The 144,179-nt window shown below is 40.3% G+C and overlaps 2 protein-coding genes across 5 annotated transcripts; one reads left to right on the forward strand and one right to left on the reverse strand.

Moving 5' to 3' along the window:
• Positions 1-35,822: 35,822 nt before the first annotated feature.
• ghitm (growth hormone inducible transmembrane protein) lies at positions 35,823-83,044 on the reverse strand. Of its 4 annotated transcripts, none has more exons than XM_036978480.1 (9): positions 82,928-83,044; positions 79,702-79,845; positions 73,353-73,455; positions 73,015-73,126; positions 67,794-67,935; positions 65,498-65,606; positions 64,916-65,104; positions 62,137-62,308; positions 35,823-36,608 (listed from the first exon to the last, which is right to left on the reverse strand). In XM_036978480.1, exons 1-9 carry the CDS (start codon positions 83,027-83,029, stop codon positions 36,524-36,526), a joined length of 1,158 nt encoding a protein of 385 aa, XP_036834375.1. In that variant the 5' UTR covers positions 83,030-83,044; the 3' UTR covers positions 35,823-36,523.
• A 436-nt stretch (positions 83,045-83,480) lies between these two features.
• LOC110510724 (carbohydrate sulfotransferase 3) lies at positions 83,481-101,297 on the forward strand. Its single transcript, XM_036988250.1, has 4 exons — positions 83,481-84,019; positions 98,634-98,872; positions 99,276-99,455; positions 99,867-101,297. Exons 2-4 carry the CDS (start codon positions 98,793-98,795, stop codon positions 100,942-100,944), a joined length of 1,338 nt encoding a protein of 445 aa, XP_036844145.1. The 5' UTR covers positions 83,481-84,019; positions 98,634-98,792; the 3' UTR covers positions 100,945-101,297.
• The last annotated feature ends 42,882 nt before the right edge of the window (positions 101,298-144,179 follow it).

Below are 144,179 nucleotides of genomic sequence, written 5' to 3' on the forward strand. Positions count from 1 at the left end.
GGCTGATAAAAGTGTAGAAGACAAAGTGTTGACGGCTCTGAGTAAGAACGTAAACATGAACTCATCTCTTCGCTGTATTCCGTTGACTAGTCTCTCTCTCTAGTCGTGGTTTTAAACATGAACTCATCTCTTCGCTGTATTCCGTTGACTAGTCTCTCTCTCTAGTCATGGTTTTAAACATGAACTCATCTCTTCGCTGTATTCCGTTGACTAGTCTCTCTCTCTAGTCGTGGTTTTAAACATGAACTCATCTCTTCGCTGTATTCCGTTGACTAGTCTCTCTCTCTAGTCATGGTTTTAAACATGAACTCATCTCTTCGCTGTATTCCGTTGACTAGTCTCTCTCTCTAGTCGTGGTTTTAAACATGAACTCATCTCTTCGCTGTATTCCGTTGACTAGTCTCTCTCTCTAGTCGTGGTTTTAAACATGAACTCATCTGTTGGCTGTATTCCGTTGACTAGTCTCTCTCTCTAGTCGTGGTTTTAAACATGAACTCATCTCTTCGCTGTATTCCGTTGACTAGTCTCTCTCTCTAGTCATGGTTTTAAACATGAACTCATCTCTTCGCTGTATTCCGTTGACTAGTCTCTCTCTCTAGTCGTGGTTTTAAACATGAACTCATCTGTTGGCTGTATTCCGTTGACTAGTCTCTCTCTCTAGTCGTGGTTTTAAACATGAACTCATCTGTTCGCTGTATTCCGTTGACTAGTCTCTCTCTCTAGTCGTGGTTTTAAACATGAACTCATCTCTTCGCTGTATTCCGTTGACTAGTCTCTCTCTCTAGTCGTGGTTTTAAACATGAACTCATCTCTTCGCTGTATTCCGTTGACTAGTCTCTCTCTCTAGTCGTGGTTTTAAACATGAACTCATCTGTTGGCTGTATTCCGTTGACTAGTCTCTCTCTCTAGTCGTGGTTTTAAACATGAACTCATCTCTTCGCTGTATTCCGTTGACTAGTCTCTCTCTCTAGTCGTGGTTTTAAACATGAACTCATCTGTTGGCTGTATTCCGTTGACTAGTCTCTCTCTCTAGTCGTGGTTTTAAACATGAACTCATCTCTTCGCTGTATTCCGTTGACTAGTCTCTCTCTCTAGTCGTGGTTTTAAACATGAACTCATCTCTTCGCTGTATTCCGTTGACTAGTCTCTCTCTCTAGTCATGGTTTTAAACATGAACTCATCTCTACGCTGTATTCCGTTGACTAGTCTCTCTCTCTAGTCGTGGTTTTAAACATGAACTCATCTGTTGGCTGTATTCCGTTGACTAGTCTCTCTCTCTAGTCATGGTTTTAAACATGAACTCATCTCTTCGCTGTATTCCGTTGACTAGTCTCTCTCTCTAGTCGTGGTTTTAAACATGAACTCATCTGTTGGCTGTATTCCGTTGACTAGTCTCTCTCTCTAGTCGTGGTTTTAAACATGAACTCATCTGTTGGCTGTATTCCGTTGACTAGTCTCTCTCTCTAGTCGTGGTTTTAAACATGAACTCATCTCTTCGCTGTATTCCGTTGACTAGTCTCTCTCTCTAGTCGTGGTTTTAAACATGAACTCATCTCTTCGCTGTATTCCGTTGACTAGTCTCTCTCTCTAGTCGTGGTTTTAAACATGAACTCATCTCTTCGCTGTATTCCGTTGACTAGTCTCTCTCTCTAGTCATGGTTTTAAACATGAACTCATCTCTACGCTGTATTCCGTTGACTAGTCTCTCTCTCTAGTCGTGGTTTTAAACATGAACTCATCTCTTCGCTGTATTCCGTTGACTAGTCTCTCTCTCTAGTCGTGGTTTTAAACATGAACTCATCTCTTCGCTGTATTCCGTTGACTAGTCTCTCTCTCTAGTCATGGTTTTAAACATGAACTCATCTGTTGGCTGTATTCCGTTGACTAGTCTCTCTCTCTAGTCATGGTTTTAAACATGAACTCATCTGTTCGCTGTATTCCGTTGACTAGTCTCTCTCTCTAGTCATGGTTTTAAACATGAACTCATCTCTTCGCTGTATTCCGTTGACTAGTCTCTCTCTCTAGTCATGGTTTTAAACATGAACTCATCTCTTCGCTGTATTCCGTTGACTAGTCTCTCTCTCTAGTCGTGGTTTTAAACATGAACTCATCTCTTCGCTGTATTCCGTTGACTAGTCTCTCTCTCTAGTCGTGGTTTTAAACATGAACTCATCTGTTGGCTGTATTCCGTTGACTAGTCTCTCTCTCTAGTCATGGTTTTAAACATGAACTCATCTCTACGCTGTATTCCGTTGACTAGTCTCTCTCTCTAGTCGTGGTTTTAAACATGAACTCATCTCTTCGCTGTATTCCGTTGACTAGTCTCTCTCTCTAGTCGTGGTTTTAAACATGAACTCATCTGTTGGCTGTATTCCGTTGACTAGTCTCTCTCTCTAGTCATGGTTTTAAACATGAACTCATCTCTTCGCTGTATTCCGTTGACTAGTCTCTCTCTCTAGTCGTGGTTTTAAACATGAACTCATCTCTTCGCTGTATTCCGTTGACTAGTCTCTCTCTCTAGTCGTGGTTTTAAACATGAACTCATCTGTTGGCTGTATTCCGTTGACTAGTCTCTCTCTCTAGTCGTGGTTTTAAACATGAACTCATCTCTTCGCTGTATTCCGTTGACTAGTCTCTCTCTCTAGTCGTGGTTTTAAACATGAACTCATCTCTTCGCTGTATTCCGTTGACTAGTCTCTCTCTCTAGTCGTGGTTTTAAACATGAACTCATCTCTTCGCTGTATTCCGTTGACTAGTCTCTCTCTCTAGTCGTGGTTTTAAACATGAACTCATCTCTTCGCTGTATTCCGTTGACTAGTCTCTCTCTCTAGTCGTGGTTTTAAACATGAACTCATCTCTTCGCTGTATTCCGTTGACTAGTCTCTCTCTCTAGTCGTGGTTTTAAACATGAACTCATCTCTTCGCTGTATTCCGTTGACTAGTCTCTCTCTCTAGTCGTGGTTTTAAACATGAACTCATCTCTTCGCTGTATTCCGTTGACTAGTCTCTCTCTCTAGTCATGGTTTTAAACATGAACTCATCTCTACGCTGTATTCCGTTGACTAGTCTCTCTCTCTAGTCGTGGTTTTAAACATGAACTCATCTCTTCGCTGTATTCCGTTGACTAGTCTCTCTCTCTAGTCGTGGTTTTAAACATGAACTCATCTCTTCGCTGTATTCCGTTGACTAGTCTCTCTCTCTAGTCGTGGTTTTAAACATGAACTCATCTCTACGCTGTATTCCGTTGACTAGTCTTTCTCTCTAGTCGTGGTTTTAAACATGAACTCATCTCTACGCTGTATTCCGTTGACTAGTCTCTCTCTCTAGTCGTGGTTTTAAACATGAACTCATCTCTTCGCTGTATTCCGTTGACTAGTCTCTCTCTCTAGTCGTGGTTTTAAACATGAACTCATCTCTTCGCTGTATTCCGTTGACTAGTCTCTCTCTCTAGTCATGGTTTTAAACATGAACTCATCTCTACGCTGTATTCCGTTGACTAGTCTCTCTCTCTAGTCGTGGTTTTAAACATGAACTCATCTGTTGGCTGTATTCCGTTGACTAGTCTCTCTCTCTAGTCGTGGTTTTAAACATGAACTCATCTCTACGCTGTATTCCGTTGACTAGTCTCTCTCTCTAGTCGTGGTTTTAAACATGAACTCATCTCTACGCTGTATTCCGTTGACTAGTCTCTCTCTCTAGTCGTGGTTTTAAACATGAACTCATCTCTTCGCTGTATTCCGTTGACTAGTCTCTCTCTCTAGTCGTGGTTTTAAACATGAACTCATCTCTTCGCTGTATTCCGTTGACTAGTCTCTCTCTCTAGTCGTGGTTTTAAACATGAACTCATCTCTTCGCTGTATTCCGTTGACTAGTCTCTCTCTCTAGTCGTGGTTTTAAACATGAACTCATCTCTTCGCTGTATTCCGTTGACTAGTCTCTCTCTCTAGTCGTGGTTTTAAACATGAACTCATCTCTTCGCTGTATTCCGTTGACTAGTCTCTCTCTCTAGTCATGGTTTTAAACATGAACTCATCTCTTCGCTGTATTCCGTTGACTAGTCTCTCTCTCTAGTCGTGGTTTTAAACATGAACTCATCTGTTGGCTGTATTCCGTTGACTAGTCTCTCTCTCTAGTCATGGTTTTAAACATGAACTCATCTCTTCGCTGTATTCCGTTGACTAGTCTCTCTCTCTAGTCGTGGTTTTAAACATGAACTCATCTCTTCGCTGTATTCCGTTGACTAGTCTCTCTCTCTAGTCATGGTTTTAAACATGAACTCATCTGTTGGCTGTATTCCGTTGACTAGTCTCTCTCTCTAGTCGTGGTTTTAAACATGAACTCATCTGTTGGCTGTATTCCGTTGACTAGTCTCTCTCTCTAGTCGTGGTTTTAAACATGAACTCATCTGTTGGCTGTATTCCGTTGACTAGTCTCTCTCTCTAGTCGTGGTTTTAAACATGAACTCATCTCTTCGCTGTATTCCGTTGACTAGTCTCTCTCTCTAGTCGTGGTTTTAAACATGAACTCATCTCTTCGCTGTATTCCGTTGACTAGTCTCTCTCTCTAGTCGTGGTTTTAAACATGAACTCATCTCTTCGCTGTATTCCGTTGACTAGTCTCTCTCTCTAGTCGTGGTTTTAAACATGAACTCATCTCTTCGCTGTATTCCGTTGACTAGTCTCTCTCTCTAGTCGTGGTTTTAAACATGAACTCATCTCTTCGCTGTATTCCGTTGACTAGTCTCTCTCTCTAGTCGTGGTTTTAAACATGAACTCATCTCTTCGCTGTATTCCGTTGACTAGTCTCTCTCTCTAGTCGTGGTTTTAAACATGAACTCATCTCTTCGCTGTATTCCGTTGACTAGTCTCTCTCTCTAGTCATGGTTTTAAACATGAACTCATCTCTACGCTGTATTCCGTTGACTAGTCTCTCTCTCTAGTCGTGGTTTTAAACATGAACTCATCTCTTCGCTGTATTCCGTTGACTAGTCTCTCTCTCTAGTCATGGTTTTAAACATGAACTCATCTCTACGCTGTATTCCGTTGACTAGTCTCTCTCTCTAGTCATGGTTTTAAACATGAACTCATCTCTTCGCTGTATTCCGTTGACTAGTCTCTCTCTCTAGTCATGGTTTTAAACATGAACTCATCTGTTGGCTGTATTCCGTTGACTAGTCTTTCTCTCTAGTCGTGGTTTTAAACATGAACTCATCTCTACGCTGTATTCCGTTGACTAGTCTCTCTCTCTAGTCGTGGTTTTAAACATGAACTCATCTCTTCGCTGTATTCCGTTGACTAGTCTCTCTCTCTAGTCGTGGTTTTAAACATGAACTCATCTCTTCGCTGTATTCCGTTGACTAGTCTCTCTCTCTAGTCATGGTTTTAAACATGAACTCATCTCTTCGCTGTATTCCGTTGACTAGTCTCTCTCTCTAGTCGTGGTTTTAAACATGAACTCATCTCTTCGCTGTATTCCGTTGACTAGTCTCTCTCTCTAGTCGTGGTTTTAAACATGAACTCATCTGTTGGCTGTATTCCGTTGACTAGTCTCTCTCTCTAGTCATGGTTTTAAACATGAACTCATCTCTTCGCTGTATTCCGTTGACTAGTCTCTCTCTCTAGTCGTGGTTTTAAACATGAACTCATCTCTTCGCTGTATTCCGTTGACTAGTCTCTCTCTCTAGTCGTGGTTTTAAACATGAACTCATCTCTTCGCTGTATTCCGTTGACTAGTCTCTCTCTCTAGTCGTGGTTTTAAACATGAACTCATCTGTTGGCTGTATTCCGTTGACTAGTCTCTCTCTCTAGTCGTGGTTTTAAACATGAACTCATCTGTTGGCTGTATTCCGTTGACTAGTCTCTCTCTCTAGTCATGGTTTTAAACATGAACTCATCTCTTCGCTGTATTCCGTTGACTAGTCTCTCTCTCTAGTCGTGGTTTTAAACATGAACTCATCTGTTGGCTGTATTCCGTTGACTAGTCTCTCTCTCTAGTCGTGGTTTTAAACATGAACTCATCTCTTCGCTGTATTCCGTTGACTAGTCTCTCTCTCTAGTCGTGGTTTTAAACATGAACTCATCTGTTGGCTGTATTCCGTTGACTAGTCTCTCTCTCTAGTCGTGGTTTTAAACATGAACTCATCTCTTCGCTGTATTCCGTTGACTAGTCTCTCTCTCTAGTCGTGGTTTTAAACATGAACTCATCTGTTGGCTGTATTCCGTTGACTAGTCTCTCTCTCTAGTCGTGGTTTTAAACATGAACTCATCTGTTGGCTGTATTCTGTTGACTAGTCTCTCTCTCTAGTCGTGGTTTTAAACATGAACTCATCTCTTCGCTGTATTCCGTTGACTAGTCTCTCTCTCTAGTCGTGGTTTTAAACATGAACTCATCTCTTCGCTGTATTCCGTTGACTAGTCTCTCTCTCTAGTCGTGGTTTTAAACATGAACTCATCTCTTCGCTGTATTCCGTTGACTAGTCTCTCTCTCTAGTCGTGGTTTTAAACATGAACTCATCTCTTCGCTGTATTCCGTTGACTAGTCTCTCTCTCTAGTCGTGGTTTTAAACATGAACTCATCTCTTCGCTGTATTCCGTTGACTAGTCTCTCTCTCTAGTCGTGGTTTTAAACATGAACTCATCTCTTCGCTGTATTCCGTTGACTAGTCTCTCTCTCTAGTCGTGGTTTTAAACATGAACTCATCTGTTGGCTGTATTCCGTTGACTAGTCTCTCTCTCTAGTCATGGTTTTAAACATGAACTCATCTCTTCGCTGTATTCCGTTGACTAGTCTCTCTCTCTAGTCGTGGTTTTAAACATGAACTCATCTCTTCGCTGTATTCCGTTGACTAGTCTCTCTCTCTAGTCATGGTTTTAAACATGAACTCATCTGTTGGCTGTATTCCGTTGACTAGTCTCTCTCTCTAGTCGTGGTTTTAAACATGAACTCATCTGTTGGCTGTATTCCGTTGACTAGTCTCTCTCTCTAGTCGTGGTTTTAAACATGAACTCATCTGTTCGCTGTATTCCGTTGACTAGTCTCTCTCTCTAGTCGTGGTTTTAAACATGAACTCATCTCTTCGCTGTATTCCGTTGACTAGTCTCTCTCTCTAGTCGTGGTTTTAAACATGAACTCATCTGTTGGCTGTATTCCGTTGACTAGTCTCTCTCTCTAGTCATGGTTTTAAACATGAACTCATCTCTTCGCTGTATTCCGTTGACTAGTCTCTCTCTCTAGTCGTGGTTTTAAACATGAACTCATCTCTTCGCTGTATTCCGTTGACTAGTCTCTCTCTCTAGTCGTGGTTTTAAACATGAACTCATCTGTTGGCTGTATTCCGTTGACTAGTCTCTCTCTCTAGTCGTGGTTTTAAACATGAACTCATCTCTTCGCTGTATTCTGTTGACTAGTCTCTCTCTCTAGTCGTGGTTTTAAACATGAACTCATCTGTTGGCTGTATTCCGTTGACTAGTCTCTCTCTCTAGTCGTGGTTTTAAACATGAAATCATCTCTTCGCTGTATTCCGTTGACTAGTCTCTCTCTCTAGTCGTGGTTTTAAACATGAACTCATCTCTTCGCTGTATTCCGTTGACTAGTCTCTCTCTCTAGTCATGGTTTTAAACATGAACTCATCTCTACGCTGTATTCCGTTGACTAGTCTCTCTCTCTAGTCATGGTTTTAAACATGAACTCATCTCTTCGCTGTATTCCGTTGACTAGTCTCTCTCTCTAGTCGTGGTTTTAAACATGAACTCATCTCTTCGCTGTATTCCGTTGACTAGTCTCTCTCTCTAGTCGTGGTTTTAAACATGAACTCATCTCTTCGCTGTATTCCGTTGACTAGTCTCTCTCTCTAGTCGTGGTTTTAAACATGAACTCATCTCTACGCTGTATTCCGTTGACTAGTCTCTCTCTCTAGTCGTGGTTTTAAACATGAACTCATCTCTTCGCTGTATTCCGTTGACTAGTCTCTCTCTCTAGTCGTGGTTTTAAACATGAACTCATCTCTACGCTGTATTCCGTTGACTAGTCTCTCTCTCTAGTCGTGGTTTTAAACATGAACTCATCTCTTCGCTGTATTCCGTTGACTAGTCTCTCTCTCTAGTCGTGGTTTTAAACATGAACTCATCTGTTGGCTGTATTCCGTTGACTAGTCTCTCTCTCTAGTCGTGGTTTTAAACATGAACTCATCTCTTCGCTGTATTCCGTTGACTAGTCTCTCTCTCTAGTCGTGGTTTTAAACATGAACTCATCTGTTGGCTGTATTCCGTTGACTAGTCTCTCTCTCTAGTCGTGGTTTTAAACATGAACTCATCTCTTCGCTGTATTCCGTTGACTAGTCTCTCTCTCTAGTCGTGGTTTTAAACATGAACTCATCTGTTGGCTGTATTCCGTTGACTAGTCTCTCTCTCTAGTCGTGGTTTTAAACATGAACTCATCTGTTGGCTGTATTCTGTTGACTAGTCTCTCTCTCTAGTCGTGGTTTTAAACATGAACTCATCTCTTCGCTGTATTCCGTTGACTAGTCTCTCTCTCTAGTCGTGGTTTTAAACATGAACTCATCTCTTCGCTGTATTCCGTTGACTAGTCTCTCTCTCTAGTCGTGGTTTTAAACATGAACTCATCTGTTGGCTGTATTCCGTTGACTAGTCTCTCTCTCTAGTCGTGGTTTTAAACATGAACTCATCTCTACGCTGTATTCCGTTGACTAGTCTCTCTCTCTAGTCGTGGTTTTAAACATGAACTCATCTCTACGCTGTATTCCGTTGACTAGTCTCTCTCTCTAGTCGTGGTTTTAAACATGAACTCATCTCTTCGCTGTATTCCGTTGACTAGTCTCTCTCTCTAGTCGTGGTTTTAAACATGAACTCATCTCTTCGCTGTATTCCGTTGACTAGTCTCTCTCTCTAGTCGTGGTTTTAAACATGAACTCATCTCTTCGCTGTATTCCGTTGACTAGTCTCTCTCTCTAGTCGTGGTTTTAAACATGAACTCATCTCTTCGCTGTATTCCGTTGACTAGTCTCTCTCTCTAGTCGTGGTTTTAAACATGAACTCATCTCTTCGCTGTATTCCGTTGACTAGTCTCTCTCTCTAGTCGTGGTTTTAAACATGAACTCATCTCTTCGCTGTATTCCGTTGACTAGTCTCTCTCTCTAGTCGTGGTTTTAAACATGAACTCATCTGTTGGCTGTATTCCGTTGACTAGTCTCTCTCTCTAGTCGTGGTTTTAAACATGAACTCATCTGTTGGCTGTATTCCGTTGACTAGTCTCTCTCTCTAGTCATGGTTTTAAACATGAACTCATCTCTTCGCTGTATTCCGTTGACTAGTCTCTCTCTCTAGTCGTGGTTTTAAACATGAACTCATCTCTTCGCTGTATTCCGTTGACTAGTCTCTCTCTCTAGTCATGGTTTTAAACATGAACTCATCTGTTGGCTGTATTCCGTTGACTAGTCTCTCTCTCTAGTCGTGGTTTTAAACATGAACTCATCTGTTGGCTGTATTCCGTTGACTAGTCTCTCTCTCTAGTCATGGTTTTAAACATGAACTCATCTCTACGCTGTATTCCGTTGACTAGTCTCTCTCTCTAGTCGTGGTTTTAAACATGAACTCATCTCTTCGCTGTATTCCGTTGACTAGTCTCTCTCTCTAGTCGTGGTTTTAAACATGAACTCATCTCTTCGCTGTATTCCGTTGACTAGTCTCTCTCTCTAGTCGTGGTTTTAAACATGAACTCATCTGTTGGCTGTATTCCGTTGACTAGTCTCTCTCTCTAGTCATGGTTTTAAACATGAACTCATCTCTTCGCTGTATTCCGTTGACTAGTCTCTCTCTCTAGTCGTGGTTTTAAACATGAACTCATCTCTTCGCTGTATTCCGTTGACTAGTCTCTCTCTCTAGTCGTGGTTTTAAACATGAAATCATCTCTTCGCTGTATTCCGTTGACTAGTCTCTCTCTCTAGTCGTGGTTTTAAACATGAACTCATCTCTTCGCTGTATTCCGTTGACTAGTCTCTCTCTCTAGTCGTGGTTTTAAACATGAACTCATCTCTACGCTGTATTCCGTTGACTAGTCTCTCTCTCTAGTCATGGTTTTAAACATGATCTCATCTCTTCGCTGTATTCCGTTGACTAGTCTCTCTCTCTAGTCGTGGTTTTAAACATGAACTCATCTCTTCGCTGTATTCCGTTGACTAGTCTCTCTCTCTAGTCGTGGTTTTAAACATGAACTCATCTCTTCGCTGTATTCCGTTGACTAGTCTCTCTCTCTAGTCGTGGTTTTAAACATGAACTCATCTCTTCGCTGTATTCCGTTGACTAGTCTCTCTCTCTAGTCGTGGTTTTAAACATGAACTCATCTCTTCGCTGTATTCCGTTGACTAGTCTTTCTCTCTAGTCGTGGTTTTAAACATGAACTCATCTCTACGCTGTATTCCGTTGACTAGTCTCTCTCTCTAGTCATGGTTTTAAACATGAACTCATCTCTTCGCTGTATTCCGTTGACTAGTCTCTCTCTCTAGTCGTGGTTTTAAACATGAACTCATCTCTTCGCTGTATTCCGTTGACTAGTCTCTCTCTCTAGTCGTGGTTTTAAACATGAACTCATCTCTTCGCTGTATTCCGTTGACTAGTCTCTCTCTCTAGTCGTGGTTTTAAACATGAACTCATCTGTTGGCTGTATTCCGTTGACTAGTCTCTCTCTCTAGTCGTGGTTTTAAACATGAACTCATCTCTTCGCTGTATTCCGTTGACTAGTCTCTCTCTCTAGTCGTGGTTTTAAACATGAACTCATCTGTTGGCTGTATTCCGTTGACTAGTCTCTCTCTCTAGTCATGGTTTTAAACATGAACTCATCTCTACGCTGTATTCCGTTGACTAGTCTCTCTCTCTAGTCGTGGTTTTAAACATGAACTCATCTCTTCGCTGTATTCCGTTGACTAGTCTCTCTCTCTAGTCGTGGTTTTAAACATGAACTCATCTCTTCGCTGTATTCCGTTGACTAGTCTCTCTCTCTAGTCGTGGTTTTAAACATGAACTCATCTCTTCGCTGTATTCCGTTGACTAGTCTCTCTCTCTAGTCGTGGTTTTAAACATGAACTCATCTCTACGCTGTATTCCGTTGACTAGTCTCTCTCTCTAGTCGTGGTTTTAAACATGAACTCATCTCTACGCTGTATTCCGTTGACTAGTCTCTCTCTCTAGTCGTGGTTTTAAACATGAACTCATCTCTTCGCTGTATTCCGTTGACTAGTCTCTCTCTCTAGTCGTGGTTTTAAACATGAACTCATCTCTTCGCTGTATTCCGTTGACTAGTCTCTCTCTCTAGTCGTGGTTTTAAACATGAACTCATCTGTTGGCTGTATTCCGTTGACTAGTCTCTCTCTCTAGTCGTGGTTTTAAACATGAACTCATCTCTTCGCTGTATTCCGTTGACTAGTCTCTCTCTCTAGTCGTGGTTTTAAACATGAACTCATCTCTACGCTGTATTCCGTTGACTAGTCTCTCTCTCTAGTCGTGGTTTTAAACATGAACTCATCTCTTCGCTGTATTCCGTTGACTAGTCTCTCTCTCTAGTCGTGGTTTTAAACATGAACTCATCTGTTGGCTGTATTCCGTTGACTAGTCTCTCTCTCTAGTCGTGGTTTTAAACATGAACTCATCTGTTGGCTGTATTCCGTTGACTAGTCTCTCTCTCTAGTCGTGGTTTTAAACATGAACTCATCTCTTCGCTGTATTCCGTTGACTAGTCTCTCTCTCTAGTCGTGGTTTTAAACATGAACTCATCTGTTGGCTGTATTCCGTTGACTAGTCTCTCTCTCTAGTCATGGTTTTAAACATGAACTCATCTCTACGCTGTATTCCGTTGACTAGTCTCTCTCTCTAGTCGTGGTTTTAAACATGAACTCATCTCTTCGCTGTATTCCGTTGACTAGTCTCTCTCTCTAGTCGTGGTTTTAAACATGAACTCATCTCTTCGCTGTATTCCGTTGACTAGTCTCTCTCTCTAGTCGTGGTTTTAAACATGAACTCATCTCTTCGCTGTATTCCGTTGACTAGTCTCTCTCTCTAGTCGTGGTTTTAAACATGAACTCATCTCTTCGCTGTATTCCGTTGACTAGTCTCTCTCTCTAGTCATGGTTTTAAACATGAACTCATCTCTTCGCTGTATTCCGTTGACTAGTCTCTCTCTCTAGTCGTGGTTTTAAACATGAACTCATCTCTTCGCTGTATTCCGTTGACTAGTCTCTCTCTCTAGTCGTGGTTTTAAACATGAACTCATCTGTTGGCTGTATTCCGTTGACTAGTCTCTCTCTCTAGTCGTGGTTTTAAACATGAACTCATCTCTTCGCTGTATTCCGTTGACTAGTCTCTCTCTCTAGTCGTGGTTTTAAACATGAACTCATCTCTTCGCTGTATTCCGTTGACTAGTCTCTCTCTCTAGTCGTGGTTTTAAACATGAACTCATCTCTTCGCTGTATTCCGTTGACTAGTCTCTCTCTCTAGTCGTGGTTTTAAAAATGAACTCATCTCTTCGCTGTATTCCGTTGACTAGTCTCTCTCTCTAGTCGTGGTTTTAAAAATGAACTCATCTCTTCGCTGTATTCCGTTGACTAGTCTCTCTCTCTAGTCGTGGTTTTAAACATGAACTCATCTCTTCGCTGTATTCCGTTGACTAGTCTCTCTCTCTAGTCGTGGTTTTAAACATGAACTCATCTCTTCGCTGTATTCCGTTGACTAGTCTCTCTCTCTAGTCGTGGTTTTAAACATGAACTCATCTCTTCGCTGTATTCCGTTGACTAGTCTCTCTCTCTAGTCATGGTTTTAAACATGAACTCATCTCTACGCTGTATTCCGTTGACTAGTCTCTCTCTCTAGTCGTGGTTTTAAACATGAACTCATCTCTTCGCTGTATTCCGTTGACTAGTCTCTCTCTCTAGTCATGGTTTTAAACATGAACTCATCTCTACGCTGTATTCCGTTGACTAGTCTCTCTCTCTAGTCGTGGTTTTAAACATGAACTCATCTCTTCGCTGTATTCCGTTGACTAGTCTCTCTCTCTAGTCGTGGTTTTAAACATGAACTCATCTCTACGCTGTATTCCGTTGACTAGTCTTTCTCTCTAGTCGTGGTTTTAAACATGAACTCATCTCTACGCTGTATTCCGTTGACTAGTCTCTCTCTCTAGTCGTGGTTTTAAACATGAACTCATCTCTTCGCTGTATTCCGTTGACTAGTCTCTCTCTCTAGTCGTGGTTTTAAACATGAACTCATCTCTTCGCTGTATTCCGTTGACTAGTCTCTCTCTCTAGTCGTGGTTTTAAACATGAACTCATCTCTTCGCTGTATTCCGTTGACTAGTCTCTCTCTCTAGTCGTGGTTTTAAACATGAACTCATCTGTTGGCTGTATTCCGTTGACTAGTCTCTCTCTCTAGTCATGGTTTTAAACATGAACTCATCTCTTCGCTGTATTCCGTTGACTAGTCTCTCTCTCTAGTCGTGGTTTTAAACATGAACTCATCTCTTCGCTGTATTCCGTTGACTAGTCTCTCTCTCTAGTCGTGGTTTTAAACATGAACTCATCTCTTCGCTGTATTCCGTTGACTAGTCTCTCTCTCTAGTCGTGGTTTTAAACATGAACTCATCTGTTGGCTGTATTCCGTTGACTAGTCTCTCTCTCTAGTCGTGGTTTTAAACATGAACTCATCTCTTCGCTGTATTCCGTTGACTAGTCTCTCTCTCTAGTCGTGGTTTTAAACATGAACTCATCTCTTCGCTGTATTCCGTTGACTAGTCTCTCTCTCTAGTCGTGGTTTTAAACATGAACTCATCTCTTCGCTGTATTCCGTTGACTAGTCTCTCTCTCTAGTCGTGGTTTTAAACATGAACTCATCTGTTGGCTGTATTCCGTTGACTAGTCTCTCTCTCTAGTCGTGGTTTTAAACATGAACTCATCTCTTCGCTGTATTCCGTTGACTAGTCTCTCTCTCTAGTCGTGGTTTTAAACATGAACTCATCTGTTGGCTGTATTCCGTTGACTAGTCTCTCTCTCTAGTCGTGGTTTTAAACATGAACTCATCTCTTCGCTGTATTCCGTTGACTAGTCTCTCTCTCTAGTCGTGGTTTTAAACATGAACTCATCTCTTCGCTGTATTCCGTTGACTAGTCTCTCTCTCTAGTCGTGGTTTTAAACATGAACTCATCTGTTGGCTGTATTCCGTTGACTAGTCTCTCTCTCTAGTCGTGGTTTTAAACATGAACTCATCTCTACGCTGTATTCCGTTGACTAGTCTCTCTCTCTAGTCGTGGTTTTAAACATGAACTCATCTCTACGCTGTATTCCGTTGACTAGTCTCTCTCTCTAGTCGTGGTTTTAAACATGAACTCATCTCTTCGCTGTATTCCGTTGACTAGTCTCTCTCTCTAGTCGTGGTTTTAAACATGAACTCATCTCTTCGCTGTATTCCGTTGACTAGTCTCTCTCTCTAGTCGTGGTTTTAAACATGAACTCATCTCTTCGCTGTATTCCGTTGACTAGTCTCTCTCTCTAGTCGTGGTTTTAAACATGAACTCATCTCTTCGCTGTATTCCGTTGACTAGTCTCTCTCTCTAGTCGTGGTTTTAAACATGAACTCATCTGTTGGCTGTATTCCGTTGACTAGTCTCTCTCTCTAGTCGTGGTTTTAAACATGAACTCATCTCTTCGCTGTATTCCGTTGACTAGTCTCTCTCTCTAGTCGTGGTTTTAAACATGAACTCATCTCTTCGCTGTATTCCGTTGACTAGTCTCTCTCTCTAGTCGTGGTTTTAAACATGAACTCATCTCTTCGCTGTATTCCGTTGACTAGTCTCTCTCTCTAGTCGTGGTTTTAAACATGAACTCATCTCTTCGCTGTATTCCGTTGACTAGTCTCTCTCTCTAGTCGTGGTTTTAAACATGAACTCATCTGTTGGCTGTATTCCATTGACTAGTCTCTCTCTCTAGTCATGGTTTTAAACATGAACTCATCTCTTCGCTGTATTCCGTTGACTAGTCTCTCTCTCTAGTCGTGGTTTTAAACATGAACTCATCTCTTCGCTGTATTCCGTTGACTAGTCTCTCTCTCTAGTCATGGTTTTAAACATGAACTCATCTGTTGGCTGTATTCCGTTGACTAGTCTCTCTCTCTAGTCGTGGTTTTAAACATGAACTCATCTGTTGGCTGTATTCCGTTGACTAGTCTCTCTCTCTAGTCGTGGTTTTAAACATGAACTCATCTCTTCGCTGTATTCCGTTGACTAGTCTCTCTCTCTAGTCGTGGTTTTAAACATGAACTCATCTGTTGGCTGTATTCCGTTGACTAGTCTCTCTCTCTAGTCGTGGTTTTAAACATGAACTCATCTCTTCGCTGTATTCCGTTGACTAGTCTCTCTCTCTAGTCGTGGTTTTAAACATGAACTCATCTGTTGGCTGTATTCCGTTGACTAGTCTCTCTCTCTAGTCGTGGTTTTAAACATGAACTCATCTGTTGGCTGTATTCCGTTGACTAGTCTCTCTCTCTAGTCGTGGTTTTAAACATGAACTCATCTCTTCGCTGTATTCCGTTGACTAGTCTCTCTCTCTAGTCGTGGTTTTAAACATGAACTCATCTCTTCGCTGTATTCCGTTGACTAGTCTCTCTCTCTAGTCGTGGTTTTAAACATGAACTCATCTGTTGGCTGTATTCCGTTGACTAGTCTCTCTCTCTAGTCGTGGTTTTAAACATGAACTCATCTCTACGCTGTATTCCGTTGACTAGTCTCTCTCTCTAGTCATGGTTTTAAACATGAACTCATCTCTTCGCTGTATTCCGTTGACTAGTCTCTCTCTCTAGTCATGGTTTTAAACATGAACTCATCTGTTGGCTGTATTCCGTTGACTAGTCTCTCTCTCTAGTCATGGTTTTAAACATGAACTCATCTCTTCGCTGTATTCCGTTGACTAGTCTCTCTCTCTAGTCATGGTTTTAAACATGAACTCATCTCTTCGCTGTATTCCGTTGACTAGTCTCTCTCTCTAGTCATGGTTTTAAACATGAACTCATCTCTTCGCTGTATTCCGTTGACTAGTCTCTCTCTCTAGTCGTGGTTTTAAACATGAACTCATCTCTTCGCTGTATTCCGTTGACTAGTCTCTCTCTCTAGTCGTGGTTTTAAACATGAACTCATCTCTACGCTGTATTCCGTTGACTAGTCTCTCTCTCTAGTCGTGGTTTTAAACATGAACTCATCTCTTCGCTGTATTCCGTTGACTAGTCTCTCTCTCTAGTCGTGGTTTTAAACATGAACTCATCTCTTCGCTGTATTCCGTTGACTAGTCTCTCTCTCTAGTCGTGGTTTTAAACATGAACTCATCTCTTCGCTGTATTCCGTTGACTAGTCTCTCTCTCTAGTCGTGGTTTTAAACATGAACTCATCTCTTCGCTGTATTCCGTTGACTAGTCTCTCTCTCTAGTCGTGGTTTTAAACATGAACTCATCTCTTCGCTGTATTCCGTTGACTAGTCTCTCTCTCTAGTCGTGGTTTTAAACATGAACTCATCTGTTGGCTGTATTCCGTTGACTAGTCTCTCTCTCTAGTCATGGTTTTAAACATGAACTCATCTCTTCGCTGTATTCCGTTGACTAGTCTCTCTCTCTAGTCGTGGTTTTAAACATGAACTCATCTCTTCGCTGTATTCCGTTGACTAGTCTCTCTCTCTAGTCATGGTTTTAAACATGAACTCATCTGTTGGCTGTATTCCGTTGACTAGTCTCTCTCTCTAGTCGTGGTTTTAAACATGAACTCATCTGTTGGCTGTATTCCGTTGACTAGTCTCTCTCTCTAGTCATGGTTTTAAACATGAACTCATCTCTACGCTGTATTCCGTTGACTAGTCTCTCTCTCTAGTCGTGGTTTTAAACATGAACTCATCTCTTCGCTGTATTCCGTTGACTAGTCTCTCTCTCTAGTCGTGGTTTTAAACATGAACTCATCTCTTCGCTGTATTCCGTTGACTAGTCTCTCTCTCTAGTCGTGGTTTTAAACATGAACTCATCTCTTCGCTGTATTCCGTTGACTAGTCTCTCTCTCTAGTCGTGGTTTTAAACATGAACTCATCTGTTGGCTGTATTCCGTTGACTAGTCTCTCTCTCTAGTCGTGGTTTTAAACATGAACTCATCTCTTCGCTGTATTCCGTTGACTAGTCTCTCTCTCTAGTCGTGGTTTTAAACATGAACTCATCTCTTCGCTGTATTCCGTTGACTAGTCTCTCTCTCTAGTCGTGGTTTTAAACATGAACTCATCTCTTCGCTGTATTCCGTTGACTAGTCTCTCTCTCTAGTCATGGTTTTAAACATGAACTCATCTCTTCGCTGTATTCCGTTGACTAGTCTCTCTCTCTAGTCGTGGTTTTAAACATGAACTCATCTCTTCGCTGTATTCCGTTGACTAGTCTCTCTCTCTAGTCATGGTTTTAAACATGAACTCATCTCTTCGCTGTATTCCGTTGACTAGTCTCTCTCTCTAGTCGTGGTTTTAAACATGAACTCATCTCTTCGCTGTATTCCGTTGACTAGTCTCTCTCTCTAGTCGTGGTTTTAAACATGAACTCATCTCTTCGCTGTATTCCGTTGACTAGTCTCTCTCTCTAGTCGTGGTTTTAAACATGAACTCATCTGTTGGCTGTATTCCGTTGACTAGTCTCTCTCTCTAGTCGTGGTTTTAAACATGAACTCATCTGTTGGCTGTATTCCGTTGACTAGTCTCTCTCTCTAGTCGTGGTTTTAAACATGAACTCATCTCTTCGCTGTATTCCGTTGACTAGTCTCTCTCTCTAGTCGTGGTTTTAAACATGAACTCATCTCTTCGCTGTATTCCGTTGACTAGTCTCTCTCTCTAGTCGTGGTTTTAAACATGAACTCATCTCTACGCTGTATTCCGTTGACTAGTCTCTCTCTCTAGTCGTGGTTTTAAACATGAACTCATCTCTTCGCTGTATTCCGTTGACTAGTCTCTCTCTCTAGTCGTGGTTTTAAACATGAACTCATCTGTTGGCTGTATTCCGTTGACTAGTCTCTCTCTCTAGTCGTGGTTTTAAACATGAACTCATCTCTTCGCTGTATTCCGTTGACTAGTCTCTCTCTCTAGTCGTGGTTTTAAACATGAACTCATCTGTTGGCTGTATTCCGTTGACTAGTCTCTCTCTCTAGTCGTGGTTTTAAACATGAACTCATCTCTACGCTGTATTCCGTTGACTAGTCTCTCTCTCTAGTCGTGGTTTTAAACATGAACTCATCTCTTCGCTGTATTCCGTTGACTAGTCTCTCTCTCTAGTCATGGTTTTAAACATGAACTCATCTCTTCGCTGTATTCCGTTGACTAGTCTCTCTCTCTAGTCGTGGTTTTAAACATGAACTCATCTCTTCGCTGTATTCCGTTGACTAGTCTCTCTCTCTAGTCGTGGTTTTAAACATGAACTCATCTCTTCGCTGTATTCCGTTGACTAGTCTCTCTCTCTAGTCGTGGTTTTAAACATGAACTCATCTCTTCGCTGTATTCCGTTGACTAGTCTCTCTCTCTAGTCGTGGTTTTAAACATGAACTCATCTGTTCGCTGTATTCCGTTGACTAGTCTCTCTCTCTAGTCGTGGTTTTAAACATGAACTCATCTGTTGGCTGTATTCCGTTGACTAGTCTCTCTCTCTAGTCGTGGTTTTAAACATGAACTCATCTCTTCGCTGTATTCCGTTGACTAGTCTCTCTCTCTAGTCGTGGTTTTAAACATGAACTCATCTGTTCGCTGTATTCCGTTGACTAGTCTCTCTCTCTAGTCATGGTTTTAAACATGAACTCATCTGTTCGCTGTATTCCGTTGACTAGTCTCTCTCTCTAGTCGTGGTTTTAAACATGAACTCATCTCTTCGCTGTATTCCGTTGACTAGTCTCTCTCTCTAGTCGTGGTTTTAAACATGAACTCATCTCTTCGCTGTATTCCGTTGACTAGTCTCTCTCTCTAGTCGTGGTTTTAAACATTTTGAAATCTCAGTTCTGCTGTAGCTTTGTTTTCTGCCTGCTACATTACTGCAGACGCGGTAATCTGAGCCATGCTATTAGCCAGCGGTAAGTAAACCTACAGTTCATTTGCTCTCCAGACATGCTGAGAAGGCAGATTTTGTACCTTCAGACATGACATGGTTCAAAATGGCAACAATTCACCTACCGGGCGTGCAGGGCAGCAACATGGTGTGCACCTACCTCCAGGAATTACAAGGCTTTATAGTTGGGTTCTTTACAGAAATTTTTGGTGATCTACTAGGAATGCCTTGGAGATCGCGATGACTGATTGGTGACCACTGCTTTAGAAAGTTGAGTGAAATTCAATCTTGTGCATCTCTCTGTGGGATGATATTTCTGCTTGGCAGTCTCGGGGGCAACTGCACGCCCACAGAGTTTAGAGGGAACATTGCTGGGGGGGTACAACAAGTAGTAATCTAGTATCTTTAGCATGGTGACCCCTCCATTCCGTTGTGCCAACCTCACCTACAAGCCAAAATACTTCACTGGCTGAAGTAAAACGAGGTAAAAACACTTTTATTTGATCCTTTTGGAAGTCAGTGTAAGTCAAACTAACTAGAGGAGAAAGTCAGTTGATTAATGTGTTTTTAAATAACGTCCTTGATCCCCCCCCCCCCCCCCCCCCCAATCTCCTTGCAGAGCAATACATTGCCCTATCCATCCATCACACAGAGTTGTGTTATCACATTAGTTCTGAAGCGTAGCACATTCTTTCCTAAATAATTTCCACCGCTGTCATTAAACTATTAGCATTGTTGTTGTTTTCTCTGCGCGATAAGGGTGATTGTCAGCCAAACGGGAACTAATCTGCCCATATCTCTCTGTCGTTGGGTAAAATGCAAACCCTCGTTCTCCCTCAACTCGGATTTGAAGCGGACTGGTTTCAGTACAGCTGTCTTTGACTGCCATCTCCTGGTGTGTCTGAGGTACTGCAGCAAATTCAGGTGGCATGTATCCTCTTAATGTTTCTCACTCTGTCTGATCCTTCTCTCAGTGAAACACTTGAGGAAACTACATCTTCCACAGCTGCTAATCAGAGTCAATCTCACAATATCATTTAATTACACCAGAGTGATTTTACTCGTTGTTCCAATGTCTATGCACCCGCCCTGAATGTACTGTAGTGCTGTACACAGACACACAAGCTGTTCTCTCTCCTTTTTACTCTCCCGGCTACATCATTCACATCATCGTAAAAGCAAGGGCCTCCTCACTTTACTGTCCCCCATGCTACCGTTAGCTTAGCTACTAGCTAGCCTCCCCATCAAGGGCTGAGTGCACCCCCGCATCAGCAGTAAACCACGGCGTGAGAGAGAGAAAAGGGGGGGGGGGGGGGGGGGGGGGGGGAGTTATTGACATACCCTTTATTTACTTGAGGAGGAGGAGACCTCTCTGTTTATCGGTCTGTCTTCACAGTAAATGTTCCGCTCGGCAAAACTGAGAGGGAAGAAAAAGCCTCACATACGCCTCAAGTCATCCAATACAGAGTTGAACACTATAGAACAGTCATACACCGCACTGGGTTATCACATGCATTACAGAATAGTTTATATTCTATTCTATTGTATTCTATTCTATTGTATTATATTCTATTGCATTCTAATCTATTCTATTGCATTCTATTGTATTGTATTGTGTTGTGTTGTATTATATTGTATTGTATCTTATTTGATTATATTATATTGTATTATATTTTATTGTATTCTATTGTATTGTATTGTTTTTTATTGTATTCTATTGTATTCTATTGTATTGTATTGTATTCTATTGTATTCTATTGTATTGTATTGTATTCTATTCTATTGTATTCTATTGTATTATATTATATTGTATTATATTTTATTGTATTATATTGTATTGTATTATATTTTATTGTATTCTATTGTATTATATTATATTGTATTATATTTTATTGTATTCTATTGTATTGTATTGTATTTTATTGTATTCTATTGTATTGTATTCTATTGTATTGTATTCTATTGTATTATATTTTATTGTATTCTATTGTATTGTATTGTATTTTATTGTATTCTATTGTATTGTATTCTATTGTATTGTATTCTATTGTATTATATTATATTGTATTATATTTTATTGTATTATATTGTATTGTATTGTATTTTATTGTATTCTATTGTATTGTATTCTATTGTATTGTATTCTATTGTATTGTATTCTATTCTATTGTATTGTATTCTATTGTATTGTATTCTATTCTATTGTATTGTATTCTATTGTATTGTATTCTATTCTATTATATTGTATTATATTTTATTGTATTCTATTGTATTGTATTGTATATTATTGTATTATATTGTATTGTATTCTATTGTATTGTATTGTATTGTATTCTATTCTATTGTATTGTATTATATTGTATTGTATTGTATTTTATTGTATTATATTGTATTGTATTGTATTGTATTATATTGTATTGTATTGTATTGTATTATATTGTATTGTATTCTATTCTATTGTATTGTATTATATTGTTTTGTATTATATTGTATTGTGTTGTATTTTATTGTATTCTATTTCATTTGATTATATTGTGTTGTATTCTATAGTAATGTATTCTATTTTTTGTATTATTTTCTATAGTATTATATTGTATTCTATTGTTTTGTATTCTATTGTATTGTATTCTATTGTTTTGTATTCTATTGTATTGTATTCTATTGTATTGTATTCTATTGTATTGTATTCTATTGTTGTGTATTATATTGTATTGTATTCTATTGTTTTGTATTATATTGTATTGTATTATATTGTATTGTGTTGTATTTTATTGTATTCTATTTCATTTGATTATATTGTGTTGTATTCTATAGTAATGTATTCTATTTTTTGTATTATTTTCTATAGTATTATATTGTATTCTATTGTTTTGTATTCTATTGTATTGTATTCTATTGTTGTGTATTATATTGTATTGTATTCTATTGTATTGTATTCTATTGTATTGTATTCTATTGTATTGTATTCTATTGTTGTGTATTATATTGTATTGTATTCTATTGTATTGTATTCTATTGTATTGTATTCTATTGTTGTGTATTATATTGTATTGTATTCTATTGTTGTGTATTATATTGTATTGTATTCTATTGTTTTGTATTCTATTGTATTGTATTCTATTGTATTGTATTCTATTGTATTGTATTCTATTGTTGTGTATTATATAGTATTGTATTCTATTGTTTTGTATTCTATTGTATTGTATTCTATTGTTGTGTATTATATTGTATTGTATTCTATTGTATTGTATTCTATTGTATTGTATTCTATTGTATTGTATTCTATTGTTGTGTATTATATAGTATTGTATTCTATTGTTTTGTATTATATTGTATTGTATTCTATTGTATTGTATTCTATTGTATTGTATTCTATTGTATTGTATTCTATTTATTTTTATTATATTGTATTGTATTCTATTGTATTGTATTCTATTGTATTGTATTCTATTGTATTGTATTATATTGTATTGTATTCTATTTATTTTTATTATATTGTATTGTATTCTATTGTTGTGTATTATATTGTATTGTATTCTATTGTTTTGTATTATATTGTATTGTATTCAATTGTATTGTATTCTATTTATTTTTATTATATTGTTTTGTATTCTATTGTTGTGTATTATATAGTATTGTATTCTATTGTATTGTATTCTATTGTTTTGTATTATATTGTATTGTATTCTATTGTATTGTATTATATTGTATTGTATTCTATTTATTTTTATTATATTGTATTGTATAGTATTGGATTCTATTTTATTTATTTTTCCTAATGTATTATACTGTAGTGTATTATATTGTATTGGATAATATTGTAGTGTATTGTATTATATTCTATTCTATTGCATTCTATTTTATTCTATTGTATTCTACTTTATTATATTCTATTGTATTCAATTTTATTGTATTGTATTGTATTGTATTGTAGTATATTCTATTGTATTGTATTCATTGTTTTTGTATTCTATTAGTGTTACAAGAGAATGCTTTGTTTACAACATATCACAGGTGTGTGTTGGCTAATAATCATGCTATTACAGAATACTGCATGCACTGTGTTCCTGATACACTACCAATGGGCTGTGTACCAAATGGCCCCCTATCTGCTCTAAAGGGCACTTATTTTGACCAGAACTCTATAGACGGGTCAGCTGTGGCTCGTTGCAGCAAGTTTGTTCTTGTTCTTGACACCATGTCCAGTTTCGAAGAATATTGACTGATTTCATGTCAATGCTAATATGGCTAAAATTCGCTAGCTAGCCAACCAACAACTGTAACCAACAACTGGGGGGGGCATGTACAGTTGAAGTCAGAAGTTAACATACACTTAGGTTGGAATCATTAAAACTAGCTTTTCAACCACTCCACAAATGTATTGTTAACAAACTATAGTTTTGGCAAGTCGGTTAGGACATCTACTTTGTGCATGACACAAGTAATTTTTCCTAAAATTGTTTACAGACAGATTATTTCACTTATAACTCACTGTATCACAATTCCAGTGGGTCAGAAGTTTACATACACTAAGTTGACTGTGCCTTTAAACAGCCTGGAAATTTTCAGACAATGATGTCATGGCTTTAGAAGCTTCTGATCATTTGCGTCAGTTGGAGGTGTACCTGTGGATGTATTTCAAGGCCTGCCTTCAAACTCAGTGCCTCTTTTCTTTTGATTTTCCCATGACATCAAGCAATCTGCCAAGACCTCAGAAAAAAAATGTGTAGACCATCACAAGTCTGGTTCATCCTTGGGAGCAATTTCCAAACGCCTGAAGGTACCACGTTCATCTGTACAAACAATAGTATGCAAGTATATACACCATGGGACCACGCAGCCGTCATACCGCTCAGGAAGGAGATGCGTTCTGTCTCCTAGAGATGAACGTACTTTGGTGCGAAAAGTGCAAATCAATCCCAGAACAACAGCAAATTACCTTGTGAAGATGCTGGAGGAAACAGGTAGAAAAGTATCTATATCCACAGTAAAACGAGCCCTATATCGACATAACCTGAAAGGCCGCTCAGCGAGGAAGAAGCCACTGCTCCAAAACCGCCATAAAATAGCCAGACTACGGTTTGCAACTGCACATGGGAACAAAGATCGTACTTTTTGGAGGAATGTCCTCTGGTCTGATGAAACAAAAAGAGAACTGTTTGGCCATGATGACCATCGTTATGTTTGGAGGAAAAAGGGGGAGACTTGCAAGCTGAAGAACACCATCCCAACAGTGAAGCACAGGGGTGGCAGCATCATGTTGTGGGGGTGCCTTGCTGCAGGAGGGACTGGTGCACTTCGCAAAATAGATGGAATCATGAGGGGGGAAAATTATGCGGATATATTGAAGCAACATCTCAAGACGTCAGTCAGGAAGTTAAAGCTTGGTCGCAAATGGGTCTTCCAAATGGACAATGACTCCAAGAATACTTCCAAAGTTGTGGCAAAATGGCTTAAGGACAACAAAGTCCAGGTATTGGAGTGGCCATCACAAAGCCTTGACCTCAATCCTATTAAAAACTTGAGGGCAGAACTGAAAAAGCGTGTGCGAGCAAGGAGGCCTACAAACTTGACTCAGTTACACCAGCTCTGTCAGGAGGAATGGGCCAAAACTTGAGTGAAGGTTGTGAAAGGCTACCTGAAACGTATGACCCAAGTTAAACAATTTAAAGGCAGTGCTACTAAATACTAATTGAGTGTATGAAAACTTCTGACCCACTGGGAATGTGATGAAAGAAATAAATGCTGAAATAAATCTTTCTCTCTACTATTATTCTGACATTTCACATTCTTAAAATAAAGTGGTGATCCTAACTGACCTAAGACAGGGAATTTTTACTAGGATTAAAATGTCAGGAATTGTGAAAAACTGAGTTTAAAGGTATTTGGCTGAGGTGTATGTAAACTTCTGACTTCAACTGTATATCAAGATGCCTCACTCCACAGAAACAGGAGATAGGCTCCTGCCCTATGAGCCATTCTGGCAGAGACAAGGTTACTCACAGTAGTGCACTATAGGGATCAGGGTGCTGTTTTAGAGGTTACCACTATAGGGACCAGGGTGCTGTTTGAGAGGTAACCACTATAGGGACCAGGGTGCTGTTTGAGAGGTAACCACTATATGCACCAGGGTGCTGTTTGAAAGGTAACCACTATAGGGACCAGGGTGCTGTTTGAGAGGTAACCACTATAGGGACCAGGGTGCTGTTTGAAAGGTAACCACTATAGGGACCAGGGTGCTGTTTGAGAGGTTACCACTATAGGGACCAGGGTGCTGTTTGAGAGGTAACCAATGTAGGGACCAGGGTGCTGTTTGAGAGGTAACCACTATAGGGACCAGGGTGCTGTTTGAGAGGTAACCATGGAGCTGTTCAGCTGTATTGGGGCCAGGGTGCAGTTTGAGAGGTAACCACTATAGGGACCAGGGTGCTGTTTGAGAGGTAACCACTATAAGGACCAGGGTGCTGTTTGAGAGGTAACCACTATAGGGACCAGGGTGCTGTTTGAGAGGTAACCATGGAGCTGTTCAGCTGTATTGGGGCCAGGGTGCAGTTTGAGAGGTAACCACTATAGGGACCAGGGTGCTGTTTGAGAGGTAACCACTATAGGGACCAGGGTGCTGTTAGAGAGGTATCCACTATAGGGACCAGGGTGCTGTTAGAGAAGTAACCACTATAGGGACCAGGGTGCTGTTTGAGAGGTAACCATAGAGCTGCTCCAGCTGTTGGAACATCAGCACACCCTTCTGACATCAGAGAGAGGACCCCTGAGAGCAGACTGATCCACTTCATCCCTGTCCCAAACACACACCACACACACACTCCATAACCCTAAACACACAACACACACAAATACAATACCCCTAAATACACACATACACTCTCAGCAGGCCCATAGAGCTGTGTATACACACACACACACACACACACACACACACACACACACACACACACACACACACACACACACACACACACACATTAAGAACAATTATCTGTGATTTGGGAAGAATTCCACATTCACGGCCTTCAGTTTAGAGGTTGGAGAATTAATTTGGAAATTTACGTCCCAACAGCTGTGGTCTAATCTGCTTGTACGGACAGAGAATGCACCACTGTGTGAGTGAGTGTGTGTGTTTGTACAGACAGAGAATGCACCAGTGTCAAAGGAATTATGAGGATCAAGTCCATTATACACCTCAACTAGATCAGAGAGTGTGTGTGTGTGTGTGTGTGTGTGTGTGTGTGTGTGTCTATCAGAGAGTAAATGCGTTCCTCAACCACGGAGAGAGCTGATCAAGTCTTTATGTGTTGAGGAAGTCCACGCTTTAAGCTGGAAAAGTCCTGATTTCATGTTGCACCCATATGGGCTTGGGGGTTTTCAGGCTAGGTCAGGGCCAAGTCAGAGGTAAACATCAATCAACAGTCTACATATGCATCCCAAACGGCACCCTAATCCCTATGAAGTGCACTTCTTTTGACCAGATAGCGTGCTATTTGTGACATAGCCTCAGAGTTGGCTGTTCTGTAGAATGACAGCATAACATCATTATACGGCTGGTGCACATTATGGTATATTACTGGATAACGGCTGATCTAAGGACAGTCCATATTTTTCCCCCTAGTGGTTATGTTTAGAATCAGGAAAGGGTGAGCTGATCCTAGATCAGAGTGTGTATATGGATTGGTGATGCCTCTACAGTATGTTGTAAAGGATAGAAACCAAACTGGTGTGTGTGTGTGTGTGTGTGTGAGAGTGAGAGTGAGAGTGAGAGAGAGAGAGAGAGAGAGAGAGAGAGAGAGAGAGAGAGAGAAGGACTCCTCTGGTCTAGGCCTGTCAGTCAGGGTCTGAAGTCAGCCTGTAATTTGTTCGTTGCAGCTCGATGAGGGAAGGCTAAGTCTAATTCTTAACATGATTAATATGGGCGTCCTCACAGGGCAAGTTGAGTAGAAGGTGGTACAAAATGAATGGGTGGAATGGTTGGTGTGCTAGTGTAAACCCAGGGACTCTGCTCTGTTTCTCTTTCATTCTCTCGGACTCTCTCTCTCTCTTTCACTCTCTCTCTCTCTCTTTCTCTCACTCTCTCGGACTCTCTCTCTCTTTCACTCACTCTCTCGGACTCTCTCTCTTTTACTGTCTGTTTCACTCTCTCTCTCTCTCTCTCTCTCTTTTACTCTTTTTCACTCACTCTGACTGTCGCTCTCTCTCTCACTCTTTCACTTGCTCTCTCTCACACACTCTTTCTCTCTATTTCACCCACTCTCTCTGACTCTCTTTCTCTCTCACACACTCACTCTCTCTATTTCACACACTCACTCTCTGACTCTCTCTCTCTCTCACTCACTCTTTCACTTGCTCTCTCTCACACACTCACTCTCTGACTCTCTCTCTCTTTCACTCACTCACTCTCTCTCTCACTCACTCCCTCTTTCACTCTCTCTCTCTCTCACACTCACCCTCTCTTTCACTCACTCTCTCTCTCTCACTCACTCTCTCTGACTCTCTCTCTCTTTCACTTCCTCTCTCTCTCTCTCTATGTGTCTTTCTCTGTGTGTCTCTCCTCTGTATGTCTCTCTCTTTCTTTCTTTCTCCATCTCACTCTCTCTCCTCCCATCACTCATTGCAACTGTGATCTTGTTGGCACCCATTAGATCCACCAGCAATGTGGTCACATATATCAGTGTTAAGTAGTGATATTAGAGTTCAGGTGGTCCTTCACGCTTCAGCAAACCAAGGAAAGGAGGGGTGATCAACAACAATGACATAAATCATGAAAATGGCATACCAAGAAAAATGTAAAAAAAATAACTAATTTGAGGTAAAAAACTAATTGGACTCATCAAAAAAGATTTATTTATTTTTGCTCACTGTAATCCATTGTAGTCACCTGTTCACATCCTGTACAATAGTAACATTAGACTCGATATCTTAACAAACGTTAAGTCTAAGTGTAGCAGCCTGGTCTGGCTGAGTGTGAAGTAGCAGCCTGGTCTGGCTGAGTGTGAAGTAGCGGCCTGGTCTGACTGATTGTGAAGTAGCAGCCTGGTCTGGCTGAGTGTGAAGTAGCAGCCTGGTCTGACTGATTGTGAAGTAGCAGCCTGGTCTGGCTGAGTGTGAAGTAGCAGCCTGGTCTGGCTGAGTGTGAAGTAGCAGCCTGGTCTGGCTGAGTGTGAAGTAGCGGCCTGGTCTGACTGAGTGTGAAGTAGCAGCCTGGTCTGGCTGAGTGTGAAGTAGCGGCCTTGGTCTGGCTGAGTGTGAAGTAGCAGCCTGGTCTGGCTGAGTGTGAAGTAGCAGCCTGGTCTGGCTGAGTGTGAAGTAGCAGCCTGGTCTGGCTGAGTGTGAAGTAGCGGCCTTGGTCTGGCTGAGTGTGAAGTAGCAGCCTGGTCTGACTGATTGTGAAGTAGCAGCCTGGTCTGACTGATTGTGAAGTAGCAGCCTGGTCTGGCTGATTGTGAAGTAGCAGCCTGGTCTGACTGATTGTGAAGTAGCAGCCTGGTCTGGCTGATTTTGAAGTAGCAGCCTGGTCTGGCTGATTGTGAAGTAGCAGCCTGGTCTGGCTGATTGTGAAGTAGCGGCATTGGTCCAGCTGAGTGTGAAGTAGCAGCTTTGGTCCAGCTGATTGTGAAGTAGCAGCCTTGGTCCAGCTGAGTGTGAAGTAGCAGCCTTGGTCCAGCTGATTGTGAAGTAGCGGCCTTGGTCCAGCTGAGTGTGAAGTAGGAGTCTTGGTCCAGCTGATTTTGAAGTAGCAGCCTTGGTCCAGCTGAGTGTGAAGTAGCAGCCTTGGTCCAGCTGATTTTGAAGTAGCAGCCTTGGTCCAGCTGAGTGTGAAGTAGCAGCCTTGGTCCAGCTGATTGTGAAGTAGCGGCCTTGGTCCAGCTGAGTGTGAAGTAGGAGTCTTGGTCCAGCTGATTGTGAAGTAGCAGACTTAGTCTGACTGGTTGTGAAAGTTAAGGCAGACTTGCTAGAACAGCATTAGCAGAAATCAAGCCGTAAAAGCACATTTCCTGCTGACCCTTAAGTACACTGACCAAAGCAACTACTTATTTTTCAGCCAGGTCAACAGGCTCCCACATTTGTTGATGTTTGTCTAAGGTAGTTGTACATTTGTTTTCAATAGAGAAACTCAATTTGAGTGAAACGTGTGCTGTGATAACCTAGTGCTCTACTCCTATACCAAACAGACTGGTTAAATAATATATTACCTAACCCTTCTCTCTGTCAGTACAGTGTAGCTAGCCGTATAGCTAGCCTAGTGCTCTACTCCTATACCAAACAGACTGGTTAAATAATCTATTACCCAACCCTCCTCTCTGTCAGTACAGTATAGCTAGCTGTATAGCTAGCCTAGTGCTCCATTCCTATACCAAACAGACTGGTTAAATAATATATTACCCAACCCTCCTCTTTGTCAGTACAGTGTAGCTAGCTGTATAGCTAGCCTAGCGCTCCACTCCTATACCAAACAGACTGGTTAAATAATATATTACCTAACCCTCCTCTTTGTCAGTACAGTATAGCTAGCTGTATAGTTAGCCTAGTGCTCTGCTCCTATACCAAACAGACTGGTTAAATAATATATTACCCAACCCTCCTCTTTGTCAGTACAGTATAGCTAGCTGTATAGCTAGCCTAGCGCTCTGCTCCTATACCAAACAGACTGATTAAATCATCTATTACCTAACCCTTCTCTCTGTCAGTACAGTGTAGCTAGCCGTATAGCTAGCCTAGCGCTCTGCTCCTATACCAAACAGACTGGTTAAATAATATATTACCTAACCCTCCTCTCTGTCAGTACAGTGTAGCTAGCTGTATAGCTAGCCTAGTGCTCTGCTACTATACCAAACAGACTGGTTAAATAATATATTACCCAACCCTTCTCTCTGTCAGTACAGTATAGCTAGCTGTATAGCTAGCCTAGCGCTCTGCTCCTATACCAAACAGACTGGTTAAATAATATATTACCTAACCCTTCTCTCTGTCAGTACAGTATAGCTAGCCGTATAGCTAGCCTAGCGCTCTGCTCCTATACCAAACAGACTGGTTAAATAATATATTACCTAACCCTTCTCTCTGTCAGTACAGTATAGCTAGCTGTATAGCTAGCCTAGCGCTCCACTCCTATACCAAACAGACTGGTTAAATCATCTATTACCCAACCCTCCTCTTTGTCAGTACAGTATAGCTAGCTGTATAGCTAGCCTAGTGCTCTGCTCCTATACCAAACAGACTGGTTAAATAAACACAGCAGAACCAGAGCGGAGCTTGTTACCTCATGCAGTTTGACATGCCGTTTGTTTGTTGAAATGTGCTTCTACTGAAATGCCTGGTTAGTGACCTAATGCCTTCTACACTGAGCACATAGAGGAGTAGGAGGGATAGAGGAAGGAGGGACTTCAGAGGCAGAAAAATTACCTCCATATTTTTCCAATATGATGGTATGTCCGTAGGCCCTAAGAGCAGACTGGGGTATATCCCAAATGGAACCTTATTTATTATTGGTCCTCGTCAAATGTAGTACACTTCACAGGGAATAGGGTGCTGTTTGGACGCGTCCTATTCCATTCGTGAGGCGGACTGAAGGCTGACACACTACTTTAAACTGAGTACGATCAACAATTCGGTGGAAAAGTAAGAGGTGGAAGAAGGAAACTCAGCTCAACAAATGTCACCAGTAATCTGGGCGACAGACGGATGGTGAGAAGAGGAAAGTTCTAGAAAAGATGAAAAGATGTCATTCCTGGGGAACCAGCATACAGTACATCACTACTTCCTGCTCTTGATTAGAGGGACAAACTGATTTGTTGCTGAATGTAATGAATTAAGACCAAGTCGACATTCCAAATTGGTGCCCTATTACCCATAGAGCTCTGTCGAAAGTAGTGCACTGTATGTAGGGAATAGGGTGCCAGCCCTGGTCTAAAGTAGTGCACTATATGTAGGGAACAGCGTGCCAGCCCTGGTCTAAAGTAGTGCACTATATGTAGGGAATAGGGTGCCAGCCCTGGTCTAAAGTAGTGCACTATATATAGGGAATAGGGTGCCAGCCCTGGTCTAAAGTAGTGTGCTATATGTAGGGAATAGGGTGCCAGCCCTGGTCTAAAGTAGTGCACTATATATATATTTAGAATGCAATCAGAGATGAAGATCTCAACTACCCCAGAGGGAACTACAGAAGGAGAGCGCTATGTAGGATGTTACCAAATGAACTTCCAGGAAATTAGTACTGTACATCAATAGAGGCTTTAACAGTTGTTAGTTGAAGTTGACAGAAACAAGACGTATCCAATACAGACAGAGACAGTGATTACCAACCAGAACCCACACAATCATCTACTATCTAAACACGGCGACATGTCTGATCTGCATTGACATCACTAGCGTTGCCTAGAGACGGTTTTCAGAGTGGTTAATTACAGCAGGCCATGTAAACTATATGTTGATGAATGAAGACACATCAAAACTATCAATCCAGTTCATGATGTTCTGATATTTTGATGTTCTGATGTTCTGATGTTGTGATGTTCTGATATTGTGATGTTCTGATATTGTGATGTTCTGATGTTGTGATGTTCTGATATTATGATGTTCTGATATTCTGATATTCTGATGTTCTGATATTGTGATGTTCTGATATTGTGATGTTATGATATTATGATATTCTGATATTGTGATGTTCTGATATTATGATGTTCTGATATTCTGATATTATGATATTGTGATGTTGTGATATTTTGATGTTCTGATGTTGATATTATGATGTTCTGATGTTGTGATGTTCTGATATTATATATTATTTTCTGATATTAGGATGTTTTGATGTTCTGATATTGTAATGTTCTGATGTAAGTGTATTTCCTGCTTTTCCTTCCATCTGATTGTATTAATGAAATCCAGACAGTAAAATTGATAAACTCCCATTTGTGCACAAAAATGTGTGTGCATTACAAAACCTACAATGACTAATTAGTCAATTGCCCACCAGTAGTCCATAGTAATAAGGCTGTTCTTCCACCTATCCAGTCCTTTCAGATAGGAGGCCAAGGAAACGTGGTAGAGGTTAGCGAGCAACCAGCCCCTGGTGTTGCACCACCTCCTCTAAGCTGAGTCTGGTTTTGACTGATGCTTGCCCCGATCATGGTGTCCACGGCCTGGCGTGTGGTGTGGTGTCCACGGCCTGGCGTGTGGTGTGGTGTCCAGGGCCTGGCGTGTGGTGTCAACGGCCTGCCGTGTGGTGTCCACGGCCTGTCGTGTGGTGTGGTGTCCAGGGCCTGGCGTGTGGTGTCCACGGCCTGGTGTGTGGTGTCCAGGGCCTGGCGTGTGGTGTGGTGTCCACGGCCTGGCGTGTGGTGTCCACGGCCTGGCGTGTGGTGTGGTGTCCACGGCCTGGCGTGTGGTGTGGTGTCCACGGCCTGGCGTGTGGTGTCCAGGGCCTGGCGTGTGGTGTCCACGGCCTGGTGTGTGGTGTCCAGGGCCTGGCGTGTGGTGTGGTGTCCACGGCCTGGCGTGTGGTGTCCACGGCCTGGCGTGTGGTGTGGTGTCCACGGCCTGGCGTGTGGTGTGGTGTCCACGGCCTGGCGTGTGGTGTCCACGGCCTGGCGTGTGGTGTCCACGGCCTGCCGTTTGGTGTCCACGGCCTGCCGTGTGGTGTCCACGGCCTGTCGTGTGGTGTCCACGGCCTGTCGTGTGGTGTCCACGACCTGCCGTTTGGTGTCCACGGCCTGCCGTTTCGTGTCCACGGCCTGCCGTGTGGTGTCCACAGCCTGGCGTGTGGTGTCCCCGGCTTGGCGTGTGGTGTCCCCTTCCTGGCGTGTGGTGTCCACGGCCTGGCGTGTGGTGTCCACGGCCTTTAGTCAGTCACCAATTGTGCAAGTTCTCCCACTTAAAAAGATGAGAGAGGCCTGTAATTTTCATCATAGGTACACTTCATCTTTGACAGACAAAATGAGAAGAAAAAAATCCAGAAAATCACATTGTAGGATTTTTTATGAATTTATTTGCCAATTATGGTGGAAAATAAGTATTTGGTCAATAACAAAAGTTTATCTCAATACTTTGTTATATACCCTTTGTTGGTAATGACAGAGGTCAAACGTTCTCTGTAAGTCTTCACAAGGTTTTCACACACTGTTGCTGGAATTTTGGCCCATTCCTCCATGCAGATCTCCTCTAGAGCAGTGATGTGATGGGGCTGTTGCTGGGCATCACGGACTTTCAACTCCGTCCAAAGATTTTCTATGGAGTTGAGATCTGGAGACTGGCTAGGCCACTCCAGGACCTTGAAATGCTTCTTACGAAGCCACTCCTTCGTTGCCCGGGGCGGTGTGTTTGGGATCATTGTCATGCTGAAAGACCCAGCCACGTTTATTCTTCAATGCCCTTGCTGATGGAAGGAGGGTTTCACTCAAAATCTCACGATAGATGGCCCCATTCATTCTTTCTTTACATGGATCAGTCGTCCTGGTACCTTTGCAGAAAAACAGCCCCAAAGCATGATGTTTCCACCCCCATGCTCCACAGTAGGTATGGTGTTCCTTGGATGCAACTCAGCATTCTTTGTCCTCCAAACACGACGAGTTGAGTTTTTACCAAAAAGTTATATTTTGGTTTTTATCTGACCATATGACATTCTCCCAATCTTCTTCTGGATCATCCAAATGCTCTCTAGCAAACTTCAGACGGGCCTGGACATGTACTGGCTTAAGCAGGGGGATACGTCTGGCACTGCAGGATTTGAGTCCCTGGCGGCGTAGTGTGTTACTGATGGTAGGCTTTGTTACTTTGGTCCCAGCTCTCTGCAGGTCATTCACTAGGTGACCCCTGTGTGGTTCTGGGATTTTTGCTCACCGTTCCTGTGATCATTTTGACCCCACAGGGTGAGATCTTGCGTGGAGCCCCAGATCGAGGGAGATTATCAGTGGTCTTGTATGTCTTCCATTTCCTAATAATTGCTCCCACAGTTGATTTCTTCAAACCAAGCTGCTTACCTATTGTAGATTCAGTCTTCCCAGCCTGGTGCAGGTCTACAATTTTGTTTCTGATGTCCTTTGACATCTCTTTGGTCTTGGTCATAGTGGAGTTTGGAGTGTGATTGTTTGAGGTTGTGGACAGGTGTCTTTTATACTGATAACAAGTTCAAACAGGTGCCATTCATACATGTAACGAGTGGAGGACAGCGGAGCCTCTTAAAGAAGTTACAGGTCTGTGAGAGCCAGAAATCTTGCTTGTTTGTAGGTGACCAAATACTTATTTTCCACCATAATTTGCAAATAAAGTCATTAAAAATCCTACAATATGATTTTCTGGATTTTTTAAAATCATTTTAGTCTGTCATAGTTGAAGTGTACCTATGATGAAAATTACAGGCCTCTCATCTTTTTAAGTGGGAGAACTTGCACAATTGTTGGCTGACTAAATACTTATTTGCCCCACTGTATCTACAAGGAAACATACATGTGTGTGTGTGTATGTTATCATGTGTGTGTGTGTATGTTATCATGTGTGTGTGTGTATGTTATCATGTGTGTGTGTGTGCATGTGCCTATGTTCGGGTTACTTCACTGTCCTAGTGGTCCATAGGATGTACTTTTACCTGCTTTTTAAATCTGATTCTACTATAATATATGATAACCCTACTACCCATCCCCTAACTGGAGGAATGGACAACAAGTACGTTTCTACTTCCAGCTTATACATACTATATACATTTTATGGACACAGTATATGTTGCAATAGTTATCTTTTGTTTGTTTTTAGTCCCATCCTTCAGCTCCACTCAAACCCTCCCATCTATCTCTGAACCCCATCCAGTCCCATCCTTCAGCTCCACTCAACCCCTCCCATCTATCTCTGAACACCATCCAGTCCCATCCTTCAGCTCCACTCAACCCCTCCCATCTAGCTCTGAACACCATCCAGTCCCATCCTTCAGCTCCACTCAACCCCTCCCATCTATCTCTGAACACCATCCAGTTTAGGTTCTCCTCCTATCAGTGGTCTCCTTTATCCATACAGGTCAGGCTTTCCTCCTATCAGTGGTCTCCTTTATCCATACAGGTCAGGATTTCCTCCTATCAGTGATCTAATTTATCCATACAGGTTAGGCTTTCCTCCTATCAATGATCTTTATCCAGACAGGTTAGGCTTTCCTCCTATCAATGATCTTTATCCAGACAGGTTAGGCTTTCCTTCTACAAGTGATCTTTATCCAGAAGTGCTTTCCTCCTATCAGTGATCTTTATCCAGAAGGGCTTTCCTCCTACCAGTGATCTTTATCCAGAAGGGCTTTCCTCCTACCAGTGATCTTTATCCAGAAGGGCTTTCCTCCTACCAGTGATCTTTATCCAGAAGGGCTTTCCTCCTACCAGTGATCTTTATCCAGAAGGGCTTTCCTCCTACCAGTGATCTTTATCCAGAAGGGCTTTCCTCCTATCAGTGATCTGTATCCAGAAGGGCTTTCCTCCTATCAGTGATCTTTATCCAGAAGGGCTTTCCTCCTATCAGTGATCTTTATCCAGAAGGGCTTTCCTCCTGGTACATGTAAATGGTGAATAAAAGGTGATATTTTCCTCGTACTGTTACTTAATGGAGATTCTCCTGACCCAAGATGCTACTGAAAACAGTCCAGACGAGCCTCGACAGTATCACACAAATTATTCAGTGAATAACACTGATCAATATGCTCCCAAACTGTCCATTTGTTTTCATGAAATAGCTCAACATAAATACACCAACTGCATTCTCTTTCACTTTTATTGAATGATACCAGAACAGCGTTGATCACATTCAATCACTTTCATTCTAACAGAAACAACACGTCAAAGCACCACCCATCCAAGGCTCGGCCCGATACAACACATCCAAGGCTCGGCCCGATACAACACATCCAAGTTCAGTCTCTGTCAAGGAGTTAAGCACATAGTCACACGTATTGTATGTGTGGAGGCTAGAAGAAGTACAAGGTTGAGGGATGATATAAATATGATGTTTGCCCAACTTTGTCTTGCTGGCCAGGAATGGGAACACCCACCTCAAGTGAAAATAAATATATATAAAATATAAAGGAACAATTAAGAGGATGAGACTGAGGGACAATCTGTGATGTTGACAGATATCCCCATTAACAATCCTGACTTTAAATAAAAATATGCCTCCCTCAGAATCAAGACAAAAACATATTTTTTAACATTCTGAATATGGAACAGAGCAAGATGTCGTCCTTACTTGGATGAGTGTCAATATGCTCTAGGAAATTGCAATCCTCTTCTTCACACAAAAGCAACACATTTTTTTATTGTGTCAGTTGAAAATACGTTTTCAAACTAAAAAGTAGGTAACAGCTGATGTACGGTGCTAATTGTAGAACATATCGTTGTTGTTCAACTGTGTGGAAGGTTGAAGGTTTAACGTAGATGTAAAGTCAGACTGGAACGTCTTCATTTCTTTCTGTTTCCTCCGCCAGACAGAATCATCACCATCCTCATGAAGATGTTCAGAGTGTCCATGTAGATCCCCATGCACCTACAAGACAGGAGAACACCACAGAGCACCAACCGTCAGCTTCATATATCACTATACAAGACAGGATAAACACCACAGAGCACCAACCGTCAGCTTCATATCACTATACAAGACAGGATAACACCACAGAGCACCAACCGTCAGCTTCATATATCACTATACAAGACAGGATAAACACCACAGAGCACCAACCGTCAGCTTCATATCACTATACAAGACAGGATAACACCACAGAGCACCAACCGTCAGCTTCCTATATCACTATACAAGACAGGATAACACCACAGAGCACCAACCGTCAGCTTCCTATATCACTATACAAGACAGGATAACACCACAGAGCACCAACCGTCAGCTTCCTATATCACTATACAAGACAGGATAACACCACAGAGCACCAACTGTCAGCTTCATATCACTATACAAGACAGGATAATACCACAGAGCACCAACTGTCAGCTTCATATCACTATACAAGACAGGATAACACCACAGAGCACCAACCGTCAGCTTCCTATATCACTATACAAGACAGGATAAAACCACAGAGCACCAACTGTCAGCTTCATATCACTATACAAGACAGGATAATACCACAGAGCACCAATCATCAGCTTCATATATCAGTATACAAGACAGGATAAACACCACTAGGCCAGTATTCTACTGTATAGTAGGCCAGAGTTATACTGTATCAATGGTATTTAGTATAATATACTGTATCATAATGTCTTTAGTATATTAGGACAGTATTATACTGCATCACAGTGGTACTGACAGTATTATACTGCATCACAGTGGTACTGACAGTATTATACTGCATCACAGTGGTACTGACAGTATTATACTGCATCACAGTGGTACTGACAGTATTATACTGCATCACAGTGGTACTGACAGTATTATACTGCATCACAGTGGTACTGACAGTATTATACTGCATCACAGTGGTACTGACAGTATTATACTGCATCACAGTGGTACTGACAGTATTATACTGCATCATAGTGGTACTGACAGTATTTACCTGCATCATAGTGGTACTGACAGTATTATACTGCATCACAGTGGTACTGACAGTATTATACTGCATCATAGTGGTACTGACAGTATTATACTGCATCATAGTGGTACTGACAGTATTATACTGCATCATAGTGGTACTGACAGTATTATACTGCATCATAGTCGTAGTTTACTGTATTATACTGCATCACAGTGGTACTGACAGTATTATACTGCATCATAGTGGTACTGACAGTATTATACTGCATCATAGTCGTAGTTTACTGTATTATACTGCATCACAGTGGTACTGACAGTATTATACTGCATCAGTGGTACTGACAGTATTATACTGCATCACAGTGGTACTGACAGTATTATACTGCATCACAGTGGTACTGACAGTATTATACTGCATCACAGTGGTACTGACAGTATTATACTGCATCATAGTGGTACTGACAGCAGAATACTGCATCACACTGGTACTGACAGTATTATACTGCATCACAGTTGTACTGACAGTATTATACTGCATCATAGTGGTACTGACAGTATTATACTGCCTCACAGTGGTAGTTGACTATCTGTTTAAACAATAAGGAACAGAACTGGACTAGTTGACTGTCTGTTTAAACAGTAAGGAACAGAACTGGACTAGTTGACTATCTGTTTAAACAGTAAGGTACAGAACTGGACTAGTTGACTGTCTGTTTAAACAGTAAGGAACAGAACTGGACTAGTTGACTGTCTGTTTAAACAGTAAGGAACAGAACTGGACTAGTTGACTGTCTGTTTAAACAGTAAGGAACAGAACTGGACTAGTTGACTGTCTGTTTAAACAGTAAGGAACAGAACTGGACTAGTTGACTGTCTGTTTAAACAGTAAGGAACAGAACTGGACTAGTTGACTGTCTGTTTAAACAGTAAGGAACAGAACTGGACTAGTTGACTATCTGTTTAAACAGTAAGGAACAGAACTGGACTAGTTGACTATCTGTTTAAACAGTAAGGTATAGAACTGGACTAGTTGACTATCTGTTTAAACAGTAAGGTACAGAACTGGACTAGTTGACTATCTGTTTAAACAGTAAGGTATAGAACTGGACTAGTTGACTATCTGTTTAAACAGTAAGGAACAGAACTGGACTAGTTGACTGTCTGTTTAAACAGTAAGGAACAGAACTGGACTAGTTGACTGTCTGTTTAAACAGTAAGGAACAGAACTGGACTAGTTGACTGTCTGTTTAAACAGTAAGGGACAGAACTGGACTAGTTGACTATCTGTTTAAACAGTAAGGAACAGAACTGGACTAGTTGACTATCTGTTTAAACAGTAAGGAACAGAACTGGACTAGTTGACTATCTGTTTAAACAGTAAGGAACAGAACTGGACTAGTTGACTATCTGTTTAAACAGTAAGGTACAGAACTGGACTAGTTGACTATCTGTTTAAACAGTAAGGAACAGAACTGGACTAGTTGACTATCTGTTTAAACAGTAAGGAACAGAACTGGACTAGTTGACTATCTGTTTAAACAGTAAGGAACAGAACTGGACTAGTTGACTATCTGTTTAAACAGTAAGGAACAGAACTGGACTAGTTGACTGTCTGTTTAAACAGTAAGGAACAGAACTGGACTAGTTGACTGTCTGTTTAAACAGTAAGGAACAGAACTGGACTAGTTGACTAGCTGTTTAAACAGTAAGGAACAGAACTGGACTAGTTGACTGTCTGTTTAAACAGTAAGGTACAGAACGGGACTAGTTGACTGTCTGATTAAACAGTAAGGAACAGAACGGGACTAGTTGACTATCTGTTTAAACAGTAAGGTACAGAACTGGACTAGTTGACTATCTGTTTAAACAGTAAGGAACAGAACTGGACTAGTTGACTGTCTGTTTAAACAGTAAGGAACAGAACTGGACTAGTTGACTGTCTGTTTAAACAGTAAGGAACAGAACTGGACTAGTTGACTATCTGTTTAAACAGTAAGGAACAGAACTGGACTAGTTGACTGTCTGTTTAAACAGTAAGGAACAGAACTGGACTAGTTGACTATCTGTTTAAACAGTAAGGAACAGAACTGGACTAGTTGACTATCTGTTTAAACAGTAAGGAACAGAACTGGACTAGTTGACTATCTGTTTAAACAGTAAGGTATAGAACTGGACTAGTTGACTATCTGTTTAAACAGTAAGGTACAGAACTGGACTAGTTGACTATCTGTTTAAACAGTAAGGTACAGAACTGGACTAGTTGACTATCTGTTTAAACAGTAAGGTATAGAACTGGACTAGTTGACTATCTGTTTAAACAGTAAGGAACAGAACTGGACTAGTTGACTATCTGTTTAAACAGTAAGGAACAGAACTGGACTAGTTGACTATCTGTTTAAACAGTAAGGTTCAGAACTGGACTAGTTGACTATCTGTTTAAACAGTAAGGAACAGAACTGGACTAGTTGACTGTCTGTTTAAACAGTAAGGAACAGAACTGGACTAGTTGACTGTCTGTTTAAACAGTAAGGGACAGAACTGGACTAGTTGACTATCTGTTTAAACAGTAAGGAACAGAACTGGACTAGTTGACTATCTGTTTAAACAGTAAGGAACAGAACTGGACTAGTTGACTATCTGTTTAAACAGTAAGGAACAGAACTGGACTAGTTGACTATCTGTTTAAACAGTAAGGTACAGAACTGGACTAGTTGACTATCTGTTTAAACAGTAAGGAACAGAACTGGACTAGTTGACTATCTGTTTAAACAGTAAGGAACAGAACTGGACTAGTTGACTATCTGTTTAAACAGTAAGGAACAGAACTGGACTAGTTGACTATCTGTTTAAACAGTAAGGAACAGAACTGGACTAGTTGACTGTCTGTTTAAACAGTAAGGAACAGAACTGGACTAGTTGACTAGCTGTTTAAACAGTAAGGAACAGAACTGGACTAGTTGACTGTCCGTTTAAACAGTAAGGTACAGAACGGGACTAGTTGACTGTCCGATTAAACAGTAAGGAACAGAACTGGACTAGTTGACTATCTGTTTAAACAGTAAGGTACAGAACTGGACTAGTTGACTATCTGTTTAAACAGTAAGGAACAGAACTGGACTAGTTGACTGTCTGTTTAAACAGTAAGGAACAGAACTGGACTAGTTGACTGTCTGTTTAAACAGTAAAGAACAGAACTGGACTAGTTGACTGTCTGTTTAAACAGTAAGGAACAGAACTGGACTAGTTGACTGTCTGTTTAAACAGTAAGGTACAGAACTGGACTGGTTGACTATCTGTTTAAACATTAAGGAACAGAACTGGACTAGTTGACTGTCTGTTTAAACAGTAAGGAACAGAACTGGACTAGTTGACTGTCTGTTTAAACAGTAAGGAACAGAACTGGACTAGTTGACTATCTGTTTAAACAGTAAGGTACAGAACTGGACTAGTTGACTATCTGTTTAAACAGTAAGGAACAGAACTGGACTAGTTGACTGTCTGTTTAAACAGTAAGGAACAGAAGTGGACTAGTTGACTGTCTGTTTAAACAGTAAGGAACAGAAGTGGACTAGTTGACTATCTGTTTAAACAGTAAGGAACAGAACTGGACTAGTTGACTATCTGTTTAAACAGTAAGGAACAGAACTGGACTAGTTGCCTATCTGTTTAAACAGTAAGGAACAGAACTGGACTAGTTGCCTATCTGTTTAAACAGTAAGGAACAGAACTGGACTAGTTGACTATCTGTTTAAACAGTAAGGAACAGAACTGGACTAGTTGACTATCTGTTTAAACAGTAAGGAACAGAACTGGACTAGTTGCCTATCTGTTTAAACAGTAAGGAACAGAACTGGACTAGTTGACTATCTGTTTAAACAGTAAGGAACAGAACTGGACTAGTTGACTATCTGTTTAAACAGTAAGGAACAGAACTGGACTAGTTGACTATCTGTTTAAACAGTAAGGTACAGAACTGGACTAGTTGACTATCTGTTTAAACAGTAAGGAACAGAACTGGACTAGTTGACTATCTGTTTAAACAGTAAGGAACAGAACTGGACTAGTTGACTATCTGTTTAAACAGTAAGGAACAGAACTGGACTAGTTGACTATCTGTTTAAACAGTAAGGAACAGAACTGGACTAGTTGACTATCTGTTTAAACAGTAAGGAACAGAACTGGACTAGTTGACTATCTGTTTAAACAGTAAGGTACAGAACTGGACTAGTTGACTATCTGTTTAAACAGTAAGGAACAGAACTGGACTAGTTGACTGTCTGTTTAAACAGTAAGGAACAGAACTGGACTAGTTGACTATCTGTTTAAACAGTAAGGAACAGAACTGGACTAGTTGACTGTCTGTTTAAACAGTAAGGAACCGAACTGGACTAGTTGACTGTCTGTTTAAACAGTAAGGAACAGAAGTGGACTAGTTGACTGTCTGTTTAAACAGTAAGGAACAGAACTGGACTAGTTGACTATCTGTTTAAACAGTAAGGTATAGAACTGGACTAGTTGACTATCTGTTTAAACAGTAAGGAACAGAACTGGACTAGTTGACTGTCTGTTTAAACAGTAAGGAACAGAACTGGACTAGTTGCCTATCTGTTTAAACAGTAAGGAACAGAACTGGACTAGTTGCCTATCTGTTTAAACAGTAAGGAACAGAACTGGACTAGTTGCCTATCTGTTTAAACAGTAAGGAACAGAACTGGACTAGTTGACTATCTGTTTAAACAGTAAGGAACAGAACTGGACTAGTTGACTATCTGTTTAAACAGTAAGGAACAGAACTGGACTAGTTGACTATCTGTTTAAACAGTAAGGAACAGAACTGGACTAGTTGACTATCTGTTTAAACAGTAAGGAACAGAACTGGACTAGTTGACTATCTGTTTAAACAGTAAGGTACAGAACTGGACTAGTTGACTATCTGTTTAAACAGTAAGGTACAGAACTGGACTAGTTGACTATCTGTTTAAACAGTAAGGAACAGAACTGGACTAGTTGACTGTCTGTTTAAACAGTAAGGAACAGAACTGGACTAGTTGACTATCTGTTTAAACAGTAAGGAACAGAACTGGACTAGTTGACTGTCTGTTTAAACAGTAAGGAACCGAACTGGACTAGTTGACTGTCTGTTTAAACAGTAAGGAACAGAAGTGGACTAGTTGACTGTCTGTTTAAACAGTAAGGTATAGAACTGGACTAGTTGACTATCTGTTTAAACAGTAAGGAACAGAACTGGACTAGTTGCCTATCTGTTTAAACAGTAAGGAACAGAACTGGACTAGTTGACTATCTGTTTAAACAGTAAGGAACAGAACTGGACTAGTTGACTATCTGTTTAAACAGTAAGGAACAGAACTGGACTAGTTGCCTATCTGTTTAAACAGTAAGGAACAGAACTGGACTAGTTGACTATCTGTTTAAACAGTAAGGAACAGAACTGGACTAGTTGACTATCTGTTTAAACAGTAAGGAACAGAACTGGACTAGTTGACTATCTGTTTAAACAGTAAGGTACAGAACTGGACTAGTTGACTATCTGTTTAAACAGTAAGGAACAGAACTGGACTAGTTGACTGTCTGTTTAAACAGTAAGGAACAGAACTGGACTAGTTGACTAGCTGTTTAAACAGTAAGGAACAGAACTGGACTAGTTGACTGTCTGTTTAAACAGTAAGGTACAGAACGGGACTAGTTGACTGTCTGTTTAAACAGTAAGGAACAGAACTGGACTAGTTGACTGTCTGTTTAAACAGTAAGGAACAGAACTGGACTGGTTGACTGTCTGTTTAAACAGTAAGGAACAGAACTGGACTAGTTGACTGTCTGTTTAAACAGTAAGGAACAGAACTGGACTAGTTGACTATCTGTTTAAACAGTAAGGAACAGAACTGGACTAGTTTACTATCTGTTTAAACAGTAAGGTACAGAACTGGACTAGTTGACTATCTGTTTAAACAGTAAGGAACAGAACTGGACTAGTTGACTATGTTTAAACAGTAAGGAACAGAACTGGACTAGTTGACTATCTGTTTAAACAGTAAGGAACAGAACTGGACTAGTTGACTATCTGTTTAAACAGTAAGGTACAGAACTGGACTAGTTGACTATCTGTTTAAACAGTAAGGTACAGAACTGGACTAGTTGACTATCTGTTTAAACAGTAAGGTACAGAACTGGACTAGTTGACTATCTGTTTAAACAGTAAGGAACAGAACTGGACTAGTTGACTGTCTGTTTAAACAGTAAGGAACAGAACTGGACTAGTTGACTGTCTGTTTAAACAGTAAGGAACAGAAGTGGACTAGTTGACTATCTGTTTAAACAGTAAGGAACAGAACTGGACTAGTTGACTATCTGTTTAAACAGTAAGGTATAGAACTGGACTAGTTGATTATCTGTTTAAACAGTAAGGAACAGAACTGGACTAGTTGACTGTCTGTTTAAACAGTAAGGAACAGAACTGGACTAGTTGACTAGCTGTTTAAACAGTAAGGAACAGAACTGGACTAGTTGACTATCTGTTTAAACAGTAAGGAACAGAACTGGACTAGTTGACTATCTGTTTAAACAGTAAGGAACAGAACTGGACTAGTTGACTATCTGTTTAAACAGTAAGGAACAGAACTGGACTAGTTGACTATCTGTTTAAACAGTAAGGAACAGAACTGGACTAGTTGACTATCTGTTTAAACAGTAAGGTACAGAACTGGACTAGTTGACTATCTGTTTAAACAGTAAGGTACAGAACTGGACTAGTTGACTATCTGTTTAAACAGTAAGGAACAGAACTGGACTAGTTGACTGTCTGTTTAAACAGTAAGGAACAGAACTGGACTAGTTGACTATCTGTTTAAACAGTAAGGAACAGAACTGGACTAGTTGACTGTCTGTTTAAACAGTAAGGAACCGAACTGGACTAGTTGACTGTCTGTTTAAACAGTAAGGAACAGAAGTGGACTAGTTGACTGTCTGTTTAAACAGTAAGGTATAGAACTGGACTAGTTGACTATCTGTTTAAACAGTAAGGAACAGAACTGGACTAGTTGCCTATCTGTTTAAACAGTAAGGAACAGAACTGGACTAGTTGACTATCTGTTTAAACAGTAAGGAACAGAACTGGACTAGTTGACTATCTGTTTAAACAGTAAGGAACAGAACTGGACTAGTTGCCTATCTGTTTAAACAGTAAGGAACAGAACTGGACTAGTTGACTATCTGTTTAAACAGTAAGGAACAGAACTGGACTAGTTGACTATCTGTTTAAACAGTAAGGAACAGAACTGGACTAGTTGACTATCTGTTTAAACAGTAAGGTACAGAACTGGACTAGTTGACTATCTGTTTAAACAGTAAGGAACAGAACTGGACTAGTTGACTATCTGTTTAAACAGTAAGGAACAGAACTGGACTAGTTGACTATCTGTTTAAACAGTAAGGAACAGAACTGGACTAGTTGACTATCTGTTTAAACAGTAAGGAACAGAACTGGACTAGTTGACTATCTGTTTAAACAGTAAGGTACAGAACTGGACTAGTTGACTATCTGTTTAAACAGTAAGGTACAGAACTGGACTAGTTGACTATCTGTTTAAACAGTAAGGAACAGAACTGGACTAGTTGACTGTCTGTTTAAACAGTAAGGAACAGAACTGGACTAGTTGACTAGCTGTTTAAACAGTAAGGAACAGAACTGGACTAGTTGACTGTCTGTTTAAACAGTAAGGTACAGAACGGGACTAGTTGACTGTCTGTTTAAACAGTAAGGAACAGAACTGGACTGGTTGACTGTCTGTTTAAACAGTAAGGAACAGAACTGGACTAGTTGACTGTCTGTTTAAACAGTAAGGAACAGAACTGGACTAGTTGACTATCTGTTTAAACAGTAAGGAACAGAACTGGACTAGTTTACTATCTGTTTAAACAGTAAGGTACAGAACTGGACTAGTTGACTATCTGTTTAAACAGTAAGGAACAGAACTGGACTAGTTGACTATGTTTAAACAGTAAGGAACAGAACTGGACTAGTTGACTATCTGTTTAAACAGTAAGGAACAGAACTGGACTAGTTGACTATCTGTTTAAACAGTAAGGTACAGAACTGGACTAGTTGACTATCTGTTTAAACAGTAAGGTACAGAACTGGACTAGTTGACTGTCTGTTTAAACAGTAAGGAACAGAACTGGACTAGTTGACTATCTGTTTAAACAGTAAGGAACAGAACTGGACTAGTTGACTATCTGTTTAAACAGTAAGGTACAGAACTGGACTAGTTGACTATCTGTTTAAACAGTAAGGTACAGAACTGGACTAGTTGACTATCTGTTTAAACAGTAAGGAACAGAACTGGACTAGTTGACTGTCTGTTTAAACAGTAAGGAACAGAACTGGACTAGTTGACTATCTGTTTAAACAGTAAGGAACAGAACTGGACTAGTTGACTGTCTGTTTAAACAGTAAGGAACCGAACTGGACTAGTTGACTGTCTGTTTAAACAGTAAGGAACAGAAGTGGACTAGTTGACTGTCTGTTTAAACAGTAAGGTATAGAACTGGACTAGTTGACTATCTGTTTAAACAGTAAGGAACAGAACTGGACTAGTTGCCTATCTGTTTAAACAGTAAGGAACAGAACTGGACTAGTTGACTATCTGTTTAAACAGTAAGGAACAGAACTGGACTAGTTGACTATCTGTTTAAACAGTAAGGAACAGAACTGGACTAGTTGCCTATCTGTTTAAACAGTAAGGAACAGAACTGGACTAGTTGACTATCTGTTTAAACAGTAAGGAACAGAACTGGACTAGTTGACTATCTGTTTAAACAGTAAGGAACAGAACTGGACTAGTTGACTATCTGTTTAAACAGTAAGGTACAGAACTGGACTAGTTGACTATCTGTTTAAACAGTAAGGAACAGAACTGGACTAGTTGACTGTCTGTTTAAACAGTAAGGAACAGAACTGGACTAGTTGACTAGCTGTTTAAACAGTAAGGAACAGAACTGGACTAGTTGACTGTCTGTTTAAACAGTAAGGTACAGAACGGGACTAGTTGACTGTCTGTTTAAACAGTAAGGAACAGAACTGGACTAGTTGACTGTCTGTTTAAACAGTAAGGAACAGAACTGGACTGGTTGACTGTCTGTTTAAACAGTAAGGAACAGAACTGGACTAGTTGACTGTCTGTTTAAACAGTAAGGAACAGAACTGGACTAGTTGACTATCTGTTTAAACAGTAAGGAACAGAACTGGACTAGTTTACTATCTGTTTAAACAGTAAGGTACAGAACTGGACTAGTTGACTATCTGTTTAAACAGTAAGGAACAGAACTGGACTAGTTGACTATGTTTAAACAGTAAGGAACAGAACTGGACTAGTTGACTATCTGTTTAAACAGTAAGGAACAGAACTGGACTAGTTGACTATCTGTTTAAACAGTAAGGTACAGAACTGGACTAGTTGACTATCTGTTTAAACAGTAAGGTACAGAACTGGACTAGTTGACTATCTGTTTAAACAGTAAGGTACAGAACTGGACTAGTTGACTATCTGTTTAAACAGTAAGGAACAGAACTGGACTAGTTGACTGTCTGTTTAAACAGTAAGGAACAGAACTGGACTAGTTGACTGTCTGTTTAAACAGTAAGGAACAGAAGTGGACTAGTTGACTATCTGTTTAAACAGTAAGGAACAGAACTGGACTAGTTGACTATCTGTTTAAACAGTAAGGTATAGAACTGGACTAGTTGATTATCTGTTTAAACAGTAAGGAACAGAACTGGACTAGTTGACTGTCTGTTTAAACAGTAAGGAACAGAACTGGACTAGTTGACTAGCTGTTTAAACAGTAAGGAACAGAACTGGACTAGTTGACTATCTGTTTAAACAGTAAGGAACAGAACTGGACTAGTTGACTATCTGTTTAAACAGTAAGGAACAGAACTGGACTAGTTGACTATCTGTTTAAACAGTAAGGAACAGAACTGGACTAGTTGACTATCTGTTTAAACAGTAAGGAACAGAACTGGACTAGTTGACTATCTGTTTAAACAGTAAGGTACAGAACTGGACTAGTTGACTATCTGTTTAAACAGTAAGGTACAGAACTGGACTAGTTGACTATCTGTTTAAACAGTAAGGAACAGAACTGGACTAGTTGACTGTCTGTTTAAACAGTAAGGAACAGAACTGGACTAGTTGACTATCTGTTTAAACAGTAAGGAACAGAACTGGACTAGTTGACTGTCTGTTTAAACAGTAAGGAACCGAACTGGACTAGTTGACTGTCTGTTTAAACAGTAAGGAACAGAAGTGGACTAGTTGACTGTCTGTTTAAACAGTAAGGTATAGAACTGGACTAGTTGACTATCTGTTTAAACAGTAAGGAACAGAACTGGACTAGTTGCCTATCTGTTTAAACAGTAAGGAACAGAACTGGACTAGTTGACTATCTGTTTAAACAGTAAGGAACAGAACTGGACTAGTTGACTATCTGTTTAAACAGTAAGGAACAGAACTGGACTAGTTGCCTATCTGTTTAAACAGTAAGGAACAGAACTGGACTAGTTGACTATCTGTTTAAACAGTAAGGAACAGAACTGGACTAGTTGACTATCTGTTTAAACAGTAAGGAACAGAACTGGACTAGTTGACTATCTGTTTAAACAGTAAGGTACAGAACTGGACTAGTTGACTATCTGTTTAAACAGTAAGGAACAGAACTGGACTAGTTGACTATCTGTTTAAACAGTAAGGAACAGAACTGGACTAGTTGACTATCTGTTTAAACAGTAAGGAACAGAACTGGACTAGTTGACTATCTGTTTAAACAGTAAGGAACAGAACTGGACTAGTTGACTATCTGTTTAAACAGTAAGGTACAGAACTGGACTAGTTGACTATCTGTTTAAACAGTAAGGTACAGAACTGGACTAGTTGACTATCTGTTTAAACAGTAAGGAACAGAACTGGACTAGTTGACTGTCTGTTTAAACAGTAAGGAACAGAACTGGACTAGTTGACTAGCTGTTTAAACAGTAAGGAACAGAACTGGACTAGTTGACTGTCTGTTTAAACAGTAAGGTACAGAACGGGACTAGTTGACTGTCTGTTTAAACAGTAAGGAACAGAACTGGACTGGTTGACTGTCTGTTTAAACAGTAAGGAACAGAACTGGACTAGTTGACTGTCTGTTTAAACAGTAAGGAACAGAACTGGACTAGTTGACTATCTGTTTAAACAGTAAGGAACAGAACTGGACTAGTTTACTATCTGTTTAAACAGTAAGGTACAGAACTGGACTAGTTGACTATCTGTTTAAACAGTAAGGAACAGAACTGGACTAGTTGACTATGTTTAAACAGTAAGGAACAGAACTGGACTAGTTGACTATCTGTTTAAACAGTAAGGAACAGAACTGGACTAGTTGACTATCTGTTTAAACAGTAAGGTACAGAACTGGACTAGTTGACTATCTGTTTAAACAGTAAGGTACAGAACTGGACTAGTTGACTATCTGTTTAAACAGTAAGGTACAGAACTGGACTAGTTGACTATCTGTTTAAACAGTAAGGAACAGAACTGGACTGGTTGACTGTCTGTTTAAACAGTAAGGAACAGAACTGGACTAGTTGACTGTCTGTTTAAACAGTAAGGAACAGAACTGGACTAGTTGACTATCTGTTTAAACAGTAAGGAACAGAACTGGACTAGTTTACTATCTGTTTAAACAGTAAGGTACAGAACTGGACTAGTTGACTATCTGTTTAAACAGTAAGGAACAGAACTGGACTAGTTGACTATGTTTAAACAGTAAGGAACAGAACTGGACTAGTTGACTATCTGTTTAAACAGTAAGGAACAGAACTGGACTAGTTGACTATCTGTTTAAACAGTAAGGTACAGAACTGGACTAGTTGACTATCTGTTTAAACAGTAAGGTACAGAACTGGACTAGTTGACTATCTGTTTAAACAGTAAGGTACAGAACTGGACTAGTTGACTATCTGTTTAAACAGTAAGGAACAGAACTGGACTAGTTGACTGTCTGTTTAAACAGTAAGGAACAGAACTGGACTAGTTGACTGTCTGTTTAAACAGTAAGGAACAGAAGTGGACTAGTTGACTATCTGTTTAAACAGTAAGGAACAGAACTGGACTAGTTGACTATCTGTTTAAACAGTAAGGTATAGAACTGGACTAGTTGATTATCTGTTTAAACAGTAAGGAACAGAACTGGACTAGTTGACTGTCTGTTTAAACAGTAAGGAACAGAACTGGACTAGTTGACTAGCTGTTTAAACAGTAAGGAACAGAACTGGACTAGTTGACTATCTGTTTAAACAGTAAGGAACAGAACTGGACTAGTTGACTATCTGTTTAAACAGTAAGGAACAGAACTGGACTAGTTGACTATCTGTTTAAACAGTAAGGAACAGAACTGGACTAGTTGACTATCTGTTTAAACAGTAAGGAACAGAACTGGACTAGTTGACTATCTGTTTAAACAGTAAGGTACAGAACTGGACTAGTTGACTATCTGTTTAAACAGTAAGGTACAGAACTGGACTAGTTGACTATCTGTTTAAACAGTAAGGAACAGAACTGGACTAGTTGACTGTCTGTTTAAACAGTAAGGAACAGAACTGGACTAGTTGACTATCTGTTTAAACAGTAAGGAACAGAACTGGACTAGTTGACTGTCTGTTTAAACAGTAAGGAACCGAACTGGACTAGTTGACTGTCTGTTTAAACAGTAAGGAACAGAAGTGGACTAGTTGACTGTCTGTTTAAACAGTAAGGTATAGAACTGGACTAGTTGACTATCTGTTTAAACAGTAAGGAACAGAACTGGACTAGTTGCCTATCTGTTTAAACAGTAAGGAACAGAACTGGACTAGTTGACTATCTGTTTAAACAGTAAGGAACAGAACTGGACTAGTTGACTATCTGTTTAAACAGTAAGGAACAGAACTGGACTAGTTGCCTATCTGTTTAAACAGTAAGGAACAGAACTGGACTAGTTGACTATCTGTTTAAACAGTAAGGAACAGAACTGGACTAGTTGACTATCTGTTTAAACAGTAAGGAACAGAACTGGACTAGTTGACTATCTGTTTAAACAGTAAGGTACAGAACTGGACTAGTTGACTATCTGTTTAAACAGTAAGGAACAGAACTGGACTAGTTGACTATCTGTTTAAACAGTAAGGAACAGAACTGGACTAGTTGACTATCTGTTTAAACAGTAAGGAACAGAACTGGACTAGTTGACTATCTGTTTAAACAGTAAGGAACAGAACTGGACTAGTTGACTATCTGTTTAAACAGTAAGGTACAGAACTGGACTAGTTGACTATCTGTTTAAACAGTAAGGTACAGAACTGGACTAGTTGACTATCTGTTTAAACAGTAAGGAACAGAACTGGACTAGTTGACTGTCTGTTTAAACAGTAAGGAACAGAACTGGACTAGTTGACTAGCTGTTTAAACAGTAAGGAACAGAACTGGACTAGTTGACTGTCTGTTTAAACAGTAAGGTACAGAACGGGACTAGTTGACTGTCTGTTTAAACAGTAAGGAACAGAACTGGACTGGTTGACTGTCTGTTTAAACAGTAAGGAACAGAACTGGACTAGTTGACTATCTGTTTAAACAGTAAGGAACAGAACTGGACTAGTTGACTATCTGTTTAAACAGTAAGGAACAGAACTGGACTAGTTTACTATCTGTTTAAACAGTAAGGTACAGAACTGGACTAGTTGACTATCTGTTTAAACAGTAAGGAACAGAACTGGACTAGTTGACTATGTTTAAACAGTAAGGAACAGAACTGGACTAGTTGACTATCTGTTTAAACAGTAAGGAACAGAACTGGACTAGTTGACTATCTGTTTAAACAGTAAGGTACAGAACTGGACTAGTTGACTATCTGTTTAAACAGTAAGGTACAGAACTGGACTAGTTGACTATCTGTTTAAACAGTAAGGTACAGAACTGGACTAGTTGACTATCTGTTTAAACAGTAAGGAACAGAACTGGACTAGTTGACTGTCTGTTTAAACAGTAAGGAACAGAAGTGGACTAGTTGACTGTCTGTTTAAACAGTAAGGAACAGAAGTGGACTAGTTGACTATCTGTTTAAACAGTAAGGAACAGAACTGGACTAGTTGACTATCTGTTTAAACAGTAAGGTATAGAACTGGACTAGTTGATTATCTGTTTAAACAGTAAGGAACAGAACTGGACTAGTTGACTGTCTGTTTAAACAGTAAGGAACAGAACTGGACTAGTTGACTAGCTGTTTAAACAGTAAGGAACAGAACTGGACTAGTTGACTGTCTGTTTAAACAGTAAGGAACAGAACTGGACTAGTTGACTGTCTGTTTAAACAGTAAGGTACAGAACTGGACTGGTTGACTATCTGTTTAAACAGTAAGGAACAGAACTGGACTAGTTGACTGTCTGTTTAAACAGTAAGGAACAGAACTGGACTAGTTGACTGTCTGTTTAAACAGTAAGGAACAGAACTGGACTAGTTGACTATCTGTTTAAACAGTAAGGTACAGAACTGGACTAGTTGACTATCTGTTTAAACAGTAAGGTACAGAACTGGACTAGTTGACTATCTGTTTAAACAGTAAGGTACAGAACTGGACTAGTTGACTATCTGTTTAAACAGTAAGGTACAGAACTGGACTAGTTGACTATCTGTTTAAACAGTAAGGAACAGAACTGGACTAGTTGACTGTCTGTTTAAACAGTAAGGAACAGAACTGGACTAGTTGACTGTCTGTTTAAACAGTAAGGAACAGAAGTGGACTAGTTGACTATCTGTTTAAACAGTAAGGAACAGAACTGGACTAGTTGACTATCTGTTTAAACAGTAAGGAACAGAACTGGACTAGTTGACTGTCTGTTTAAACAGTAAGGAACAGAACTGGACTAGTTGACTGTTTAAACAGTAAGGAACAGAACTGGACTAGTTGACTGTCTGTTTAAACAGTAAGGTACAGAACGGGACTAGTTGACTATCTGATTAAACAGTAAGGAACAGAACTGGACTAGTTGACTATCTGTTTAAACAGTAAGGAACAGAACTGGACTAGTTGACTATCTGTTTAAACAGTAAGGAACACAACTGGACTAGTTGACTGTCTGTTTAAACAGTAAGGAACAGAACTGGACTAGTTGACTGTCTGTTTAAACAGTAAGGAACAGAACTGGACTAGTTGACTGTCTGTTTAAACAGTAAGGTACAGAACTGGACTGGTTGACTATCTGTTTAAACAGTAAGGAACAGAACTGGACTAGTTGACTGTCTGTTTAAACAGTAAGGAACAGAACTGGACTAGTTGACTGTCTGTTTAAACAGTAAGGAACAGAACTGGACTAGTTGACTATCTGTTTAAACAGTAAGGAACAGAACTGGACTAGTTGACTATCTGTTTAAACAGTAAGGTACAGAACTGGACTAGTTGACTATCTGTTTAAACAGTAAGGTACAGAACTGGACTAGTTGACTATCTGTTTAAAGAGTAAGGTACAGAACTGGACTAGTTGACTATCTGTTTAAACAGTAAGGAACAGAACTGGACTAGTTGACTATCTGTTTAAACAGTAAGGTACAGAACTGGACTAGTTGACTATCTGTTTAAACAGTAAGGTACAGAACTGGACTAGTTGACTATCTGTTTAAACAGTAAGGTACAGAACTGGACTAGTTGACTATCTGTTTAAACAGTAAGGAACAGAACTGGACTAGTTGACTGTCTGTTTAAACAGTAAGGAACCGAACTGGACTAGTTGACTGTCTGTTTAAACAGTAAGGAACAGAAGTGGACTAGTTGACTGTCTGTTTAAACAGTAAGGAACAGAACTGGACTAGTTGACTATCTGTTTAAACAGTAAGGTATAGAACTGGACTAGTTGACTATCTGTTTAAACAGTAAGGAACAGAACTGGACTAGTTGACTGTCTGTTTAAACAGTAAGGAACAGAACTGGACTAGTTGACTGTTTAAACAGTAAGGAACAGAACTGGACTAGTTGACTATCTGTTTAAACAGTAAGGAACAGAACTGGACTAGTTGACTATCTGTTTAAACAGTAAGGAACAGAACTGGACTAGTTGCCTATCTGTTTAAACAGTAAGGAACAGAACTGGACTAGTTGACTATCTGTTTAAACAGTAAGGAACAGAACTGGACTAGTTGACTATCTGTTTAAACAGTAAGGAACAGAACTGGACTAGTTGACTATCTGTTTAAACAGTAAGGAACAGAACTGGACTAGTTGACTAGCTGTTTAAACAGTAAGGAACAGAACTGGACTAGTTGACTGTCTGTTTAAACAGTAAGGAACAGAACTGGACTAGTTGACTGTCTGTTTAAACAGTAAGGTACAGAACGGGACTAGTTGACTATCTGATTAAACAGTAAGGAACAGAACTGGACTAGTTGACTATCTGTTTAAACAGTAAGGAACAGAACTGGACTAGTTGACTATCTGTTTAAACAGTAAGGAACAGAACTGGACTAGTTGACTGTCTGTTTAAACAGTAAGGAACAGAACTGGACTAGTTGACTGTCTGTTTAAACAGTAAGGAACAGAACTGGACTAGTTGACTGTCTGTTTAAACAGTAAGGTACAGAACTGGACTGGTTGACTATCTGTTTAAACAGTAAGGAACAGAACTGGACTAGTTGACTGTCTGTTTAAACAGTAAGGAACAGAACTGGACTAGTTGACTGTCTGTTTAAACAGTAAGGAACAGAACTGGACTAGTTGACTATCTGTTTAAACAGTAAGGAACAGAACTGGACTAGTTGACTATCTGTTTAAACAGTAAGGTACAGAACTGGACTAGTTGACTATCTGTTTAAACAGTAAGGTACAGAACTGGACTAGTTGACTATCTGTTTAAACAGTAAGGTACAGAACTGGACTAGTTGACTATCTGTTTAAACAGTAAGGAACAGAACTGGACTAGTTGACTATCTGTTTAAACAGTAAGGTACAGAACTGGACTAGTTGACTATCTGTTTAAACAGTAAGGTACAGAACTGGACTAGTTGACTATCTGTTTAAACAGTAAGGTACAGAACTGGACTAGTTGACTGTCTGTTTAAACAGTAAGGAACAGAACTGGACTAGTTGACTGTCTGTTTAAACAGTAAGGAACCGAACTGGACTAGATGACTGTCTGTTTAAACAGTAAGGAACAGAACTGGACTAGTTGACTATCTGTTTAAACAGTAAGGTATAGAACTGGACTAGTTGACTATCTGTTTAAACAGTAAGGAACAGAACTGGACTAGTTGACTGTCTGTTTAAACAGTAAGGAACAGAACTGGACTAGTTGACTGTTTAAACAGTAAGGAACAGAACTGGACTAGTTGACTATCTGTTTAAACAGTAAGTAACAGAACTGGACTAGTTGACTATCTGTTTAAACAGTAAGGAACAGAACTGGACTAGTTGCCTATCTGTTTAAACAGTAAGGAACAGAACTGGACTAGTTGACTATCTGTTTAAACAGTAAGGAACAGAACTGGACTAGTTGACTATCTGTTTAAACAGTAAGGAACAGAACTGGACTAGTTGACTATCTGTTTAAACAGTAAGGAACAGAACTGGACTAGTTGACTATCTGTTTAAACAGTAAGGAACAGAACTGGACTAGTTGACTATCTGTTTAAACAGTAAGGAACAGAACTGGACTAGTTGACTATCTGTTTAAACAGTAAGGAACAGAACTGGACTAGTTGACTATCTGTTTAAACAGTAAGGAACAGAACTGGACTAGTTGCCTATCTGTTTAAACAGTAAGGAACAGAACTGGACTAGTTGACTATCTGTTTAAACAGTAAGGAACAGAACTGGACTAGTTGCCTATCTGTTTAAACAGTAAGGAACAGAACTGGACTAGTTGCCTATCTGTTTAAACAGTAAGGAACAGAACTGGACTAGTTGACTATCTGTTTAAACAGTAAGGAACAGAACTGGACTAGTTGACTATCTGTTTAAACAGTAAGGAACAGAACTGGACTAGTTGACTATCTGTTTAAACAGTAAGGTACAGAACTGGACTAGTTGACTATCTGTTTAAACAGTAAGGAACAGAACTGGACTAGTTGACTATCTGTTTAAACAGTAAGGAACAGAACTGGACTAGTTGACTATCTGTTTAAACAGTAAGGAACAGAACTGGACTAGTTGACTATCTGTTTAAACAGTAAGGAACAGAACTGGACTAGTTGACTATCTGTTTAAACAGTAAGGTACAGAACTGGACTAGTTGACTATCTGTTTAAACAGTAAGGTACAGAACTGGACTAGTTGACTATCTGTTTAAACAGTAAGGAACAGAACTGGACTAGTTGACTATCTGTTTAAACAGTAAGGAACAGAACTGGACTAGTTGACTGTCTGTTTAAACAGTAAGGAACAGAACTGGACTAGTTGACTGTCTGTTTAAACAGTAAGGAACCGAACTGGACTAGTTGACTATCTGTTTAAACAGTAAGGAACAGAACTGGACTAGTTGACTATCTGTTTAAACAGTAAGGAACAGAACTGGACTAGTTGACTATCTGTTTAAACAGTAAGGAACAGAACTGGACTAGTTGACTAGCTGTTTAAACAGTAAGGAACAGAACTGGACTAGTTGACTGTCTGTTTAAACAGTAAGGAACAGAACTGGACTAGTTGACTGTCTGTTTAAACAGTAAGGTACAGAACGGGACTAGTTGACTGTCTGATTAAACAGTAAGGAACAGAACTGGACTAGTTGACTATCTGTTTAAACAGTAAGGAACAGAACTGGACTAGTTGACTATCTGTTTAAACAGTAAGGAACAGAACTGGACTAGTTGACTGTCTGTTTAAACAGTAAGGAACAGAACTGGACTAGTTGACTGTCTGTTTAAACAGTAAGGAACAGAACTGGACTAGTTGACTGTCTGTTTAAACAGTAAGGTACAGAACTGGACTGGTTGACTATCTGTTTAAACAGTAAGGAACAGAACTGGACTGGTTGACTGTCTGTTTAAACAGTAAGGAACAGAACTGGACTAGTTGACTGTCTGTTTAAACAGTAAGGAACAGAACTGGACTAGTTGACTATCTGTTTAAACAGTAAGGAACAGAACTGGACTAGTTGACTATCTGTTTAAACAGTAAGGTACAGAACTGGACTAGTTGACTATCTGTTTAAACAGTAAGGTACAGAACTGGACTAGTTGACTATCTGTTTAAACAGTAAGGTACAGAACTGGACTAGTTGACTATCTGTTTAAACAGTAAGGTACAGAACTGGACTAGTTGACTATCTGTTTAAACAGTAAGGAACAGAACTGGACTAGTTGACTATCTGTTTAAACAGTAAGGTACAGAACTGGACTAGTTGACTATCTGTTTAAACAGTAAGGTACAGAACTGGACTAGTTGACTATCTGTTTAAACAGTAAGGTACAGAACTGGACTAGTTGACTATCTGTTTAAACAGTAAGGAACAGAACTGGACTAGTTGACTGTCTGTTTAAACAGTAAGGAACCGAACTGGACTAGATGACTGTCTGTTTAAACAGTAAGGAACAGAACTGGACTAGTTGACTATCTGTTTAAACAGTAAGGTATAGAACTGGACTAGTTGACTATCTGTTTAAACAGTAAGGAACAGAACTGGACTAGTTGACTGTCTGTTTAAACAGTAAGGAACAGAACTGGACTAGTTGACTGTTTAAACAGTAAGGAACAGAACTGGACTAGTTGACTATCTGTTTAAACAGTAAGGAACAGAACTGGACTAGTTGACTATCTGTTTAAACAGTAAGGAACAGAACTGGACTAGTTGCCTATCTGTTTAAACAGTAAGGAACAGAACTGGACTAGTTGACTATCTGTTTAAACAGTAAGGAACAGAACTGGACTAGTTGACTATCTGTTTAAACAGTAAGGAACAGAACTGGACTAGTTGACTATCTGTTTAAACAGTAAGGAACAGAACTGGACTAGTTGACTATCTGTTTAAACAGTAAGGAACAGAACTGGACTAGTTGACTATCTGTTTAAACAGTAAGGAACAGAACTGGACTAGTTGACTATCTGTTTAAACAGTAAGGAACAGAACTGGACTAGTTGACTATCTGTTTAAACAGTAAGGAACAGAACTGGACTAGTTGCCTATCTGTTTAAACAGTAAGGAACAGAACTGGACTAGTTGACTATCTGTTTAAACAGTAAGGAACAGAACTGGACTAGTTGCCTATCTGTTTAAACAGTAAGGAACAGAACTGGACTAGTTGCCTATCTGTTTAAACAGTAAGGAACAGAACTGGACTAGTTGACTATCTGTTTAAACAGTAAGGAACAGAACTGGACTAGTTGACTATCTGTTTAAACAGTAAGGAACAGAACTGGACTAGTTGACTATCTGTTTAAACAGTAAGGAACAGAACTGGACTAGTTGACTATCTGTTTAAACAGTAAGGAACAGAACTGGACTAGTTGACTATCTGTTTAAACAGTAAGGAACAGAACTGGACTAGTTGACTATCTGTTTAAACAGTAAGGAACAGAACTGGACTAGTTGACTATCTGTTTAAACAGTAAGGAACAGAACTGGACTAGTTGACTATCTGTTTAAACAGTAAGGTACAGAACTGGACTAGTTGACTATCTGTTTAAACAGTAAGGTACAGAACTGGACTAGTTGACTATCTGTTTAAACAGTAAGGAACAGAACTGGACTAGTTGACTGTCTGTTTAAACAGTAAGGAACAGAACTGGACTAGTTGACTATCTGTTTAAACAGTAAGGAACAGAACTGGACTAGTTGACTGTCTGTTTAAACAGTAAGGAACCGAACTGGACTAGTTGACTGTCTGTTTAAACAGTAAGGAACAGAAGTGGACTAGTTGACTGTCTGTTTAAACAGTAAGGAACAGAACTGGACTAGTTGACTATCTGTTTAAACAGTAAGGTATAGAACTGGACTAGTTGACTATCTGTTTAAACAGTAAGGAACAGAACTGGACTAGTTGACTGTCTGTTTAAACAGTAAGGAACAGAACTGGACTAGTTGACTATCTGTTTAAACAGTAAGGAACAGAACTGGACTAGTTGACTATCTGTTTAAACAGTAAGGAACAGAACTGGACTAGTTGCCTATCTGTTTAAACAGTAAGGAACAGAACTGGACTAGTTGACTATCTGTTTAAACAGTAAGGAACAGAACTGGACTAGTTGACTATCTGTTTAAACAGTAAGGAACAGAACTGGACTAGTTGACTATCTGTTTAAACAGTAAGGAACAGAACTGGACTAGTTGACTATCTGTTTAAACAGTAAGGAACAGAACTGGACTAGTTGACTATCTGTTTAAACAGTAAGGAACAGAACTGGACTAGTTGACTATCTGTTTAAACAGTAAGGAACAGAACTGGACTAGTTGACTATCTGTTTAAACAGTAAGGAACAGAACTGGACTAGTTGCCTATCTGTTTAAACAGTAAGGAACAGAACTGGACTAGTTGACTATCTGTTTAAACAGTAAGGAACAGAACTGGACTAGTTGACTATCTGTTTAAACAGTAAGGAACAGAACTGGACTAGTTGCCTATCTGTTTAAACAGTAAGGAACAGAACTGGACTAGTTGACTATCTGTTTAAACAGTAAGGAACAGAACTGGACTAGTTGACTATCTGTTTAAACAGTAAGGTACAGAACTGGACTAGTTGACTATCTGTTTAAACAGTAAGGAACAGAACTGGACTAGTTGACTATCTGTTTAAACAGTAAGGAACAGAACTGGACTAGTTGACTATCTGTTTAAACAGTAAGGAACAGAACTGGACTAGTTGACTATCTGTTTAAACAGTAAGGAACAGAACTGGACTAGTTGACTATCTGTTTAAACAGTAAGGTACAGAACTGGACTAGTTGACTATCTGTTTAAACAGTAAGGTACAGAACTGGACTAGTTGACTATCTGTTTAAACAGTAAGGAACAGAACTGGACTAGTTGACTGTCTGTTTAAACAGTAAGGAACAGAACTGGACTAGTTGACTAGCTGTTTAAACAGTAAGGAACAGAACTGGACTAGTTGACTGTCTGTTTAAACAGTAAGGTACAGAACGGGACTAGTTGACTGTCTGTGTAAACAGTAAGGAACAGAACTGGACTAGTTGACTGTCTGTTTAAACAGTAAGGAACAGAACTGGACTGGTTGACTGTCTGTTTAAACAGTAAGGAACAGAACTGGACTAGTTGACTGTCTGTTTAAACAGTAAGGAACAGAACTGGACTGGTTGACTGTCTGTTTAAACAGTAAGGAACAGAACTGGACTAGTTGACTGTCTGTTTAAACAGTAAGGAACAGAACTGGACTAGTTGACTATCTGTTTAAACAGTAAGGAACAGAACTGGACTAGTTGACTATCTGTTTAAACAGTAAGGTACAGAACTGGACTAGTTGACTATCTGTTTAAACAGTAAGGAACAGAACTGGACTAGTTGACTATGTTTAAACAGTAAGGAACAGAACTGGACTAGTTGACTATCTGTTTAAACAGTAAGGAACAGAACTGGACTAGTTGACTATCTGTTTAAACAGTAAGGTACAGAACTGGACTAGTTGACTATCTGTTTAAACAGTAAGGTACAGAACTGGACTAGTTGACTATCTGTTTAAACAGTAAGGTACAGAACTGGACTAGTTGACTATCTGTTTAAACAGTAAGGAACAGAACTGGACTAGTTGACTGTCTGTTTAAACAGTAAGGAACAGAACTGGACTAGTTGACTGTCTGTTTAAACAGTAAGGAACAGAAGTGGACTAGTTGACTATCTGTTTAAACAGTAAGGAACAGAACTGGACTAGTTGACTATCTGTTTAAACAGTAAGGTATAGAACTGGACTAGTTGATTATCTGTTTAAACAGTAAGGAACAGAACTGGACTAGTTGACTGTCTGTTTAAACAGTAAGGAACAGAACTGGACTAGTTGACTAGCTGTTTAAACAGTAAGGAACAGAACTGGACTAGTTGACTGTCTGTTTAAACAGTAAGGAACAGAACTGGACTAGTTGACTGTCTGTTTAAACAGTAAGGTACAGAACTGGACTGGTTGACTATCTGTTTAAACAGTAAGGAACAGAACTGGACTAGTTGACTGTCTGTTTAAACAGTAAGGAACAGAACTGGACTAGTTGACTGTCTGTTTAAACAGTAAGGAACAGAACTGGACTAGTTGACTATCTGTTTAAACAGTAAGGTACAGAACTGGACTAGTTGACTATCTGTTTAAACAGTAAGGTACAGAACTGGACTAGTTGACTATCTGTTTAAACAGTAAGGTACAGAACTGGACTAGTTGACTATCTGTTTAAACAGTAAGGTACAGAACTGGACTAGTTGACTATCTGTTTAAACAGTAAGGAACAGAACTGGACTAGTTGACTGTCTGTTTAAACAGTAAGGAACAGAACTGGACTAGTTGACTGTCTGTTTAAACAGTAAGGAACAGAAGTGGACTAGTTGACTATCTGTTTAAACAGTAAGGAACAGAACTGGACTAGTTGACTATCTGTTTAAACAGTAAGGAACAGAACTGGACTAGTTGACTGTCTGTTTAAACAGTAAGGAACAGAACTGGACTAGTTGACTGTTTAAACAGTAAGGAACATAACTGGACTAGTTGACTATCTGTTTAAACAGTAAGGAACAGAACTGGACTAGTTGACTATCTGTTTAAACAGTAAGGAACAGAACTGGACTAGTTGACTATCTGTTTAAACAGTAAGGAACAGAACTGGACTAGTTGCCTATCTGTTTAAACAGTAAGGAACAGAACTGGACTAGTTGCCTATCTGTTTAAACAGTAAGGAACAGAACTGGACTAGTTGACTATCTGTTTAAACAGTAAGGAACAGAACTGGACTAGTTGACTATCTGTTTAAACAGTAAGGTACAGAACTGGACTAGTTGCCTATCTGTTTAAACAGTAAGGAACAGAACTGGACTAGTTGACTATCTGTTTAAACAGTAAGGAACAGAACTGGACTAGTTGACTGTCTGTTTAAACAGTAAGGAACAGAACTGGACTAGTTGACTATCTGTTTAAACAGTAAGGAACAGAACTGGACTAGTTGACTGTCTGTTTAAACAGTAAGGAACAGAACTGGACTAGTTGACTATCTGTTTAAACAGTAAGGAACAGAACTGGACTAGTTGACTATCTGTTTAAACAGTAAGGAACAGAACTGGACTAGTTGACTGTCTGTTTAAACAGTAAGGAACAGAACTGGACTAGTTGACTGTCTGTTTAAACAGTAAGGAACAGAACTGGACTAGTTGACTGTCTGTTTAAACAGTAAGGAACAGAACTGGACTAGTTGACTATCTGTTTAAACAGTAAGGAACAGAACTGGACTAGTTGACTATCTGTTTAAACAGTAAGGAACAGAACAAATCCGACAGCAGGACAGATGACTCTGCAGACGTCACTTACGAGTTGATGGGGTCGTATTTCTGCATCCCGTACATGGGGTACGTCTCCGCCCTCTTGATGACCTTCTGGGTGTCGTAGAGCAGGAACATGCTGAAGAGGACCAGACCTCCGTAGATAGCGATGGAGTAGAGGCCTGCTCCCATCGCTGAGGTAGGGGGCAGGAACATTGAGCCTGGGGACAGAGAGAGTGGAGAGGACATTACATTAATACCATGTCCTCAAGCTCAATTAATAATTGAGGGGAAATTGTGTGTCAAGGGTGTTTGTCACCAGAGAGCCAGATCCTAAATAATGCTATTTGAAAAAGAAGAAACTCCAGCACACTGGTATCTTGAATAATCCACTAAAAATTTACTGGGTTTGATGAAACAAAAGGCTACGGTTCAACGGACTTCAATGATGTCTGTCTACCATGTTGTTTTCCATTGATGTCTGTCTACCATGTTGTTTTTCATTGATGTCTGTCTACCATGTTGTTTTTCATTGACGTCTGTCTACCATGGTGTTTTCCATTGATGTCTGTCTACCATGTTGTTTTCCATTGATGTCTGTCTACCATGTTGTTTTCCATTGATGTCTGTCTACCATGTTGTTTTTCATTGATGTCTGTCTACCATGTTGTTTTTCATTGACGTCTGTCTACCATGGTGTTTTCCATTGATGTCTGTCTACCATGTTGTTTTCCATTGATGTCTGTCTACCATGTTGTTTTCCATTGATGTCTGTCTACCATGTTGTTTTTCATTGATGTCTGTCTACCATGTTGTTTTTCATTAACGTCTGTCTACCATGTTGTTTTTCATTGATGTCCGTCTACCATGTTGTTTTTCATTGATGTCTGTCTACCATGTTTTTCATTGATGTCTGTCTACCATGTTGTTTTTCATTGACGTCTGTCTACCATGTTGTTTTCCATTGACGTCTGTCTACCATGTTGTTTTTCATTGACGTCTGTCTACCATGTTTTTCATTGATGTCTGTCTACCATGTTGTTTTTCATTGATGTCTGTCTACCATGTTGTTTTGCATTGATGTCTGTCTACCATGTTGTTTCTCATTGATGTCTGTCTACCATGTTGTTTTTCATTGATGTCTGTCTACCATGTTGTTTTCCATTGATGTCTGTCTACCATGTTGTTTTCCATTGATGTCTGTCTACCATGTTGTTTTCCATTGATGTCTGTCTACCATGTTGTTTTCCATTGATGTCTGTCTACCATGTTGTTTTCCATTGATGTCTGTCTACCATGTTGTTTTCCATTGCTGTCTGTCTACCATGTTGTTTTCCATTGATGTCTGTCTACCATGTTATTTTATTTTCCATTGATGTCTGTCTACCATGTTGTTTTTCATTGACGTCTGTCTACCATGTTGTTTTTCATTGATGTCTGTCTACTATGTTGTTTTTCATTGATGTCTGTCTACCATGTTGTTTTTCATTGATGTCTGTCTACTATGTTGTTTTTCATTGACGTCTGTCTACCATGTTGTTTTTTGTTGATGTCCGTCTACCATGTTGTTTTTCATTGATGTCTGTCTACCATGTTGTTTTCCATTGATGTCTGTCTACCATGTTGTTTTCCATTGATGTCCGTCTACCATGTTGTTTTCCATTGATGTCCGTCTACCATGTTGTTTTTCATTGATGTCCGTCTACCATGTTGTTTTCCATTGATGTCCGTCTACCATGTTGTTTTCCATTGATGTCCGTCTACCATGTTGTTTTTCATTGATGTCCGTCTACCATGTTGTTTTTCATTGATGTCCGTCTACCATGTTGTTTTCCATTGATGTCTGTCTACCATGTTATTGATCTAAAGATACTAACCGATAGAGACCACTGAAACCCACTGCCAGGGTTATTGATCTAAAGATACTAACCGATAGAGACCACTGAAACCAACAGCCAGGGTTATTGATCTAAAGATACTAACCGATAGAGACCACTGAAACCCACACCCAGGGTTATTGATCTAAAGATACTAACCGATAGAGACCACTGAAACCCACTGCCAGGGTTATTGATCTAAAGATAATAACCAATAGAGACCACTGAAACCAACAGCCAGGGTTATTGATCTAAAGATACTAACCGATAGAGACCACTGAAACCAACAGCCAGGGTTATTGATCTACAGATACTAACCGATAGAGACCACTGAAACCCACAGCCAGGGTTATTGATCTACAGATACTAACCGATAGAGATGGTGGAGACCACTGAAACCCACAGTCAGGGTTATTGATCTAAAGATACTAACCGATAGAGACCACTGAAACCCACTGCCAGGGTTATTGATCTAAAGATACTAACCGATAGAGACCACTGAAACCCACAGCCAGGGTTATTGATCTAAAGATACTAACCGATAGAGATGGTGGAGACCACTGAAACCCACAGCCAGGGTTATTGATCTACAGATACTAACCGATAGAGAGGGTGGAGACCACTGAAACCCACAGTCAGGGTTATTGATCTAAAGATACTAACCGATAGAGACCACTGAAACCCACAGCCAGGGTTATTGATCTAAAGATACTAACTGATAGAGGAGGTGGAGACCACTGAAACCAACAGCCAGGGTTATTGATCTAAAGATACTAACCGATAGAGGAGGTGGAGACCACTGAAACCCACAGTCAGGGTTATTGATCTAAAGATACTAACCGATAGAGACCACTGAAACCCACAGCCAGGGTCATTGATCTAAAGATACTAACCGATAGAGGTGGTGGAGACCACTGAAACCCACAGCCAGGGTTATTGAAAGGTACTAACCGATGGAAGAGGCGAAGACGACTCCGAAGCCCACCGCCAGGGGTCCTCCCATGTTGAGGAACTTCTCACTGGGGGCACACATGGCCACGGTGGACAGACCCCCCACTATGCCCGCTGTGTACCAGGCTGCCCTCATCATCAGGGGCCCACCGAGCAGAGTCATGGGGGCTATGACCGCTCCCATCACACCTGGAAACACAGGGACAAATGGATGGATTTATTTATTAGGTCAGTTTAAAAAAAAGGGACCAGGTACGTACATCAAACATGAAAAAGCACCAGATTTTAGCTACACAGCTATTTATCATCTGAGGTCCAAATAAAGAGGTTTTATATATCACAAGATGTTCTACTTAAAGAAAACAGATCTGGTATTTAACAGTCTTCTCAGAATATTCTCACAGGCACAGCACCGGTGTCAGTAAGTACTAGAAAACCCTGCTCCATTCAAGTCGACTGCTGCTGCATAGCGAGGGTATTCTGAACCTTTATACTACTGCCCTCTAGTGGCAGAAAACAAGCAAGTGGGACGTTTCAATTGACAAATGCTTGGTAAAGTGAGAAGGTGAAGCAGTCCAACACCTGCATGTAGCATCCAGGCTAGATGTTTGGCTCCTGGGCTCTGGTCATAAGAGATAGATCTGACCAGCATGCCTGCTCCAATCATGGCTGCAAAGGTAGCTCCAATAGCCTGGTGGAAAAAAAATGACAAATGTCTGTATTATTTGAACAACAAAAAAATACCCACAGTGGCTATTGAAAAGCTATTGAAAAGCTATTGAAAAGCGTCTCTAAATCATACACAATGGTTTGAAAATCAGCACCAGACGTATCAACACAAAACAATGAGGTTAGGTGGGCCCTCAAACCACTACATTCCTTTTTAAGGGTTAATAACATTCAGTGGATGCAGATATACTTTTAGTCATTAGTCACTGGCCCAGTGGCAATAGTCGTGGTAAAAACTAATATTTCCTTGAAGGTAAAACTCAGCGATATGACGTAGATGCAGAAAGTCAACAGCACAGTGGGTCAATTCCCACAACAACTAAAAGCGTTGAAGCTCAACTTCTCCACTGTCTTGGTCCCGTGGCCACCCTGCCGTCTTGGTCCCGTGGCCACCCTGCCGTCTTGGTCCCGTGGCCACCCTGCCGTCTTGGTCCCGTGGCCACCCTGCCGTCTTGGTCCCGTGGCCACCCTGCCGTCTTGGTCCCGTGGCCACCCTGCCGTCTTGGTCCCGTGGCCACCCTGCCGTCTTGGTCCCGTGGCCACCCTGCCGTCTTGGTCCCGTGGCCACCCTGCCGTCTTGGTCCCGTGGCCACCCTGCCGTCTTGGTCCCGTGGCCACCCTGCCGTCTTGGTCCCGTGGCTACCCTGCTGTAACAGCTTCTCAGCTGTCTTGGTCCCATGGCTACCCTGCTGTCTTGGTCCCTTAGCTACCCTGCTGTTTTGGTCCCGTGGCTACCCTGCTTTCTTGGTCCCGTGGCTACCCTGCTTTCTTGGTCCCGTGGCTACCCTGCTTTCTTGGTCCCTTGGCTACCCTGCTTTCTTGGTCCCGTGGCTACCCTGCTATAACAGCTACCCTGCTGTAACAGCTTCTCTGCTGTTTTGGTCCCGTGGCTACCCTGCTGTTTTGGTCCCGTGGCTACCCTGCTTTCTTGGTCCCGTGGCTACCCTGCTTTCTTGGTCCCGTGGCTACCCTGCTTTCTTGGTCCCGTGGCTACCCTGCTTTCTTGGTCCCTTGGCTACCCTGCTATAACAGCTACCCTGCTGTTTTGGTCCCGTGGCTAACCTGCTGTTTTGGTCCTGAGGCTAACCTGCTGTTTTGGTCCGTGGCTACCCTGCTGTTTTGGTCCCGTGGCTACCCTGCTGTTTTGGTCCCGTGGCTACCCTGCTGTTTTGGTCCCGTGGCTACCCTGCTGTCTTGGTCCCGTGGCAACCCTGCTGTTTTGGTCCCTTGGCTACCCCGCTGTAACAGCTTCCCTGCTGTATTGGTTCCTTGACTACCCTGCTGTTTTCGTTCCTTGGCTACCCTGTTGTTTTGGTCCCATGGCTACCCTGCTGTTTTAGTCCCGTGGCTACCCTGCTGTTTTGGTCCCGTGGCTACCCTGCTGTTTTGGTCCCGTGGCTACCCTGCTATAACAGCTACCCTGCTGTCTTGGTCCCGTGGCTACCCTGCTGTTTTGGTCCCTTGGCTACCCGGCTGTAACAGCTTCCCTGCTGTATTGGTTCCATGACTACCCTGCTGTTCTGGTCCCTTGGCTACCCGGCTGTAACAGCTTCCCTGCTGTATTGGTTCCTTGACTACCCTGCCGTTCTGGTCCCTTGGCTACCCTGCTGTTCTGGTCCCTTGGCTACCCTGCTGTTCTGGTCCCTTGGCTACCCTGCTGTTCTGGTCCCTTGGCTACCCTGCTGTTTTGGTCCCTTGGCTACCCTGCTGTTTTGGTCCCTTGGCTACCCTGCTGTTTTGGTCCCGTGGCTACCCTGCTGTTCTGGTCCCGTGGCTACCCTGCTGTTCTGGTCCCGTGGCTACCCTGCTGTTTTGGTCCCTTGGCTACCCTGCTGTTCTGGTCCCTTGGCTACCCTGCTGTTCTGGTCCCTTGGCTACCCTGCTGTTTTGGTCCCTTGGCTACCCTGCTGTTCTGGTCCCTTGGTTACCCTGCTGTTTTGGTCCCTTGGCTACCCTGCTGTAACAGAGTAAAGCTAAATCTATGCAGATGGCAGATCTTTGTGTAACTGTGTGAGAGTGAAGTCTTGCATCTCGCTCATCTTAATATCTGTGGTGCTGCTCGTGACAAAGTCATTTAGCTGAATCTACCTTTTAAAAACAGGCTGTCTTTACTGGTTAAATCCTGGAGAAATAATAAAATGTGAATTACCAGCCAGGATCCTCTCATCATGACACCCATGAGGGCTGGGGTCCTGCTGACGGCCACAGCCGACAGAGCTGTCATCCCCACACTGCCTGCAAAGTACATGTAGGTCGAGTGGATCCTGTCCTTCACGTACTGGGGCCAGATACTGGGGTAGGAGACACAGGGAAAATAAACATTTACAGAGGACAGCACGTTGATTTCAGAGGTCGACCGATTCATCCGAATGGCCGATTAATTAGGGCTGATTTCTAGTTTTCATAACAATCGGTAATCTGCATATTTGGACACCGATCATGGCCGATTATATTGCACTCCACGAGGAGACTGCATGGCAGGCCTGTCATGGCAGACCTGTTATGCGAGTGCAACAAGGAGCCAAGGTAAGGTGCTAGCTAGCATTAAACATATCTTATAAAAAAAACAATCAATCTTAACATAATCACTAGTTAAACTAGTAATATCATCAACTAGTAATGCAGTTATCTAGCTTGTCCTGCGTTGCATATAATCAATGCGGTGCCTGTTAATTTATCATTGAATCATAGCCTATTTTGCCAAAAAGGGTGATTTAACTTCTCTAGGGTAGGGGGCAGCATTCGGAATTTTGGATGAAAAGCGTGCCCAAATTAAACTACCCGTTACTCAGGCCCAGAAGCTAGGATATGCATATAATTAATAGATTTGGATAGAAAACACTAAAGTTTCCAAAACTGTTAAAATAAATGTCTGTGAGTATAACAGAACTGATATGGCAGGCGAAAACCAGAGGAAAATCCATCCAGGAAGTACTATTATTTTGAAAAGCTGTTTTTCCATTGAATGCCTATCCACTATACAAAAACTTAGGACCCAGTTCATGATCTCTATGGCTTCTTCTACATGTGGCCAGTCTTTGGGCATTGTTTCAGGCTTTTACTCTGAAAAATGAGGGAGATACAGCACTTTCAATGAGTGGACAGTGGAAATTTCCAGACATGAGCCAAGCGCGTGATCGGGAGCGTGCATTTTTTGTTTCTCCTTTTCTATTGACGAACCTTTTGTCTGGTTGAAATATTATTGCTTATTTATGACAAAAACAACTTGAGGATTGATTTTAACCTCTTTCAGCTAGGGGGCACTATTTTATGTTTGGGAAAATAACGTTCCCAATGTAAACGGCCTATTTCTCAGGCCCATATGCTAGAATATGCATATAATTGACAGATTAGGATAGAAAACTCTAAAGTTTCCAAACTGTCAAAATATTGTCTGTGAGTATAACATAACTGATATTGCAGGCTAAACCTGAGGAAAATCAAACCAGGAAGTGGCTTCTATTTTGAAAGCTCCATGTTCCATAGCCTGCCTTCGCTCCATTTAAAGGGATATCAACCAGATTCCTTTTCCTATCGCTTCCTCAAGGTGTCAACAGTCTTTAAACATAGTTTCAGGCTTTTATTTTGAAAAAATTAGCGAGAAAGATAACATCGCGTCAGGCGTTAGCATGAGTTTTGCTTGCGCAACAGAGCTTGGGCAGCCATCGTCTCTCCCTCTCCTACTGAAAAAGACAGTGCCGGTTGATATATTATCGATTATATATTTTAAAAACAACCTGAGGATTGATTATAAAAAAACGTTTCACATGTTTCTGTGGACATTACGGATACTATTTGGAATTTGTCTGCGTTGTCGTGACCGTTCGAGCCTGTGAATTTCTGAACATTCGTCAAACAAACGGAGGTATTTTGGATATAAAAATAACCTTTATGGAACAAAAGGAACATTTATTGTGTAAATGGGAGTCTCGTGAGAGAAAACATCCGAAGATCAAAGGTAAGCGATTCATTTTATTGCTTCTCTGATGTCCGTGACCAATCTACTTTGATGCTAAGTGTTCTTAATGTTTTGTCTAGTGATCGATAAACTTAAACAAACGCTTGGATTGCTTTCGCTGTAAAGCATATTTTCAAAATCGGACACGACAGGTGGATTAACAAAATGCTAAACTGTGTTTTGCTTTATTGCACTTGTGATATCATGAATATAAATATTTTTTGTAATATTATTTGAATGTGGCGCTCTGCAATTCAGCGGTTGTTGATGACAATTATCTCGCTAACGGGATAGGTAGCGTCAAGAAGTTAAAACATTGTTTGACATGTTTCTACTAACTTTTATTGTTATTTTTTGACTTTTCGTCTTGATGTTGAGAACGCGCATTGTGCCTTTGGATTACTGAACTAAACTGAGGTTTTTGGACATAGAGGAACATTATCGGCAACATTTATTGTCCTAACATAATCGCGCCATGTGCTTTCGCCGTAAAGCCTTTTTTTAAATCTGACACAGCGGTTGCATTAAGGAGAAGTTTATCTGTATTCGTTTATTTAACACTTGTATCTTTTATCAATGTTTATGATGAGTATTTCTGTTATTTGATGTGGCTCTCTGCACTTTCACCGGATGTTTGTTTGAGACAGTGATTACTGTACATAACGCGCCAATTTCAACTGAGGTTTTCGGACATAAAGAGGAACTTTATCGAACAAAACACACATTTATTGTGTTACATGAAGTCCTGTGAGTGCCATCTGATGAAGATCAGAGGTTAGTGATTCATTTAATCGCTATTTCTGACTTTTATGAGCCCTCTTCTTGGCTGGAAAATGGATGTATGGTTTTCTGTGACTAGGCGCTGACCTAACATAATCGCATGGTGTGCTTTCTCCGTAAAGCCTTTTTGAAATCGGACACAGTGGTTGGATTTACAAGTTTATCTTTAAAATGGTGTATAATACTTGTATGTATGAGGAACTTTAATTATGGGACTTCTGTTGTTTTGACTTTTGCGCCCTGCAATTTTCACTTGCTGTTGACGCTACTGTCCCACTGGTACCAGACAGGTTAACAAGCACATTTGCAAAAAAAGCATTGTCGTTGCAAGTATATATTTTTAAACCTGCATGTAGTTAATATTGCCTGCTAACATGAATTTCTTTTAAATAGGGAAATTGTGTCACTTCTCTTGCGTTCTGTGCAACAGAGTCAGGGTATATGCAGCAGTTTGGGCCGCCTGGCTCATTGCGAACTGTGTGAAGACTATTTCTTCCTAACAAAGACAGCCAACTTCGCCAAAGGGGGGATGATTTAAAGAAAGAGCATTTGCGAAAAAAGCACAATCGTACCTAACTATAAACATCAATGCCTTTCTTAAAATCAATAGACAACTATATTTTATTAAATCTGCATATTTAGTTAAAAGAAATTCAGGTTAGCAAGCAATATTAAACTAGGGAAATTGTGTCACTTCCCTTGCGTTCATTGCACGCAGAGTCAGGGTATATGCAGCAGTTTGGGCCGCCTGCCTCGTTGCGAACTAATTTGCCAGAATTTTATGTAATTATGACAACATTGAAGGTTGTGCAATGTAACAGGAATATTTAGAGTTATGGATGCCACCCGTTAGATAAAATACAGAACGGTTCCATATTTCACTGAAAGAATAAACATTTTGTTTTTCGAAATGATAGTTTCCGGATTTTACCATATTAATGACCTAAGGCTCGCATTTCTGTGTGTTATTATAATTAAGTCTATGATTTGATATAGCAGTCTGACTGAGCGGTGGTAGGCAACAGCAGGCTCGTAAGCATTCATTCAAACAGCACTTTCGTGCGGCGTTTGCCAGCAGCTCTTTGCAATGCTTCAAGCATTGCGCTGTGTATGACTTAAAGCCTATCAACTCCCGAGATTAGGCTGGCAATACTAAAGTACCTACTAGAACATCCAATAGTAAAAGGTATATGAAATACAAATGTTATAGAGAGAAATAGTCCTATAATAACTACAACCTAAAACTTCTTACCCGGGAATATTGAAGACTCATGTTAAAAGGAACCACCAGCTTTCATATGTTCTCATGTTCTGAGCAAGGAACTGAAACGTTAGCTTTCTTACATGGCACATATTACTTTCTTCTCCAACACTTTGTTTTTACATTATTTAAACCAAATTGAACATGTTTCATTATTTATTTGAGACTAAATAGATTTTATTGATGTATTATTTTAAGTTAAAATAAAACTGTTCATTGTTCATTCAGTATTGTTGTATTTGTCATTATTATAAATATATATATTTTTAAAAAATCTGCTGATTAATCGGTATCGGTGTTGAAAAATCAGAATCGGTCGACCCAGAGTTGATATACCTGCACAATAGGCACCCTGTTCCCAACATAGGGCACTATACTCAACCAGGAATCATTAGGGCTCTGAGTGCACTCTGTAGGGAATAGGGTGCCATTTGGGACACAGGTAAAGTAACACCTTCCTTTGAGTTGTGGTGAAACCTATGGAACTACACAGAAATAGCTGCAGTAATAACAATGACACATACACTTGATACCGGTTGAATTGTTAAACCACTGTACCTTCATGGGACAACACCAGTACAACACACTACCATGGGATAACACCAGCATAACACACACACTACCATGGGATAACACCAGTACAACACACACACTACCATGGGATAACACCAGTACAACACACACACTACCATGGGATAACACCAGTACAACACACACACTCTACCATGGGATAACACCAGTACAACACACACACTACCATGGGATAACACCAGTACAACACACACACTACCATGGGATAACACCAGTACAACACACACACTACCATGGGATAACACCAGTACAACACACACACTACCATAGGATAACACCAGTACAACACACACACTACCATGGGATAACACCAGTACAACACACACACTACCATGGGATAACACCAGTACAACACACACACTACCATGGGACAACACCAGTCCAACACACACACTACCATGGGATAACACCAGTACAACACACACACACACACTAGCATGGGATAACACCAGTACAACACACACACTACCATGGGATAACACCAGTACAACACACACACTACCATGGGATAACACCAGTACAACACACACACACACACACTAGCATGGGATAACACCAGTACAACACACACTACCATGGGATAACACCAGTCCAACACACACACTACCATGGGATAACACCAGTACAACACACACACACTACCATGGGATAATACCGTACAACACACACACACACACACTACCAATGGGACAACACTAGTACAACACACACACTACCTTGGGACACTACTAGTACAACACTAGTACAACACACACTACCAATGGAAGCATTAGCACTTACACTGCCCTCTCGATGGCTCCGATCTCATTGGACATGCCTAGTCCGTAGTAGCACAGAGCTCCCAGGCCTACAGCAGCCCCTCCAGCCAGGAACATCCTGCCCATGTTATCCACTGCAAGGGAATACAGAGCACATTTACACCAGTTAAAACCTGCTGCTGACCGGCACAAGGCACTGACTTCATGATGTAACTGTGAGGGGTGTGTGAGGGGTGTGTGAGGGGTGTGAGACGGGCCTGTGTTTACATGACAGGTCCATCCTGCCCCCCCCTAGCAAGCCGACGTTTGTGTTGCGAGGTGCCATTTTTTTTAAATGGTTTAGTAAGTCAAAATATTCACTTCTGATGGCCGTATCAGTTGCTGGTTCGAAAGCTGCCTGTTGGAGCTGGTCCTTGGCCGTTTTCCCACGACGGAAACCAAATCTGGATTTGGTGGAATAGCCCTGATGAAAGAGGAAAATAAAAGGTTAGTATTACACAGAATCAGTTATTATTGCGGCATGTTGACCTACAATTGAAGACATACAATTTGTCCACAGGTCGGGTCTTTCAGAGAAAAACGAGTCGATGTCCCCACAGAAATCTTATTAGCATTATAAATACATTTTAAAAATGTTTAATTATTTATATATTTTTTTAAATCGCCATAAAAATATGTGTCAGTTTAAGCTGGAGATGTACAGGCTCTCTGTTTATCCATGTATGAAGTTGTTATACTGTCATACTGTTCTCTCTGCTACCACACAGCAAGTGGTACCAGCGTACGAAGTCTGTAACCAATAGGATCCTAAACAGTTTATACTCCCAAGCCATTAGACTGGTAAATAATTAACCAATAGCTACCAGGACTACCTGCATTGACCCTTTTTGCACAAACTATTTTGACTCATCACATTAGCTGATGTTACTGTTTATTATCGTCACTTTATCCCTACTTATATGTACATATCTACCTCGTAACCCTGTACATGGACTCGGTACTGGTATCACGTGTATATAGACAAGTTATCAATCCTAGTATTACTATTTTTATTTTCCTCTCTGCATTGTTGGGAAGGGCCCATAAGTAATTGGTAGTCTACACAAAGCATGTGACAAATTACATTTGATTTAAAGACCCTGAGACATGAAATGCTAAAGACCCTGAAACATGCCAGCTGCAACATGACATGCTAAAGACCCTGAAACACGACATGCTAAAGACCCCGAAACATGACATGCTAAAGACCCTGAAACATGACATGTTAAAGACCCTGAGACATGCCAGCTGAAACATGAAATGCTAAAGACCCTGAGACATGTCAGCTGAAAACATGACATGCTAAAGACCCTGAGACATGACATGCTAAAGACCCTGAAACATGACATGTTAAAGACCCTGAGACATGCCAGCTGAAACATGACATGCTAAAGACCCTGAGACATGTCAGCTGAAACATGACATACTAAAGACCGAGACATGCCATGCTAAAGACCCTGAAACATGACATGTTAAAGACCCTGAGACATGCCAGCTGAAACATGAAATGCTAAAGACCCTGAGACATGCCAGCTGAAACATGACATGCTAAAGACCCTGAGACATGCCAGCTGAAACATGACATGCTAAAGACCCTGAGACATGTCAGCTGAAAACATGACATGCTAAAGACCCTGAGACATGCCAGCTGAAACATGACATGCTAAAGACCCTGAGACATGCCAGCTGAAACATGACATGCTAAAGACCCTGAAACATGACATGCTAAAGACCCTGAAACATGACATGTTAAAGACCCTGAGACATGCCAGCTGAAACATGACATGCTAAAGACCCTGAGACATGTCAGCTGAAAACATGACATGCTAAAGACCCTGAGACATGCCAGCTGAAACATGACATGCTAAAGACCCTGAGACATGGCAGCTGAAAACATGACATGCTAAAGACCCTGAGACATGCCAGCTGAAACATGACATGCTAAAGACCCTGAAACATGACATGCTAAAGACCCTGAGACATGACATGCTAAAGACCCTGAAACATGACATGCTAAAGACCCTGAGACATGACATGCTAAAGACCCTGAAACATGACATGCTAAAGACCCTGAGACATGCCAGCTGAAACATGACATACTAAAGACCCTGAGATATGCTAAAGACCCTGAGACATGACATACTAAAGACCCTGAAACATGACATACTAAAGACCCTGAGACATGCTAAAGACCCTGAGACATGACATACTAAAGACCCTGAGACATGCTAAAGACCCTGAGACATGCCAGCTGAAACATGACATGCTAAAGACCCTGAGACATGCCAGCTGAAACATGACATGCTAAAGACCCTGAGACATGCCAGCTGAAACATGACATGCTAAAGACCCTGAGACATGACATGCTAAAGACCCTGAGACATGCCAGCTGAAACATGACATGCTAAAGACCCTGAGACATGACATGCTAAAGACCCTGAAACATGACATGCTAAAGACCCTGAGACATGCCAGCTGAAACATGACATACTAAAGACCCTGAGACATGACATACTAAAGACCCTGAAACATGACATGCTAAAGACCCTGAGACATGCCAGCTGAAACATGACATACTAAAGACCCTGAGACATGCCAGCTGAAACATGACATGCTAAAGACCCTGAGACATGCCAGCTGAAACATGACATGCTAAAGACCCTGACGCAAAGAAGGGGGCATTGGAGGGTGCCAACACGTGACCGAGACAATACCAGAGAAAATATGAAAAACACACACACACCTCCAAAACAAGCTACACATATCCAAATATTTGCCGCCTTAGGGGACTTACATATCCAAATATTTGCCGCCTTAGGAGAGATTCAAGCTCTCATTGAGCCTGTGCCAGCATTGTGACTGCATGGGAATGTATGTGAAGTAGCTATAGAAACCGTCACGCTTTGGGGCCAAAACATTTGGACTTGGAGAAGTCGGTAACCAAGGAGTAAATCAGCAGCAAACCAGGGCAGGGAGCCACCAGCTACAGAGAGACTGGTCTCTCTTCGTCTCCCCCTCTCAGAAAAAAACTCAGATATATAGCAACTACATACAGACAAGAGTTGGTCTGTATGGCTCAATCAATTCCAACCATGTGTCTTCTTGTAGTGTAATTAATTAATCTAGTGTTGATTATTAACTTTGTTATCTTATGACTTATTTCTCTATTTTATGTCTATGTGTACTACTGGTAAGGACAAAACAAAAAAAAGAAAACCAAGCCAAGCATCCCACAGTGATTCTCCCTAAATTCCCTTTCCCCTCGGTGTCTCACTCACTCAACTGTGTTTCTAACCACTTCCTGTAAACAAGTGCGCATACACAAGCTCCTGTTAGACCTACAGAAATAAACGCCTATAGAAACTAGTCTAACTGATTCTACATCTGCGTTGCTTGCTGTTTGGGGTTTTAGGCTGGGTTTCTGTATAGCACTTTGTGACATCTTTATTTATTTTGCACCCCATTATTTTTATTTCTACTTTGCACATTCTTCCATTGCAAATCTACCATTCCAGTGTTTTACTTGCTATATTGTATTTACTTTGCCACCATGGCCTTTTTTTTGCCTTTACCTCCCTTTATCTCACCTCATTTGCTCACATCGTATATAGACTTGTTTCTACTGTATTATTGACTGTATGTTTTGTTTTACTCCATGTGTAACTCTGTGTTGTTGTATGTGTCGAACTGCTTTGCTTTATCTTGGCCAGGTCGCAATTGTAAATGAGAACTTATTCTCAACTAGCCTACCTGGTTAAATAAAGTGAAGGTGAAATAAAAAAATAAAAAATCTGCTGATGTAAAACATTTTAAAAATGAATACATTTTCATTGAAAATGTTACATAGAATTTATCCTGTGAAACATGTTCTGGAAAGATTCAAGTTGACTATTAACGTGATTTCTGTGGAATGGAGAAGGAGACCATTTTGCGTTTGTTTTTTGCCTGTATTTATAGTAGAATGTTTTGGATTGACATACAGAATGGTGTTACCCAAAAAAATAGGACCGGTTGTACTATTTAATGGTTTTGATATAATGGTTTATTTCAGAAATTCTGATATAGATAAAGATGTAGTATATTTAATTCAACTGCAAAATAATACTAGGTAAATTTCATATTCACAAATGCAAATGGTCTAATTCAAAACCTAACTTTTTTCACTTTATAAATGAATTTAAACAATATGGCACTACTTTACCTACAATGAATAACAAAAAGGCAATTCAAACTTGTTGTATTATTAATGAATATGATTTGTTTGTTTACGATTCCTGGCGATGTAAATAGTTTGTGTGTTGTATGCTTGTTTGCTTGTGACTATTCCTCTTTTGTTTGCTGATATGTTAATACAGTTTATTTAGATTTCAAATACATTTGATCGATACACAAGCTAAATACCTTGCCAAACGCCGACATCTTATTCACAAAACTCAAACTGGACTTGTTGACTGAAGTTGGGGAATATCTATTTCCAACAACGACCTGCAGGTTGGTAATAACTGCGTCCAGTCTATTTTCCTCTTAGGCTACTTTGTGGTTGTCACTAGTTACCACAGCCACAAAGTCAAAATTGGCTAATAGGCTATATAGTAAAAATGCATTATTATTTTTTTAAGTGCTTTTGGTCTTCGTTAGGGTTAGACATAAGGTTAGCAGTGCGGTTATGGTCTAGGGTTAGGTTTAAAATCGGATTTTAATCAGATTAAATTGTAGAAATAGGCTGGGGTTTATGACTTTGTGGCTGTGGTAACTAGTGATGAACCTACTTTGTGAACTGTTAGTCCCCCCCCCCCCCCCCCCCCCTGGTTTTACGTTTTGGATTTAACTGACCTGGAAGACCTTGTGTGTTTCATTTAGGGAATAACTGATACTGAACAATTGATTGGGAGTCCAATAGGGCGGCACACAATCGGCCCAGCGTTGTCCGGGTTTGGCCGTCATTGTAAATAAGAATTTGTTCTTAGCTGACTTTCCTAGTTAAATAAAGGTTAAATAAAATAAATAAAAAAGGTGTGGTGCCTAGTTGGAACCAAATCGCACAGTGCGTAGGTAACAGGATTAACAGGATTGATTAGCAGGCTTATAGCCTAGGCCAGTGGTAAACATAGGCAGGTTTCACACTGAAAATATGCTAGAACATTACATTCATAAAAAGCCTATTTTAAACCAGAATCATTAAGCCTAGGCCTACTCAAACAGATGTCGTAGCCGTAATTCATCCCCATGCAGCGCTCAATGTGGAATTGCTAATCCACTTAGAAAAGTTCCAAAGTGCAGGCGGAATAAACTACATTGAACAGCTGTATATTGAAAAGAACAATTGTGTTTTGTAACCCTGATTTTTTTAATTTTTTAATCTACTTACCAAATTGAGCCCCGTTTCAAATTCTCTTCTATTTTATTCTGTAATATTACAATGTTTGTTTTTTTTACAATAAAATAGGTGTCTTGACTGATAAGGCCTCGGGAAATAAGAACATACTGTCTGCTAAATTAACAAAACAAGGCTATTCCATTGCATAGGCTTCTACAAGCAAGCGCCACTTATGACATCACTGCCTTATTGAATATTGTGTTCCACAAATCAAATGTATTTGTCACATACACAGGGTTAGCAGATGTTAATGTGAGTGTAGCGAAATGCTTGTGCTTCTAGTTCCGACAATGTAGTAATAACCAACAAGTAATCTAACCTAACAATTCCAAAACTACTACCTTATACACACGTGTAAAGGGATAAAGAATATGTACATAAAGATATATGAATGAGTGATGGTACAGAACGGCATAGGCAAGATGCAGTAGATGGTATCGAGTACAGTATATACATATGAGATGAGTAATGTAGGGTATGTAAACAAAGTGGCATAGTTTAAAGTGGCTAGTGATACATGTATTACATAAAGATGCAGTAGATGATATAGAGTACAGTATATACGTATACATATGAGATGAATAATGTAGGGTATGTAAACAAAGTGGCATAGTTTAAAGTGGCTAGTGATACATGTATTACATAAAGATGCAGTAGATGATATAGAGTACAGTATATACGTATACATATGAGATGAATAATGTAGGGTATGTAAACAAAGTGGCATAGTTTAAAGTGGCTAGTGATACATGTATTACATAAAGATGCAGTAGATGATTTAGAGTACAGTATATACATATACGATGAATAACGTAGGGTATGTAAACATTATATTAAGTAGCATTGTTAAAAGTGGCTAGTGATATATTTTACATCAATTCCCATTATTAAAGTGGCTGGAGTTGAGTCAGTGTGTTGGCAACAGCCACTCAATGTTAGTGGTGGCTGTTTAACAGTCTGATGGCCTTGAGATAGAGACTGAAAAACAGCTTCTCGGTCCCTGCTTTGATGCACCTGAATGTCAACCAGTTGATATTACGGTTTCAATAAATTAAACAAATGGTACTTGTCTTTTATTGTTTAAGTATGAGGCAATTTAACAATTAGGATGTTATCTGTACTGGTTATGATCATTAAAAGGCATTTTTACAAACTGTTGGCATATAGATAAATGTGCACATATTTTTCCCCCAGTGCAGGCATTGTGTTCTATAAATGTCTTACTTTATTTTAGTAAAAATGTGAGTGTTGGAACAGTCCAACAATGTCAAAAGCCCATCCCTGATGTGTTACCTGGTGGCCCTTGAGGAGGGGCGGGCAGCTCTTCAGGGTGGAGCTCCTCAGGGCTGGAGAGCCCTGGGTGAACACAGGACGCAGCCCGGACACAGGGAGACTGCGCAGGCATGCTAGCCTCACCAACATGGTCATGATGAAGCTCTGGAATTACAAATCTGAAAACAGTCCCGATTTCTATCAACTGAAGTATGAGGTAAGCAGAGAGGAAACGGGTCTACAACAGATCCACGTTTTGAAACATTCCTTTAGATATGTCGTCTCAAATTCCCCGTCATAATGACCAACTGTCCTGCCCACCGGCACAGTAAGTGGATTGAATTGTATTTAAGATTCTGGCTTCCCACTGACTGTTTTCATGCAACCCAATAGGGAGCAACACTTGTCTATGTAAATACAACCGTGTGGCTAAAATCAGCTTACTTTAGCTCACCAGACTGAAAACCAAATGTTGAATTGCATTGATTTCTACGTCGGGCATTAATGAGCGTTTGGATCAGGAAAGTTTCCTCTCACAACCTCAGCAAGCCAGAATGTCAAATACATCATATATTTTAACTTTCTTTCCTTTTTTATGAATGTGATACAATATCTCTACAGGAAAGTATAATTAAAGTCAACTTTTCAAAGCTCTGGTAGTGAGTTAACATTTCTATCATCTGAAGCATGAGCGCAAGATGAAAATACAGGCAGGAGAAGCATGGATACTTGAAAATACTGGCAGGAGAAGCATTGATACTTGTAAATAGAGGCAGGAGAAGCATGGATACTTGTAAATAGAGGCAGGAGAAGCATGGATACTTGTAAATTGAGGCAGGAGAAGCATGGATACTTGTAAATAGAGGCAGGAGAAGCATGGATACTTGTAAATAGGGGCAGGAGAAGCATGGATACTTGTAAATAGAGGCAGGAGAAGCATGGATACTTGTAAATAGAGGCAGGAGAAGCATGGATACTTGTAAATAGAGGCAGGAAAAGCATGGATACTTGTAAATAGAGGCAGGAGAAGCATGGATACTTGTAAATAGAGGCAGGAGAAGCATGGATACTTGTAAATTGAGGCAGGAGAAGCATGGATACTTGTAAATTGAGGCAGGAGAAGCATGGATACTTGTAAATAGAGGCAGGAGAAGCATGGATACTTGTAAATAGAGGCAGGAGAAGCATGGATACTTGTAGCAACGTCGCAAGACTTCCGGGAACACTTGCGAAACAAACCAAGCAGACCAGGTTGGGGTTTGAGAAGTCAACGAGAGAAGTGAACAGATCTTCCTTAGTTGTTAACTTTCTCAATCTAAAAAAGGCACAATGTCTTCAGTATTTTAACATGTCATTACTTTCAACCTCGTGAAAGTGACAAACTGACACGTTTTCATTTTCTTCTAAATCAACTTTAAATCGAAGGAGTGCCTTTGATTTGACGGCCTACACATCCTCGGTTTGACGCGAGCCGATGACGTTTCTGTGTATGAGCTAATCAACGTCGCCACGATCTGGGATTTCTACTGGAGAAGCAGTCTCTGCCTGTCTCTATACTGTAGGTCTTTGCTTGCAGAGTTTGTCCACGTGAATACATGTTTCTGCCCATGCTTCAGGTGATAGAAATATTAACTCCATACCAGCGCTCTGAAAAGTGTGTAATTAAATATATTGTCTCACATCCCAACCTGCAAAAGGAGAAACCGAACAGGTAAAGTAAGTTAAAATATAATTGTATTCAACATTCTGGCTTGTAGTAGAGCTTGTGAGAAGAAATTTTACAGACACATATATGCCAATAATCTTAGACTGTGAATCAGAGGTATCACCACAGATATAACAATGAGCCAGATATTTTAAAGGATGTATAAATATGAAGCATCCGGTTGGCATTTCCACTCACTACCAAATATGGTGATGAGAGGATGGCCAGCATCCAGTTGGCGTTTCCACTCACTACCAAATATGGTGATGAGAGGATGGCCAGCATCCAGTTGGCGTTTCCACTCACTACCAAATATGGTGATGAGAGGATGCCCAGTGGCCGGAATTTTCTCATCTCCATACAGTTCATTTCCAAAACTATGATTCAGTTGCTCCCATTGGAAACGACATTTTCTGGTCTCTCTTGGGTTAGTTATAAAAAATATATATTTGCTATCACAGTCATTGTCAGGCAACAAGCTCGTTTTCTATAATGAACAAAATATAATCAACATGTAGTGTGACTCCCATGTTTCATGAGCGGAAATGTTGATTAAACAGCATAATCATTACACAGGCTCACCTTGTGCTGGGGACAAAAGGCCTCTCTAAAAGGTGCGGTTTTGTCACACAACACAATGCCACAGATGTCTCAAGTTGAGGGAGCGCGCAATTGGCATGCTGACTGCGGGAATGTCCACAAGATCTGTTGCCAGAGAATGTAATGTTAATTTCTCTACCATAAGCCGCATCCAAAATCGTTTTACAGAATTTGGCAGTAGTCCAACCGGCCTCAAAATGACTACATGTAACCACGCCAGCCCAGGACCTCCACATCCGGCTTCTTCACCTGCATGGATCATCTGAGACCAGCCACCCAAACAGCTGAAGAAACTGAGGAGTATGTCTGTCTGTAATAATGCCCTTTTTTGTGGAAAAACTCGTTCTGATTGGCTGGGCCTGGCATGTCCACTAATGGCTGTGCCCCTGCCCAGAAACTTGAACTCATTAGATTAGGGCATAATGAATTTATTTCAATTGACTGATTTCCTTATAAGAACTGTAACTCCGTAAAATCTTTTCATTGTTGCTTTTATATTTTTGTTCAGTATACAAAGGCGAGTGATAAACATAGCTAGCTTACAAGCTGATCATTCTGGTTTTCATAACACAGTATGTTAGCTAACATTAGCTAATTACAGAATCGCAAAGCTTGGAAAAGCTTAATTAAATAACGAGGATCATGAACACAAAAGTACCATAACTATCTTTCATAGTCATAAAAAATATATATTTAATTGAATTTGGCAGAGAATGTTTCTTGCTTTGTAACCATTGCGTAAGTGATTTAACTTAGCAGCTTGCTCGCTATAGTAAGTAGCTAGTCGCTGTTGTGAATCCTATCGAGTTGACAAGTTAGTAACGCATTCAAGGAGGAAACGAGGTTACAAATATATACATTGATAGAGCATGTCAACAATAAAACACAGTAATCCTACTTACAATGTTTAAAAGACAAGTCAAATCGCAATATATTACATACCAAGCGTGTATCTAGAGTTCTGTTCACCTTCCTTGAGATAAGTGCGCACTTCACCGACGTAATATGACGCAATTTCGTGAACGTTCTGACAGATGTCGTCATAATCAAGGGACGAATTTCAGTGAAATTATGTGACTTGTAGTTCTTAGGTCGATTTTTTTTTTCTTTCTAGAGATTCTAAAGACTTGTAAAATGAATTCCAACAGGTGGCGGCACATCTTCATCCACGAAAAAGTGCTGCAACCTTTGCAAGTCAACTTTTTAGGATAGCGTATCTGTCAGTTTCAACTTGCTTATGACTCTTTGGAAATATGTATATATTTTTTTTAAACGGGCCTTTGCACATTTACGTTGATAAAGAAATACGTATGTTTACTGTGAGTGTAATGTTTACTGTCATTTCTGATTGTTTATTTAACTTTGATCTATTTCACTTGCTTTGGCAATGTAAACATATGTTTATCATGCCAATAAAGCCCTCTGCATTTAATTGAATTGAGAGAGGGAAAGATGGAGAGAGGGAGGCGAAAGCGAGCGAGACAGAGAAAGAGTGGCCCTCTATATGCGGCTATGTAAAAACAGCGATGGGTGAGGGGCCAACCTCTCCACATGTGACTACAGTGTCCATTTTTAGAGGAAGAGCGGCACACTCGGTCACGGTGTGTTCTTGCCCTTTCGTTGGGATTAGAGATGTAAAATAATAATTATTCAACCGTTAATGCGTTTTTTTGTTTGTTTGTTACATATATCTTCACACGTTTATTTCATCTCATTATTGATCGGATTTTTCCCCCTTTATTTTTCGTGTGGACATTTAGAGAAAAATACTTTTTTGTATTTCTAAACTTTTCTTTCTAAAATGTCAAAGTTCGCTCGCGTATTTTTGTAGTCCACCTTCGTCTATGGAATCATCTTGGGGATATTAGAAATAGCCTAACGGACATGGAGGAGTTTATCAACTTTTCCCACACAAGGTGCCTTTTGTTCGTGAATAAGGCAGCGTGCTTTTGGAAGTCTAGACCATGAGGGAACCCCTCGAGCGCACAACTGTCGATTAGGCGACTGGTTGCTTGAGAGCGTCACAATCAAATGGTAAGGAATGCTCCGTTTTAAACCAATTTCTTTTATTATAAATGTTTTCATTTTTTTTTAAAGTTGTTGCTTTAGTGTTTTCATTATTTAAGAAAAGTGTTTGCTGCTTTTTATTATTTGAGAACAAATAACATGGCATGGTCTATTGATGATTTATTGATGACCTATTCCTACTTTATTACTAGCCTATTAACTAATTACTGTATAAGGACTTCCTGCTGTATAAATGATGTACTGTATTCAGTGTGGATGACTACACAGGATTTGTGCTGTATCTTACCTGATAGCCCTTGGCTTGATTTCTAAAGACCAAACACTATATTTTACTGACTGGGCATACCTGCATGAGCTGGAAGCACCACCAATGGATGAGGACTTCTAGGGTATCAAACAACCCACATGATATGTTACCAGCGCTGCCCTCTGTCAATGTGCCAGCCTGTCAAGATCCAATACAGCCTGGTGCGGCAGGTAGCCTAGTGGTTAGAGGCGGGCCAGTGGCCGCAAGGTTGCTGGTTTGAATCCCGGGTCTGATTGGACAAATCTTCCTGGAAGTGAGCTGGCAACCGGAAGGTTGCTGGTGTCAAATGCTAGATGCATTACCTGCCGTTGTGCTCTTGACCAAGGCACTTAACCCCTCTCAACAACAGCTCCCCGGACACCCAGTGTGACAGCGCTGCTCCAAAACCTGTACATGTATGTGTTTCCTTCGGAGGGGTTGGTTAAAGGCAGAAGTGACATGTCGGTTGGACCTTGTGTGCAATTGACCAATAAAGTCATCTTGATCTTAATCTTAGCCTGGTCCCAGATGTGTTTGTACTTTCTTGGCCATAGGGTTTGCTAAGACAGCACAAACATATCTGAGTCTAGGCTAGATCCATTACAGAGTACCACTGAACTGCTCTCTGTAAGTATGAGGCAACCTGCCATAGGGGCACGGGGCACAGCCTTTACTTTATCATGCAAGTAGACTAGAGTATCATGCTTTAAATAGCCCTGTGTAATTACAGTATTACAGTATGTTAAGCTAAACGTCTGTTGATAGGGGTAAGGCAAAATCACCCGAAGTGAAGTCATGTTGCTATATGTCTGTGGTGCCTATGGTCGCCTAATATACCTGCAATGGTAAACTGTTAATTACTTTGTCAAGGTAGGGTAAAAAAATTAAAAAAATAAACAGCTGATAGTTTCTATTCTGAAATGATTCAAGATTTCACTTGATACACTGCTTTGCACCGCCAGAACAGGTGAAAATTAAACCATATGCTCTTCAAGCTTCGCTGAGTGCATTAATTGAAATTTCACACGGAGAAATGGTTACAAATGTGATTGTCATGCTGGCTTTTCTATCTTCAGTCCCCTTTCATTTAAAAAAAACAAAAAACAATCCTATTTGAGCCTTAAGAAGGAGGCATCCATTAAAAGCATTTGTAACATGCTGATAAATGGGGAGATGGTGGTTCCTTCATGAGCTGATCATCAAATGTGTCATACGCCTCAGTGGGTTGTGAATGTTTCGATGGCAGCTCTATAAAGATGAGTTCTTTCTGACACCACGCTTCTACGGGATAATAAGCTCAGATAATTGGTGTGTACTGGCTTACATTATAAATCATGAAATCATTTGAAAGAAAATACTATTTTGTAGATGTTCTTTTGATGGTTTGCACAGTAATCTATGATCCCCAGTGGTGCAAGCGGTCTAAAGCACTGCATCTCAGTGCAAGAGGTGTCACTACAGTCCCTGGTTCAAATCCAGGCTGTATCACATCCGGCTAGGATTGGGAGTCCCATAGTGCGGCTCACAATTGTTCCGGGTTTGTCTAGGGGTAGGCTGTCATTGAAAATTAGAACTTGTTTTTAACTGACTTGCCTAGTTAAATAAAGGTACAAAATAAAAAATGCTATTCCATTCTATAGCTCATGCTATGGGACTTAGCGACAATGTTGTACATGTAGTGTAGTAGAGTTTTTACTGAAGATACAAATACAGCATGTCAGAGAACAACCGTTGGACCCAACACAGTCACGTGGTGTTATTAAACTATGCCAAAAACCACCCGTATGACAAATAACAAATGAAGCAATCTTCGTCCAGCTATGGGCAATTGTTAAGCAATCATCAGGAAGCTCTCAATGGATTTCCCTTCTCATTTCCCCTGGCATGTCTCCCATTGGCTGAGGTCTGTGTCTATATGATGATGGCATGTCTCCCATTGGCTGAGGTCTGTGGCTATATGATGATGGCATGTCTCCCATTGGCTGAGGTCTGTGGCTATATGATGATGGCATGTCTCCCATTGGCTGAGGTCTGTGGCTATATGATGATGGCATGTCCCCCATTGGTTGTGGTCTGTGGCTAATGATGATGGCATGTCTCCCATTGGCTGTGGTCTGTGGCTATATGATGATGGCATGTCTCCCATTGGCTGTGGTCTGTGTCTATATGATGATGGCATGTCTCCCATTGGCTGAGGTCTGTGGCTATATGATGATGGCATGTCTCCCATTGGCTGAGGTCTGTGGCTATATGATGATGGCATGTCTCCCATTGGCTGAGGTCTGTGGCTATATGAGGATGGCATGTCTCCCATTGGCTGTGGTCTGTGACTATATGAGGATGGCATGTCTCCCATTGGCTGTGGTCTGTGGCTATATGATGATGGCATGTCCCCTTTGGCTGAGGTGTGTGGCTAATGATGATGGCATGTCTCCCATTGGCTGAGGTCTGTGGCTATATGATGATGGCATGTCTCCCATTGGCTGTGGTCTGTGACTATATGAGGATGGCATGTCTCCCATTGGCTGAGGTCTGTGGCTATATGATGATGGCATGTCTCCCATTGGCTGAGGTCTGTGGCTATATGATGATGGCATGTCTCCCATTGGCTGTGGTCTGTGGCTATATGATGATGGCATGTCCCCTTTGGCTGAGGTGTGTGGCTAATGATGATGGCATGTCTCCCATTGGCTGAGGTCTGTGGCTATATGATGATGGCATGTCTCCCATTGGCTGTGGTCTGTGACTATATGAGGATGGCATGTCTCCCATTGGCTGTGGTCTGTGGCTATATGATGATGGCATGTCTCCCATTGGCTGTGGTCTGTGGCTATATGATGATGGCATGTCTCCCATTGGCTGAGGTGTGTGGCTAATGATGATGGCATGTCTCCCATTGGCTGAGGTCTGTGGCTATATGATGATGGCATGTCTCCCATTGGCTGTGGTCTGTGGCTAATGATGATGGCATGTCTCCCATTGGCTGTGGTCTGTGGCTATATGATGCTGAGTACCTCTCATGCATGCACTCAAATGTCCTCCTCGATTAGTCTTTCCACGATTCCTCGCGTCCTCTTCCTTCTGAAACATCGTTGGAGGAAAAGATCCAAGGTCCATCCCTTCTGACCCAATCCTCCAATGTGTTTTGAGGAGAAAAGACACAGGGAATCGAGAAAGGATGAATTGGGAAAGAGCCACAGAGTAAATTTAAAAAAGGCCTGGGTTGGGATCTTTAGTGACTGACCAGTTGAGGGACACTGGGCCCTCTCTGTGTGGACAAACTGTATTGTGACTGACTGGTTTTACACACCAACAACCCTTTGGGAGAGTACAATGGTTTTCCAATGAGTAACATGTTACACCTTAGGCCTTGGCATGGCCGGGATCCAAACAGGCCAGGAGGGTTGTCAGTCTCTGACCAGCTGACGTGCAGGTGACTCTAGGGCTGGTCGGCATTTATTGAGATGAGTCATGTATTGGAGGCAGCTCTACAGAGTGGTCACTAGCTGACACAGCCACAAAGTCATACAATCTGATTTTAAACCTAACCCTAACCTTAACCACTCTGCTAACCCTAATTCCTAACCCTAACCTTACATTTACAATATAGATCATTTTGACTTTGCAGCTGGCCAATCTAGTCGGAAGCGTCTCATTTCTGCCTCCAAGTCAAGACTATTGACAATAAACATCAACCTGTGACCTAAAAAATGTTTTAAAATGTACATTTAACTAGACAGGTCAGTTAAAAACCCACCGACTAGTGGGTGGGCCTATACCCCCCCATGGCTGTGCCCCTGCTTAGAGACTTGATTTATTTGTACCTTTATTTAACTAGGCAAGTCAGTTAAGAACACATTTTTATTTACAATGACGGCCAAACCCAGACAACGCTGGGCCAATAGTGCGCTGCCCTATGGGACTCCCGATCACAGCCAGATGTGATACAGCCTGGATTCAAACCAGGGACTGTAGTGATGCCTCTTGCACTGGGATGCAGTGCCTTAGACCACTGCGCCACTCGGGAGCTGAAAAAGATCACAATGCTGTGATCTCAGGCCAGAAGTTTTTTTACAGTGTGAACTCTGTGAGAGACGTTTGTGTCTGTGTCATGTGGGCAGACGGTGTAAGACTGAGATGGTCAGAGGGAGATCTCCTCTCTGGAGAAAACACAGACTCAGTGTACTCTGTGTAAGTCCAACTTGTGATTACCAACTAGTCCACGTCAACAGTGAGAGCTGGGTCTAGTTCCAATTCAAAACTTTTACTCTAAGTCCTATAACTCATTCACTTTTTGAGAGGGTTTCACAGGATTTGTCTAATCATTTTGGGAGTTAAGATTTGCAATCTTTTGGACAGGCTACTGTAGCAGCCTGAGGCAGACAGAGGTTGCAACAGGGTGTTGGAACTCAGCCTTCAAAGCACCAAAAAAATAGATAGGAAATCTGAGGCATCATGGGAATTCAGAAGACAGAAAGGGGGGAACATCAGGTGTACTGGGATTTTGGATGAATACATGGATACCATTCTTATGCCTCTGCATCCAGAATAAAATAAGTTAGAGGTAGTTTCGCAAACCAATGCTAACTAGCGATGGCACAAAGGAAGTTAGAGGTAGTTTCACAAGCCAATGCTAACTAGCGATGGCACAAAGGAAGTTAGAGGTAGTTTTGCAAGCTAATGCTAACTAGCGATGGCACCATGACTATTATGACAAAGCACAAACCTAATGTCAAAGACTATAGTGTCAGAGTGAAAATGTCTAAAATACACCAAGGCTGCAGTGTATTTGGGTCCGGAGTTACAACAAGAGCTTCATCCTCAGCTTTAATGGGAGCTGCCGTCTCTCTGGGCCTGTGTCCCAAATGGCTCCTATTCCCTGTATAGTGCACTGCATTCGAACATAGGCTCTGATCTGATCTGAAAAAATACCAATTGGTGGAAAAAAGATCAGAATTGGACTGCCTGTCTAAACGCAGCCAGGGACAAGTGAATACGAGTCAGTTGTTGTGTTTGCAGCAGTTTGTATGAATCTGAGTGGTTACATACAGTACATGTTAAATGGTTACGAGACAGAGATAATGAGACTCTTGCTCTACTCGAAGGGAAGGTACCACTGAAGGCCTCCGTATTCAGGCAGGCAGCTTGAAGCAGAAGTGTGTCAACATCCAGGCCCTGAAGAAGGCACAGTAATACCGAAATGTTGGTGATTTACCAAATAAATGACATAGAGTTTATATATACAGTCATGGCCCAAAATTTTGAGAATGACACAAATATTAATTTCCACTAAGTTTGCTGCTTCAGTGTCTAGATATTTTTGTCAGATGTTACTATGGAATACTGAAGTATAATTACAAGCATTTCATAAGTGTCAAAGGCTTTTATTGACAATTACATGAAGTTTATGCAAAGAGTTAATATTTGCAGTGTTGACCCTTCTTTTTCAAGACCTCTGCAAATCGCCCTGGCATGCTGTCAATTAACTTCTGGGCCACTGATGGCTGCCCATTCCTGCATAATCAATGCTTGGAGTTTGTCAGAATTTGTGGGGTTTTGTTTGTCCACCCGCCTCTTGAGGATTGACCACAAGTTCTCAATGGGATTAAGGTCTGCAGAGTTTCCTGGCCATGGACCCAAAATATCGAAATGTTGTTACCCTAGCAACTTAGTTATCACTTTTACCTTATGGCAAGGTGCTCCATCGTGCTGGAAAAGGCATTGTTCTGGATGGTTGGGAGAAGTTGCTCTCGGAGGATGTGTTGGTACCATTCTTTATTCATGGCTGTGTTCTTAGGCAAAATTGTCAGTGAGCCCACTCCCTTGGCTGAGAAGCAACCCCACACATGAATGGTCTCGGGTTTCTTTATTGTTGGCATGACACAGGATTGATGGTAGCGCTCACCTTGTCTTCTCCGGACAAGCTTTTTTCCGGATGCACAAAACAATTCGGAAAGGGGATTCATCCGAGAAAATGACTTTACCCCAGTCCTCAGCAGTCCAATCCCTGTACCTTTTGCAGAATATCAGTCTGTCCCTGATGTTTTTCCTGGAGAGAAGTGGCTTCTTTGCTGCCCTTCTTGGCACCAGGCCATCCTCCAAAAGTCTTTGCCTCACTGTGTGTGCAGATGCACTCACACCTGCCTGCCGCCATTCCTGAGCACGCTCTGTACTGGTGGTGCCCCGATCCCACAGCTGAATCAACTTTAGGAGATGGTCCTGGTGCTTGCTGGACTTTCTTGGGTGCCCTGAAGTCTTCTTCGCAACAATTGAACCGCTCTTCTTGAATGCATATTGCCATCATACAAACTGAGGCAGCAGACTGTGAAAATTAATATTTGTGTCATTCTCAAAACATTTGGCCACGACTGTAGAAGGTGACTGTCTTTATTTCCATCAGCTCAGGGAACTGATTTCTCAGGAGCAGTGGTGTAAAGTACTTATGTAAAAATACTTCAAAGTACTACTTAAGTTGTTTTGTTGGGTATATGTACTTTACTTTACTATTTATATTTTTGACAACTTTTATTTTTACTTCTCTATATTCCTATAGAAAATTATGTACTTTTTACTCCAAAAATTTTCCCTGACACCCAAAACTACTCATTACATTTTGAATGCTTAGAAGGACAATAAAAATGGTCTAATTAAAATCTTATTTTCAATGACGGCCTAGGAACAGTTGGTTAACTGCTTATTCAGGGGCAGAACAACATATGTGAGCTCAGAGGTTTGAACTTGCAACCTTCCGGTTACTAGTCCAACACTCTAACCACTAGGCTACCCTGCCGCCCCTACACTCTAACCACTAGGCCACCCTGCTGCCCCTACACTCTAACCACTAGGCCACCCTGCCACCCCTACACTCTAACCACTAGGCTACCCTGCCGCCCTGGTCACACACATCCCCGGTGAACATCCCTGGTGATCCCTACAGCCTCTTATCTGGTGGACTCACTAAACACACCCTTCATTTGTAAAGGATATCTGAGTGTTGGAGCGTGCCCCTGGCTCTCCTTAAATATATATATATATATATTTAAAGAAAATGATGCCATCTGGTTTGCTTAATATTAAGAAATTATTTATACTTTTACTTTGATACTTAAATATATTTTATCAATTACATTTACTTTTGATACTTAAGTATATTTTAAACCAAATACTTTTAGACTTTTACTGAAGTAGTATTTTACTCTGTGACTCACTTTTACCCAAGTCATTTTCCATTAAGGTATCTTTACTTTTACCCAAGTCATTTTCCATTAAGGTATCTTTACTTTTACCCAAGTCATTTTCCATTAAGGTATCTTTACTTTTACCCAAGTCATTTTCCATTAAGGTATCTTTACTTTTACCCAAGTCATTTTCCATTAAGGTATCTTTACTTTTACCCAAGTCATTTTCCATTAAGGTATCTTTACTTTTACCCAAGTCATTTTCCATTAAGGTATCTTTACTTTTACCCAAGTCATTTTCCATTAAGGTATCTTTACTTTTACCCAAGTCATTTTCCATTAAGGTATCTTTACTTTTACCCAAGTCATTTTCCATTAAGGTATCTTTACTTTTACCCAAGTCATTTTCCATTAAGGTATCTTTACTTTTACCCAAGTCATTTTCCATTAAGGTATCTTTACTTTTACTTTTTGAATAAATTGGGGACTTTTTCCACCACTGGTCTGGAGTAAAAGGTCCTGTCCTCAGAGCTGCTCAAATCAAAACATCTTTTAGTGGTCTGGAGTAAAAGGTCCTCAGAGCTGCTCAAATCAAAACATCTTTTAGTGGTCTGGAGTAAAAGGTCCTCAGAGCTGCTCAAATCAAAACATATTTTAGTGGTCTGGAGTAAAAGGTCCTCAGAGCTGCTCAAATCAAAACATCTTTTAGTGGTCTGGAGTAAAAGGTCCTGTCCTCAGAGCTGCTCAAATCAAAACATATTTTAGTGGTCTGGAGTAAAAGGTCCTCAGAGCTGCTCAAATCAAAACATATTTTAGTGGTCTGGAGTAAAAGGTCCTCAGAGCTGCTCAAATCAAAACATATTTTAGTGGTCTGGAGTAAAAGGTCCTCAGAGCTGCTCAAATCAAAACATGTTTTACTTTTGCAATTCTCTTTCTACAAGCTTATTACTGCTGTTTTTATTATTATTTATTAGGTATTTTTCTTAAAACTACGTTGTTGGTTAATTAAGGGCTTGTAAGTAATCTACTACACCTGTTGTATTCAGTGCATGTGACAAATACAATTTGATTTGATTTGAATCTCTTGGTAACGTGACAACATTGAGAGAACCCCAGAGCGCATGCAGATTCAAAGTCTTCAAGTGTAAGTCACAAGTTTTCGACCCGTTGTTAAATATTTAACACATCGTGATACAACTTTGCAAAATTCAATTACACATTTGCTAATTATACTTGCAAACACGAATCTCAATGTGCAACCACAAAAGTCAAAATACAAACGGGTTTAGTTCTGTCATCATTATAATGCCATACTTAGGAGGCTCTATTCAAAAGTAGTGTACTATATAGGGTGCCATTTGATCCATATGGAGGAATCAGCCAGGCCTTGGATCTTTAATGATCTCAGGGTACTTTTATTGTCACACCCTGACCTTAGATATCTCTGTTTTTCTATATATTTTGGTTAGGTCAGGGTGTGACTAGGGTGGGTACTCTAGTTTTGTATGTCTAGGGGTTTTTGTATGTCTATGTTGGCATGATATGGTTCCCAATCAGAGACAGCTGTTTATCGTCGTCTCTGATTGGGGATCATATTTAGGTAGCCATTTTCCTCATTTGGTGTGTGGGATCTTGACTATGTGTAGTTGCCTGTCAGCACTATGTTGTATAGTGACACGGTTCGGTTGTTATTTTGTTAGTTTGTTCAGTGTTCATTCCGTTAATAAAGAGAATGTACGTATACCACTCCACGCCTTGGTCCGATCCTTACCACGAACATTACATTTATATTTATTTAACCTTTATTGAACTAGGCAAGTCAGTTAAGAACAAATTCTTATTTACAATGACGGCCTACCCCGGCCAAACCCTAACCCTGGACGACACTGGGCCAATTGTGTGCCACCCTATGGGACTCCCAATCGCGGCCGGTTGCGATACAGCCTGGAATCAAACCAGGGTCTGTAATGACACCTCTAGGACTGAGATGCAGTGCCTTAGACCGCTTCGCCACTCAGGAGCCCCTACTTAATGATTACAGCCTTTTACTGTAGCTACTGCCAGGGGGACCTCATAAACTGACGTTTCCACATTATGTGGCCCTAATTGCTCCTTGTTCCCCACATAGGGCACCTCTTTAGGGGGCGCTCGTCAGAAGTCGTACACTATGTAGCAAATTTGGGTGACATTTAGGACACAGTGTTAATGATCACGGTTTACTATAGCAACCATTAGAGGGACCTAATGAACTGACCTTTTCACACACACACACAGATGTGCCTTTTGAAACATACAGTTTACACGTTTTAGCCAGCTGTTCGATTCAAATCAGATGGTTTGCAAGTTCTGCCTCATGTTTATACACTTTTCCTGATATCGATATTAGATAGACATTTGAATAGAAAGAGACCATAGTGTTGTAGGCCTACAGCTGGTTTGTCACAAAACCATGGTGGCAGACACACAGACAACGGGTTAACCTGTCTCTGTTCATTGAATGGGCCATTATATCAAACCGGTTCAATAATGATGTACATTTTCACCTCAATCATCACCTCAATCAATGTAGTAATTGTTACTGTGGGTGAATAGCCACAGTCTCTCGACATGTAAGATACCCTTTCTAATGGCAGGCAGTGAGTTTAAAGGGGCAATCTGGGATTGGTACATCCATTTATTTTTATGAATGATATAATAGCCATTGATATTTGAAGAATATAACTTCATTTAAGAGTGGTTACGTTTCTCCAGCCACATCCTTCAGTTGTTTACAACAAAAAAAACAGTGGTGTGTTGACCGCTTTGGTTTAGTTCAAAACCCAGATCGCCTGTTTCATCTTGGATCATTAGTCAGGGATTAAAGCCAAGCTAACATTATCCCAACAGTAACATTATAGTAATCCTTCAGCAGAATGGGCAGGATATCCCTAAATAGGCCTCATTACATCCGTCTTTGTCTTCAATGGATAGACTCTACTCACTCTGCAAGCCAGGTACAGCTAGGCATGCATCCCAAATGGGACCCTATTCCCAACAATGGGAATAGGGGTCAAAAGTAGTGCACTATAAAGGGAATAGGGGTCAAAAGTAGTGCACTATAAAGGGAATAGGGGTCAAAAGTAGTGCACTATAAAGGGAATAGTGGACAAAAGTAGTGCACTATAAAGGGAATAGTGGACAAAAGTAGTGCACTATAAAGGGAATAGTGGACAAAAGTAGTGCACTATAAAGGGAATAGTGGACAAAAGTAGTGCACTTTAAAGGGAATAGTGGACAAAAATAGTGCACTATAAAGGGAATAGGGGTTCATTTGGGACCGATACCAGGTTTTATATCCTGCTGTAGTTCTGCTTGCTCACACTCTCACAGTCTCATAATGTTATAATTTATGGCCCCGTGACAAGCAGGTTTTCCCCCTTCCATTTCTGTTTACTTTTTGCCTCTGTGCTGTTTCCCATATTCAAAGGTAACTGTTTTACTGCAGTGTTAGGTCACTGTTTAGGTGCTCAGTCTGGGAGCTCTCTGTTGGAATAATGAAAGCCCTTCTTCGCCATTCATAGCACCATCGTCACTCGGTCCCGTCAAGAACATTCTCAAGCCGCCCTCTGCCGGCAGCGCCACAGTGGTGCCTTAAGGATCTCTACAGATCGGTGTCCCATCCTCGGGACGGTTGAGCTAATGTGCGCTAATGTGATTAACATGAGGTTGTAAGTAACAAGAACATTTCCCAGGACATAGACATATCTGATTTTGGCAGAAAGCTTAAATTCTTGTTAACTAACTGCACTGTCCAATTTACAGTAGCTGTTACAGTGAAATAATACCATGCTATTGTTTGAGGAGAGTGCACAATTATGAACTTGAAAAGTTATCAGTAAACCAATTGGGCACATTTGGGCGGTCTTGATACAACATTTTGAGCAGAAATGCAATGATTCATTGGATCAGTCTAAAACTTTGCACATGCACTGCTGCCATCTAGTGGCCAAAATCTAAATTGTGCTTAGCCTGGAATAATACATTATGGCCTTTGTCTTGCATTTCAAAGACGATGGTACAAAAAAAACGTTTGGCTTTTACTTTGTACTATCTTTTACCAGATCTGTTATATTCTCTCCTACATTCAGTTCACATTTCCACAACCTTCAAAGTGTTTCCTTTTAAATGGTATCCAGAATATGCGTATCCTTGCTTCAGGTCCTGAAATACAGGCACTTAGATTTGGGTATGTCATTTTAAAGCGACAATTTAAAAAAAGGGGCAGATCCTTTTAAAGTGGTGATAAGCCCAGTCATTCTGGACGGAGGCTAAATACTATTTAGTCTAAATTTACACTATAGTGCCTGGAAATGCGATGAAATTGCTAAAGCAGTCAAATATTTAGTAGGAAATATCTTTGCTAGCATTATCATCTAGTCAAATTTACTTTAGACAGATGTCAATGTTGTCATTAGCTAGCAAAGTTCTTAAAGAATAGCTGGCAATGCTGACGTTAGCTAGCTAAAATCCGGTGGCCTCCCCTCAGGCTTAGCTAGCTAGCTAACGTTATATTGCATCTAAAGTCAATCTGGTGACATCAAATTGATGACAAAAGGTTTCCCCACTGATTATTTGCCTCCTTTTGAATGCCATGGTATTTACAAGCCACTGTAATGCACTTTTGATGAAATCGTCATCGGTGCTCATTGACGATGCATTGAGTAGAATGCTCATTGACGATGCATTGAGTAGAATGCTCATTGACGATGCATTGAGTAGAATGCTCATTGACGATGCATTGAGTAGAATGCTCATTGACGATGCATTGAGTAGAATGCTCATTGACGATGCATTGAGTAGAATGTTCATTGACGATGCATTGAGTAGAATGCTCATTGACGATGCATTGAGTAGAATGCTCATTGACGATGCATTGAGTAGAATGCTCATTGACGATGCATTGAGTAGAATGCTCATTGACGATGCATTGAGTAGAATGCTCATTGACGATGCATTGAGTAGAATGCTCATTGACGATGCATTGAGTAGAATGCTCATTGACGATGCATTGAGTAGAATGCTCATTGACGATGCATTGAGTAGAATGCTCATTGACGATGCATTGAGTAGAATGCTCATTGACGATGCATTGAGTAGAATGCTCATTGACGATGCATTGAGTAGAATGCTCATTGACGATGCATTGAGTAGAATGCTCAGTCCAAAACAAACGTTCAAAACAATATTGTGAAGGAAATCAACAACCCATGAATAGCCTGGTCCCAGATCTGTTTGTATTAACTTGTGAACTCCTATCTCCATCATTGAATAAATAATTAGGAGTTGGTAAGACAGCACCAACATATCTGAGACCAGGCTACAGTACGTCTTCACCAGACAGTGGTTTGTTCTAGTAGCCTGCTGGACATGTCACTGAGTGCTCTTGAGTCTTCTCTTAAAATACCTCATTGAGTGCTGGCATAAAGGAGCAGCTGGTGGATTGGGTACCTTGGTGACATACATTACATGGACAACAGTGTGTGGATTAGGTTATTTCAGCCACACCCGTTGCGGACAGGTGTATAAACTCGAGCACACAACCATGCAATCTCCACAGACAAACTTTGTCCGTAGAATGGCCCATACTGAAGAGCTCAGTGACTTTCTGCCCCTGCTAGAGTTGCCCCTGCTAGAGCTGCCCCTGCTAGAGCTGCCCCTGCTAGAGCTGCCCCTGCTAGAGCTGCCCCTGCGAGAGCTGCCCCTGCGAGAGCTGCCCCTGCTAGAGCTGCCCCTGCTAGAGCTGCCCCTGCTAGAGCTGCCCCTGCGAGAGCTGCCCCTGCTAGAGCTGCCCCTGCTAGAGCTGCCCCTGCTAGAACTGCCCCTGCTAGAGCTGCCCCTGCTAGAGCTGCCCCGGTCAACTGCAAGCGCTGTTACTGTGAAGTGGAAATGTGTAGGAGCAACAACGGCTGTTTCAGTATAACAATACCCCTGTGCACAGAGCGAGGTCCATACAGAAATGGTTTGTCGATGATTTTGGAATGAGATGTTCATCGAGCAGAGGTCCACATACCTTTGGCCATGTCATGTTGGACAGTATTGGTTGCATTCAAAGCCTAGATATTTTGTTCCTCTGTGTATGGGTCATGTTACAACACATTTTTATGCTATTATCGACATGTAGATGCAATACGATCGACCTATATGCAATATTAAATATTATTGTACTTGATTTGAGACAGAGAGATTGAGAGACAGAGAGAGGCTCAGTCCGAGCAAACATTGTTTTATCTCTAGAGGGACACCAGCTTTCAACACTAGCATTGTGGGTGGGTTCTTGAAATCCCCCTGCAGTCCTAAAGAAAACACAGACAGACCCAAGGGATGTAAGCAGATTAAATTCCTCCTGTGAAAACCACTCTGACGCTTTCTATTCTTACACCACTGTGGTATGAAATGATATTATCGTCTCCGAAAATGGGTCCTACACCAATTGACGGGAAGCTAGCATGACCCATAAACACAGCTATTAAACTCCCACCTCAAACCACCAACATGCTGACTAAGCGACGAGGCACTGATACATTTACATCAAGCTATACTATAGCATACTGTACGTAGAACCTGGGATACTTTCTCCTCCATTTGACTGGTTATCAACAGATTCGTTTTCAGAAGATTTAATCTAACACAACTATACTATAACAATTTATGTAAACTTTACCATAACAATTTAAGTCATCTGTACTATTACAGTTTAAGTAAGTTATACTATAACAATTTAAGTCCTCTATACTATAACAATTGAAGTCCTCTATACTATAACAATTGAAGTCCTCTATACTATAACAATTGAAGTCCTCTATACTATAACAGTTGAAGTCCTCTATACTATAACAGTTGAAGTCCTCTATACTATAACAGTTGAAGTCCTCTATACTATAACAATTGAAGTCCTCTATACTATAACAGTTGAAGTCCTCTATACTATAACAATTGAAGTCCTCTATACTATAACAGTTGAAGTCCTCTATACTATAACAGTTGAAGTCCTCTATACTATAACAGTTGAAGTCCTCTATACTATAACAGTTGAAGTCCTCTATACTATAAGAGTTGAAGTCGTTTAAGGTTTGTGTTCTTGTTTACAGTACTGTAGCGTGTTCATTTCATTTTGCAGAACGATGCAGCCGTGTATACGATGTAAAATACAACAACGATCAACCGGAGGACTGTTTGAATAGGCAGCGGGAGTCTGGAGAAGAGAAGAAGATTGGCAGAAGCTATTAAAGAAGGTATTCCGTGACAGCAGCAGATCCCGACACAGCTTCATCACAGAATGAGGATGAAATACACAATCTCCCTTGTCTTCATTGTGGCACTGGTCATCATTGAGAAGGAAAACAACATTATCTCACGGTAAACCTAAGCCCATCTCCATGATCAACACAGAGAGAGAGTGTGTGTGTGTGTGTGTGTGTGGTGTGTGTGTGTGTGTGTGTGTGTGGTGTGTGTGTATGTGTGTGTGTGTGTATGTGTGTGTGTGTGTGTGAGTGTGTGCGTTAGGCCTGTCTGTTATACTGATCTCGCTCAGACTGGAACAGGCTCACCTTTATTCATAGCGGTGTGTTTGAGACATTCGTTTCAGCTACTCGGCCTCAAGTGTCATGCCGTGTTTTCCAAGGCGTCTGATTGGATGAAGTAGTGACGTTTTAATGGCATAGATTGTTTACTTACTTTAATTGATTTCACTGTCTGTGGATAAGATGGTCTTGTAAAACTATAAAACATGTTGTTTAACAATGCCAAGCCTGTCTTGTAGGGTTTCAGACAAGCTCACCCCAAAGCAGACCCCCCAGACACCCCTTCAGCCCAGTAACTCTGCCTCAGCCTCAGCCCTGGGTCTCCTGAAGTTTAATGGCTCCTCCTTCACTACCCTGAGCAAGCTGGACCCTGTCTTCACCCTCATGAAGAGACGCCTGGAGAACTACACCGAGCAGAGGTCTGTGTGTGTAGCATGATATACTATTTATCATACAGTAAGACAAGCAGTCTGGCCTTAATGGATACATGTACTCCTAAATCGACACCCTGTACAGCCAGGAGAGGACTGGCCACCCCTCAGAGCCCGGTTCCTCTCTAGGTTTCTCTTAGGCTGGGTATCTGTAAAGCACTTAGTGACAACCGCTGATACAAAAAAGGCATTTATAAAATATATGTGATTGATCGACACTACAGTACCTAACTTATCATGTTTGATCTCAGTAAAGACATTCCTGAAGCTAGCATAGTGGTGTCCCCACTCCTGATCAGTATTTGTATGTGTGATGTCCAAGTGGTTGGGAATAATGTTGTTTTTTGAAATATCTGATCCGATTGACAATAAAGTTTTGTATTTTGTACTGTATTGTAGGTCAGAGGTCATAGGATCAGCAGGAAACAGAAAGCACATCCTCCTATTGGCCACCACGCGGACAGGCTCCTCCTTCGTGGGCGAGTTCTTCAACCAGCAGGGAGACAACATGTTCTACCTGTTCGAGCCGCTGTGGCACGTGGAGAGGTCGCTGACATTAGAGAGCGGCGGGACCAACGCCACAGCCGCCGCCCGGGCCTACCGGGAAGTCCTCCAGGGGCTCTTCCTGTGTGACTTCACCCCTCTGGAGAGCTTTATTGACCCACTTCCTGTAGACCACGTCACCTCAGCCCTGTTCAGGAGAGAATCTAGCAGCTCTCTCTGTGAGGAGTCCGTCTGTAGCCCGTTCGTTAAGAAGGTCTTTGAACGCTACCATTGCCGGACTAGGAAGTGTGGTCCCCTCAACCTGACCACGGCGTCCGAGTCATGCCAGCAGAAGGAGCACAGGGCCATTAAATCCGTCCGGGTGCGCCAGCTGGAGACCCTGAGACCCCTCGCCGAGGACCCTCGTCTAGATATCAAGTTCATCCAGCTGGTGAGGGACCCCAGGGCGGTTCTGGCCTCCCGCATGGTGGCCTTCTCCGCCAAGTACAACAACTGGAAGAAGTGGGCAGTGGACGGAGACGTGCCCATTGACGACGACGAGGTGAGGAAGCTGAAAGGCAACTGCGACAACATCAGGCTGTCTGCGGAGGTCGGCCTGAGGCAGCCGTCTTGGCTGAGGCGGAGGTACATGCTAGTACGGTACGAGGATATCGCTAGATTCCCTATGAGGAAGGCAGCGGAGATGTACAAGTTCACCGGGATCCCGTTCACTCCTCAGGTGAAAGACTGGGTGTTAAAGAACACCCAGGCTTCCAATGAAGCTAGTGGAGTGTATTCAACGCAGAAGAACTCCTCCGAGCAAGTGGAGAAATGGAGGTTCGGCATACCGTACAAACTAGCCCAGGTGGTGCAGAGGGTTTGTGGACCCACGATGAAACTGTTTGGGTACAAGTTTGTGAACAGCGAGGCGATGCTGACGGACAAGTCTATCAGTTTGATCGAAGAAAAGATTTTCATACAAAACTTTTCATAGACATTTTACAGTAACTCTGAACTCTGCTCATCAGACAAAGTGGACCAACAGATACGATTATGAAGCGATAGTTGTGAGGATATTTATTGGGGACTGTACTAGTATACAACAGAGTAATGTATAAGACACTTTATAGATCCATATTATATGTTACACTCCAGGGTGTAGAAGGAAATACACATTTTTGTGTGTAATAAAAAGGAACGAATACAAAAACGAGTACTACCTTTTAACTTTTTACGGGGACATTTAACAAAAGAAAACCCTTGTTACATGAGTACTACATGGTAGAAAACACTTGTTATACGAGTACTACATGGTAGAAAACCCCTTGTTATATGAGTACTACGTGGTAGAAATCCCTTGTTACATGAGTACTACACGGTAGAAAACACTTGTTATACGAGTACTACATGGTAGAAAACCCCTTGTTATATGAGTACTACGTGGTAGAAATCCCTTGTTACATGAGTACTACGTGGTAGAAATCCCTTGTTACATGAGTACTACGTGGTAGAAATCCCTTGTTATATGAGTACTACATGGTAGAAATCCCTTGGTACATGAGTACTACATGGTAGAAAACACTTGTTATATGAGTACTACATGGTAGAAAACACCTTTTCACCCCAAGTAATTCAAGCTTTTTAAATCTGGTTTTAGGGTGGCCAAGCTTGAGTCCTTGAACAGTTTCCCCGTTGAAGTGTATTTGTTGTTCTGTCAAGCCACGGGTTAATAACAGTAGCTGATTTTGAACTGAGCTGTAGAGAAGGGAATTAAATGACTGGCTTTGCTCGGTGTGTGTGGAAAGCAAGACAGTGGCAGGACATTGCAATGTTTTGGTCTTGTATGTTCTATAGCATTTACCTATAAAGAAGGGATGTTCTTTTTCATGTTAATTTAATATTTTATTTTATTTGTGTTGAGATTGAGAGATTATGGCCATGGCATTTGCACATGCTACATAGATGGATAGTTTTCTCCTCGCTAACTGTTGGGACCCCTTACTTCCAGACCTGGGTTCAAATAGTAGTAGAAATCTTTCATACGGTTTTAGCATTTGCTTTAGCCTGCCAGGAGTGCCACATGGGTGGGGTTTTCTGTTTTGAGATTATTCTATTGGTTAATAACACCAGCTAAAGTATTTGAAATGATTTTGAATACTATTTGAACCCAGGTCTGCTTCATGAACACATCAGCTAGGTGAGTGAGTATCTGTACATGCATGTTGCTGTTTTGATTTTAATTGGCTGTTAGTGTTTCACGTCGTGGAAGTCGACGGTGAGCGTAGCGACTCATTCTGTAAAAACAGATGTCTTCGGTGGTCCTGTATGTACAGACAATGTGTGTCCCAAAAGGCACCCTGTTTCCCATAATGCACCATAGGGAATAGACACATACATTCCTCCTGCAGCTGGTTTGCAGAATTGTGTGAGGTTTATCAGCAGCTTTCTGTCCTTTGACACAAGTCTCCTGGCTGGTGACGATGGACGAGAAGAGGACCAGGGGACTAAAAGACTGGGTGTACGTTCCAAATGGCACCTTATTCCGTATATGGTGCACTATATTTGACCACTGCCCCATTGGGATCTGGTCATAGGTAGTGCACTATGTAGGGAATAGGTTGCCCTTTGGGAGGCGTTATGGTTTTTGTCTATATGCATGCCTATGCCTTTTCTCATTCTGGTGTTAAGTTAAGTTTGCTTTTCATTTCAGTGGAATTCACTATTGTTGTATGTGGTTGTTTGGCCTTTTACTGTACAAGTAAATTGAATACTGACAAGTCTACTTTTGTTGTTTCCTTGTTTTGCTGTCAGATGTATTTTAAACTGTTAGGTGACATTTCTTCAAATATATGTTCTATGTGTAGGGTAGCATTGCTTATTCATATGGAGAAATCTCAAACCGATTTGAAGCAAACTAGCCACGAACATTGGAGACATTCATTAAGCCCAGAGCAGGGCTCTTCAATCCGGTTTTTGGTAAGAGCTGGGCTCTCCAAGCCTGTTCCTCGCCAGAGCAGGACTCTCCAACCCTGTTCCTCGCCAGAGCAGGACTCTCCAACCCTGTTCATCGCCAGAGTAGGACTCTCCAACCCTGTTTCTGGCCAGAGCAGGACTCTCCAACCCTGTTCCTCACCAGAGCAGGACTCTCCAACCCTGTTCCTGGAGAGCTATTTCACTCCAACCCTAATGTAGCACCCCTGATTCTAATAATTAGCTGGTTAATAAGCAGAATCAGGTGAGTTGGAGCAAACACCTACAGATCGGTAGCTCTCCAGGAACAGGGTTGGAGCAAACACCTACAGATCGGTAGCTCTCCAGGAACAGGGTTGTTATTTGTATTTATTATGGATCCCCATTAGCTGCTACCAAGGCAGCAGCTATTCTTCCTGGGGTTTATTATGGATCCCCATTAGCTGCTACCAAGGCAGCAGCTACTCTTCCTGGGGTTTATTATGGATCCCCATTAGCTGCTACCAAGGCAGCAGCTACTCTTCCTGGGGTTTATTATGGATCCCCATTAGCTGCTACCAAGGCAGCAGCTACTCTTCCTGGGGTTTATTATGGATCCCCATTAGCTGCTACCAAGGCAGCAGCTACTCTTCCTGGGGTCTGGCAAAATTAAGGCAATTTATAATATTTAAAAAAACATTACAATACATTCACAGATTTCACAACACACTGTGTGCCCTCAGGCCCCTACTCCACCACTACTACATATCTACAATACAAAATCCATGTGTGTGTGTGTGTATAGTGCATATGTTATTGTGTGTGTCTGTGCCTTTGTTTGTGTTGCTTCACAGTCCCCGCTGTTCCATAAGGTGTATTTTTATCTGTTTTATAAATCTGGTTCGAGGAGATTTATGGTTATATCTCCTCCTCCCTACTGCATCAGTTACTTCTTAATTACTGTATGTATTTATTTAACCATTATTTAACTAGAAAAGTCAGTTAAGAACAAGTTCTTATTTACAATGACGGCCTACCAAAAGGCAAAAAGGTAGAGACAACAATACATCTTGCAAAGCAGCCACAACTGTCAGTAAGAGTGTCCATGATTGAGTCTTTGGATGAAGAGATTGAGATAAAGCTGTCCAGTTTGAGTGTTTGTTGCAGCTCGTTCCAGTCGCTAGCTGCAGTGAACTGAGAAGAGGAGCGAACCAGGGATGTGTGTGCTTCAGGGACCTTTAACAGAATGTGACTGGCAGAACGGGTGTTGTATGTGGAGAATGAGGGCTGCAGTACATATCCCAGATAGAGGGAAGTGAGGCCTAAGAGGGTTTTATAAATAAGCATCAACCAGTGAGTCTTGCAACGGGTATACAGAGATAACCAGTTTACAGAGGAGAATAGAGTGCAGTGATGTGTCCTATAAGGAGCATTGGTGGAAAATCTGATGGCCGAATGGTAAAGAACATCTAGCCCCTCGAGAGCACCCTTACCTGCCGATCTATAAATTATGTCTCCGTAATCTATCATTTGTAGGATGGTTTATTTGAGGAGGAGGGTTTATTCTCCAGGTCTTTAACCGTTTTCCAGAACTTCTTGCAGTTAGACCCACAGAGAGAACTGCTCCTTAAAGTCACTAACTTAGGCCTTACGGATAGCCTGAGTGCACTTATTTCTCATTTGCCTGAACGAGAGCCAGTCAGCCTGAGTATGCGTGTGCCGAGCCTTTCACCAAATGCAATTCTTGAGGTGGAGTAACTCTGCTAGATCACGGTGGAACCACTTGAGGTGGAATAGAGTTCCATGTAGTCATGGCTCTATGTAGTACTGTGCACCTCCCATAGTCTGTTCTGGACTTGGGGACCGTGAAGAGACATCGTGTGGCATGTCTTGTGGGGTATGTATGGGTGTCCGAGCTGTGTGCCAGTAGTTCAAACAGACAGCTCGGTGACTTCAACATGTCTCATAAATACAAGTAGTGATGAAGTCAATCTCTCTTCCACTTTCAGCCAGGAGAGATTGACAAGAATATTATTAATGTTAGCTCTCTGTGTACATCCAAGGGCCAGCCGTGCTGCCCTGTTCTGAGCCAATTACAATTTTCCTGAGTCCCTTTTTGTGGTACCTGACCACACAGTGGTCCAGGTATGACAAAACCAGGGTCTGTAGGACCTGCCTTGTTGATAGTGTTGTTAAGAAGGTAGAAACTAGGGTCTGTAGGACCTGCCTTGTTGATAGTGTTGTTAATAAGGTAGAAACTAGGGCCTGTAGGACCTGCCTTGTTGATAGTGTTGTTAAGAAGGTAGAAACTAGGGCCTGTAGGACCTGCCTTGTTGATAGTGTTGTTAAGAAGGTATAAACTATGGCCTGTAGGACCTGCCTTGTTGATAGTGTTGTTAAGAAGGTAGAAACTAGGGCCTGTAGGCCCTGCCTTGTTGATAGTGTTGTTAAGAAGGTAGAAACTAGGGCCTGTAGGACCTGCCTTGTTGATAGTGTTGTTAAGAAGGTAGAAACTAGGGCCTGTAGGACCTGCCTTGTTGATAGTGTTGTTAAGAAGGTAGAAACTAGGGCCTGTAGGACCTGCCTTGTTGATAGTGTTGTTAAGAAGGTAGAAACTAGGGCCTGTAGGACCTGCCTTGTTGATAGTGTTGTTAAGAAGATAGAAACTAGGGTCTGTAGGACCTGCCTTGTTGATAGTGTTGTTAATAAGGTAGAAACTAGGGCCTGTAGGACCTGCCTTGTTGATAGTGTTGTTAAGAAGGTAGAAACTAGGGCCTGTAGGACCTGCCTTGTTGATAGTGTTGTTAAGAAGGTATAAACTATGGCCTGTAGGACCTGCCTTGTTGATAGTGTTGTTAAGAAGGTAGAAACTAGGGCCTGTAGGCCCTGCCTTGTTGATAGTGTTGTTAAGAAGGTAGAAACTAGGGCCTGTAGGACCTGCCTTGTTGATAGTGTTGTTAAGAAGGTAGAAACTAGGGCCTGTAGGACCTGCCTTGTTGATAGTGTTGTTAAGAAGGTAGAAACTAGGGCCTGTAGGACCTGCCTTGTTGATAGTGTTGTTAAGAAGGTAGAAACTAGGGCCTGTAGGACCTGCCTTGTTGATAGTGTTGTTAAGAAGGTAGAAACTAGGGTCTGTAGGACCTGCCTTGTTGATAGTGTTGTTAAGAAGGTAGAAACTAGGGCCTGTAGGACCTGCCTTGTTGATAGTGTTGTTAAGAAGATAGAAACTAGGGTCTGTAGGACCTGCCTTGTTGATAGTGTTGTTAAGAAGGTAGAAACTAGGGCCTGTAGGACCTGCCTTGTTGATAGTGTTGTTAAGAAGGTAGAAACTAGGGCCTGTAGGACCTGCCTTGTTGATAGTGTTGTTAAGAAGGTAGAAACTAGGGCCTGTAGGACCTGCCTTGTTGATAGTGTTGTTAAGAAGGTAGAAACTAGGGCCTGTAGGACCTGCCTTGTTGATAGTGTTGTTAAGAAGGTAGAAACTAGGGCCTGTAGGACCTGCCTTGTTGATAGTGTTGTTAAGAAGGTAGAAACTAGGGCCTGTAGGACCTGCCTTGTTGATAGTGTTGTTAAGAAGGTAGAAACTAGGGCCTGTAGGACCTGCCTTGTTGATAGTGTTGTTAAGAAGATAGAAACTAGGGTCTGTAGGACCTGCCTTGTTGATAGTGTTGTTAATAAGGTAGAAACTAGGGCCTGTAGGACCTGCCTTGTTGATAGTGTTGTTAAGAAGGTAGAAACTAGGGCCTGTAGGACCTGCCTTGTTGATAGTGTTGTTAAGAAGGTATAAACTATGGCCTGTAGGACCTGCCTTGTTGATAGTGTTGTTAAGAAGGTAGAAACTAGGGCCTGTAGGCCCTGCCTTGTTGATAGTGTTGTTAAGAAGGTAGAAACTAGGGCCTGTAGGACCTGCCTTGTTGATAGTGTTGTTAAGAAGGTAGAAACTAGGGCCTGTAGGACCTGCCTTGTTGATAGTGTTGTTAAGAAGGTAGAAACTAGGGCCTGTAGGACCTGCCTTGTTGATAGTGTTGTTAAGAAGGTAGAAACTAGGGTCTGTAGGACCTGCCTTGTTGATAGTGTTGTTAAGAAGGTAGAAACTAGGGCCTGTAGGACCTGCCTTGTTGATAGTGTTGTTAAGAAGATAGAAACTAGGGTCTGTAGGACCTGCCTTGTTGATAGTGTTGTTAAGAAGGTAGAAACTAGGGCCTGTAGGACCTGCCTTGTTGATAGTGTTGTTAAGAAGGTAGAAACTAGGGCCTGTAGGACCTGCCTTGTTGATAGTGTTGTTAAGAAGGTAGAAACTAGGGCCTGTAGGACCTGCCTTGTTGATAGTGTTGTTAAGAAGGTAGAAACTAGGGCCTGTAGGACCTGCCTTGTTGATAGTGTTGTTAAGAAGGTAGAAACTAGGGCCTGTAGGACCTGCCTTGTTGATAGTGTTGTTAAGAAGGTAGAAACTAGGGCCTGTAGGACCTGCCTTGTTGATAGTGTTGTTAAGAAGGTAGAAACTAGGGCCTGTAGGACCTGCCTTGTTGATAGTGTTGTTAAGAAGATAGAAACTAGGGTCTGTAGGACCTGCCTTGTTGATAGTGTTGTTAATAAGGTAGAAACTAGGGCCTGTAGGACCTGCCTTGTTGATAGTGTTGTTAAGAAGGTAGAAACTAGGGCCTGTAGGACCTGCCTTGTTGATAGTGTTGTTAAGAAGGTATAAACTATGGCCTGTAGGACCTGCCTTGTTGATAGTGTTGTTAAGAAGGTAGAAACTAGGGCCTGTAGGCCCTGCCTTGTTGATAGTGTTGTTAAGAAGGTAGAAACTAGGGCCTGTAGGACCTGCCTTGTTGATAGTGTTGTTAAGAAGGTAGAAACTAGGGCCTGTAGGACCTGCCTTGTTGATAGTGTTGTTAAGAAGGTAGAAACTAGGGCCTGTAGGACCTGCCTTGTTGATAGTGTTGTTAAGAAGGTAGAAACTAGGGCCTGTAGGACCTGCCTTGTTGATAGTGTTGTTAAGAAGGTAGAAACTAGGGTCTGTAGGACCTGCCTTGTTGATAGTGTTGTTAAGAAGGTAGAAACTAGGGCCTGTAGGACCTGCCTTGTTGATAGTGTTGTTAAGAAGATAGAAACTAGGGTCTGTAGGACCTGCCTTGTTGATAGTGTTGTTAAGAAGGTAGAAACTAGGGCCTGTAGGACCTGCCTTGTTGATAGTGTTGTTAAGAAGGTAGAAACTAGGGCCTGTAGGACCTGCCTTGTTGATAGTGTTGTTACGAATGCAGAGCATCGCTTTATTACAGACAGACTTCTCCCCATCTTAGCTACTGTTGAATCAATATGTTTTGACAGGTTACTCTAAGCTGTTTAGTCACCTCAACTTGCTCAATTTCTACCCTATTTATTACAAGATTCAGTTGAGGTGATGATTTTTGTCCGAAATGTAAATGCTTTTAGTTTTGGAAATATTTAGGACTAACTTATTCCTTGCCACGCACTCTGAAACGATGTAGTAGTGTTTCACCTCCCGGTCGGAGAGCCCTGAATCAGAGCAATATGTTTAGAATGTGAATATACATTCTAGATATATGGTTCTGATTCAGACATACAATTCATTTTCTATTATGACTTAACAGTAGAATCAAACAGTAGCCTACTTTTTGAATCATCGGTTCTAGATATATGGTTCTGATTCAGACAAACAATTCATTTTCTATTATGACTTAACAGTAGAATCAAACAGTAGCCTACTTTTTGAATCATCGGTTCTAGATATATGGTTCTGATTCAGACAAACAATTCATTTTCTATTATGACTTAACAGTAGAATCAAACAGTCGCCTACTTTTTGAATCATCGGTTCTAGATATATGGTTCTGATTCAGACAAACAATTCATTTTCTATTATGACTTAACAGTAGAATCAAACAGTCGCCTACTTTTTGAATCGCCAGTCATTTCACGGAAGCTCTATAAAAGAATCCCCAACCAAGAGGTCTGTGAGAACCGGGACACGAGACTTGACAAGTTTGGGGTTTGTGGCACACTTCTGTTTAATAAAAGTGACTTATTCATTTTCTTCAGTCAGAGAATGAATTTGATTGAATGTATCCCATTTTTTTTACTTCCCCTTGACCTCTGTCCACAGCATGTGCTTATACATAGCCCAACCATCCAACCAACCCTCCAACCTTGCCTTCGAGGAAGCTGGAAGCACGATGGTTGTGGGAGCCAGCTGCTCAGCTAGCAGCATGTTTACTATGGTGCTGGCCTGGCTATTTAAGTCTTCCCAACCTAGCAATTTCCTCCAGCTTTACATAGAATATGGTCAGAGTGATTTTTGTCTCCACCTGACAACGCCTGCATACTTAAACCAATGGGAGCCTATCGTCTGCGACACAGATGCAGGGGCACGCACACAATTAGAGGCACACACACTCTCACAGACACGCGCACACACTCAGGCAAGGACACACACACATACACACACACACACACACACACATGGAGTCATAAACAGCGTGTTCTTGTATACACCATAACATGTGTAGGCTACCACAGCAACACCCCGAAATCAAGGCAACCACACATTCACAAAATCACTGGTCCTTTTGTAGGTCTATCTCAAGTAGACTGGTTGATTATGCATCTCTCCCTTAGCTAACACACACACGCACGCACAGACACACACACACAGACACACATATGCGTGCACACACACACAAACCCTTTCCGTGGAATCAGAGACCTGAGTCCTCTTGGGAGAAACGTAATGAGGTGAAGCAGGGCATTCATAAACTCCTATATTGCAGCCGTGGCTTTATGTGGGGAGGCAGGGAGGGTGGAGTCCTCCTCTGGAAGTTCGGGTGGGGCAAATATAGCACAGAAACAACCACTTTCCACTGAATTAAAGCTCTCTCACTCCTTAGAACGAGTTCCAGTGAAATAAGGGAAACTCAATCCAAACTCCCCCTCCTGCCTCCCTGTTATATGGTTATATCTCCTCCCTGTTATATGGTTATATCTCCTCCCTGTTATATGGTTATATCTCCTCCCTGTTATATGGTTATATCTCCTCCCTGTTATATGGTTATATCTCCTCCTCCCTGTTATATGGTTATATCTCCTCCCTGTTATATGGTTATATCTCCTCCTCCTCCCTGTTATATGGTTATATCTCCTCCCTGTTATATGGTTATATCTCCTCCTCCTCCCTGTTATATGGTTATATCTCCTCCCTGTTATATGGTTATATCTCCTCCTCCTCCCTGTTATATGGTTATATCTCCTCCCTGTTATATGGTTATATCTCCTCCCTGTTATATGGTTATATCTCCTCCCTGTTATATGGTTATATCTCCTCCTCCTCCCTGTTATATGGTTATATCTCCTCCCTGTTATATGGTTATATCTCCTCCTCCTCCCTGTTATATGGTTATATCTCCTCCCTGTTATATGGTTATATCTCCTCCCTGTTATATGGTTATATCTCCTCCCTGTTATATGGTTATATCTCCTCCTCCCTGTTATATGGTTATATCTCCTCCCTGTTATATGGTTATATCTCCTCCTCCCTGTTATATGGTTATATCTCCTCCCTGTTATATGGTTATATCTCCTCCCTGTTATATGGTTATATCTCCTCCCTGTTATATGGTTATATCTCCTCCTCCCTGTTATATGGTTATATCTCCTCCCTGTTATATGGTTATATCTCCTCCCTGTTATATGGTTATATCTCCTCCCTGTTATATGGTTATATCTCCTCCCTGTTATATGGTTATATCTCCTCCCTGTTATATGGTTATATCTCCTCCCTGTTATATGGTTATATCTCCTCCCTGTTATATGGTTATATCTCCTCCCTGTTATATGGTTATATCTCCTCCCTGTTATATGGTTATATCTCCTCCCTGTTATATGGTTATATCTCCTCCTCCCTGTTATATGGTTATATCTCCTCCCTGTTATATGGTTATATCTCCTCCTCCTCCCTGTTATATGGTTATATCTCCTCCCTGTTATATGGTTATATCTCCTCCTCCTCCCTGTTATATGGTTATATCTCCTCCCTGTTATATGGTTATATCTCCTCCCTGTTATATGGTTATATCTCCTCCCTGTTATATGGTTATATCTCCTCCCTGTTATATGGTTATATCTCCTCCTCCTCCCTGTTATATGGTTATATCTCCTCCCTGTTATATGGTTATATCTCCTCCTCCTCCCTGTTATATGGTTATATCTCCTCCCTGTTATATGGTTATATCTCCTCCCTGTTATATGGTTATATCTCCTCCCTGTTATATGGTTATATCTCCTCCTCCCTGTTATATGGTTATATCTCCTCCCTGTTATATGGTTATATCTCCTCCTCCCTGTTATATGGTTATATCTCCTCCCTGTTATATGGTTATATCTCCTCCCTGTTATATGGTTATATCTCCTCCCTGTTATATGGTTATATCTCCTCCTCCCTGTTATATGGTTATATCTCCTCCCTGTTATATGGTTATATCTCCTCCCTGTTATATGGTTATATCTCCTCCCTGTTATATGGTTATATCTCCTCCCTGTTATATGGTTATATCTCCTCCCTGTTATATGGTTATATCTCCTCCCTGTTATATGGTTATATCTCCTCCCTGTTATATGGTTATATCTCCTCCCTGTTATATGGTTATATCTCCTCCCTGTTATATGGTTATATCTCCTCCCGGTTATATGGTTATATCTCCTCCCTGTTATATGGTTATATCTCCTCCCTGTTATATGGTTATATCTCCTCCCTGTTATATGGTTATATCTCCTCCTCCCTGTTATATGGTTATATCTCCTCCCTGTTATATGGTTATATCTCCTCCCTGTTATATGGTTATATCTCCTCCTCCTCCCTGTTATATGGTTATATCTCCTCCTCCTCCCTGTTATATGGTTATATCTCCTCCCTGTTATATGGTTATATCTCCTCCCTGTTATATGGTTATATCTCCTCCCTGTTATATGGTTATATCTCCTCCCTGTTATATGGTTATATCTCCTCCCTGTTATATGGTTATATCTCCTCCCTGTTATATGGTTATATCTCCTCCCTGTTATATGGTTATATCTCCTCCCTGTTATATGGTTATATCTCCTCCCTGTTATATGGTTATATCTCCTCCTCCCTGTTATATGGTTATATCTCCTCCCTGTTATATGGTTATATCTCCTCCCTGTTATATGGTTATATCTCCTCCCTGTTATATGGTTATATCTCCTCCCTGTTATATGGTTATATCTCCTCCCTGTTATATGGTCATATCTTCTCAAAGTAACTAGAGGATGAAAAGGAGGAGTAGCAGGGAGAGGTGGAGGAGTAGGAGGGGGAGGAGGAGGATCAGTGGGCGGATTAGATCAAAGTCATGGCATCCTCTGGCATCTGTGTCACAGCGATACAAAATGCAGGGGAAATCTAGACTTGGCTAGACTCACGTCAGACAAATACTTGCGGCACATAATTCAAGGACGGGGTCCTGTTCTTTTTTTTTTATAGATAATTGCTGTTTGAAGAATAGTAGGCTAATTGAAGGTTGATAAAAACGACAAAGTCATGTTTGAATAGACAGAATCAGACTGTGTCGCTTTGAGTTTAGAAATCTGTAGGCTAGTGCCTATTATGGACACTTTACATGGGATGTCATTGTTGGCTGGCATTTTGTAGCTTTAACTAAAGTTCTCGGGCAATGAAACCTGTTTTTCATTATCACCTTACCACTCAGAGTCTGGATCGAGTATCTTGTTAGCTACTGTCTTAATGGTGACATGTTATTAAAGCCAGACAGGCCAATTTGATGTCAAGCCTGGAAATTAAATGGCATTTGTTTACAGCAACTGTTGTTAAATCTTCAAAGAAATCAAAGTTTGATTATTGTTATAAAGTACTGTAAGTTAGAAGCCCTGTCTGAGCCAAAATGGCCCATCTTTGATTATTGTTATAAAGTACTGTAAGTTAGAAGCCCTGTCTGAGCCAAAATGGCCCATCTTTGAATATTGTTCTAAAGTACTGTAAGTTAGAAGCCCTGTCTGAGCCAAAATGGCCCATCTTTGATTATTGTTATAAAGTACTGTAAGTTAGAAGCCCTGTCTGAGCCAAAATGGCCCATCTTTGATTATTGTTGCACCGCTTTAAAAGAATGGCATGACAACAGTAACTCACAGTTTCATCACAGTAATCACAGAAATGCTTTTATCACTGTTACACTTTTCAGTCACTCTAAATGTTTCTGTAAATTCAGTTGCAGAGTTGCAGCCCTGATTTCTGGCATAAACAGGAAAAGAAGGTGTTGCTGTGGTTGCAATCACTTGAGAGAAAGAGAGAGAGAGAGAGCAAGAGAGAGAGATACAGAGAGAGAGAGTGATACAGAGAGAGAGGGGGAGAGAGAGAGATACAGAGAGAGAGGGAGAGAGAGAGCGATACAGAGAGAGAGAGAGAGAGATACAGAGAGAGAGGGAGAGAGAGAGCGATACAGAGAGAGAGAGATACAGAGAGAGGGAGAGCGAGAGAGAGAATAGGAGAGAGACAGAGAGAAACAGAGAGCGAGAGCACAGTGCTTAGGTGAACATGTGAATATCAGATGTAGGTTTTACAACAGGAAGCTAACATAGGCCACCGCTCAGTGTCTCTGTCGTGCAGAAAGGACTGTAGAACTCTATCAAACCCTTTAACTGTTGACGCCGTGAAGCACACATAATAACTACTGTAGGTGTGCTTACTGTATATTTAACAATAAGTGGTCGCTGAATCTTATTTTTGATCTCTCGTTCAGTGCTAACGCCTGTATTATATATATAAACCCAACCACTCTGTTAACTTAACGCATATTTAGAATATTTGTCAATCTTTATTTTCTGTCTTTGTTGGACCACATACAGTATAAACTCAGCAAAAAAAAGAAAACGTCAATTTTTCAGAACCCTGTCTTTCAAAGATAATTCATAAAGATCCTAAATAACTTCACAGATCTTCATTGTAAAAGGGTTTAAACACTGTTTCTCATGCTTGTTCAATGAACCATAAACAATTATGAACATGCACCTGTGGAACGGTCGTTAAGATACTAACAGCTCACAGACGGTAGGCAATTAAGGTCACAGTTATGAAAACCTAGGACACTAAAGAGGCCTTTCTACTGACTATGAAAAACACCAAAAGAAAGATGCCCAGGGTCCCTGCTCATCTGCGTGAACGTGCCTTAGGCATGCTGCAAGGAGGCATGAGGACTGCAGATGTGGCCAGGGCAATAAATTGCAATGTCTGTATTGTGAGACGCCTAAGACAGCGCTACATGGAGACATGACAGACAGCTGATCTTAATCGCAGTGGCAGACTACGTGTAACAACACCTGCACAGGATCAGTCCTTCCGAACATCACACCTGCGGGACAGGTACAGGTTGGCAACAACAACTGCCCGAGTTCCCTCCATCAGTGCTCAGACTGTCTGCAATAGGCTGAGAGAGGCTGGACTGTTGAGAGAGTCGGGCCTGTTGTAATGCAGGTCCTCACCAGACATCACCGGCAACAACGTCGCCTATGGGCACAAACCCACCGTCGCTGGACCAGACAGGACTGGCAAAAAGTGCTCTTCAATGACCAGTCGCGGTTTTGTCTCACCAGGGGTGATGGACATGACCCTTCAGCACAACAATGCCACCAGCCATACTGCTCGTTCTGTGCGTGATTTCCTGCAAGACAGGAATGTCAGTGTTCTGCCATGGCCAGCGAAGAGCCCGGATCTCAATCCCATTGAGCATGTCTGGGACCTGTTGGATCGGAGGGTGAGGGCTAGGGCCATTCCCTCCAGAAATGTCTGGGAACTTGCAGATGCCTTGGTGGAAGAGTGGGGTAACATCTCACAGCAAGAACTGGCAAATCTGGTGCAGTCCATGAGGAGGAGATGCACTGCAGTATTTAACAGGCCTATTGTAGATTATAGAGGATGTTTTAACAGGCCTATAGTAGATTATAGAGGATATTTGAAAAGGCCTTTTGTAGATTATAGAGAATGCTTTAATGGAGCTAGTTGTTATTATCTTATTGGAGCTAGTTGTTATTATTGTAATGGAGCTAGTCGTTATTATCTTAATGGAGCTAGTCGTTATTATCTTAATGGAGCTAGTCGTTATTATCTTATTGAAGCTAGTCGTTATTATCTTAATGGAGCTAGTCGTTATTATCTTAATGGAGCTAGTCGTTATTATCTTATTGGAGCTAGTCGTTATTATCCTAATGGAGCTAGTCGTTATTATCTTATTGGAGCTAGTTGTTATTATCTTAATGGAGCTAGTCATTATTATCTTAATGGAGCTAGTCGTTATTATCTTATTGGAGCTAGTCGTTATTATCTTAATGGAGCTAGTCGTTATTATCTTATTGGAGCTTGTCGTTATTATCTTAATGGCGCTAGTCGTTATTATCTTAATGGAGCTAGTCGTTATTATCTTAATGGAGCTAGTCGTTATTATCTTAATGGAGCTAGTCGTTATTATCGTAATGGAGCTAGTCGTTATTATCTTAATGGAGCTAGTCGTTATTATCTTAATGGAGCTAGTCGTTAATATCTTAATGGAGCTAGTCGTTATTATCCTAATGGAGCTTGTCGTTATTATCTTAATGGAGCTAGTCGTTATTATCCTAATGGAGCTTGTCGTTATTATCTTAATGGAGCTAGTCGTTATTATCTTAATGGAGCTAGTCGTTATTATCTTAATGGAGCTAGTCGTTATTATCTTAATGGAGCTAGTCGTTATTATCTTAATGGAGCTGCTGATAGCCAGAAACATGTAGTGATAGTCATGTACATACTGATGCTGGATTTCTGGGTCTCATACCAATAAAATGTCCATGACATTCTCTTATTCTATCTCGGCACCCAAAACCAAACGTTGTGTGTTGCTGAAAGTTATTTGCATGTGTGGCTTTCATACCAATTTTCTGCCCTGTATTTACAGAGTGATTGGTGCCCACACACTTCCAAAATAGATGAATTGAACTCTACTTATTCTTTCCAAGACTTTTCTTTAGACACGATATAGGGAATAGGGTGCAATTTTGCAATGCAACCATTGACTTAGTCAAACCATCTAAGACTTGGTGGGATGGATTACCAGGCCCTTTGCTCCCTTTATTATGACAACAGAATGTGGAGCGACATGGACATGCCATTACAGTCTGGAATTATTATTCAACTTCAACTCTTAACTAAACTGTGGTTCCTTCCAGTTCTCTCTCAGCCAATAGCAGCACATGTTCAGCGCTGCCTCTGTCACACAGATGTCTGAATCACACATTTATTTTAAACAGAAACGAACATTTGAAACAGCGACCGAGGTGGTCTAAACAAAGGGGTTTCAGTCTCTGTGAGGGTTGTCAGATGAGTTCACATTGTCTCAATGTGATATGTCTCCTAACGTGACATACAGTGGCAATAGAACGTATGTATTTCTGCATAAATTAGTCATAAAATGTGATTTGATCTTCATCTAAATCACAACAATAGACAAACAAGGTGTGCTAAAACTAATAACACACACATTATTGTGTTTTTCTTGTCTATATTGAATTCATCATTTAAACATTCACAGTGTAGGTTGGAAAAATGATGTGAACCCCCCTAGGCTAATGACTTCTCCAAAAGCTGATTGGAATCTAATCAATGAGACGAGATTGGAGATGCTGGTTAGAGCTGCCTTCCCCTATAAAAAACACTCACAAAATGTGAGTTTTCTATTCACAAGAAGCATTTCCTGATGTGAACCATGTCTCGAACAAAAGAGATCTCAGAAGACCCAAGATTAAGAATTGTTGACTTGCATAAAGCTGGAAAGGGTTACAAAAGTATCTCTAAAAGCCTTGATGATCATCAGTCCACAGTAAAACAAAATGTCTATAAATGGAGAAAGTTCAGCACTGTTGCTACTCTCCCTAGGAGTGGCTGTCCTGCAAAGATGACTGCCAGAGCACAGCGCAGAATGCTCAATGAGGTTAAGAAGAATCCTAGAGTGTCAGCTAAAGACTTACAGAAATCTCTGGAACATGCTACCATCTCTGTTGACGAGTCTACGATACATAAAACACTAAACAAGAACGGTGTTCATGGGAGGACACCACGGAAGAAGCCACTGCTGTCCAATAAAAACATTACTGCACATCTGAAATTTGCATAATTGCACCTGGATGTTCCACAGCGGTACTGGAAGTATATTCTGTGGATGAAACTACAGTTGAGTTGTTTGGAAGGAACACACAACACTATGTGTGGAGAACAAAAGGCACAGCACACCAACATCAAAACCTCATCCCAACTGTAAAGTCTGGTGGAGGGAGCATCATGGTTTGGGGCTGCTTTGCTGCCTCAGGGCCTGGACAGCTTGCTATCATCAGTGGAAAAATGAATTCCCAAGTTCATCAAGACATTTTGCAGGAGAATGTAAGGCTATCTGTCCGCCAATTGAAGCTCAACAGAAGTTGAATGATGCAACAGGACAATGACCCAAAACACAGTATTAGATCAACAACAGAAAGGCTTCAACAGAAGAAAATATGCCTAAAGGAGTCCTGACCTCAACCCGATTGACATAATGTGGCATGACCTCAAGAGAGCAGTTCACACCAGACATCCCAAGAATATTGCTGAACTGAAACAGTTTTGTAAAGAGGAATGGTCCAAAATTCCTCCTGACCGTTGTGCAGGTCTGATCCGCAACTACAGAAAACGTTTGGTTGAGGTCATTGCTGCCAAATTAGGGTTATTAAATCCAAGGTTTCACATACTTTTCCCACCCTGCACTGTGAATGTTTACACGGTGTTTTCAATAAAGACATGAAAACGTATAATTGCTTGTGTGTTATTAGTTTAAGCAGACTGTGTTTGTCTATTTTTTGTGACCTAGATGAAGATCAGATCAAATTTTAACACCAATTTATGCAGAAATCCAGGTATCTCCAAATAGTTCACATGCTTTTTCTTGTCACTGTATAACTAACGTGACATTTGAGGTGATATATAACTACTGTTGTATGGTTAAATGTCAACAACTCGTACGTATTTCTAATGTCATCTGGTCAAATGGATCAACCTGTACCAATACATGGTGAATCCATTACTATGACCAATTCCTCCCATCAACTGTTGTCGACCTACCAAAGCAAAACAGCACGGGTGTGTTGTGGTGTGTCCTTGAGGCGTGTGGGTCTCTCCCATCTTTGAGCCATGCGAGAGAGGAAGAAAGGCCTGTGATTTCAGCCAGACAGACTGCAGAGTTGGAGACTTGAACTGTCTTGAGAGCAATTCATGAATATGTCATCAGATGTTTTTGGGGATGTTTGGGATTCCCTGTTGACTAACGATTCAAAAGGCTGTTTATGATGACGTTCCTTTTCCATATTCATTGGTCATGTATATTATTAGAACTACAGTAGTTACCTGAAAACTTTGTAAAAACAAATAAATATCTGTCATGTCAATTTCCATTGTTTAAAATAAAAAATGTAATAAAATGTTTATAAATCCATTCAGAAGATAAATAAACTATGATAACTAAAAAGCAACCAGCTGCAGAAGATGGGTACCTGGTTCTGTAGGAAGCACCACTATAACTTCTCTCAATCCATTGCAAAAATGTACCAGTAGCGTGGGGCTAAAACAGAATTAGCTTTACAGGACCAACACATTTCTAAAAGGCTTTTAAAAAGGCCCCTGCGGCATGCATCATCACTGTACACACAACAGCAGGCATTGAGGTGCTGGGCTCCTAGGCAAAGGGAAAAGACTGAAGCTTTGTATCAACTCACAGACCCGGCAGAGTACAGGAAACCTTTCTTAAACAAACTCCGCGCCAGGGTGGAAAAGCTGCACTACATTGTGTCCATTAGAAACACTGGATTCTCTTTGAAGCGTTATTGATGATACGTGTGACATCAACAGAAGGAGACGGAGGGATTTTATCTGTTGTATTTGGCTGGTACAAGTGGATTTAACTATCATAATATCCTGCTTAAGGTACAAACCTTCGGTGATATAAAATATAGGATAGCTCATAAATTACTCTAAACCAATTTAAGAGAACTACAGAGGAAGTAACTAGGTTACAAATGATTTGTATTGCTAACGTGCTACAATATCAATATGTTGACAAGAGCATGTATTCATATAAAGCAATTCAAAGCAGGAGCGCTGATCTAAGATCAGCTTTGTATTTTAGATCCTAATGAATGAGACTACATGGACAGAGGGGGACCTGATCCTAGGCCAACACTTCTGCTCTGAGACGATTCATGAATACAGGTCCAGGAAAGTGTCTGGAACATGAGTGTGTGAAGTTTGCCTGGCTGGTTTCCTGAGGAATGGCTGGGAACGGTGAAGATAACAGAACGTATGCGTCTGGGTGCAGAGTAAACACCTAGAGACCAGAACTGAATGTGCCCTGTTCTGAAGAAATGTCATGGGCTAGTCCGACCTAGACTGACTGAAGAAATGTCATGGGCTAGTCCGACGCAGACTGACTGAAGAAATGTCATGGGCTAGTCCGACCTAGACTGACTGAAGAAATGTCATGGGCTAGTCCGACCTAGACTGACTGAAGAAATGTCATGGGCTAGTCCGACCCAGACTGACTGAACACTATGTATGCAGAAGGTGTGTTCTTATCTCTCCACAGTCCACACTGTGTGACAGAAGGTGTGTTCTTAGCTCTCCACAGTCCACACTGTGTGACAGAAGGTGTGTTCTTAGCTCTCCACAGTCCACACTGTGTGACAGAAGGTGTGTACCTAGTTCTCTACAGTCCACACTGTGTGACAGAAGGTGTGAACCTGGTTCTCTACAGTCCACACTGTGTGACAGAAGATGTGAACCTGGTTCTCTTCAGTCCCCACTGTGTGACAGAAGATGTGTACCTAGTTCTCTACAGTCCCCACTGTGTGACAGAAGATGTGTACCTAGTTCTCTACAGTCCCCACTGTGTGACAGAAGATGTGTACCTGGTTCTGTACAGTCCACACTGTGTGACAGAAGATGTGTACCTGGTTCTGTACAGTCCACACTGTGTGACAGAAGATGTGTACCTGGTTCTGTACAGTCCCCACTGTGTGACAGAAGATGTGTACCTGGTTCTCTACAGTCCCCACTGTGTGACAGAAGATGTGTACCTGGTTCTCTACAGTCCCCACTGTGTGACAGAAGATGTGTACCTAGTTCTCTACAGTCCCCACTGTGTGACAGAAGTGAAATATGTAAATGATGGGTAGCTACATATAGGAACATAACCCATTCAGGGAAGTAGGTTGGGGAAGAATGGGCTCTTTTTTCCAAAACCTGTAGAAGTGCTGACCTGGGATCAGTTATTTGTTTAAAATCAGAATGAATAAGAAGGGGGACCTGATCCTACCTCAGCACTCATACTCTGAAATGCTTTGTGAATAGAAGTCCAGTTTATGTGGTACAACCATACCCTGGTTATTTACTTTGGGAAACTTAAACAACAACCCTCATTTTTCTTAAACAACAACCCTCATTTTTCTTAAACAACAACCCTCGTTTTTCTTAAACAACCCTCGTTTTTCTTGAACAACAACCCTCGTTTTTCTTAAACAACCCTCGTTTTCTTAAACAACAACCCTCATTGTTTTTAAACAACAACCCTCATTTTTTTTCTTGAACAACAACCCTCATTTTTTTTCTTGAACAACAACCCTCATTTTTTTTCTTGAACAACAACCCTTGTTTTTCTTAAACAACAACCCTCATTCCTGACATTCCATAGGAACATTAGTAGAGTGGTTAAAAACCAAATAAGGTCTTAAAACATGGTATGTTTGGAGAAAATGTATTCGCTCTCATTTCAATGTGTCAGAATTGTCACGATCGTCGTAAGGAGCAGACCAAAATGCAGCGTGCTATGTGTTCATGATGATTTTTTTAATTAAAGAAAGCACTGAACACTGAATACAAACTATACAAAACAATAAACGAATAACGACCGTGAAGCTATAATGAGAACTGTGCTGAACACAAGCAACTAACATAGACAATCACCCACCAACAAACAGTGAAACCCAGGCTACCGAAGTATGATTCTCAATCAGAGACAACTAATGACACCTGCCTCTGATTGAGAACCATACTAGGCCGAAACATAGAAATCCCCAAATCATAGAAAAACAAACATAGACTTCCCACCCCAACTCACACCCTGACCATACTAAATAAATACAAAACAAAGGAAATAAAGGTCAGAACGTGACAAGAATACTTCCCTGAACCAAGAACTGTCTGTTGAATAGTTAACTTCCTGCTAATTTGAAGAAGCCCTGCGAAGATTATATCAATTAAGTCTGCGACTTTGTTCTTTTCAGACCTGGAAGAGAGTCTAAATTAAATACATAAAAAGGGAAATACCATACAGCAGACATGTTGGCATGGTACGGGTGTTAAAACATGATCCAACACAACATACATTCATTAACAGTCTGAGGTCATGTGGGTGGCAGCAATATAAGCATTTTCCTGAAAAAAAACATTCTCAACATGATGAAGGTAAATGGCACAACACATGACACAACAAGACGAGGCAGAGTGGAGGAAGGAAATACAGCATATCATTAGAACACGTTGGATAATCCCTGTTGTACCTGTTGTGGGAAGTCATGTGTCATCTGATGACCTTTAACTTCTCTCTGGGACACTGTTGTTACCCAGATTTACAAAAAAAAACTATTTGCATGGGACTCGTATTACTCTAGAAGTTATCCAAGGCTATCCAAGAATAACAGCAGTCTTGCCCAGTCCAAAAAACCCTCAACCTGAATGCAACACTGTACTTACTCAGCATACTTCGATGCCTGAAATATGACATTTTCAGAGATACTAACTTTACTGAATGCAGCGGTAGGTACGTTCTTTACTTTAATGGCTAAATAAGCTCATTTAGACTAGTTATATGTGAGGAAAAGGATACACTCTCAAAATACTAAAGAACAACATGCAGTATTAATAATAAGTGAAAAAAAACTGCAGGCTACAGAGAAGCAGGTCTCACGAAGACAACAACGAGTCAGATATCATCACAATTCATGGTAAAACCCTCTGCGTAACATGCCTAGGGGGGGGGGGGGGGGGGGGGGGGGGGGGTTGAACCAGTGTCTGGATCCTCAATCCACTTCTCTTCTAGGTTAATGTTCCAAATGGCACCTTATTCCCTTTATAGTGCACTTATAGGGCTCTGGTCAAAAGTAGTGCACTATATAGGGAATAGGGTGCCATTTGGGACACAGGCTAGATGCTGGGTTGTGGGATACAGTACTATAACTACAACCGCCACAGGCATGTCAGATCGTGTTGTTGTTCTTTGACAAAAGGTACTTTTCGAATCTGTGTTTGTCAACCTGTTTGAGTCACGGTACTGAGTAGACAGAGCCAACAACTCCTCCATTTCATTTTTTCACTTTTTTTTTACAGAATCTAAAGACAGCAACAACAATATAGTCTATGGGAATTCACTTCTATCTATCTAAATGTATTGATTTATTTTTATTTTAACCCTTATTTTACCAGGTAAGTTGACTGAGAACACATTCTCATTGACAGTAAAGAACTGGGGAACAGCTACAGGGGAGAGGACTTCCATGTCAGTAAATTGGTACAATCTGGTCTGCCATAGTGGACAGAGACAGTTAGAACTCTCTGTGGAGGATCTCCATTGAAAAAAAGGCTTTTTTTTGGTTCAAGATTGGGTTTAATATGTGTCCGGGAAACCGTCCCTGTATGTTTATGTTCAGGTTTGGGTACAGCAACAAAATATTACATATACAGTAAACTAACAACGTTCAGGGGTTTGTAAACTCAGCAAAAAAAGAAATGAAACGTCCTCTCACTGTCAACTGCGTTTATTTTCAGCAAACTTAACATGTGTAAATATTTGTATGAACATAATAAGATTCAACAACTGAGACATAAACTGAACAAGTTCCACAGACATGTGGCTAATAATGTGTCCCTGAACAAAGGGGTGGTCAAAATCAAAGTAACAGTCAGTATCTGGTGTGGCCACCAGCTGCAATTAAATATCCTATATAATCTACAATAGGCCTGATAAAACATCCTCTATAATCTACAATAGGCCTGATAAATCATCCTCTATAATCTACAATAGGCCTGATAAATCATCCTCTATAATCTACAATAGGCCTGATAAATCATCCTCTATAATCTACAATAGGCCTGATAAATCATCCTCTATAATCTACAATAGGCCTGATAAATCATCCTCTATAATCTACAATAGGCCTGATAAATCATCCTCTATAATCTACAATAGGCCTGATAAAACATCCTCTATAATCTACAATAGGCCTGATAAATCATCCTCTATAATCTACTATAGGCCTGATAAAACATCCTCTATAATCTACAATAGGCCTGATAAAACATCCTCTACAATCTACAATAGGCCTGATAAATCATCCTCTATAATCTACTATAGGCCTGATAAAACATCCTCTATAATCTACTATAGGCCTGATAAAACATCCTCTATAATCTACTATAGGCCTGATAAAACATCCTCTATAATCTACTATAGGCCTGATAAATCATCCTCTACAATCTACTATAGGCCTGATAAAACATCCTCTATAATCTACTATAGGCCTGATAAATCATCCTCTACAATCTACAATAGGCCTGATAAATCATCCTCTATAATCTACTATAGGCCTGATAAATCATCCTCTATAATCTACTATAGGCCTGATAAAATGGTGCAATATAGCATAGGGACATTATTACAGTAGAATAATCAGGAACAGCTGAGTATCTACAAGGATGGAATTAATAAATCATGGAATTAATAAATGGGAGACAAAAAAAGTGTGAAAATTCAACCAAGATTAAACCAATTAAAAAAGAACACACAAAATATGTATCTCACATACCACAAAATAATGATGATATATGACTTATTAACTTGAATAAACTGCACTCCAGTGGGTTTTATGGGGTAGTAGTAGTGTAGATATGACTGGGTTTTATGGGGTAGTAGTAGTAGTGTAGATATGACTGGGTTTTATGGGGTAGTAGTCTAGATATGACTGGGTTTTATAGGGTAGTAGTAGTAGTGTAGATATGACTGGGTTTTATGGGGTAGTAGTCTAGATATGACTGGGTTTTATAGGTAGTAGTAGTAGTCTAGATATGACTGGGTTTTATAGGGTAGTAGTAGTTAGATATGACTGGGTTTTATAGGGTAGTAGTAGTAGTGTAGATATGACTGGGATTTATGGGGTAGTAGCAGTAGTCTAGATATGACTGGGTTTTATAGGGTAGTAGTAGTAGTTTAGATATGACTGGGTTTTATAGGGTAGTAGTAGTTAGATATGACTGGGTTTTATAGGGTAGTAGTTAGATATGACTGGGTTTTATTGGGTAGTAGTAGTAGTAGTTAGATATAACTGGGTTTTATAGGGTAGTAGTAGTAGTAGTAGTTAGATATGACTGGGTTTTATAGGGTAGTAGTAGTCTAGATATGACTGGGTTTTATAGGGTAGTAGTAGTCTAGATATGACTGGGTTTTATAGGGTAGCAGTAGTGGTGTAGATATGACTGGGTTTTATAGGGTAGTAGTAGTAGTGTAGATATGACTGGGTTTTATAGGGTAGTAGTAGTAGTTAGATATGACTGGGTTTTATAGGGTAGTAGTTTAGATATGACTGGGTTTTATAGGGTAGTGGTAGTAGCAGTAGTAGTTAGATATGACTGGGTTTTATAGGGTAGTAGTAGTAGTTAGATATGACTGGGTTTTATAGGGTAGTAGTAGTGGTGTAGATATGACTGGGTTTTATAGGGTAGTAGTAGTAGTTAGATATGACTGGGTTTTATAGGGTAGTAGTAGTGGTGTAGATATGACTGGGTTTTATAGGGTAGTAGTAGTAGTTAGATATGACTGGGTTTTATAGGGTAGTAGTAGTGGTGTAGATATGACTGGGTTTTATAGGGTAGTAGTAGTAGTTAGATATGACTGGGTTTTATAGGGTAGTAGTAGTGGTGTAGATATGACTGGGTTTTATAGGGTAGTAGTAGTAGTTTAGATATGACTGGGTTTTATAGGGTAGTAGTAGTAGTCTAGATATGACTCGGTTTTATAGGGTAGTAGTAGTGGTGTAGATATGACTGGGTTTTATAGGGTAGTAGTAGTAGTTTAGATATGACTGGGTTTTATAGGGTAGTAGTAGTTTAGATATGACTGGGTTTTATAGGGTAGTAGTAGTAGTAGTGTAGATATGACTGGGTTTTATAGGGTAGTAGTAGTCTAGATATGACTGGGTTTTATAGGGTAGTAGTAGTAGTTAGATATGACTGGGTTTTATAGGGTAGTAGTAGTAGTCTAGATATGACTGGGTTTTATAGGGGGGTAGTAGTAGTAGTTAGATATGACTGGGTTTTATAGGGTAGTAGTAGTCTAGATATGACTGGGTTTTATAGGGTAGTAGTAGTAGTTAGATATGACTGGGTTTTATAGGGTAGTAGTAGTAGTTAGATATGACTGGGTTTTATAGGTAGTAGTAGTAGTCTAGATATGACTGGGTTTTATAGGGTAGTAGTAGTAGTCTAGATATGACTGGGTTTTATAGGGTAGTAGTAGTAGTTTAGATATGACTGGGTTTTATAGGGTAGTAGTAGTCTAGATATGACTGGGTTTTATAGGGTAGTAGTAGTAGTTAGATATGACTGGGTTTTATGGGGTAGTAGTAGTAGTTAGATATGACAGGGTTTTATGGGGTAGTAGTCTAGATATGACTGGGTTTTATAGGGTAGTAGTAGTAGTGTAGATATGACTGGGTTTTATGGGGTAGTAGTCTAGATATGACTGGGTTTTATAGGTAGTAGTAGTAGTCTAGATATGACTGGGTTTTATAGGGTAGTAGTAGTTAAAAATGACTGGGTTTTATAGGGTTGTTGTAGTAGTGTAGATATGACTGGGATTTATGGGGTAGTAGCAGTAGTCTAGATATGACTGGGTTTTATAGGGTAGTAGTAGTAGTTTAGATATGACTGGGTTTTATAGGGTAGTAGTAGTTAGATATGACTGGGTTTTATAGGGTAGTAGTTAGATATGACTGGGTTTTATTGGGTAGTAGTAGTAGTAGTTAGATATAACTGGGTTTTATAGGGTAGTAGTAGTAGTAGTAGTTAGATATGACTGGGTTTTATAGGGTAGTAGTAGTCTAGATATGACTGGGTTTTATAGCGTAGTAGTAGTCTAGATATGACTGGGTTTTATAGGGTAGCAGTAGTGGTGTAGATATGACTGGGTTTTATAGGGTAGTAGTAGTAGTTAGATATGACTGGGTTTTATAGGGTAGTAGTTTAGATATGACTGGGTTTTATAGGGTAGTAGTAGTAGTAGTAGTAGTAGTTAGATATGACTGGGTTTTATAGGGTAGTAGTAGTAGTTAGATATGACTGGGTTTTATAGGGTAGTAGTAGTGGTGTAGATATGACTGGGTTTTATAGGGTAGTAGTAGTAGTTAGATATGACTGGGTTTTATAGGGTAGTAGTAGTGGTGTAGATATGACTGGGTTTTATAGGGTAGTAGTAGTAGTTAGATATGACTGGGTTTTATAGGGTAGTAGTAGTGGTGTAGATATGACTGGGTTTTATAGGGTAGTAGTAGTAGTTAGATATGACTGGGTTTTATAGGGTAGTAGTAGTGGTGTAGATATGACTGGGTTTTATAGGGTAGTAGTAGTAGTTTAGATATGACTGGGTTTTATAGGGTAGTAGTAGTAGTAGTAGTTAGATATGACTGGGTTTTATAGGGTAGTAGTAGTAGTAGTAGTTAGATATGACTGGGTTTTATAGGGTAGTAGTAGTAGTCTAGATATGACTGGGTTTTATAGGGTAGTAGTAGTAGTTTAGATATGACTGGGTTTTATAGGGTAGTAGTAGTAGTCTAGATATGACTGGGTTTTATAGGGTAGTAGTAGTGGTGTAGATATGACTGGGTTTTATAGGGTAGTAGTAGTAGTTTAGATATGACTGGGTTTTATAGGGTAGTAGTAGTAGTCTAGATATGACTGGGTTTTATAGGGTAGTAGTAGTGGTGTAGATATGACTGGGTTTTATAGGGTAGTAGTAGTAGTTAGATATGACTGGGTTTTATAGGTAGTAGTAGTAGTCTAGATATGACTGGGTTTTATAGGGTAGTAGTAGTAGTCTAGATATGACTGGGTTTTATAGGGTAGTAGTAGTAGTTTAGATATGACTGGGTTTTATAGGGTAGTAGTAGTCTAGATATGACTGGGTTTTATAGGGTAGTAGTAGTAGTTAGATATGACTGGGTTTTATGGGGTAGTAGTAGTAGTTAGATATGACAGGGTTTTATGGGGTAGTAGTCTAGATATGACTGGGTTTTATAGGGTAGTAGTAGTAGTGTAGATATGACTGGGTTTTATGGGGTAGTAGTCTAGATATGACTGGGTTTTATAGGTAGTAGTAGTAGTCTAGATATGACTGGGTTTTATAGGGTAGTAGTAGTTAAAAATGACTGGGTTTTATAGGGTTGTTGTAGTAGTGTAGATATGACTGGGATTTATGGGGTAGTAGCAGTAGTCTAGATATGACTGGGTTTTATAGGGTAGTAGTAGTAGTTTAGATATGACTGGGTTTTATAGGGTAGTAGTAGTTAGATATGACTGGGTTTTATAGGGTAGTAGTTAGATATGACTGGGTTTTATTGGGTAGTAGTAGTAGTAGTTAGATATAACTGGGTTTTATAGGGTAGTAGTAGTAGTAGTAGTTAGATATGACTGGGTTTTATAGGGTAGTAGTAGTCTAGATATGACTGGGTTTTATAGGGTAGTAGTAGTCTAGATATGACTGGGTTTTATAGGGTAGCAGTAGTGGTGTAGATATGACTGGGTTTTATAGGGTAGTAGTAGTAGTTAGATATGACTGGGTTTTATAGGGTAGTAGTTTAGATATGACTGGGTTTTATAGGGTAGTAGTAGTAGTAGTAGTAGTAGTTAGATATGACTGGGTTTTATAGGGTAGTAGTAGTAGTTAGATATGACTGGGTTTTATAGGGTAGTAGTAGTGGTGTAGATATGACTGGGTTTTATAGGGTAGTAGTAGTAGTTAGATATGACTGGGTTTTATAGGGTAGTAGTAGTGGTGTAGATATGACTGGGTTTTATAGGGTAGTAGTAGTAGTTAGATATGACTGGGTTTTATAGGGTAGTAGTAGTGGTGTAGATATGACTGGGTTTTATAGGGTAGTAGTAGTAGTTAGATATGACTGGGTTTTATAGGGTAGTAGTAGTGGTGTAGATATGACTGGGTTTTATAGGGTAGTAGTAGTAGTTTAGATATGACTGGGTTTTATAGGGTAGTAGTAGTAGTAGTAGTTAGATATGACTGGGTTTTATAGGGTAGTAGTAGTAGTAGTAGTTAGATATGACTGGGTTTTATAGGGTAGTAGTAGTAGTCTAGATATGACTGGGTTTTATAGGGTAGTAGTAGTAGTTTAGATATGACTGGGTTTTATAGGGTAGTAGTAGTAGTCTAGATATGACTGGGTTTTATAGGGTAGTAGTAGTGGTGTAGATATGACTGGGTTTTATAGGGTAGTAGTAGTAGTTTAGATATGACTGGGTTTTATAGGGTAGTAGTAGTTTAGATATGACTGGGTTTTATAGGGTAGTAGTAGTAGTAGTGTAGATATGACTGGGTTTTATAGGGTAGTAGTCGTCTAGATATGACTGGGTTTTATAGGGTAGTAGTAGTAGTTAGATATGACTGGGTTTTATAGGGTAGTAGTAGTAGTCTAGATATGACTGGGTTTTATAGGGTCGTAGTAGTAGTAGTTAGATATGACTGGGTTTTATAGGGTAGTAGTAGTCTAGATATGACTGGGTTTTATAGGGTAGTAGTAGTAGTTAGATATGACTGGGTTTTATAGGGTAGTAGTAGTAGTTAGATATGACTGGGTTTTATAGGTAGTAGTAGTAGTCTAGATATGACTGGGTTTTATAGGGTAGTAGTAGCAGTCTAGATATGACTGGGTTTTATAGGGTAGTAGTAGTAGTTTAGATATGACTGGGTTTTATAGGGTAGTAGTAGTCTAGATATGACTGGGTTTTATAGGGTAGTAGTAGTAGTTAGATATGACTGGGTTTTATAGGGTAGTAGTAGTAGTTAGATATGACTGGGTTTTATAGGTAGAAGTAGTAGTCTAGATATGACTGGGTTTTATAGGGTAGTAGTAGTCTAGATATGACTGGGTTTTATAGGGTAGTAGTAGTAGTTAGATATGACTGGGTTTTATAGGGTAGTAGTAGTAGTTAGATATGACTGGGTTTTATAGGTAGTAGTAGTAGTCTAGATATGACTGGGTTTTATGGGGTAGTAGTAGTAGTCTAGATATGACTGGGTTTTATAGGGTAGTAGTAGTAGTTTAGATATGACTGGGTTTTATAGGGTAGTAGTAGTTAGATATGATTGGGTTTTATAGGGTAGTAGTAGTTAGATATGACTGGGTTTTATAGGGTAGTAGTAGTCTAGATATGACTGGGTTTTATAGGGTAGTAGTAGTCTAGATATGACTGGGTTTTATAGGGTAGTAGTAGTAGTTAGATATGACTGGGTTTTATAGGGTAGTAGTAGTAGTCTAGATATGACTGGGTTTTATAGGGTAGTAGTAGTAGTAGTTAGATATGACTGGGTTTTATAGGGTAGTAGTAGTAGTTAGATATGACTGGGTTTTATAGGGTAGTAGTGTAGATATGACTGGGTTTTATAGGGTAGTAGTAGTAGTTTAGATATGACTGGGGTTTATAGGGTAGTAGTAGTGGTGTAGATATGACTGGGTTTTATGGGGTAGTAGTCTAGATATGACTGGGTTTTATAGGTAGTAGTAGTAGTCTAGATATGACTGGGTTTTATAGGGTAGTAGTAGTAGTGTAGATATGACTGGGTTTTATAGGGTAGTAGTAGTGTAGATATGACTGGGTTTTATAGGGTAGTAGTAGTCTAGATATGACTGGGTTTTATAGGGTAGTAGTAGTAGTTAGATATGACTGGGTTTTATAGGGTAGTAGTAGTAGTAGTAGTCTAGATATGACTGGGTTTTATGGGGTAGTAGTAGTAGTCTAGATATGACTGGGTTTTATAGGGTAGTAGTAGTAGTCTAGATATGACTGGGTTTTATGGGGTAGTAGTAGTAGTCTAGATATAACTGGGTTTTATAGGTAGTAGTAGTCTAGATATGACTGGGTTTTATAGGGTAGTAGTAGTCTAGATATGACTGGGTTTTATAGGGTAGTAGTAGTAGTGTAGATATGACTGGGTTTTATAGGGTAGTAGTAGTAGTTAGATATGACTGGGTTTTATAGGGTAGTAGTAGTAGTTAGATATGACTGGGTTTTATAGGTAGAAGTAGTAGTCTAGATATGACTGGGTTTTATAGGGTAGTAGTAGTCTAGATATGACTGGGTTTTATAGGGTAGTAGTAGTAGTTAGATATGACTGGGTTTTATAGGGTAGTAGTAGTAGTTAGATATGACTGGGTTTTATAGGTAGTAGTAGTAGTCTAGATATGACTGGGTTTTATGGGGTAGTAGTAGTAGTCTAGATATGACTGGGTTTTATAGGGTAGTAGTAGTAGTTTAGATATGACTGGGTTTTATAGGGTAGTAGTAGTTAGATATGATTGGGTTTTATAGGGTAGTAGTAGTTAGATATGACTGGGTTTTATAGGGTAGTAGTAGTCTAGATATGACTGGGTTTTATAGGGTAGTAGTAGTCTAGATATGACTGGGTTTTATAGGGTAGTAGTAGTAGTTAGATATGACTGGGTTTTATAGAGTAGTAGTAGTAGTCTAGATATGACTGGGTTTTATAGGGTAGTAGTAGTAGTAGTTAGATATGACTGGGTTTTATAGGGTAGTAGTAGTAGTTAGATATGACTGGGTTTTATAGGGTAGTAGTGTAGATATGACTGGGTTTTATAGGGTAGTAGTAGTAGTTTAGATATGACTGGGTTTTATAGGGTAGTAGTAGTGGTTTAGATATGACTGGGTTTTATGGGTTAGTAGTCTAGATATGACTGGGTTTTATAGGTAGTAGTAGTAGTGTAGATATGACTGGGTTTTATAGGGTAGTAGTAGTAGTGTAGATATGACTGGGTTTTATAGGGTAGTAGTAGTGTAGATATGACTGGGTTTTATAGGGTAGTAGTAGTCTAGATTTGACTGGGTTTTATAGGGTAGTAGTAGTAGTTAGATATGACTGGGTTTTATAGGGTAGTAGTAGTAGTAGTAGTCCAGATATGACTGAGTTTTATGGGGTAGTAGTAGTAGTCTAGATATGACTGGGTTTTATAGGGTAGTAGTAGTAGTCTAGATATGACTGGGTTTTATGGGGTAGTAGTCGTAGTCTAAATATAACTGGGTTTTATAGGTAGTAGTAGTCTAGATATGACTGGGTTTTATAGGGTAGTAGTAGTCTAGATATGACTGGGTTTTATAGGGTAGTAGTAGTAGTTAGATATGACTGGGTTTTATAGGGTGGTAGTAGTAGTTAGATATGACTGGGTTTTATAGGTAGTAGTAGTAGTCTAGATATGACTGGGTTTTATGGGGTAGTAGTAGTAGTCTAGATATGACTGGGTTTTATAGGGTAGTAGTAGTAGTTTAGATATGACTGGGTTTTATAGGGTAGTAGTAGTCTAGATATGACTGGGTTTTATAGGGTAGAAATAGTCTAGATATGACTGGGTTTTATAGGGTAGTAGTAGTAGTTTAGACATGACTGGGTTTTATAGGGTAGTAGTAGTCTAGATATGACTGGGTTTTATAGGGTAGTAGTAGTTAGATATGACTGGGTTTTATAGGGTAGTAGTAGTTAGATATGACTGGGTTTTATAGGGTAGTAGTAGTAGTTAGATATGACTGGGTTTTATAGGGTAGTAGTAGTTAGATATGACTGGGTTTTATAGGGTAGTAGTAGTTAGATATGACTGGGTTTTATAGGGTAGTTGTAGTTAGATATGACTGGGTTTTATAGGGTAGTAGTAGTTAGATATGACTGGGTTTTATAGGGTAGTAGTAGTTAGATATGACTGGGTTTTATAGGGTAGTAGTAGTAGTTAGATATGACTGGGTTTTATAGGGTAGTAGTAGTTAGATATGACTGGGTTTTATAGGGTAGTAGTAGTTAGATATGACTGGGTTTTATAGGGTAGTAGTAGTCTAGATATGACTGGGTTTTATAGGGTAGTAGTAGTTAGATATGACTGGGTTTTATAGGGTAGTAGTAGTTAGATATGACTGGGTTGTATAGGGTAGTAGTAGTAGTCTAGATATGACTGGGTTTTGTAGGGTAGTAGTAGTAGTAGTTAGATATGACTGGGTTTTATAGGGTAGTAGTAGTAGTTAGATATGACTGGGTTTTATAGGGTAGTAGTGTAGATATGACTGGGTTTTATAGGGTAGTAGTAGTAGTTTAGATATGACTGGGTTTTATAGTGTAGTAGTAGTGGTGTAGATATGACTGGGTTTTATGGGGTAGTAGTCTAGATATGACTGGGTTTTATAGGTAGTAGTAGTAGTCTAGATATGACTGGGTTTCATAGGGTAGTAGTAGTAGTGTAGATATGACTGGGTTTTATAGGGTAGTAGTAGTGTAGATATGACTGGGTTTTATAGGGTAGTAGTAGTCTAGATATGACTGGGTTTTATAGGGTAGTAGTAGTAGTTAGATATGACTGGGTTTTATAGGGTAGTAGTAGTAGTAGTAGTCTAGATATGACTGGGTTTTATGGGGTAGTAGTAGTAGTCTAGATATGACTGGGTTTTATAGGGTAGTAGTAGTAGTCTAGATATGACTGGGTTTTATGGGGTAGTAGTAGTAGTCTAGATATGACTGGGTTTTATAGGTAGTAGTAGTCTAGATATGACTGGGTTTTATAGGGTAGTAGTAGTGTAGATATGACTGGGTTTTATAGGGTAGTAGTAGTTAGATATGACTGGGTTTTATAGGGTAGTAGTTAGATATGACTGGGTTTTATTGGGTAGTAGTAGTAGTAGTTAGATATAACTGGGTTTTATAGGGTAGTAGTAGTAGTAGTAGTTAGATATGACTGGGTTTTATAGGGTAGTAGTAGTCTAGATATGACTGGGTTTTATAGGGTAGTAGTAGTCTAGATATGACTGGGTTTTATAGGGTAGCAGTAGTGGTGTAGATATGACTGGGTTTTATAGGGTAGTAGTAGTAGTGTAGATATGACTGGGTTTTATAGGGTAGTAGTAGTAGTTAGATATGACTGGGTTTTATAGGGTAGTAGTTTAGATATGACTGGGTTTTATAGGGTAGTAGTAGTAGTAGTAGTAGTAGTTAGATATGACTGGGTTTTATAGGGTAGTAGTAGTAGTTAGATATGACTGGGTTTTATAGGGTAGTAGTAGTGGTGTAGATATGACTGGGTTTTATAGGGTAGTAGTAGTAGTTAGATATGACTGGGTTTTATAGGGTAGTAGTAGTGGTGTAGATATGACTGGGTTTTATAGGGTAGTAGTAGTAGTTAGATATGACTGGGTTTTATAGGGTAGTAGTAGTGGTGTAGATATGACTGGGTTTTATAGGGTAGTAGTAGTAGTTAGATATGACTGGGTTTTATAGGGTAGTAGTAGTGGTGTAGATATGACTGGGTTTTATAGGGTAGTAGTAGTAGTTTAGATATGACTGGGTTTTATAGGGTAGTATTAGTAGTAGTAGTTAGATATGACTGGGTTTTATAGGGTAGTAGTAGTAGTAGTAGTTAGATATGACTGGGTTTTATAGGGTAGTAGTAGTAGTCTAGATATGACTGGGTTTTATAGGGTAGTAGTAGTAGTTTAGATATGACTGGGTTTTATAGGGTAGTAGTAGTAGTCTAGATATGACTGGGTTTTATAGGGTAGTAGTAGTGGTGTAGATATGACTGGGTTTTATAGGGTAGTAGTAGTAGTTTAGATATGACTGGGTTTTATAGGGTAGTAGTAGTTTAGATATTACTGGGTTTTATAGGGTAGTAGTAGTAGTAGTGTAGATATGACTGGGTTTTATAGGGTAGTAGTCGTCTAGATATGACTGGGTTTTATAGGGTAGTAGTAGTAGTTAGATATGACTGGGTTTTATAGGGTAGTAGTAGTAGTCTAGATATGACTGGGTTTTATAGGGTCGTAGTAGTAGTAGTTAGATATGACTGGGTTTTATAGGGTAGTAGTAGTCTAGATATGACTGGGTTTTATAGGGTAGTAGTAGTGGTGTAGATATGACTGGGTTTTATAGGGTAGTAGTAGTAGTGTAGATATGACTGGGTTTTATAGGGTAGTAGTAGTAGTTAGATATGACTGGGTTTTATAGGGTAGTAGTTTAGATATGACTGGGTTTTATAGGGTAGTAGTAGTAGTAGTAGTAGTAGTTAGATATGACTGGGTTTTATAGGGTAGTAGTAGTAGTTAGATATGACTGGGTTTTATAGGGTAGTAGTAGTGGTGTAGATATGACTGGGTTTTATAGGGTAGTAGTAGTAGTTAGATATGACTGGGTTTTATAGGGTAGTAGTAGTGGTGTAGATATGACTGGGTTTTATAGGGTAGTAGTAGTAGTTAGATATGACTGGGTTTTATAGGGTAGTAGTAGTGGTGTAGATATGACTGGGTTTTATAGGGTAGTAGTAGTAGTTAGATATGACTGGGTTTTATAGGGTAGTAGTAGTGGTGTAGATATGACTGGGTTTTATAGGGTAGTAGTAGTAGTTTAGATATGACTGGGTTTTATAGGGTAGTATTAGTAGTAGTAGTTAGATATGACTGGGTTTTATAGGGTAGTAGTAGTAGTAGTAGTTAGATATGACTGGGTTTTATAGGGTAGTAGTAGTAGTCTAGATATGACTGGGTTTTATAGGGTAGTAGTAGTAGTTTAGATATGACTGGGTTTTATAGGGTAGTAGTAGTAGTCTAGATATGACTGGGTTTTATAGGGTAGTAGTAGTGGTGTAGATATGACTGGGTTTTATAGGGTAGTAGTAGTAGTTTAGATATGACTGGGTTTTATAGGGTAGTAGTAGTTTAGATATTACTGGGTTTTATAGGGTAGTAGTAGTAGTAGTGTAGATATGACTGGGTTTTATAGGGTAGTAGTCGTCTAGATATGACTGGGTTTTATAGGGTAGTAGTAGTAGTTAGATATGACTGGGTTTTATAGGGTAGTAGTAGTAGTCTAGATATGACTGGGTTTTATAGGGTCGTAGTAGTAGTAGTTAGATATGACTGGGTTTTATAGGGTAGTAGTAGTCTAGATATGACTGGGTTTTATAGGGTAGTAGTAGTAGTTAGATATGACTGGGTTTTATAGGGTAGTAGTAGTAGTTAGATATGACTGGGTTTTATAGGTAGTAGTAGTAGTCTAGATATGACTGGGTTTTATAGGGTAGTAGTAGCAGTCTAGATATGACTGGGTTTTATAGGGTAGTAGTAGTAGTTTAGATATGACTGGGTTTTATAGGGTAGTAGTAGTCTAGATATGACTGGGTTTTATAGGGTAGTAGTAGTAGTTAGATATGACTGGGTTTTATAGGGTAGTAGTAGTAGTTAGATATGACTGGGTTTTATAGGTAGAAGTAGTAGTCTAGATATGACTGGGTTTTATAGGGTAGTAGTAGTCTAGATATGACTGGGTTTTATAGGGTAGTAGTAGTAGTTAGATATGACTGGGTTTTATAGGGTAGTAGTAGTAGTTAGATATGACTGGGTTTTATAGGTAGTAGTAGTAGTCTAGATATGACTGGGTTTTATGGGGTAGTAGTAGTAGTCTAGATATGACTGGGTTTTATAGGGTAGTAGTAGTAGTTTAGATATGACTGGGTTTTATAGGGTAGTAGTAGTTAGATATGATTGGGTTTTATAGGGTAGTAGTAGTTAGATATGACTGGGTTTTATAGGGTAGTAGTAGTCTAGATATGACTGGGTTTTATAGGGTAGTAGTAGTCTAGATATGACTGGGTTTTATAGGGTAGTAGTAGTAGTTAGATATGACTGGGTTTTATAGGGTAGTAGTAGTAGTCTAGATATGACTGGGTTTTATAGGGTAGTAGTAGTAGTAGTTAGATATGACTGGGTTTTATAGGGTAGTAGTAGTAGTTAGATATGACTGGGTTTTATAGGGTAGTAGTGTAGATATGACTGGGTTTTATAGGGTAGTAGTAGTAGTTTAGATATGACTGGGGTTTATAGGGTAGTAGTAGTGGTGTAGATATGACTGGGTTTTATGGGGTAGTAGTCTAGATATGACTGGGTTTTATAGGTAGTAGTAGTAGTCTAGATATGACTGGGTTTTATAGGGTAGTAGTAGTAGTGTAGATATGACTGGGTTTTATAGGGTAGTAGTAGTGTAGATATGACTGGGTTTTATAGGGTAGTAGTAGTCTAGATATGACTGGGTTTTATAGGGTAGTAGTAGTAGTTAGATATGACTGGGTTTTATAGGGTAGTAGTAGTAGTAGTAGTCTAGATATGACTGGGTTTTATGGGGTAGTAGTAGTAGTCTAGATATGACTGGGTTTTATAGGGTAGTAGTAGTAGTCTAGATATGACTGGGTTTTATGGGGTAGTAGTAGTAGTCTAGATATAACTGGGTTTTATAGGTAGTAGTAGTCTAGATATGACTGGGTTTTATAGGGTAGTAGTAGTCTAGATATGACTGGGTTTTATAGGGTAGTAGTAGTAGTGTAGATATGACTGGGTTTTATAGGGTAGTAGTAGTAGTTAGATATGACTGGGTTTTATAGGGTAGTAGTAGTAGTTAGATATGACTGGGTTTTATAGGTAGAAGTAGTAGTCTAGATATGACTGGGTTTTATAGGGTAGTAGTAGTCTAGATATGACTGGGTTTTATAGGGTAGTAGTAGTAGTTAGATATGACTGGGTTTTATAGGGTAGTAGTAGTAGTTAGATATGACTGGGTTTTATAGGTAGTAGTAGTAGTCTAGATATGACTGGGTTTTATGGGGTAGTAGTAGTAGTCTAGATATGACTGGGTTTTATAGGGTAGTAGTAGTAGTTTAGATATGACTGGGTTTTATAGGGTAGTAGTAGTTAGATATGATTGGGTTTTATAGGGTAGTAGTAGTTAGATATGACTGGGTTTTATAGGGTAGTAGTAGTCTAGATATGACTGGGTTTTATAGGGTAGTAGTAGTCTAGATATGACTGGGTTTTATAGGGTAGTAGTAGTAGTTAGATATGACTGGGTTTTATAGAGTAGTAGTAGTAGTCTAGATATGACTGGGTTTTATAGGGTAGTAGTAGTAGTAGTTAGATATGACTGGGTTTTATAGGGTAGTAGTAGTAGTTAGATATGACTGGGTTTTATAGGGTAGTAGTGTAGATATGACTGGGTTTTATAGGGTAGTAGTAGTAGTTTAGATATGACTGGGTTTTATAGGGTAGTAGTAGTGGTTTAGATATGACTGGGTTTTATGGGTTAGTAGTCTAGATATGACTGGGTTTTATAGGTAGTAGTAGTAGTGTAGATATGACTGGGTTTTATAGGGTAGTAGTAGTAGTGTAGATATGACTGGGTTTTATAGGGTAGTAGTAGTGTAGATATGACTGGGTTTTATAGGGTAGTAGTAGTCTAGATTTGACTGGGTTTTATAGGGTAGTAGTAGTAGTTAGATATGACTGGGTTTTATAGGGTAGTAGTAGTAGTAGTAGTCCAGATATGACTGAGTTTTATGGGGTAGTAGTAGTAGTCTAGATATGACTGGGTTTTATAGGGTAGTAGTAGTAGTGTAGATATGACTGGGTTTTATAGGGTAGTAGTAGTAGTTTAGATATGACTGGGTTTTATAGGGTAGTAGTAGTAGTCTAGATATGACTGGGTTTTATGGGGTAGTAGTCGTAGTCTAAATATAACTGGGTTTTATAGGTAGTAGTAGTCTAGATATGACTGGGTTTATAGGGTAGTAGTAGTCTAGATATGACTGGGTTTTATAGGGTAGTAGTAGTAGTGTAGATATGACTGGGTTTTATAGGGTAGTAGTAGTAGTGTAGATATGACTGGGTTTCATAGGGTAGTAGTAGTAGTGTAGATATGACTGGGTTTTATAGGGTAGTAGTAGTGGTGTTGATATGACTGGGTTTTATAGGGTAGTAGTAGTAGTGTAGATATGACTGGGTTTTATAGGGTAGTAGTAGTCTAGATATTACTGGGTTTTGTAGGGTAGTAGTAGTAGTGTAGATGTGACTGGGTTTTATAGGGTAGTAGTATTCTAGATATGACTGGGTTTTATAGGGTAGTAGTAGTAGCTAGAAATGACTGGGTTTTATAGGGTAGTAGTAGTAGTCTAGATATGACTGGGTTTTATAGGGTGGTAGTAGTAGTTAGATATGACTGGGTTTTATAGGTAGTAGTAGTAGTCTAGATATGACTGGGTTTTATGGGGTAGTAGTAGTAGTCTAGATATGACTGGGTTTTATAGGGTAGTAGTAGTAGTTTAGATATGACTGGGTTTTATAGGGTAGTAGTAGTCTAGATATGACTGGGTTTTATAGGGTAGAAATAGTCTAGATATGACTGGGTTTTATAGGGTAGTAGTAGTAGTTTAGACATGACTGGGTTTTATAGGGTAGTAGTAGTCTAGATATGACTGGGTTTTATAGGGTAGTAGTAGTTAGATATGACTGGGTTTTATAGGGTAGTAGTAGTTAGATATGACTGGGTTTTATAGGGTAGTAGTAGTAGTTAGATATGACTGGGTTTTATAGGGTAGTAGTAGTTAGATATGACTGGGTTTTATAGGGTAGTAGTAGTTAGATATGACTGGGTTTTATAGGGTAGTTGTAGTTAGATATGACTGGGTTTTATAGGGTAGTAGTAGTTAGATATGACTGGGTTTTATAGGGTAGTAGTAGTTAGATATGACTGGGTTTTATAGGGTAGTAGTAGTAGTTAGATATGACTGGGTTTTATAGGGTAGTAGTAGTTAGATATGACTGGGTTTTATAGGGTAGTAGTAGTTAGATATGACTGGGTTTTATAGGGTAGTAGTAGTCTAGATATGACTGGGTTTTATAGGGTAGTAGTAGTTAGATATGACTGGGTTTTATAGGGTAGTAGTAGTAGTTAGATATGACTGGGTTGTATAGGGTAGTAGTAGTAGTCTAGATATGACTGGGTTTTGTAGGGTAGTAGTAGTAGTAGTTAGATATGACTGGGTTTTATAGGGTAGTAGTAGTAGTTAGATATGACTGGGTTTTATAGGGTAGTAGTGTAGATATGACTGGGTTTTATAGGGTAGTAGTAGTAGTTTAGATATGACTGGGTTTTATAGTGTAGTAGTAGTGGTGTAGATATGACTGGGTTTTATGGGGTAGTAGTCTAGATATGACTGGGTTTTATAGGTAGTAGTAGTAGTCTAGATATGACTGGGTTTCATAGGGTAGTAGTAGTAGTGTAGATATGACTGGGTTTTATAGGGTAGTAGTAGTGTAGATATGACTGGGTTTTATAGGGTAGTAGTAGTCTAGATATGACTGGGTTTTATAGGGTAGTAGTAGTAGTTAGATATGACTGGGTTTTATAGGGTAGTAGTAGTAGTAGTAGTCTAGATATGACTGGGTTTTATGGGGTAGTAGTAGTAGTCTACATATGACTGGGTTTTATAGGGTAGTAGTAGTAGTCTAGATATGACTGGGTTTTATGGGGTAGTAGTAGTAGTCTAGATATGACTGGGTTTTATAGGTAGTAGTAGTCTAGATATGACTGGGTTTTATAGGGTAGTAGTAGTGTAGATATGACTGGGTTTTATAGGGTAGTAGTAGTCTAGATATGACTGGGTTTTATAGGGTAGTAGTAGTAGTGTAGATATTACTGGGTTTTATAGGGTAGTAGTAGTCTAGATATGACTGGGTTTTATAGGGTAGTAGTAGTAGTTAGATATGACTGGGTTTTATGGGGTAGTAGTAGTGTAGATATGACTGGGTTTTATAGGGTAGTAGTAGTAGTCTAGATATGACTGGGTTTTATAGGGTAGTAGTAGTAGTTAGATATGACTGGGTTTTATAGGGTAGTAGTAGTAGTTAGATATGACTGGGTTTTATAGGGTAGTAGTAGTAGTTAGATATGACTGGGTTTTATAGGGTAGTAGTAGTAGTGTAGATATGACTGGGTTTTATAGGGTAGTAGTAGTAGTCTAGATATGACTGGGTTTTATAGGGTAGTAGTAGTAGTGTAGATATGACTGGGTTTTATAGGGTAGTAGTAGTCTAGATATGACTGGGTTTTATAGGGTAGTAGTAGTGGTGTAGATATGACTGGGTTTTATAGGGTAGTAGTAGTAGTTAGATATGACTGGGTTTTATAGGGTAGTAGTAGTAGTGTAGATATGACTGGGTTTTATAGGGTAGTAGTAGTGGTGTAGATATGACTGGGTTTTATAGGGTAGTAGTAGTAGTTAGATATGACTGTGTTTTATAGGGTAGTAGTAGTGGTGTAGATATGACTGGGTTTTATAGGGTAGTAGTAGTCTAGATATGACTGGGTTTTATAGGGTAGTAGTAGTAGTTAGATATGACTGGGTTTTATAGGGTAGTAGTAGTAGTAGTAGTTTAGATATGACTGGGTTTTATAGGGTAGTAGTAGTAGTTAGATATGACTGGGTTTTATAGGGTAGTAGTAGTAGTCTAGATATGACTGGGTTTTATAGGGTAGTAGTAGTAGTGTAGATATGACTGGGTTTATAGGGTAGTAGTAGTAGTGTAGATATGACTGAGTTTTATAGGGTAGTAGTAGTCTAGATATGACTGGGTTTTATAGGGTAGTAGTAGTAGTTTGATATGACTGGGTTTTATAGGGTAGTAGTAGTAGTGTAGATATGACTGGGTTTTATAGGGTAGTAGTAGTAGTTAGATATGACTGGGTTTTATGGGGTAGTAGTAGTGTAGATATGACTGGGTTTTATAGGGTAGTAGTAGTAGTCTAGATATGACTGGGTTTTATAGGGTAGTAGTAGTAGTTAGATATGACTGGGTTTTATAGGGTAGTAGTAGTAGTTAGATATGACTGGGTTTTATAGGGTAGTAGTAGTAGTTAGATATGACTGGGTTTTATAGGGTAGTAGTAGTAGTGTAGATATGACTGGGTTTTATAGGGTAGTAGTAGTAGTCTAGATATGACTGGGTTTTATAGGGTAGTAGTAGTAGTGTAGATATGACTGGGTTTTATAGGGTAGTAGTAGTCTAGATATGACTGGGTTTTATAGGGTAGTAGTAGTGGTGTAGATATGACTGGGTTTTATAGGGTAGTAGTAGTAGTTAGATATGACTGGGTTTTATAGGGTAGTAGTAGTAGTGTAGATATGACTGGGTTTTATAGGGTAGTAGTAGTGGTGTAGATATGACTGGGTTTTATAGGGTAGTAGTAGTAGTTAGATATGACTGTGTTTTATAGGGTAGTAGTAGTGGTGTAGATATGACTGGGTTTTATAGGGTAGTAGTAGTCTAGATATGACTGGGTTTTATAGGGTAGTAGTAGTAGTTAGATATGACTGGGTTTTATAGGGTAGTAGTAGTAGTAGTAGTTTAGATATGACTGGGTTTTATAGGGTAGTAGTAGTAGTTAGATATGACTGGGTTTTATAGGGTAGTAGTAGTAGTCTAGATATGACTGGGTTTTATAGGGTAGTAGTAGTAGTGTAGATATGACTGGGTTTATAGGGTAGTAGTAGTAGTGTAGATATGACTGAGTTTTATAGGGTAGTAGTAGTCTAGATATGACTGGGTTTTATAGGGTAGTAGTAGTAGTTTGATATGACTGGGTTTTATAGGGTAGTAGTAGTAGTGTAGATATGACTGGGTTTTATAGGGTAGTAGTAGTAGTCTAGATATGACTGGGTTTTATAGGGTAGTAGTAGTAGTAGTAGTTAGATATGACTGGGTTTTATAGGTAGTAGTAGTAGTCTAGATATGACTGGGTTTTATAGGGTAGTAGTAGTCTAGATATGACTGGGTTTTATAGGGTAGTAGTAGTGTAGATATGACTGGGTTTTATAGGGTAGTAGTAGTAGTGTAGACATGACTGGGTTTTATAGGGTAGTAGTCTAGATATGACTGGGTTTTATAGGGTAGTAGTAGTCTAGATATGACTGGGTTTTATAGGGTAGTAGTAGTAGTTAGATATGACTGGGTTTTATAGGGTAGTAGTAGTTAGATATGACTGGGTTTTATAAGGTAGTAGTAGTAGTCTAGATATGACTGGGTTTTATAGGGTAGTAGTAGTAGTTAGATATGACTGGGTTTTATAGGGTAGTAGTAGTGGTGTAGATATGACTGGGTTTTATAGGGTAGTAGTAGTAGTTAGATATGACTGGGTTTTATAGGGTAGTAGTAGTAGTTTAGATATGACTGGGTTTTATAGGGTAGTAGTAGTAGTTAGATATGACTGATCCCTTGTTTTTCTATTTTTCCCCTCTTACCCTCCAGTGGCAATGTTAGCCTATAAGAGAGCTCTAAGATGGTACTCTCTGCCAACGTCTCAAATGGCACCCTATTCCCTATGAAGTGCACTACTGTTAACCAAGGCTCTGGTCAAAAAAAGTGCTCTATGTAGGGAATTGTGTGACAGTTGGTACACAGCCTATGTACGCAGTGGTGAGGGAGATGTCGGGGAGGCTGTAGGCAGGATGTACCCTCCCACGTCGGGCGTCCCAGAGAGGGACCCTCTATAGGACCACTCTGTCTGCTGGAGTGGAGCAGGGAGGGCTGCGGACAGGGAACGTTTTCATACCTTCATCCCTGCCTGGCTGTTTCTCACGCACAAAGCATCTCTATTTCCAGCTGCACGTAAAGGCCTGCGGTCTTCTTGTGGCTACGTTGACTTCTGGTAACTGCCATGTGCAGTGAAAGTACGGCTAAAATTTCCCCTGGAGAAATAAAACGCATGTTTTCAATGATACCTCTTTGAAATTGAATTGGTTGTAGCTTCATATTTTCTATCCTCATTGCCTATCAAAATCTGTCAATCATAAAAGACAGGTATGGGATTTACTACGCAGATCATTTTTCAAAGCACACACTGTTGAACATATGCTGTAGAATACAGTGCCTTCAGAAAGTATTCACACCCCTCGATAATGACATGTTTTTAGACATTTTTTTGCAAATATATTTCAAATGAACTACAGGAATATCTCATTTACATAAGTATTCACACCCCTGAGACACCCCTGAGTTAGAATCACCTTTGGCTGCGTTTACAGTTGTGAGTATTTCTTGGTAAATCTCAAAGAACTTTGCACCCCTGGATTGTACAATATTTTCACATTAATCTTTTTTTAAATTCTTCAAGCACTTTAATGTTGGTTGTTTAAACATTGCTCGACAGCCACTTTCAAGTCTTGCCATAGATTTTCAAGCCCAGTGAAAACTGTAACTAGGCCACTCAGGAACATTCAATGTTGCTTTTGGAAGCAACTCCAATGTATATTTGACCTTTAGTCCAGGTTAAAGTGCAAGGGGATAAGGTGAGTAAGGGGATAATTTTTAAGAAACTATTTGAAGAGGTAGAGTTTCAGGTGCTTTCAGAATATGTGCAGGGTTTCCTAGCTGACCTAGCTTCAAGGGGAACATGGTTCAACCATTGGGGTTCCATTGGGGTTCCAGAAGAGCTTGGACTGGGCTGAGCGGGAGCTGCCCTCTGGTAGGGGTGGGAGGGCCAAGAGAGCAGAGGTGGCAGAATGGGTTGGGGTGTAGGGTTTGAGCATAGCCGGAAGGTAGGGAGGGGCAATTCCTCTTGCTGCACCGTAGGCAAGCACCATGTTTTTTTAGCGGATTCAAGATTTTGGACTGGAAGCCAGTGGAGTGTGTGGAGGAGCTGGGTGACATCAGAGAACATGGGAAGGTTGAAAACCAGGCGGGCTGCAGCGTTTTGGATAAGTAGCAGGGGTTTGATGGCACAAGCAGCCCAGCCAAGAGCAAATTGCAGTAGTCCAGACGGGAGATGACATAGTGCCTGGATTAGGACCTGCGCCGCTTCCTGTGTGAGGTAGGGTCGTACTATACAGATGTTGTAGAGCATGAACCTGCAGGAGTGAGTCACTGCTTTGATGTTTGCTGAGAATGACAGGGTGTTGTCTAGGGTCATGTCAAGGTACTCTGCACTCTGGAAGGGTGACACTGTGGAGTTGTCAACCATGATGGACAGGTCTTGGAGCGGCCAGGCC

Source organism: Oncorhynchus mykiss, chromosome 1 (assembly GCF_013265735.2).
Source record: "Oncorhynchus mykiss isolate Arlee chromosome 1, USDA_OmykA_1.1, whole genome shotgun sequence".
In the NCBI taxonomy this organism is placed as follows: domain Eukaryota; kingdom Metazoa; phylum Chordata; class Actinopteri; order Salmoniformes; family Salmonidae; genus Oncorhynchus; species Oncorhynchus mykiss.

Excerpts from the sequence above, each read along its gene's own strand:
- ghitm (XM_036978480.1), bottom strand. The coding sequence starts at position 83,029 with ATGACGACATCTGTCAGAACGTTCACGAAATTGCGTCATATTACGTCG. Across the intron at positions 65,607-67,793 it reads TGATGAGAGGATCCTGGCTG|GCTATTGGAGCTACCTTTGC; the intron begins GTAATTCACATT and ends TTTTTCCACCAG. Across the intron at positions 36,609-62,136 it reads AAATACGACCCCATCAACTC|GTGCATGGGGATCTACATGG; the intron begins GTAAGTGACGTC and ends CCTGTCTTGTAG.
- LOC110510724 (XM_036988250.1), top strand. The coding sequence starts at position 98,793 with ATGAGGATGAAATACACAATCTCCCTTGTCTTCATTGTGGCACTGGTC. Across the intron at positions 98,873-99,275 it reads GAAAACAACATTATCTCACG|GGTTTCAGACAAGCTCACCC; the intron begins GTAAACCTAAGC and ends CCTGTCTTGTAG. Across the intron at positions 99,456-99,866 it reads GAGAACTACACCGAGCAGAG|GTCAGAGGTCATAGGATCAG; the intron begins GTCTGTGTGTGT and ends ACTGTATTGTAG.